This window comes from Phodopus roborovskii, unplaced genomic scaffold (assembly GCF_943737965.1).
Source record: "Phodopus roborovskii unplaced genomic scaffold, PHOROB, whole genome shotgun sequence".
In the NCBI taxonomy this organism is placed as follows: domain Eukaryota; kingdom Metazoa; phylum Chordata; class Mammalia; order Rodentia; family Cricetidae; genus Phodopus; species Phodopus roborovskii.
Window position 1 is genome coordinate 2,909,025 of NW_026126459.1, and position 122,558 is coordinate 3,031,582.

A 122,558-nucleotide genomic window follows, 5' to 3' on the forward strand; every position below is an offset into this window, starting at 1 on the left:
AGCCCTTTCTGCAGCCACTTTTAGTAGTCATTGCCCGTCTACCTGTACATCTGACTTAGTGCTTTTTTTTTTTTTTTTTTTTTTTTTTTTTAGGCAAGGTCTCATGTAGCCTTGCCTGGCCTGGAACTCACTATGTAGCTGAGGCTGACACTGAGATCCTGATCCTCCTGCCTCTACTTCCTGAGTCCCAAAGTTACAGGCAAGTCTGGCAGAGGTTTTTATACAACTCAGAATGTAGATAAGCTAGACATACCTCTAGCTTCCATCAACAGTAAAGCTGAGGCTATGGTCTAACCCCCCAGACCCCTGTGCTACCCTGCTGCAGTTGTCTGATGTCCTGACCTCTGCCTTTTATAAACATATTGATTTATGACTTTCCTGTGACTATCAGAGCCCATGTGACCTTTTCCACTCAGAACATGTCATTCAGGGTAACTTGGATCTATGTTCCCCAGCCACAGTCACTCATCATTGACTGAGAATAAGTTATTAGCTTTTTTCCTTAGGGCAGAGCCAGTGATTCTCCATGCATAGCATGGGGCTTGCTCTGGGAAGGGCAGGGCAGGGCAGGACAGGGCAGGAAGCCCAGTTGAGACTAGAGCCTCGCTCCGCTAGAACATAACTCTTCCCATTCATGGAAAGGCTGAGGGATGGAAGCCTAAGGAGCAGTAGGATTTGGGGGCCAGTGTGGATGGGAGGCCGGGGACAGGACGATCCTGAGGGGCAGCCCTTGACATAAACACAGATGGAGGGCAGCAGTGTGATCTGGGACAGGGCTGGAGGGGGACGGGAGGAGCCAAGGCCATGCCTGGTGAGCAGGGAATTCTTGAAGGGGAGGTACTGTTTAGAGACTGCAGGACAACTGGGACAAGTGAGAGGCCAGGGACAGTGACACAAGAATCTGGCTCAGGGAGAGACTGCAGACACACACAAGGAAAGTGATTGGCAAGAAGGCAGCCAAGGAAGGGTTGTAGAGATCCCTGGGAAGGAGCCCCAGATTTGGGGCAAGGAGGTGGAAGGAAGGGGCTTAGGCAGGCCAAAGCCGTGCCCCCAGCAGAGAGCTTGGTTTGGGACAGGGGCTTTAGGGATAGCAGGTCCCTGGTGAAAGTAGCTTACCCTTGGGCAAGGGGCTGGGAGGCCAGTAATGAAAAGTCTAGCCCTTATGATTGGAAGATCAATTGTAAAATGGAAATACAGTTCCAGGAGCCTGGGGGATGGAGAGGCACAGTGATCGAGCAGTTACAGTATGGGCCTGTTAAGAGACAGCTTTTCTCTGATGACCCATGGTAGAACCCATCAAGAGGTAGAAATGGGCTCAGTTCCTACAGGAGGTACTTTTGGGGCCAGAAGCACAGCACCCCATTTGTCTGGCCATCCACTTGTCTCCCCTCTGTCCCCCTTCTCTCTTTCTCTTCTTTTTTCCACACACACTTGTGGACCCTGTTTGGACACTAAAGATTTAAAGATCAGTGTGACACATGACCATGACATGCCCTAAACATGCTGTTCCCAGGTGGGATGGAGGTAATGAAATGGTGTCAGGGCACAGCTTTGATCACATCCAGCAAGAGGTGTCCCTGGGGCAGCACTCTGCCTCCTCCCACTGAGGACGAATCTTCCTAGATCTCCTCAGAGTTCCTCACCCAGAAGCCTGGCTCTTCCCTCTTGACTCTGGAGTTCTGTGAATACAGAGCAAAGGCTGTACCTGCTAAAGGACTGTCAGGAATTTACTGTTCATGGCTCTTTTCATGCCGAAGACAGAATACAGCAATCATGACAGAACAGCACCCCACAAAGTCTGGAGTGTTTACTATCTAGCTTTTCCTGAAAGTAGCTGCCACCCCTGTGCTATCATTGAATAGAGCACTGTGACAATTCTCTCTTCCTCACTGACAATCCGAATGGAGCAGGTTCATAAACTGGAGTTCACGGTCTCTGGGCCGTTTTTCCAGTAGGTGGGAGAAGAGATATGGAGGGGTACTATGCTCTTTAACAAATATGTACTCCTGCTTCCCTTTCCAGGGCACTGGCCAGCATATGGTACCCTGTTCCCATGTAGCTTTGAAGCAGGTTAGTGACATGCTTTGGATGTGGTTTGTCACTTAGGATTCCTGTATTGGAACATGACAGGTGGGGGCAGAACCTTTTCTAAGTGACCTAGTATAGGGCCTCTGAAATTACTTGCTCACAACCTCTTCATACCAAATCAGTTTATACAAGTCCTAGGTACATAGATGCATAAACAGATACACAAATCAAATATTTGCTGACAATAAAATTTATTTTAAAACAATTCCTTGGTATACATATAAGTTTACAATTTATTAAAGCTGAAAACAAATTAGCATATTAATGAGAGGGGCATATTTGCTATTTTTTAAATAAATTATTAAATCTTGGGTAAAGATATGATCTTGCAGGGTGTCAAATGTCTTCAACGTTTTGCAGAGTTGGTAGATAGTTTGATTTTACGATCATTTAACAATGAGACCACAGTACAACGTGACAGTGCCTTAGAGCCATTTCAGAGCTAAAATCCATCAAATGGTACTTAAAAAAAAAAAAAAAACTCAAGCCAGCAACTCAAAAAGCAATTTTTAACAATCAAATATTTTAACACAATGCAATCCAAAGATACCCCAATGTGATGTTTATAAATTGAAGAGATGCTTCTGTTCTTCTGCTATGTTTCTATGAGAGAAGGAAGCCACATAAAGTGAGAACACTGTGGTCGCAGTGTACCATCATCTAGAATCTGAGCCTATGTGTTTCAGGCAATGTGGATGGATGAATGGATGATGGATGGATGAGGGGCATTATGGCACAGTTAGTAACACCATGAGTTTGGGATTCAGACCAGTGGAGCTCCACACATCACTCTGCCACTTACCAAATCATTTTAGTCTCCTAATCTAATAGCGCCCCAGTGTTCTCATCTCCAGAACAGGTATGAGAACATTACCCATCCTATGCACACCAGGTTGCAGATGGAGTAACAGTAATCAAAACCACTCCATTCCAAGATCGACCATGGTTCTGTCCTAAGGGCTGCGGCACAGCTCCTCTCCACCGTTCACAGACTGTGTGCCAACACAAACACTTCTGGGTGCATTCTGTCTGCTTTCATACTCATGGTTGGTGCAGAGGGACTTCAGTATTCTCAGTCCAGGTGCTCAGACATTAACTTATGAGTCTATTAGCTCCAGTGGAAAATGCTTATGTACTCCTCTAGGTGGTGCTGCAGAGGAAGCCTTTCAACTGAGTCATAGCGCCACCTGGTGTTCATTTCCATCAAAATTTAATAAGTGAGATAGTGAGAGTGAATGATGGATATGGAGGGAGCAAGACAAATGGGCGATAGACATGCCAGACAGCGAGCGAGCGAGCGAGCGAGCGAGAGAGAGAGAGAGAGAGAGAGAGAGAGAGAGAGAGAGAGAGAGAGACAGAGAGAGAGAGAGAGAGAGAGAGAGGTCGAGTCATGCTAAGAAAATCATCACAAATAGTGTTAGCATCTATAATTCCCTCACTACCTATTATCCTATTATGCATTTTATGTTGGACTAAGCGTTCATTTCCTAGGTTAACACAAGTGTCATCAGGTGCATTTAGAGTAATACACAGTAGGTGCTTGCACTTCTTTTAATTTTTTTTTTTGTTGCATTTGTATTTATTGTGTGGGTGGGCATGCACCAACCCCATGCATGTGGAGGTCAGAGAACAACATTCAAGAGTCAGTTCTCTCCTTCCATCATGTGGGTTCTGAGGATCAACTTGGATGGGCAGGCTTGATAGCAAACATTTTACCCATCTTACCGGCCCAGGTGGCTAACACACTTCTATGAGACAGATATTATCTCAATGTAGAAAACTGGATAACAAATTTGTGGCAGAGCTGGGGCATGAGATGCTTGTGAGCTCACACTGGCTCTGCTTCCGGAGAGAGTAGGGCCCTTCTTCAGGGCATTTGCCTTCTTAGTGGCCTCCCCTAAGCCGCTGGGTGCTCAGCTATGCCTGGGATCTGCCCAGAATGGCTATTTATGACTCAGGGAGGCCTCCAGTGAAGCTCCTCTCATAAATTATGGAGAGACACATGTGGGTCAGGATGGGGGAACTCAGTGCATGGGGGAACCCTAGGAATCTTGCTCTCTCTAATCAGGGAGTTTCCTTCTGTTCCCAAGAGAGCAGCTGATGCAGACAGAAGAACTATCAGCCTCACAAGAGCTTCCAGGGTCCTTTCAGGTCCTGCTGTTGGGGCTTCTAGCCCTGACTGCTGGCAGCTGTCTGCCTCACCCCCTGTTTCGTGTGCCCTGTGCCCACACAAGCAGGGCTTGAACAGTGCTGGGATTTTTGTGACCTGTACATTCTCTCTCTATTCAGACTCTGGGGACCCCCAACTATTTTCTGAGCATGTTTGGCCTCCTGGAGATATCAGAAAATGTGGGTCATGTAGAGATGCTCCTTTCTGAATGGCCCTTGGTGCCTGCTTTTGAGTTTGTGGTGTATTTTTAACACTTCAGACTCTTGGTCATTGTTAGTATTTCATTTAAATCCTGTACACCCCTAACTCCTCTGGCAGTTCTGTCCTCTTCCTGACTTGCTCATCTCAAGTATCTAAACTGGTCTCTAAATTATTAGTTTGGGAGTGTCTGGAAGGAAGTAAGGAGTTGGGAACTTTCTTCCATAAATGAAACATGCCAGTCTTCATGTGGCCTTTGGGCTCCAAATTAAATGGATTTTTGTTTGTTTGGGACAAAGGTTTTTTATGTAGCCCAGGCTGGCCTCCACTCCAAGATCCCTGTCTCTTTTGCTTGCTTGTTTACTGTCGGGCTACTGAGGGTGGAGGCCCTCAGCAGTTGGGCTGGGGTCAGATTGCACCAGGGGTTCTTTGATAGTGTGCAGAGCAGTGGAGGCTACTTCTTAAGGGTGCCTGGATGAATCTTCTCTCCCTGGGACAGGTGGCAGCATGACAGCTCAGGACTGGAGCCCACTGCTGACAGAATGTCTGGCCTCCAATTACACTGCCTCAGAGCTGTGCATGAAATTAGCAGCAGCATTCTCCCCTAAAAGGAGCCACAGAAATAGCTGCATTCAGCAGAAGCCCAAGCAGGGGCAGAAGAAAGAGGGAGAAAGGTCAGGGCTGGGCTGCCCCATCACAGCACAGCACAGGTCCTAGGCCCCTTCTAGAACACCCCTGGTCCCTGCTGTCCAGTGGCTTCCAAGTTGAGTCAGAAACACAGGAGGATCCCTTGTGGGGAGGGAGGACTGAGTATGGGAAGGTGAAAACTCAGAAACCCGAGCAGGTGGACTAGAGTGCTCACCGCACGCACGCACGCGCGCGCACACACACACACACACACACACACACACACACACACACACACACACAGCCAAAAAGAAAATAAATGAGAAATGGTTTAGAGAGTGTGTGTTGGCTTGTGGGAGTTCACACTGCCATATGTGTATGTGTATGTGGGGGGGGGGTGTCTGTCTGTCTGTCTGTCTGTGTGTCTGTATGTTGATATGGGCCACCACCAAGACTCTATTAGAGAAGAGTTCTCTCTCCTGCTTGTGATTGCCACCACTCTCTGAGTTAGAGGGTCTTTTAGAGACCCTGAAGAGACCCTCACACTTGCCCACACACAGTTGCACACAAGTCTGCACAAACTGGACTTGGACTTGGTATGTAGATAAGGAGGTCATGAACTTCTGACCCTCCCGCCTCTACCTCCAGCTGCTGGGATTGAGCTCAGAACATCACACATGCTGGGTAGCCCCAAACAAACACATTTTTAAAGCCGGGACACTTATGCTGTGACACAATCTTTCACTAGTGCTATGTGACATTCTCTTGTGGAATTGATGTCATCATTTCCTGTTTCTTGACTGCCTGTTGACCAATATTCTCCTCCCATTGGGCAAACCTGTACCTCAGGGCTCACAGACACACTCCACTACTGCACCCCTCCCAGTATCCCGGATTCCCCTAAAACCAGGACGCCTGAGTCCTGAGGCTTGAGCCTCTGCGTGACTTCTTCTGAAGCCCAAGCCGCCTGGTTTGCAGTTTTGTGTTGTCCTAACTCCAAACTGCTTCTCCAGCACAATTTGGGGCCAGCTTTTCTCTGGATTTCACAGCAGGGGGTACTTCAGGCTTTGGGCTCTGAACCAGTGTTTTAACTTGCTCTGCCCACCCATGCCCGGAAGAGGTCCTCAGCTCCCACAGTCACCCAGGCCAACAGCTAAGAAATCCAACCAAGCCTTATTTAAGGTGAGAAATGTGGGTGGCCCTGTTCCCACAGCCCCACTTCCAGGTTGGGGAGATACAATACTGGTTCTGGCACAAGAGGTGCAGGATTCAGACTCCCTTATTTAGTGATGGCCAGGGACACTACACAGGCTGTTGTTTCCCTCTGCACCAGTGAGTGAAGTTATCAGGGCATGTGAGTAAGGAGGGATGGATGTTTTGTGGGCTGCTGGGTCCAAACTCATTGTAAACTTCTTTCTGTCAAGCTCCCTGCAGAATCAAAGGTCCCTGTGTGGTAGGAGGAACTGACCAAGGGCTTCCTTCTTCTGCTCACGTAGTCTGGGTGTCTGCAGGGTGGTGCTGGCCTGGAAGAGGCAGTGTGACACACAAACACACATGGAACAAACACACAGGAATAGGGAACTCTAACTGGGAGGGGCTGGCTGTAGGACAAGCCCTGGGAGTGAAAGGAAGGTGTGGTCAGGATGGGCCTGTCGCTCAAAGGATAACTTCCTAGATGAGACCCTACAGAAGGCAGGAAGGGAGCATTGGAAATGAGGCTGGGGAGAGGGGCAGCCTGCAGGGCCTTGGGGATTCTAAGGCCAGCAGGAGGAGTGGTGCTCTTCTGAGAGCGGAATAGAGAGGTGGAGGCTGTAAGGAGAGCTTCAGTGTTCTTGGCAGCTCTGGGAGAGCTGAACATGGGCTCTCAAAATCCAGAGCACCAGGGTGAGGGCAAGGTGGGGCATAAGTCAACCTTCACACCCTGGTACAGTAGAGGACTTTAGGGATGGCTTGGGCAAGGGGCTCGGGAAATGAGAGTGACAATCAGTTCCCAAGGCCACAGGGCTCCTTAAAGGACTAGACCAAGCTGAGAGTATTTCTTTGGTGGGTGGGGCTTAGCACAGAGACAGGCAGTGAGGAAGTCCCTAAAGCTAGTGGCCTCATGCAAGCCCAGGACCCAAGGGTAGTACTTCCTCAACTGCTATGCATCCAGGAAGTGGGTGAGGAGGATTGTGGGACCAGGCAGCCTGGAGTCTGAAAGAGGTACCTCAGGGAGGGTCCAGAGAGGCTGGGGAGGGAGGGGCCTCCTCAAAGCTTACTCCTGGAGACCTCCAAACCTCAGTGGCTCCCAGATCCAGACAGGAGGAAGTGAGAGGGCAAGGCCCTCGTCCACCTGCTCTACCGCTACCCACAGCCATGGCCTTGGCCCAGCAGCTGCGTTCGGAGAGGTGAGAGTGTATCCACATTCCCTCCCAGGCTTTCTCACTGCTCGCAGCAGGCCTGTGAGGGGCTATGGGTATGAAGAGGTTGTCCCTTTTGTTGCCTGGTATCAGTGTATCAACACCAGATGCAGACTCCTGCTACTGTTTCTGGAACCTTGACTTTGTGGGTCAGCAGTGAGAATTCTAAGGCTCAGAGTGGGGAGTGGCTTGGGTGTGACCAATGGCCACAAGATGAGTAGATGGCAGAACCTGAGAGCATAGGTGTCCTGGGGACGAGGCTTGGGTTCCTGGTACTTTGCAGTCAGAGGTGGCTTTCTATCAGCTGTTCAGGCAGAATCATCCTCTGTGTTTCCTGTCTTTGCTCAGGGTTAGGATCGCTCTGCTAACGGATTCTATTTCCTTTTCCTGAATGGCCCTTAGATGTCTAACACAATGTGTGTGTGTGTGTGTGGGGGGGGTCTCAATGACTATTTTTCCTTTGCCCTGCCTGCCCGAGGGTGTTTTAGTCTTTTGGATCACAGCTGTGTCTCTGGGAGGCAGAACAGTGCTGGTACACACTAGATGATGAATAAATCTGCTAGAGCTCAAGAATGACCTAGATCTATCACGGACAAAATGGCCAATGTATAGATAGGAAGAGCAAGGCCTGGTGGCCCTGGTCCTGGCTTCCTCATTGAGTTAGCCCTTGCTCAGTGTCTCTTCTGAAGCCAGGTCCGTGCTGCCATCTGTATTCAAGGACCCAAATGACAGAGCTTGGAATCTGTTCCCTGGATCAAACAGAAAGCAATATTAGGGAGCAACCCTCCCTCTGAACCATTTGAGAGACACCAGAGCTGGGTCTGGCTGTTGAGGCCCAGGTGGGAGCACAGGGCCATGGAATCTGGCAAAAATGATGAGGCTTCTGCAGATCAAAGGTCAGAGGGGGCTTGTCTGTGTGACAATAGGAGTTAGCGCTGGGGCAGGGGTCAAAATGGCCCTCCATAGTGCAGGGTTCAGAACATACCTGTGATGCCCTGCAGGGCTGAGTGTTTCCTTCACCCACTCTGCCCTCTTCACGGTTGTTCTCTGCCCTCAGAGGAGCAGCCCCCCTCCTCTGCCCCTCATGAGGTCATGGGTCCATGTCCAAAGGCCATCCTATCCAGCATTTCCAGTGCTGTCTTTAGAATCACCCCAGCAGAGGTACAGACAAGGAGACAGTATATACAAACAACATCCCTTTCTAAAAACTTGTGGACAAACATCCAAAGCTAAACAGGGCCGCTTCAAGGGCAGCTGGGGAGTTTAGTTCCTATAGCCACATGTCCAGCTCCTCCTGTGGTTGAGGTACTTTGAACCTGCAGCTTTTAGGATTCCTCCAGACCAGGTCCCCAAGTTGACCACCACTGGCAGTTCCCCTGTGCATGGAGCCTGGTGTCAACCCAGCAGAACCTGAGTGGGTCCTGAGGGGACAGCTATCCTGGAGGTTTAGTGGGTTCTCAGGCCTCTGCCCTATCCCCACACCACAGCCTCCTTGCCACCCTAACAAAGCCACCAGGCTACTCACACTGCATCTGCCAGTGTGCTGGCTAGACACAGGTAATTGCTGAGAGCCTCTTAAGGACTTGGGGTCATTCTGGGCACTTAGGGATGCAGTGTGAGAACATCGCTGCCCTTCTGAGATTATAGGGACCCTGATTGTCACAGAGGGCATCTCCTGACCATATGACATTGTCTCCATTGTTAGAGGGGTAGGAGGAACCAGAGGATGGGGAGAGGCTCCCAAAGTCTCTTCTGGTCCAACCTGCTATGTCTTTTGATACCAGTGCTGCCCAGCACACTTCTAGGTTCTTCTACCCCAGAAAAAAGTTGAGGTCCTTCCACAAGCCATGAAGATCCCTTGTGTGGGACCTGCCTTGCCTGGCCTCCTCTGACCTTGTTCTGTCTCACATCCTCTGTTCTTTCAACGTGCCTCTCCAAGATTCCTTGAAATTGTCCCTCTTACATGGAAGCCAAGCCTTTGTACTCTCTGCTGCCTCCCCTGTCTGAAAGGTCCTCCCTACTGGCTGCCATTGTCAACTCTGTGCTTTCCTGCCTTTGGCGGCAGGGAACTTCGCTTCCCTCTGGTGGTTCTAACTTCTGTGGTGCTGCTGATTCTTTGAAGGGTTGGTAAGGGTCACCTCTCCCTCAGAGAGGTCTTGACCGTGGTGAAGCAGGAGTATTACTCGTTGAGTATTCAATTTCCCCACTCCTCAAAGCCATGAGGTACAAATGACTGGGTCCTGTTCTATGGTCCAGGTGGCAGAATGTGGGAACAGGCCAAGGACTGGGGTTCATCCAAGATCCCTCAGCTGCTTTGTCTCAAATCCCAGCTTCCTGGCCTGGGCAAGCTCCTTAACCTCTCTGAGCCTCAGGTGCCTAGATCCTGGTGTGCTCTCAGCACTACCAGCTATATCATTGATCCCTAGCCTTCCAGAATGACCCATGGCAATTCCTCCCTTTCCCACTCCTTCCTGGTCCACCTCAGCCTTAGTCCCCAGGAACTTACTACCGAACGAAATATTGCACTAAGCCTCTGGCGGAAGTAGATGGGACCAATCTTCCCAAGGGCTCATGTGGTCACCAGTGCCCATAGAGGAACTCTAGACTGGTCTGCTGACTCCTTGAGTCACTGCTTGGTGACACCAGTGTCCTAATGTGCCATCCAGGGATGGACCAGGCCCCAGGGGGCAAGGTGAACAGCGTGGACTGGGATGCAGTGTGCAGGCTCCTGGGCCCCCTGCTGTGACACATTGTAAGGAACACATTGTCCCATTTGTCTGTCAGGCACTGTCAGGGGGACCCAGTTACTCTCCCTCCTTGTCACCCTCCCTCTTCCCCCCCTTCCCTTCCCATCTCATCCTCCTTGCGCTTCTCCCCCCCCTCGTCCTCATCTCTTCCTCATTCTTCCCACCCTCCCCACACTCTTCCTCATCCATATCATCTTTCTTGTCATCCTATCCTCCTCTCCTATGCCTCTGCCTTCCCCTCTTCCTCAAGGGTCTCGCTCTGCAGCCCAGGCTGATCCCTTTCTTCCACCTCTGAATTTCTAAGATTACAGATATGTGCCAACAATACCTGGTTACCCGTTTCCTGCTTCCTGGTCTGGGTGCAAGTGGCTGGCTGGATGACTTTGGTTGTGCTTGATGGCCTGTTTTCTCTTTCTCTGATTGCCCTCCTCAGCCCTCTTCCATTCAGTGGCAACTCTTCCCCCAAAGGGTCTTAATTCTTAACCACAGCCATAAGCCATAGACAGACGGCTCTCAACCTAGCCATGCCAGATCAGCCCCACCAAGCCATTCCCCAGACCTGCACACCAGCTTTCTGTTGGATGTCTGCCCAGAGACCTCTCATTAGCCTGGCCTGAACTGAGTCCTGAAGCCCTGCCTCTCCCTGTGCTGGTTAGAAGCAGGGGGCACTTGGCTGGGCAGGCTGGCAGTTGTGGCACATGACTTTAGTCACAGTACACAGGAGGCAGAGGCAGGGGCTTCTCTGTGAGTTCTAGGCCAGCCTGGTCTACAGAGTGAGATCCAGGACAGCCAGGGATACACAGAGAAACCCTAGAGAGAGGGGTGAGAGAGGAAGAGAGGGTGATATCTGTATCTATGTGTGTGTGTGTGTGTGTGTGTGTGTGTGTGTATACATATATATATATATATATACATATATATATATATATATATATATAGAGAGAGAGAGAGAGAGTTAGAAGCATCATTCTTGCCACACCCATTTATTCACTGAGCTATGCTGCTGCCTTACCTTGGTCCTGTGTCTCTTTGGAAATGCATTAGGCTGAAGGGAAAAGAGGGACTGGTCTTGGCTTAAACAGTAAAAGTCCAGAGGAAAGCTGCACTAGCTCTGTAGCTCAGGGGGTGCCACAGACTCCCTCGGTCTGCATCATGCCTTTGTCTCATGGGTGCCCTGTGGTTGCTACAGATCCAGATGTCACCCACGCATTGACTAGAGCTAGTCACATGGTTGCTTTGGGCCTCAAGGGCACATGGGAACAGGAATAGGGCTGCTGTTTTGTATGCCAATTATGACATACTGCCTATCTAAGCTAGGCACATTCCATGCTGAACATGGCTGGCACTCGACTGGCCAGGAAAAAACAGGGACACACAGAATGCTAATAGCATCATCTTAGGTCCTATCTTTTGTGTGTCCTGTCCTATATGGCCTATCTCTCTTAAGGCCACCTATGGATCTGTCTTATTCAGGCTCTGCCCCTCCTTTTCTATCCACATTGATGGCTGCCTATGGTGACCCCCTCAAATCAGGCTTTTCCAAAGTCCACCTGGTTCCCTGCCCCCCAAGACCCTCAGACTAACTGAAGGGCCATCAGGTTCTTCCCCAGGGCTCAGAACCTTAGTGTAAGCTGTTCCTGATGCCTGGAAGGACCTCCCCAGTTTCCAGTGAATTCCAGTTGATCTACCTACATAGTCAGCAGTTCTCTTCACGGGGGTGAGGGCCTCTGTCAGTCAGCCTCATGTTACCATAACATAATACTGCAGTCAATATATGAAGTAAAAAGGTTTATGTGGGTTCATGGTTCTATAGATCCCAGTCAAAAGTGGGACACCCCTTTTGTCTTGGGCCTTGGCATTAGAGCAAATTGAAGCAGGAGTACAAGGCAAAGTGAATCACTTGCATTTGGAACCAGATGTAAGTGTAGAGGCTGGAGACAAACATGTTCTCAGTCCCCCTCAGGGCAAGCCTTGGGTACCCAAGCACCTTCCATGAGGCCCAGCAATTCCCTGGGGATACTCTGGGGACTAAGCCTTTAACTGTGACATGTAGGGGACACTCATACAAACCCCTGCAGGCTCCCCAGCACACTATTCATGCAGAGCCTAGCACAGGGCTGCCACGGAGGGGTGCAGGCTCCCAGGTGGGCAGAGTGGCTGCTGAGTGGTTGCTTGGACGAGAAGCCGGCTGGTGATGCTCAGCTCCAGTTCAGTATCCCTCATGCTCGGGACTTGACCTGATATTGCTGGCTTCCCAGCATCAGTGAGGGGCGGGACATGAACAGGGAGCAGGAGGAGGAGGAGTGCAGGGCCCCACCAGCTTTGCCCAGAACAGGCAGAAGCGGTACCTGATCCCTTCCTCCGGCCCTCCTTCAGTGACTTTGAGCAGCTTCCTGATGATGTGGCCATCTCAGCCAACATCGCTGACATCGAGGAGAAGAGGGGCTTCACCAGTCACTTTGTAAGTCAGCAGCCTCTGTTCCTTTGTCCTCTAACCTCTGACCCCCTTGCCCATCTTTTGTCCCTTGTCTCAATAAGGCAGCTTTTCTCTGGAACACCTGGTAATTCTCTGAGATGTCTTGACTGGTTTCTCTGGACAGGCTGATTGCCAACATGTGCTGGATAGAACATGGGGTGCTTCTGAATGTATCCAGGCACACAGGACACCCCATTGAAGTCCCACCCCACCCAGTACAGTGTTGGGCTTGAGAAAGCCTAGTCCCTCTCTGTGACCTCTGACCTCATCCTGTGCCCGCTAGCTTCTGCCCTGACTTCCTGTTTCTATGCCTGCCTCTGGGTCCTCCCTACTTCAGTGTCCTGTGTCAATCTCTGGGATCCCTTTATCCCGGTCCCTCTACCTTCTGGTCCCCTGACCTCCTTAGCAATTCCACCTCCAGTCCTTCTCTACCCCCCCCAACCTCTCTATTTTCTAGACCCCTCCATTTCCCAACTTTCATCTCACAACCATTCCCAAACTCCCCCTGCAACTTCCCAACCCTCTGCAGCTGCCCCCACATCCCAGCCCCCTCCTCCCACCTGGCCTCTCTCCTCCTCAGGTTTTTGTCATTGAGGTGAAGACGAAAGGAGGATCCAAGTACCTCATCTACCGACGCTACCGTCAGTTCTATGCCCTGCAGAGCAAACTGGAGGAACGGTTTGGACCAGAGAGCAAGAGCAGCCCATTTACCTGCAGCCTGCCCACACTGCCAGGTAGGCTGTACTCTGCCCTGATGTTCAGAGCTGGCCCTGGTCCCTGCCTCACCTTCCAGCTCTGTAGAATGTTATTTCAACCTCTTTTACAAACTATCCACTTGGTCAGAGGTCCTCCTGTAGCCAGAGGCTGGCAGTGTCCCCCAACAGCCCCCTCTCTGCCACCTCTGTATGTGTGTTCCCCCATACTGCCAGCCCTTTGTTTTCTGCCTCCTAATATGACCATCCACCCACTGGGAGCTCAGATTGGGATCACACAGTACCTGGATTCTAGTTTTTCCCTGTCTCCCTCAGCCACCCATGAGGATCCTTCTTTGTCCCTTGAGGAAGCAGGGTAGCACATAGTTCTGAGTATAAATAGCCTCCAACCCCATCCCTATCCTCCCAGGCCTCCTTTTCACATGCCCCACCTTGTTCTACATCTCCAGTGCCACACCCTCCTGAGCTAGCCCAAATGACTCCTTGGAGATGCAGCTGTCATGTCTTGTCATGTGCATCTTCCCCAAGCCTCAGAGGCCTATCCTTCTTACCTTCTTCCAGCCCACCTCCCATGTGTGTACACCCCCTACTCTGGAAAGAGCCATATTCTTTTTATCCATTCCCAACAAGGATGCTAGGCTGAGTGGCAAGGGCCCTCCCATCCAGTTCCTCCCTCCCCCACTTGGGAGTGGTCAGGAGGGTGCTCTGCCATTCCAAGCTAACACCTCTCTCCTTGGATTCCATCCTCATTCTCCTACTCCATTTAACTTCCATGAGCTCTGGCCTGTTTCCTGGACACACTGTCCATCTGCAGGGTAACTGCATAGGCTCCTCCCTGCCCCACCAGCTGATGAGCTATTGTGAAGTGTCCCACCCTTGCAGCATCTCCCTCTGCTCTGGTTTCAGCTCCTTCCACCCCACCAACACTGACCTCAGGACAGAGTCCTGTAGTTCTGGTCTGATGTCTGGAAGCTGAGGATCCTATTTACATTTCTTCTACTAGGCCTCCTCTATCTCCAATTCCCCTTCTGCCACCTGATTCCTGTTCACCCTTGTACACACTCTGCCCTCCTGACCACCCTAGGAACAGGACAATATATCCCTGCCATCCTTGTCCTTTCTTGTCTTCTCATACCAGACATCCACTCTGGCAAGCCAACAGGTGGCTGCGACTATCACTTTTCTGTTCATGGATTCTGTCTAGTTGCAACCTTTATAAACTTTATAAACCTCCTGGTGTTATAGGCACCCACCCTGCCTGTCCTGTGGCACAGGGCTGGCTGGATAGGATTGCTTTCTGGTGCAGCCCTCTGGGTGGCAGCTCCTCCAAGTGCCTGCCTCCTACCTCCTGCCTCCTGGTGCTCCTGGAGGATATTTGTCATATCACCTGCTTCCTCTTTCCCAGAACACTGCTCCTTGCATTTGGGGCACAGCTCTTTCATCTGCCCCACAGGTACTTGGTCCTCTGCATTTGTCAGTATGTGTGAGTGGGGCTTGGGACCCATGGTTTTCTAACTATGGCAGCCTATCAAGCCCCCACCTCCAAGATGCAATATAGTTATTCTGGGGATCCCTACCTAGTGAGATGCTTTCAAGATCTTGTGATAGGACTGTTATTTAAGCCTGAGGATGGAAACCATTGTGATCAGGGCAGGCAGAGATCCCATGCTCAGAGCTAAGGCTTGTGAGTGTGTGTGCATGAATACATGCACATTTGCTAAAGAATGTTGTGTGTGTGTGTTTACATGCATTTGTGTGTAAAAGCATGTTACATCTGTATGCATATGTTTAGTGTACACTGGATGGGTGTGCACATAGACTTTATGTGTGCATTTGCATATATGTGTATACATGTGAATGTGGGTACACTGTACATATGTATGTGCTTACATGTATGCATGCATCTGTTCCTGAATGCAGTATATCTTTGTATATGTGTGCACATATGTGAGTGTCTATATAAGTTTATATGTGTACATTTGAGTGAATGTGTGCTCTTGCGCATGCATATGTGTATGTGCATGTATGTGAGTGTGAATGCACATGTCTGTGTGGGTGAGACTGTGTGTGCATGGGCTTGTTATGTTTGTGCTTTGCATGGGTGTATAGAGTATATACAGTGTGTTGAGTGTGTATGTGTATGAATACATAAATGTGAGAGAGTGTATGTGTATACAAACCTTTATATAGGCATGACATAGAGAATTCCCTCTATCTTCTAGAGATGGTATGATTAGAAGATGCAGTTGGAAATTGTCTTGGTGACACCCTGATTCCATGACAGAAGGCAGGAAGAGCTTTGAGCTGGGGAGAGGGGCACTGGGCAGTTATCTGCCGGTGGGGCAGTTGAAGGGCAGGCACCATGTGGTTCAGGCTCTGGGCAGCTTTTTTTTCTCCACAGCCAAAGTCTACGTGGGTGTGAAGCAGGAAATTGCTGAAACCCGGATCCCCGCCCTCAATGCCTACATGAAGGTACCTGCTGCCATGACCCCTTGGTGCTTGAGTGGTCAGAGAACACTGAGGGCTGGGTATTCCTTGGGGCATGAATTTGAGAACTGGGCTTTCTTTGAGGCCCCCATGGCCCCATCTTCAATCCTAAGAAGTCTGGCTGGAAAGGGAAGCAGGGTATGTTCTCAGGGATCCAGGAGCTAGCTGGATCACAAGGAGTCATGCTTGAGTGTGCCTGCTCCCCCAGGGCACCTGCTGCCCAGTGTGGATAGTGGCAGATAAACCACAAAACCACACAGAGGTGTCTCATGCCTGCACAATGGGGGCATAACAGCAGATCACATCCCCTCCCACAGGCTAGAGAAGGGCCTTTTGAGCTCATACCTCTTCTCACCCAGGCACAGTTGGACGTGGGCTACATTCACTGTCCTTGGCTCGCTGTTCTATGTGTTCCCACTATGCACACTGTCAGCTTTCTATGTCACGGGGACACAGAGGAAACAGTGTTAGAGGCAGAGGCCAGGGTAGACAGGAAAGGACACCCTCCCATTGCAACCATGCAGGGAAGGGCCAGTATGCCTTGTAAGGTAATGAGCACCCTGTCACTAGAAGCATCCAAGCCATGGCTTGGTGGAAAGCCTTCCTTGGTGTCCAGAGGTGCCTTTCACAGCTGGAGAGCTCTGGGTTTGGAGACTTGTTGGGATGGGTGCCTTGGAGTGAGCAAGACATCCTCCCTCAAGAAGCCACGGCATTCTCCTCTGTGTGGCTTTGGGCAGATCATTTCCCTCTCTGATCCTAGCTTCCAGGTTATAGGGTAAGTTCCTGGCATAACCAGTTGCTGTCTCTGGGAACATTTAGATGATTCCAAATGAACTATTAAACCAGCACCGCTCCCCTTCTCAAGCTTGGGAATTGTCTCCTTCCACTTCTGAGGGCTAATAACCCATATTACCCTCTGAGAAAGCTTTAGCAGAGATGAGTAGAGGGTGCTGGTGTGGCGACAGGACTGTCTAGATCTTTGTGCCGACTGCCCACCCTGTCCTGCCTCTCTCCACACAGAACCTCCTGAGCCTGCCCGTCTGTGTGCTGATGGACCCCGATGTCAGGATCTTCTTTTATCAGTCTGCATATGATGCAGAGCAGGTGCCGCAGGCGCTTCGCCGGCTGCGACCGCGCACGCGCAAAATGTAGGTGACCATCACTGCTCTCCCTCAGAGCCAGCAATTGAGTTCCATCTCTATCCCCCAGGGGTCGCTGCTGCTCATTCCAAAGGGTTCTGGGCTCCCTTCCAACCCTGACCCTCAGAAAAATTAACCAGGCAAGCCTAGAGGCACCATAATGGTGGAATGGTGCAGGTTTCTGAGCAGTCACTTCTTGAAAAGGCCAAGGAAAAATAGGCAAGGCTCCTGAACCCGAACCTCCCCCCCCCAAATTCCCTTTCTTCCCAGCCACTTCTCTGTGTACCTAGGAAGGCATAGTCTGAATTCCAGCCACGCAGGCACCTTCCACAGCCTCTGTTTCCTGGGCTGAAATGGAATAATAACACAGTGAAAGAGCCAAACTGAAGACAAGTGGAGAGTTAAAGGCTCTGAGCCATGACTTCCTCTCCAACCTTTCTGTCCCCAGGTCTTCTGTGGGAAAACAACCTTCCTTGGGGCAGTGGTGGGAATACAGTATGAGGGGCTGGCTGCAGAAGCATCTGGGTTGTTGGCAGTGTATAATCTTTCTTTCCTGGCCTCTCCGACCCAGAAACTGAACCCTAGGGGATCCACAAGGCTGACAGCCTTTTTTCTTTCCCTAGCAAGGGTGTGTCTCCACAAGGTGCCATCATGGACCGCATGGAAGCTCCAAGAGCAGAGGTATCCACAGACTAGACCTCATCCATGGCAGCTATGGAGTCCACCTGCTGTGCGCTATGGTGCATTTACATGGTGCTCGGTACCAGACAGGAGTAGGGTCCACAGCCTCAGCCTTGAATGCTGAGCACCCCTGCCTAGCTAAGGGCAGGGAAGTGCCCAGCACACAGAAGCTTGCTGGGATTCTCAGGCCAGCCTTGCCTTGTGGGCCGACAAGACCCTGTCCTCTAGATATGCACAGCTCCAGAAACACACAAATGACATTTCAAAACCAGTGTGGGTAGTGCCCTGGTAGAGAGCCGCAGGGTACAGGAGGGCTGTAGTCTACAGCGAGGCCGACCCGGCTCAGAGTTTGTATGTGCACCCTACCAGCTCTAAAAGGACCATCTGCTCTGCAGCTGGGGAGACCAGGGCTCCAACCTGAGGTCCTCCACAAACAGGGGCTTTATTAGCACCCTCAGGTTCCACACCTGTAAAAAGGGCTGGCAAAGTAGTTGTAGGCCTTGGAGGGCTCAACAAACATTTTCTCCCTCTCAGCATGGTGTCCTTCTCCTCAGGCCCTGTTTGACTTCACTGGGAACAGCAAACTGGAGCTTAGTTTCAAAGCTGGAGATGTGATCTTCCTTCTCAGCAGGATCAACAAGGACTGGCTGGAGGTGAGATGGAGGTGATATCAGAGAGTGGACAGAAGAGGCAGTGGGAGCAAGGATGAGAGTGAAGTTAGGAGTGAGGGTGGGGGCGTGGGTGGGGGCGTGGGTGGGGCATGGGCGGGGCGAGGGTGGGGCATGGGCGGGGCGAGGGTGGGGGCGTGGGTGGGGCGAGGGTGGGGGCGGGGTGGGGCGTGGGCGGGGCGAGGGTGGGGGCAGGGGGCGGGGACGAGGGTGGGGGCGTGGGCGTGGGTGGGGGCGGGGTGGGGCGTGGGTGGGGCGAGGGTGGGGGTGGGGTGGGGCGTGGGCGGGGCGAGGACGAGGGTGGGGGTGGGGGCGTGGGTGGGGGCATGGGCGGGGCGTGGGCGGGGGTGCGGGCCGGTGGGGGCGGGGTGGGGGCAGGGGTGGAGTGAGGATGGGGGTGAGGGATGAGGCAAAGGGAGAGGGGAGGGTGGAAGAAGGGTGGGGTGAGGCAGTTTGAGTTTGTTGCACAAGCAGACAGCATGGAAAATATCTTGGGAAGCCTGAGGGTAGCAGTCCTCTGTGACAGTCATTGAGGTCCCAGCAGGTCTGTGTGACCTGTGAGTCATAGACACGGTAGAGCCATGAGCACTGACAAAGCAGAGTGTTCACCCCACAGTGCATGCTGAAGTCAGAGGACAGCTTTCAGGAGTTGCCCCTCTCCACCCCACTCCACTAGGCTGGTCCCAGAGGTGGAATTCAGGTTGTCATGCTTAGCAGTAAGCCTCTTCACCCCAGAGCCATTTCATAGCCTCTCTGTTTTAGTTTCTTGATCATTAACAGGGCTTCTAGGAAGATATTCTTAGCTTTGAGGAACTGATAATTCCTGGGGAGGGTGGACTATTCTGTATAGTTCAGGGTGCTTGCAGCATCCTGTTCTCCCCGCTAGATGCTGGCAGGGTACCCACCCAGTCACAACAATCACAAAGGTCTCCCCATGATTGCTTTGGGGTTCAGACTTCCCCCATTAAGAGAGGTGGGGCTCATATGTGATAATGTTATATCCCTGGCCAGCAGCAAGAATGGCTGTAATTTAGAGCAGGTGTCCATGCCTGAGGACATTTAGTGGAGGAGCACTTGCCTAGTGTGCAAGGTCCCGGGTCCCACTGTACTACAAAACAACAACAGGACAGAATATTCGACTAGCGTATCTGGACTGTTTGCTGTTTTTAGCTGGCCTCTTGGACCTCAGGAGGTTGCTCAACACCATGGTTTCCTTTCCTGTAAATGACAAAAACATTGTTTCTTCATCAGTTCCTGGCAGGGATAAGGGAGAGGCGGATGTTGTCCAGGCCTTGTCGCCAGAGAGTCTGAGTGCCTTGTTCTCGGTGCATGTGAGGGTACTGGAGATGAGACCCTGAAGCTGGGACCCCTGGGTGTTACTTTGCTCCACACTGACAAGGAGTGGCTATGTGCCAGGTCCCTGACCTGGGCCTGGCCTTCTCGATCAGATAATATTGTCACCATTGGACACTGTCTGCTCCTCTGTGTCTAAAGAAGGCTCTGGGTTAGGCTGAGGCAGGGTCCCTGGTGTCCCAGGACTGGAGAGGAGTGAGGGTGGCAGGTGTAGGGACTTGGCTGTTTAAGCGTCTGCCTCTTGGTGCAATGGGTCTTAGAAGCTAGGCAGCAGCCTTGTCTACCTGAGAGGCTGCAGTGATGACTCTGTCCAGTTTTCTGGAAACTCTTACTGGCTGGCTTGCGGCCACCATCAGATCTTAGGCTATAGGAACTGGAACCTCAGTTTATGGGTCTGTGTGAAGGCAGCTAAGATGACCTGAACTCATTCTTTAGGACCCAGATACAGTGCTATGCTTATCTAGTTCTGGGGAAGCAGAGACAGGTGTGCTTGCTGGGGCTTGCTGGCTGGACAGACCAGCCACAAAATGGCGATGTTCTAGTTTGCTTTCTATTGCTGTGATAAACACCATGACCAAAGACAACTTGGGGAAGACATGTCAGGTCATACTTCATCTCTTAGGGAAATCAGGAGAGGAACCTGGATACAGGAGCAGATGCAGAGGCCCTGGAGCGATGCTGCTTACTGGATTGATTCCCATGGCTTGTTCAGCCTGCTTTCTTATACAACACAGTACCAACAGCCCAGGATGGCCCCACACACAGTGTGCTGGACCCACCCACATCAATCATTAACCAAGAAAATGCTCCATAAACTTGCCCACAGGCCAATTTGATGAGGCATTTTCCCAGCTGAGGTTCCATGTTCCCAGATGATCCTATCTGTGTAAAGTTGATAGAAACTAACCAGTATAGATGAGTTGTAGGCTTCTAAGAGACCCTGTTTCAAAAAGGAAAAATGTAGATAGAGCCTGAAGAATGACATCTGAAGTTGTCTTCTAGCCTATGTATGTACTCATGTACATGTACACACACATAAATATGCACACAATACATGTACACATATATTTACAAGCATATGCATGTATGCACACATGCACACACTCGTATAAATACACATACACATGCATATGCACTATGCATACATGCACACACTCATAAATACATATACATGCACATGCACACACATATAAATACATATACACATAACATGTATATGTACACATGCACGCATTCATAAATATACATACATATGCATACACATAAATATACACCATGCATATGCACATGCATACACTCATAAGTACACATACATATACATGCATATGTGCTCAAAAATCTTTGCTGAAGCAAAAAATGAGGAGGGGGAGGAGGGAGATGAAGGAGCAGGAAGAGGAAGGGGTGGGGAAGACAGAAAGGCATACAGCTTTCCAGGTGAATTTAGAGCTTTTCTGTAACTGAAGCACTGGTCTTCTGGGTTGGGCAGCTTGAGGAACCTCCTCACCTCTTCTCCCCATGTTAGTTAGCTTTAGTCACTATAACAAAACACCCAAGGCAGCTTGCTTATGAAGAGAAAAGGTTGTCTATGGCTCACTATTTGGGATCTCCAGTTCCTTACCAAGTGACTCTGTGCTGGGGCCATTAATCATGACAGAAACCTGTGAGAGTGCAAAACTATTGCATTGTGATCAGGAAGAAAAATAAGTAAGTAAATAAAAAGTTAAATAAAAAACAGAAGAAAGAACTAGGTCCCCACTGCCCCATTAAGGGAACCCTCTCCCTAGTGACAGAAGGCACTTCCACTAGGACTTGTTTTTCCAAGCTCTATGCCTGTGACACATGGACTTTGGGGAACAATCTAGGGGACCTTGCTATTATAAAATAGAGTGTGGGTCTCTGAGATGCTTCCCCAGGCCTCTCTTCCAGATGAGGAAGCTTCTTTTCCCCTGCAGGGCACATCCCAGGGAGTCACTGGCATCTTCCCAGGCTCCTTCGTGAAGATCCTCAAGGACTTCCCGGGGGAAGAAGACACCACCAACTGGCTGCGCTGCTACTACTATGAAGACACAATCAAAACCATCAAGTTGGTGGCCTGCTGGGAGAACAGGGCAACTCACCTTCCTTGCCAATCTATACTCTGGTGTTGTGTCCCCCATCCCCTCCTTGTCCTGCTGTTGTGGCTCCCATTGCCTTCCAGATACACCACAGGGCTGTAAGCTATTGCTGAATTTGATCCTGGTCCCCAAGCATGTCCCTGATGCTTCCTCTTTTCTACTGTCCTCCTTAGGGACATTGCAGTGGAGGAAGACCTCAACAGCACCCCTCTGTTCAAAGACCTGCTAGCACTCATGAGGTGAGGGGGTTGAGTGGCAGAGAAGGAAGGGAGCCTGGAGAGGACATTGGGGTGGAGGGGGAGGCTACCAACTGTGACAGCTTCAGTCCCTACAGCCCCTGCCTCCAGCCCCTGCAGCCCATGCCTGCATTCCTACAACACCTGCAGCCCACGATGCCTTTAGAAAAGAGCTAAGCAGGCTGCACAAGGTCAAGGCTCAGCTGAAGTCAAAGTGTGACTATGGATCTGCTGTTAGAACATATCTCTGGGTACAACCCCCAGCTGGGGAAATCACCACCACTATCCTGTGGTCCAGGCCATTGCTGAACTGTTATTTCATAGAACCATAAAGTGCTGTCCCATACCTCTTGTTATCTGCTGTGTGCTCAGATCCCTTCAGTGCATGTACCCACATGTATAAACACACACACACACACACACACACACAAAACAATACACACCCACAACATATATAAAAAGCACAAACACAGTATGCCCAGACATGCACAAACATACAATATACAGAACACAAAACAGTCAGTCATAAACACAAGGAAACACAAATATACATAGGCATGGAAGATACACACGTACAAACACACAAAACAAGCATACACAGGAAACATGAACAAATGAACACGTGCACACTCACAATGTCCCGCTGGCCATGCCTACTTCTCTCTTTGTTGCCACTGTCAACGACATTATCCTTTACTCACATACTGTCTCATTCTTTTCTGGGGATAATTTTCAAGAAGTATAATCATGGGATAGTAGTTCTGCAAGATGATTAGATGAGTCCTGTTGGGTCAAATGGTACATGGGAAGTCAGTTCAGATCTTGTTCCCACCAGTCCCGTGGAAGCATAGCCATCCTCCTGCAGCTGTCTGCTGGTTCCCACAGACTTTCCTGGACTGCCTCACCTTCTTCTCTTAGGAAACTCAAGCCTTCCACCCACTCATGTGCAGGATACTTCAGGCTGCACCACTAATGGATTACAAATCTCCCTCTTCCTTTCATGCCTCAGTTCCCCCATCCAAAGAATTGGAGTACAGTTGCTTGGATGATGAGGGCCAGTACCACACTCTGTGGACCCAAGACCCTGGGTTCTCCCTGGTAGCCTCAGATTAACCCTGATGTGTTCCCACAGGCGTGAGTTCCAGAGAGAGGACATTGCCCTCAATTACCAGGATGCTGAGGGGGACCTTGTTCGTCTACTGTCAGATGAGGATGTGGAACTCATGGTGAGGCAGGCCCAAGGTCTCCCCTCCCAGAACCGCCTCTTCACATGGAAGCTACATGTCACCCAGAAGGACAACTATAATGTCTACAACACAGTTCCCTGAGTTATTGGGGTCCCTGTGGCAAGGAGGGGGTACACAGCAAAAGACCTACACCCTCTAATAACATGAGCATCTCAGGGAGGCTGGGATGAGGTGCAAACCTCCTAGGCCAGTGGCTGGTGTGCCCGCTGGACCAGGATTCTACTAGAATTTGGCACCTCTGAGTTAAATAAACCATTTTGTCTCAAAGGATCAGACTTGGGAAATAGAGTTTTGTGGAGAGGATCAGGGAGTAAAATACCATTGACTAGGGCCCGTTGCCCTTCTGGGTGATGTTACAGGGAGCACGGTAAACCCTGATCTTCCCCCCACCCACCCAGCACAGAGAACAGACTGCCTGAATCCCCTGCCCTTCCCAGCCCTGGGAAGGCATGTGAAGGCATAATGGCAGGCAGTTGCGAGGATTAGCCTGAGTCCCAGGGCTACCATGACAAAGTAGCACATGAGCTCCCTCTTGTATGTCTTCTCTCTGTGTGGATCTGTCCCTGTGTCCAGTTACCCCTTTTTATCTGGATACCTATCAGACTGAATTATTAGGGACTGTAGTCATGGCCCCATTTTAACTTGATCACCTCTATAAAGACCCCATTTCCCAAAACTGTCATGTTCTGCACTTTAAGTGGGGATTTCTAAATGACTTTTTCAACTTGAACATATCAATTCAACCTATAACCCTCATGTCATCCATGCTGTTCCCACTAAAAGGGCAGGGGGTCTGCTGCAGGTGCAGAAGGCCAAGGCTGCAGTAATACAGCTTCATTGATGAGCAAGGTTTCCATGACAGTAGGGAAAACCTGAGAAGATAAAGAGACAGTGTGCCTCTGGGCTCACCTGTAGAAGAGACTTGAAAGGGACTCCAGAACAGGCAGACTGACTTCACTGACATCACCCGGCTCTGGCTCATAGATTCTGGCTGTGGAGAAAGCCAGGATTTAAGGATGACTGATTTTTCTTGAAAAGAAAGCTGAGGAAGTCACCAAAAGTGAGGGAAGAGCACTTGTCAAATATAGTGTGTTCAAATCTCCATAGAACTCCTCTGTAATCTTGGCAAGCCTAACTAAAGAAAGATGGGAGGTGGAGGGAAGAGATACCTGGAAACTCATGGGCCAGCTAGCCTGGCATGATAATAAAAGGTAATAGATAATAAAAGAACCTGTCTCAAACAATGTGGAAGGAGAAGACACCCAAGATTGTCCTGTGACCTCCATACATAGATCCTGGCATGCACACACATAAAGGATTTTAAATAATAGAAGCTGCAGTGAGCAGCAATGCAGAATAGATAGTCAGCTCCAAGAAATGTAAGGCCAGAAGCACAGTGGTGATTCCAGCAATGGACTCCTAACCAAATACAGGCAGTCTCTCACTCCCATGCCTGGCCCACACTGAAGGGTGAAGGTCTAGCTGTCCCAAGGCCTAAACACAACTGTTCACCAATAAACAGTTCATGCAAACAGAAGCCTAGGAAAGAGATTAAAAAGACCAAGGAGGAAAAGTCTTGGCAGGCACATTGAAATGCACATAGTAGGTACAATGGACTTGGAAGAATTAGTTCACCCCAAATACTAAATATGAAATCATGACCAAACAAACAATAACAACATTAAGCTTCAAGAAGAAAGAGAGAAGGTCAGTATATACAGTTGCTATAGTTTATTATGTAAAATGTTTAGTTCTTGGCAAAAAAAAAAAAAAAAAGTCATAGTCAGTTCCCAGAGGAGTATGAGGGTAAGTCATAGAACTGCCTTTGAGGGTGGGCCAGATGTTGAACTTAGGAAGCAAGGACCTCAAAACTTTGGTGTAAGTAGGCTCAATTCATACTCAGCAAATTAAAAGGCAGTATAGAAGCAATGAGCACTCCGACAGAGATTTGCACACCTGAATAAGCTTGAGAACAAGAATTACATTGTGCTGCTAGAGTTAAAAAGTAAAGTAGCTGGCTCTCGCTCCTCGAGTCACTGTCCTGCAGTAACTCTTGTGACATGCCTTTTTCTTTTACTACCTCCATGGAGTGAGACACTAAAGTGGTGACAGGGTCTTCTTCTCTACGTCCATCTGGGACTGTGGTGGGGATGTCACCCGTTGACTTGTGGCTGCCAGAGAGGTGTGACGTGTTCCACTGCGCCCATTGCCACGTGTTGCATCTCGCCTGGGACCTATCAAAGTCTCTTGGGACCGTGGCCTTCTCCAGAGTCACAAACAATATTGTTTTGTTAGAGCCCTGTCTTGTTGGCATTGAAGATCCTCTCAAATGCAGCAATACAACCTTCTCTTCTATAATTCCTGTGGGGTTTCTATTGGTTTCCATCTGTATTCCACCCATGCTGTGCTGGCTGGCTTGAGATGTCACTTCTGCCTTTCCTGTGATAAAATGGCATGCTGTCTCTTAAAAACAAAGGCCATAGTAAGTGCATCTGAGATGGATATTCATGATGTGCCTCTAACAGAAAAGATTTGGAGCTGAAAGAGAAGATAATGCTAATGCAGGCTCCTTTAAATACACTGATAAAGATTCTGAAGGAAGTACTCTTGATCATTTTAACCAAGAAAACTGAATAAACAAGCACTATGAATGAGAGGACTGCCACATGTGGTGACATGTGACTATAATCCCTGCACTTGAGATACAAGCACAAAGATCAGAAATTCAAGATCACCCTTGGCTACATTTTGAATTGAGGTCAACCTAAGCTTCCTGGGAACTTGTCCCAAAATCCCTACTGAACTCAAATAATTGTTTTTAGAGTATGCCTTTGAGCCTTTGCCTTGTCCCAGCTTACCAACACACTTACTTTGGGGAGTATTTTTTCTTTCTTAATAAATTGTGACTCTATTGCTTTTTTTTTTTTAAAAGTAAAATAGCTGAAGTGAGAAATCCATGGTGTCAGTGATAGATTTGAATGGACTAAGAGTAAGCATGCCGAGAGACAGAGCCAGAGACAGGGCTGTTGTGGTCACACCTTCACAGCAGCTGTGGCAGCCTGCACAAGATCAAGCCAGTCAAGATCCCAGCATAGATGAGGATGTCTTGGCAGACCTATCCCTTATAGGGGAACTTATAGCAGTGGGTGGTTGCTGTGAGGGGAAAGTCATTCTCTTTTGAGGATGTGGCTACTGGTAGGTTTCCCTTATTCTAGTGGAAGACCACCACACCCATGCCCAAATGGGCAGCACTAACTGAACTTGGTGAGTTACCAAACTTCTTTCTGAGAAACAAATCTTACTTGGTACAGTCTTTGTCTCTAAACAAAACAGTTGTGTTTAGTGGCCACAGTGGCCTCTGTTATATCCTGCTTTGATGGTTCTCTATGCCTATCTAAAGTAAAATGTCCAAATTGGATGTGAGTGTTGGCTGATGATGAAGATACAGATAAGGGCACCAATAAACTTACCAAGCTATCTGGTGACAATAGTGTCAGTCATCGGTAGGAGAAAACCGCTCTGCAGAATAAGCAGTTGAGGACCCCAACCAATCACCCCTTGTTTTTGATGACTACACCTGATGTCCAAGTACTACTGTCACAACCACCAGACATTCAGGAGCAACTGTGAAAAGCTACCGTCTACCATCTTTGAACAGAGTATCCAACTTGCCATCTGTTATTATTGGATTGAAACTCTGTGTGTGTGTGTGTGTGTGTGTGTGTGTGTGTGTGCACGTGTGCGCGCGTGCATGCGCATGTACACGCGCACACATGCACACACGTAAAAGTTGGACAACCTTGAGTGTCATTCTTCAGGCACCTTACCCTTTTGGCTTGAGGTAGGATCTCTCATTGGCCATGAACTTCATCAAGGCTAGCTGCCAGCCAGCTTCCAGGGGTCCATCTGTCTTCCTTCCCTTCTTGCCATGGCTGAGACTACAAGCATGATCCACCATACTTGGCTTCTGTGGGAGTTTGGGGCATTACACTCAGGTGGTTACAATTCAACAGCAAGTTTTTACTGACCCATCTCTCCAGCTCTGGGTATAATCTCAGTAAGGGTATGACTCAGTAAGGGTATAATCTCATTGTGAACTGGGAAGAACAAAGAGTGTGACTATGTCTGGGAACTGCCTGCCTGCCAGCCCCCTTCCTAGATGTCCTGTAACAAGTATGGTTCGGTTTTTATTTCTCCCTAGGATGTGTGTGCTGTGAGGCCTCTGTACAGGGAATTTTGGAGGAAGCATAAACACTTTTTTTTTTTCAAACTATAAACATGCTACAGTCATAAAGCCTAAGATTCCACAATTCCCTCAGGGTCATTCACACAATGGCAGGGATTCCTGGGATCAGGGGTGGTGGTGCTGATGAATCAAAATTGACTACTTGACCCATATTCTATGAGTAAAGATGCTTGTAGACAAATGTGCCCACTGGGGTATCGAGAATATCTTGGGGCTAATGAAAGGAAACTTCAAACTTCATCCCTGCAGAATGATAAGCCCTTGCAGAATGATACAGTGATAAGCCCAAGAATGTGTGTATGAGAGAGAGAGCAGAGTTAATGTGGTCAGCCAGGTTGACTGTGACTCATCTATTGGTTTCTCAATTCATGATTGGGAAATGGCTGGTGGGGACAGATAAAAGTGGAAGGAGAGATGATAGACACACAGAAATTACAATGCCATGATATGTGTATTTGTTAGTTACTGGCCTTGAACAATTTGTAATGAGTGATGACCAGTGGATCAATGGAAATGCTCTCATTGAAAATGGGCCTCTAATGGTTGTGGTGGCACATACTGGTAGGATTTACTAAGGAGGTGGAGGCAGAAGGATCACAAGTTTGAGGCCAGTCTGGGCTACAAGGCAAGTTTCAGGACAGCCAAGGCTACACAAAGAAACCCTCCAAAAGAGAAATGGACCTCTTTTAATTTGTTATCCTATGGTGTTTAGTAAAGGGCATTGTTGCCCCATTATAAGGTAACACCATTTAAACTCTTTATATATGTATATGTATACATTTTAGGAAGCTTCTATAGTAGTAGGTTTCCATTCTTTTTTCAAAGTGCCTTTAGCATTATTTATTCCTCTCCACATTCCCTCCTCTACCCTGCCCTCCCATAATCCTCACCATTAAACCCTCCCTGTACTACTCTTCCCTTTAACCTTTTATACTACTCCATTCTATCTTATTCTTGAAATCCCCCATTGTTAATTTCCTGGCCTCTGTGGGTATTCCAAATGGAACACATATATCTGAAGATTCAAGGCAAGTATCTTCAAATGAGAGATATTACACATCATTTGTCTTTCTGGGTTCCCTCACTCAGAATGATTGTTTACAGCTCTGTACATTTTCCTTGAATTTCATATTTCTTAACATCTGGTTAAAAACCCATTGTGTAAACATACCACATTTTTATTACCTATTCACCAATTGACAGACATATAGCCAGGAATGGGCTAATTCCTTTGGAGTTGTTGCAGATGAGGTTTCATAGACCATCCCCCAACATTACAGGCTATTGTCAGTGCTCTTAGAACTTGAGAGTGAGACCCTATTGGAGAAGCCACCACATGCTTCAGTATTAGAACATGGAGAAACCAGCTCTTACTCGCCTGAAGTTTCTGCTTTATTGCCTACCATTCGTAGTGTTAGAGAGTACTGTACACAGTACTGATGGAAGAAAGAAATCACCAATCTTATCCATTTATGAGCCCTGTGAGCTAAAACAATGGCTTGCCTGGAAAGACATACCCACTATTGTAACAGTGGCATGAATGTTATGGGAGTATACAACCATTTCCTGATTGGCTTTAAGGCCACTCCATAAGTTGGAACCCATATCTGGCACCATTACTTGTGCCAAGGTCCTGTGGCTAGGCAGGTCATAGGCCCTAGAGGAGAACCAACTACTATTACTCTTCTAACTGGACTCCTTGAACTCATCCCTTATACCCATAGATTAGTGCAGGGTCAACCCTCACCAGAAAAACGTCTTTTTGCAGTAGATAGTGACTAATATGGAGAACCACAACTGATAAAGATGCAGACAATTGGAGGCAACTGAATTCTCAGCCCTAAATTGAATCTGTGTACCCAAGGCTCACTGCAGAAGAGGGGATGGTGGTTGGTGTCTATAAGAAATCGGTTTTCTTGGCACATCAGGGGAATATATGAATCTATAGCAGTTGAGACAGCATGCACAAGACCTCTGCAGGGCCAGGTCCAACAAAATCCCAGCATGGAGAGTGGGGGTGGGCATGAAGTCCTACCCTTAGTTAAGGAGCTATTGGCAGTTGGTATCTTCTAGAAGGACAGTCAGTTTTCTTTATGGATGTGGCCCCTGGTGGGTAGACTACCCTTTTGTGACAACTGCACATCCAAGAGTATATTGGCAACAAAAATTGTACTTGATTTTTTAAAGAGGGCACAAAGTTGGGTTGGTAGAAAATGGTGGGGGGTAGATCTTGGAGCAGAGACAAAGAGGGTGAATGTGATCAAATACATTGTTAGATAGTCTGAAAGCACTGGTAAAAATGAAGAAAAATAAAAGAGAAAGAAACAGACCTCTTAGATACGAACTTAATTGTTTCTTTCTTTTTCCTTTTCTCCTCTTTCTTTTGTGTGAGTGTGTGTGTGCATGCACACATGCATACATACATACATATATGCATGCATGCTTTTGGATGCCAAGGAGGACACTGAGTGCCCTGCTTTATCACTTTTACTTAATGTCTTTTGAGTTTCTCTCTCTCTCTGGATCTGGAGCTGTGCTGGTGATCAAGCATAAGTAAGTCTTAGCAATCCTCCTGTTTCCATCATGCAAGGCTCCATGGTTACAATTGTGGGAAGCCATTAGGTATTGGGGACTTGAACTCAAGTCCTTGTGATTATACAGCAAGTACTCTTACCCTCTGAGCCATCTCCTCAGCCCCTTAGGTAGGGCCTTAGTTAATGGCATGTGAACCTGAAGAGTCATGAGAAAGCCATTATTTAATTTTATTTGTATGTATTATGTATGTGTGTATGTGTGTGTGTAGTTGCATGAGTTTATATGTACTATGTGTGTTTGAATGCCCATGGAGGAAAGAAGAGGGTGTCAGATTCCCTGGAACTGGAGTTACATGTGGTTATAAGCTGCCTGATATGGGTGCTGAGAACAAAATCCAGGTCCTCTGAAAGAACAGTAAGTGCTTTTAACTGTTGAGTCATCCCTGCATCCCAGAAATCATCACCCATAATGGTAAAATGTTATAATGACACCAATTCCTTCACAAGGCAGGGAAAGGCAAAAATACCCATGTCACTTGAACATTCAACATTAGAGGCCCCAGCTAGTCTGGCAGGATTTAGGAAGAACTGAACCATAAGGATTGACTGATGAAAATGTGACTGACATTACTCATGATTGACACAACTGTCTATATCAAAACTCAACAGAATGTATAAGCAAATTATTACATGACATCATGGAGTTTTACTGGATAACTGCTCATATAAATCCTAACCAATGATTGTCTTTCTACATGACAGCAGTAAATAATCTGAAAAATAAGAGATATGTAATTTGCAATAATGACAATAACAATGTTTAAGAGACAGTGATAATTTACTAATATTCAAGATACACATACATGCTCACACACATACACATTCTCTCTCCTCTCACACATGTTCTCTCTTTCACACACACATACACACACATTCTCTCTCACACAAATTCTCTCACACACAAATATTCTCTCTCACACACACATTCTCTCTCTCTCTCTCTCTCTCTCTCTCTCACACACACACACACACACACACACACACACCCCAGAAGAAGATAAAGATGCCATATGCTTGAAACCAAAAGAGACGGGAGGATCATAGATTCAAGGTCATCCTCAGTTACACAATGAGTTTGAGGCCTGTTTTGACTACATGATAACTCTGCCTCAAGAAGAAAAACAACAAACAAATAAGAATCAGAGAAATTGAAACTAGTGGAAAGAAAACCCAGTCCATGAACAGGAAGTCAGTGTCTATGACAGCACTGGTGACATCACCCCCACAATCCACAGATTGTGGTAGCAGCATTCTTCCATGTCTTTGCTTTAGTTCCTGCCTTCAGGTTCCTGTTGAAGCTCTGGCCCTGACTTACAGCAGTGATGGAGTGTGACTTGAAAGTTGTAAGATAAAATTAACTTTTTCCCCACTACGTTGTTGTTCAGTATTTTATCACAGCAACAGAGAAGCAAATTAAGGCAGAAACTGGTATCAGGAGTGGGGTCATGCATGCTGTGACCATGTAGCTTTTATGCCTTGGAATGTTTTGCACAGGGAAAATGGAAAATTATGGATCTTTGGGCTGGAAAAGCCATTGAGTACTCAAAACTTAAGGAGCTGTTGTAAGTGCATGGAAGATAATGCTGAGTGCAATGCAGATGATGGGTGCTGGGTTTGTGAAGTTGGGGGGGGTGGTAAGCAAAGGCTTTATCAGGGCCATTTAGAGAACAGTTTTAATTAAGAGTCTGTGGAACTTGAACCTTTTCTTTCCTCTGGGACTGAAGAATCAGCTGTGAGAGGCTAGCATCATGAGGTAGAACCTTCTGGGAAGTATTTCTTCAGAGTCACACACAAAAGCTGTGATGGGGGGGGGGGTCAATGCTGTGCCTCAAGTTAGAAACCAAGCTTGGTAATGTGTAAGAGTCCCTTTCATGGGACTCCAAAAGAGTCTGCTTTTGGAAACATAAAAGCTGAAAGACTAAAGGTGTCACTTGTGTGAGAGCAGATGAGGCTTGGCATCGTGAGAGGCCAGGAGAGATTACTGATGAAGGTATAGCCTCAGATTAAGGGGGTTCATGGAGAGAAGCTGGGTTCAGCACCATGTGTCAGGATCAGAGCTGCTGAAGAGAGGCCAAGAGGCCATTGAAGGTATAGCATCAGACTCAGTGGAGACCCCAGCGTACTGGAGATGCCAAGAGGAGCCAGCCTGAGACTATCAGATGAGCTGTGTGGGCTGTAGATGACAGAGCCAGAAAGGCTGTAGTGGGGCTTCTTACGTCATTTGAAGCTCAGAAGATCATAAGTGAGTCCCAGATGTCAGGCACAAGATTTGAAGCTATGCTAATAGACTTTACTTTTGCTTAAGTGTGATTGTTTTTAATGCCTTGATTATTCTCCTTTAGAGTAATTTTTCCCCAAAGAACCCACAATTAAGAGACTTTGACTTTTTTTTAAAGAGACTAGAACTTTTCAAGTGTTTAATTGTTTAAGACTGTGGGATGTTTAAAGTTATACTGTGTTTTATAATGTGATATTAGCCTGAGATCTTGGGGATAAACAATAAAAGGGAGTTATGGTTTAATAGTGATATGTGTGTGTATGTCAAGTTGGCAAGGTGTCAATTACACTGATTATTTTTTGGCAACTTGACAGAAACAGGGAAGAGGGAACCTCAAAATGGCTCCATTAGATTGGTCTGTGAGCAAGTCTTTGGAAGAAATGATTAATAATTGATGTGGAGGACCCAGTCTATTGTGGATGGTACTATTCCTGGGCAAATGGTCCTGAGTTGTATAAGAAAGCAAAGTGAGAATCTATGAGGGAGTGAGCCAGTAATTAGTGCCCCTTTGTGATCTCTACTTCAGTTCCCCCCTCTAGGTTCCTGTTATGAGCCCCTGCCCTGATTTCTCCCAGTGATTGGTGGTGATATGGCAATGGAAGCCAAGTAAATTCTTATTCCTGCAGGGTGATTTGGTCAATAGAAAGCAAAGGAGACATAGCAATAGAAAGCAGACTAAGACACATTCCCATAGGTATTTTGTGTGTGTTTATAAGCTTATGTGTATGTAAAAAAATGCATAAAGAACACCAAAGAGCTGGAGATGTCAATGTTCTAGTGAAAACAGTACCACTTAGAGAATTCAACTCAACTCACAAATTAAGGAAGATGGAGACAGCCAGGTACACAGAGATTAAGTTACTAATGGGCCAGAGCTGAGTCCAGAGACACCTTGAGAAGGTTCGCTCACAGTGTTTGCACATTGGTGTGGGGAGGAAGAGTGGAGCCCAGGAATGGTGTTTTGGAATTGCTCAATTCCAAGCTATTGGAATTGGATTGGAGCGACCATACCCTTTGAAACGATGTATAAAATACTATCTCCCTAATCTTGAGCTATGGAAAAGTTTGTTTATATAAAACAAAAACAAGTAACTATAAATAGACTTTGTTAACTTTAAGACTTCTTACAGTAATCATTATTCTATATTTGAGTCAACATTTTTAAAAAATATTTTTTTGTTTGTTTGTTTGATACAGAGTTTATTTGTGTCACCCTGTCCTGGAACTAGCTCTGTAGATCAGGCTGGCCTTGAACGCATAGAGATCTGCCTGCCTCTGCCTTCCAAGTGCTAGGATTAAAGGTGCATATCACCACTGCTCAGAAAAAGATTTGTGTGTGTGTGTGTGTGTGTGTGTGTGTGTGTGTGTGTGTGTGTGTGTGTAGGTAGGTAGGTAGGTAGATAGGTAGGTAGGTAGGTAGATACACTTGAGTCCAGGTGCCAGAAGAGGTCGGAAGAGGGTCCCAGATCTTCTGGACATGAAATTGCAAGCATTTGTGAGCTGCCCAATGTAGTGCTGGGAGCAAAACTTTGTTCCTCTGTAAGAGCAGTGCGCTTTCTCTACCCCAGGTTGATGTTTTCCCCAATTTTTCACATAAAAGAGAGAGCAGGTGATATTTGCCCCATATGTGTAGTTTATTGCACTTGGTTTATGGCACTTTGCAGTCTGGGGTCTTGTGGAACACTGCTCAGCCCTCTCTATTGTATAGGGAGTGGTAGAAGTAAGTGAAGGCATTTGCCCCTCTCCAGTGTTCAGAAGGCGCCCATAACCCTGAGAGGGTGTGGTCAAGGCTGCAGCAGACAGTTTGTGACTATGGCCTCTGTGTGTGCTTTCACTATTTGCTAAGTTTTCCAATAATGCAGGGTTGGGTGAGCGAGCCTGGCCTTGGAGTAGAATGCTCCATGCAGAAGCCCAAGCCTGGTGCTGTTGGCCTGAGGCAGTTGAATCTTATTTCCCAGACTGAAAACTTAGGGACTTTCCACTTACACAATTCCGGTTAATAACCCTGCAAACAAGAAGCACCTTCAGGGCTATTTGTCTGGAGGATTGTCTTAAAGAACAATTGCAATGAGACAAAAAGAGCCAATTGGCTGGATATGGAGGGGGCATTCACAGAGTTTGTGATAAGAAAGGAAGGCAGAGAGCTGTCTATTCAGTGATTACTATGAAGAGAAGGGAAAGAAGGGATGCCAAGAGGGAGATCTAGATCTATCGCCACTTCTGCCTAATTGGATCATTCACAGGAGAGATTCAGCTTCCTCATCTGTAAAATGGGCTAGAAGTAATAGCACCTTCCTTGTTTTCCTTGGAACATTTTCTAGTACATGAAACCCACTTAGAAAATCCACCTGTAAGGAGTATGGTTTTTCCCCTGCTGGCCTGGACCCACTGCCGTAGCAGCCCCAATTAGCACACCGAGACTCTGCATTTGATATAATGCTGTTGGCCAGGTACTAGTTTTTTATCGGCTAGCTCTGTCTTAATCATTAACCCATTTCTATTAATCTAAGTATTTTCATGTGGTCTCATCTTACTGGAGAGTAGTAGGGCTGGTGTCTGCTCTCTCCCATATCTCCATGTTGACTCCTCCCTACTACTTCCTCAAATCCTCCTTGTCTCCTAGTCCCACCTCTCTTGCTTTCCTATTGGCCAACAATGCTTTATTCATTAACCAGTATGAGAAACATATTTACAGAATGACATCTCCCACCATCTCCTCTTTTCTGTCCAAAATAAAAAGAAGGGTTTTAACCTTAGCATAGCAAAATATATCATACAACAGTTATCAAATAAGAATCACAGTTAATATTTAGTCCATTAACATTTAGTAAGATTTAAGAAAATATTTCATCATCTATCTTTGTGAGTCTAAAGTCCTATATGTAACTTGTCTTTAATCCTAACTAAGGACAACTATAACCATAACTATCTGTCTTCAACTCCTTCAAAGACCACAGAAAGATAGTATATAAACTCTAGAAATGACAGAGACAACTCACTGCCTGGTCAGTCACCTGAAGTTCTGTAATGTTCCATCTTCAGCCCATAGGCAGTAGTGTGTCTGTCAGACACCTCAGCAAAGCAGGAAACTTTAAACTGTCTTCTTGTATTGGCAGTTTGCCAGTCACTTTTCTCTGTGTCCTGCAGATTGTCTGGCAGACTCTTCCATGAAGCAGGAACTCTGTAGCAATGTTCATTTTGAATCAGCAGTCACTTTTCTGTGGGTCCTGCATGTCCAGTTTATATGGCATAAAGTCAAACAGTCCAGATAAAAGCAGTATCTTGTCCAAATGGCTAGTCTTGCCATATTAAAAGTAAACTCCATACGTGTTTCTTTGATGTCCATCTTCCTTTCTGATGCAGGTGGTGTTGACAAGAGCAGTTATGTCTCACTGTCAAGAAAAACCCTAAACCATTTTAAATGCCATATTCTGTAGGTCTTTGAAAGGTTTGAAGAATGCCTATTTATCTCAAATACATCTCTATATATCTAAAAATCTTAACTAACTTAACTATAAGATTTGACTATCATAGGTACTATCTATAATTTGTATTGAATTATACATTACATTTCTACACAATACCTAAACAAGAAGAGAAATATACATATCACAAAATTGACCTTAAATTGTATCAATAAATGAAAATCCATTCCAAAACCAAAGTATTCGTATCTATACCACAATCCCCTTTTTACCTTTAAAAAGAGATTGGTTGTGGTCATTAACTATTTATAACCAAGCCTATTTAAATGAAAACAAACATTTATAAACAATATTTGGAAATTTGGGAGTCATTCTTTCCAAACTGCTTCCTGCTGGTAGGGGGCACTGTCATGGGGGATCCTAAGAAGATGCAGAAATCCTGGCTGTAGTCTGCAAGGCTGCCTTGTTCAAGCTGTTTTGAATGTTGGATCACTAGGAACTCTGTTTCAGGGGGTCTGGCTTGATCAAACTATGTTAGTCTGGAAGGAATCCACAGCTTTTCATTTTCTGTGGAAACAAAAATAGAAATCTTTTTTCCCAGTAACGTGTCTTTGGACTTAAATTTTGAAGTCAAAGCATTTTTAAAATATGTAAATTGAATTAATCCAGCAGCATTTATTTTATCAGTTGTTGTTATTTCCTCAGCAGTCAAACAATTTAAAGACAATAGAAATAGCACATAGTATCCACAGTTTTTCTGTGCTTTCAATCTTTAAGTGGCTTTTATATTACTCTGTTTCTTTTACTTTTTATTTTTTCATTTTTTGAGACAGGGTTTCTTTGTGTAACTTTTATCTGTCCTGGAATTCACTTTGCATACCAGGTTTACTTTGCAATCACAGAGATCTGCTTGCTTCTGTCTTCCCAGTGCTGGGATTAAAGGCTAGTGCGACCACACCCAACTCCTCTCTTGTCTTTTTAAAACCATTTTATTTAAGCCTACGTATATTTTAAAAACACACAGTAAACCTTTAGCAGTTTTTCTTAATCTGAATCTGTCTTTACTGTAAATCTTTATCTTTTTCTTTCCACGAGTCTTTATCTGGTAAGCAACAACATTGCTAAAATGAAAGTCATAGTTGTATTAGCTGTGATCTATCCAAGATGGCGGCAGGTATTTTTACCGCCAGCTGAGAGCTGTGCTCACTGCCTTGGTCTACGCTGCCATCCAGCAGCATGCTGTCGTCTTGGAGATGTGGTCACTGCCATTGCCAGCTCTGATACACACCAATGAATTGTTAGCAGAGTTTCTTAAAAGCCGTGCAATTTTTTTTGCCACTTATGCTGAGTCAGGAAACCTCCCTTAAAGGAGCCACACAAATCTCTGCTTGAATCTAGCAAAACAGAGTCCAACCGAGAAAAATGCTGCTACCAAGAAGCCTTGCTTTTCTCTGTTTCTTGGTTTCTAAAACCCTTTTTTAACCTTCTGTTATGTTTCAAATGGAAGTTCTTATTAGCCACGTTGCAGCGCCATATTGTTGCGAGTTTTCTCCCCGCCTCAGGTCTGGTCCCACCGTCACGCCAGCCCCAATTAACAGATATTCTGTATTAGATATAATGCTGTTGGCCAGGTACTAGTTTCTTATGGGCTAGCTCTGTCTTAATTATTAACCCATTTCTATTGATCTAAGTACTTCCACATGGTCTCATCTTACTGGAGAGAGGAGAGGAGGCCGGCGGTTCTGCCCTTTCCTGTCTCTACATGCTGACTCCTCCCTACTACTTCCTCGAATCCTTCTTGTCTCCTAGTCCCACCTCTCTTGCTTTCCTATTGGCCAACAGTGCTTTATTCATTAACCAGTATGAGAAACATGTTACAGAATGACATCTCCCATCACCCACCCTTTACAGTGGCAGACACTCAGAAATCACCTGAATTTTGACATAAAATTTAAGCAATTTAGAAGATGACATGGCCCAGAGGGGACAAGGACACAATGGACACTGCTATCATCTTCCTCCTGTCCTATGGGTCTTGAGACTATGCAGTCAAGCAGGGGAATTGTCTCAGCAACATGAAGTCACCCAGGAGTGTGGTGACATGGATCTAGCTGCTAGGTGGACTTTGACAAGCTGTCACAAGAACCCCACCCTCAGGTGTCCTACAGGGCAAAATAATGGACTCAGGGACTCGGTAACTACAGTGGGACATTTGGTAGTTTTGTGTGGGCCAGCATACATTCTTACAGTTTTGCATGCTGGGCTGAGGGGAATGAGGTGAGAACTGCCATTGAGCCTCTGAGATACCAGTGTAACCATGTGTGTACATTTGTGTGCACATGTGTTGGGAGAGGAAGTTGGAGCCAAAAATACAAACAAACAAAGCAAGGGGAAGATGAGGGTGCTGTCATCAAAGTATGCTGTGCCCATTGGCACCTGGAAACCAGAGCTGTGATTACCAGAGGGAGACCCCCATGAGATTGGGGCCACTTGTGCGTGCCCAGGATAAGGTCCACAAAGCATGGGGCTTAGTGCATGCTAGGCAAGCACTTTACCAACTGAGTTTCATCTCCAGCTCTGTATACACATGAAGTGCCTGGAGAGACAGTTCAGTGATCAAGAGCACATATACTGATCAAGATGACCTGAGTTCACTTCCCAACTCTGGATTGATTTGCAAATCTTTACATTCATGCTGCAGCTAGCACTACAGTTTCTGATTACAAGGTGTGGCTTTCATTGTATGACCTGTGTGTGTCACTTGTTGACTCTTAACTTGCTTGGAGCCTGTAAGCCCCCTGGGATTTCTCTTGTCTGGTCACAGGAACCCAAGCCCTTCCCAAACCACCCCCTGCTCATTTCCTTATTTCCCTCCTTTGTCCCTATGTTACTGGCCTTGAACTGAGGCTAAACTCCAAACCTCTGCTTCTGCCCAGTGCTTTGCATCTATTGGGTCTGGGATTCCCCAGCCCCATTGACCACTATCAGCTGTCTGCCTGCTACCTCTGCAGGGGGAAGTGGGCAGGAACCTAGAGATATGGCACTTCACCTCAGCCTCATGACACTTCCCTGCAGCAGCTGAAAACATCTCAGAGCTTCTCAAACCCTGGCAGGATTCACTCTATTAATTAATGATTTTCCCTCAGCCCAAAGTCGCAGCACTAGAAAGACAGACTCCTCAGAGCTGGGGTTGAGTTTGTGTAATTGACACCCTTTGCCTTTGCCCTTGGCCTAGCAGGATGTTTAGACTTTTTCCCACTCTGCCTCCTTTCTTAGAAACTTCCTTTGCCCCCCCCCCAGGGATTTAGCTATCAGCTTTATACTTAATTGATGTTTTTAAAGATTTGCTGTGTTTTTCATTGTGGGGAGGAGCATGTACATATGAATGCAGTTGTCCACAGAGGCCACAGTTGGCATCAGGCCCCCTAGAATTGCAGTAACAGGCAGCTGTGGGTCCCCTGACATGGGTTCTGGGAACTAACTCAGGACATCTTGAAGAGCCATCTTTCCAGTCCCTTAATTGACAATTCTTGTTCGTTTGTGTGTGTGTGTGTGTGTGTGTGTGTGTGTGAGTGTGTGTGTGTGTGTGTGTACATATGTGTGCATGCGTATAGGGGTGTTTGATGTGCGTATGTGTGTATGAATGTATGTATATATGTATGTATGTATGTATGAGAACATGATATGCCAGGACATGGTGGTGTATACCTTTAGTCCCATTACTCAAGAGGCAGAGGCAGGCAGAGCTCTGTGAGTTTGTGGCCAGCCTGGTCTCCACATTGAGTTTCAGGACAGTCAGTGTTACAAAGTGAGACCCTATCTCAAAAATAAAATAAAATAAAAATAAAAGAGAGTGTGGTGGATGCACGTTTTCAGTGTGTTTACTCTCTCTCTCTCTTTCTCTCTCTCTCTCTCTCTCTCTCTCTCTCTCTCTCTCTCTCTGTGTGTGTGTGTGTGTGTGTGTCCATGAGTGAGCATGGGGAGGTCAGAGAAGGACATTGGATGTCCAGATATTCCCCCTCATCCTTACTCCCTTGAGACAAGATCCATCGATGAACCTGGAGGAGCTGGGTTGGTGCTGTGTTCTCCATAGTTCTGGGGTTATAGGTCCATGCAGCCATGCCCAGCTTTTACATGGGTGCTGAGTTCTAAGCTCATGCTTATATGTCTCCAATCCATGTCTCGTTTTTCTATAAAGACACCAGCTCTGTGGGCTTTGAGTCCAGCCAATGGCATCAATTACCTCCATCCACTTGTAAAGACCCAGCTTCAAAGCAAGGCCACATCAGAGCACTGGGGACTCCAGGAATCTAAGTTGTAACAGGGACAGAGTGGGCAGGCAGTGAGCAGACTGAGAAGGAGCCACTTCCAAAGAGGGAACAGAGACAGGTAGGAAGGGGTTAGATTACAGTGGGGCTAGATGTGTATGTAGACTGTTACATATAACCCAGGATCTGAGGCATGCCATGACCAGGACTTGAAGTCTCTTGTGGAAAAAGTGACTCATTCCAGCTTCACTAAGGCCACAGGCAGCTGATCTCTCTTGTGCTCTTGGTGGTTTGGTGTCAACTGAAGACTGAAGATATAAAGTTACTTATTTCATTGCTATGACCAAAATATATGACAAGAAGCCACTTGAGAGACAATGATGTTTTCCACTCCACAGTTTGAGAGCACATGCCACTGATCATGTTATGAGCACTTTCCTGCCAGCCCAGTCCCACAGCCCTGTCAGCCCCAAAATAACACACAGAGACTCTATTAGTTATAAAGCTGTTGGCCAATGGCTAGAGCTTCTTATTGGCTAGCTCCGTCTTAAATGTTAACTGATGTCTATCAATCTAAGTGTTTCCACATGGTCTTATCTTACTGGAGAAAGAGTCTGGACCTCTTAATTCTCTCATGTTCTACATCTTGACTCCTCTCAACTACATCTTCCAGAATCCTCCTTGTCTCCCGCCTATCTTGTTTTCCTATTGGCCAACAGGGCTTTATTCATTAACCAATAAAAGAAAAATATACAGAATGACATCTCCCATCATCTCCTCTTTTCTGTCTAAAATAAAAAGAAGGGTTTTAACCTTAGCATAGTAAAATATATAACAAAAAAGTTAGCAAATAAGAACTATAGTTAACAATATTTAGTCCATTAACCTTATCAGGAATTAAAGAAAATATTCTATCATCTATCCTATCTTTGTGAGTCTAAAGTCCTATATGTAACTTATCTTTAATTTTAACTAAGGAAAATTATAACCACAAGTGTTTGTCTTCAACTCCATCAAAGACCACAGAAGGATAATATATAAACTCTAGAACTGACAGAGACAACTCACTGCCTGGTCAGTCACCTGAAGTTCTTCTGTAATGTTCCATCTTCAGCCTATAGGTCATAGTCTGTCTGGCAGACTCCTCGGCAAAGCAGGAAACTTTAAACTGTCCACCAGTATTGGCAGTTTGTCAGTCACTTTTCTCTGTGTCCTGCAGACTGTCTGGCAGATTCTCCCATGAAGCAGGAACCTTGTAACAATATCCATCTTGAATCAGCAGTCACTTTTCTGTGGGTCCTGCATGTCCAGTTTATATGGCATAAAGTCAAACAGTCCAGACAAGAGCAGTTTCCTGCCAAAATGGCTAGTCTTGCCATATTGGGAGTAAACTCCATAACGAGTTTCTTCAATGTCCATCTTCCTTTGTGATGTAGGTGGTATTGCTAGAAGCAGTTATATCTCACTATCAAGAAAAACCCTAAACCATTTTAAATGCCATATTCTGTAGGTCTTTGAAAGGTTTAAAGAATGCCTATCCATTTGGACTATGTCTCTATATATCTATAAAAACCTAACAAATCTGCTATAAGTTTTGACTATTACAGGTAACTATATATAATTTGTACTTGACTATACATTACATTTCTAAATAAGCTATATAAACATAATACTTAAACAAGAGGAGAAATACACATATCACAAAGTTGACCTTAAATTTGTATCAGTGAATTAAAATCCATTCCAAAACAAAATATTCATTTCAATACCATACTCCCCTTTTTGCCTTTAAAAAAAGATTGGTTGTGATCATTAACCATTTATAACAAACCCCACTTAAATGAAAACAAACATTTGTAGACAATATTTGGGGATTTGGGCATCATTCTTTCCAAACTGCTCCCTGCTGGTTGGGGACACTGAAATACCATGGAAATCCTAAGAAGACACAGAAATCCTTGCTGTAGTGTACAAGGCTGCCTTGTCCCAGCTGTTTTGAATGTTGGATCACCTGGGATATTGTTTCAGGAGGTCTGGCTTGATCAAACCATGTTAGTCTGGAAGGAATTCACAGCTTTTCATTTTCTGTGGAAACAAAACTAAAAATTCTTTTCCCCGGTAACATGTCCTTAGACTTAAAATTTGAAGTCAAGGAATTGGATTAATTCAGTAGCATTGATAATCAAATATATCTAAATCAAGTTGACAATGGAGATGGATATCACAGACAAGCTCTGTAAGGGCTCATCTCTTGGGTGGTACTGCTAATAAAAGCAGATGACCTGGGCTGGAGAGATGGCTCAGCCATTAAAGGCTAGGCTCACAACCAAAAGCAGATGACCTTCATTAAAGTCGGAGAAGCAGCTGCCATCACCAGCATGCCTGGCTTCTCTGTACAGGGTCATGGCAAGTCACACAGTCTATCCCAGAACACTGGTTCCTGCTGCAGCCAGCCAGGTCTGTTATCCCCACCAGGCAGTCTTGAATGCTCAGTAGGAAAAACAAAACCAATAATGTAGAAGGTGCTTGAGTCCATGCTACCTTATCTGCGGGACACAAACCCTAGAGACCACATCAGAGGGACCCCTCGAAAAGAGAGGATGACCCAGAGGACCATGGAGCTTCCAGAGGACAGACTACAAAGAAGGCTAAGTCCCTGGAGAGCTCTAGATGGAAGCTACCTCAGTGGGCTTTAAACCTATGGTTGTGAACCCACACAACCTAGATTCATTCCACCCTCCTCATTTTACTCCTCTAAGATGTTAACTGTCCCTATATTCATCCGGTGTTCATTGTTATGTGTCCCCACCCACATACTAATCATCCCAGGATGCATGATTACCACTTCCTATGTTGTGCTTGGGTGGCTATCAATTTGAAGGAATCAAATCATGCAACAAAGGGCTAATAGAGCTCTTGTTCAAGTCACTCCCAGACCCAGGGGAAGCAGGTCTCTGTAGGCAAGAGGTGTATGAAACTAGGGACAGAGTTTGAGCAGTTCCCTGCCAATGGTGGCTGAGCTGGGGATTTCCAGGAGGGTAGGTACTAGGGCTTGGGGACCTCCAGCTCTTCCTTCTGCTAGGCACTCAGTCAACTAGAGACCTGCCTCAAGCTGCTCATGCAGTGGAGACCCAGGCCAGCCTGTATTCTCCAGTCAGCTCTGCATACCCACCCCTTCCAGCTTTCGTTAGCATCTCCAAGACAGCTTCAGGAATTTGTATGTCCAGGACACTCCTGGAGCCCATGCAGTCTTGCTTGGGTAACAGCCTTCCCTCCCACAGAACAGCATTCTCAGTGAGGTCTACCTGCCTCCTGCTCTTGGGCCTGTCCCATCTCAGTTACTTGTCCCCCACAGCCCTCAGATGGCAATGCAGAAGTAACCTTAGCTTTGACTTAAGAGAGAAGGCCTCTCTGTGGCCATGTCTGCTTTCAGGGTCTCCCCTCCTTCAGTCTTCCCTCACATGACTGAGACTGGCTGGGCTTCTTCCAGTGGGGGCCCACCGTTTCTGATAGCTCAATTCCTACCTACATTCCTTCCCAAGCTGAGATCCCTGACACAGAAATTCAAGGTGAGGGGTCGTGCCCTGCTTTGTTGTGCCCTACCTCCGATCACTTCTACATTGTGCTATGAGCTTCCAGTGGGAGCACCTATCCTCTGAATGAGCCTGCTTTCCCTGTGGCCATAACCAGCCCATGCTAGGACACTTCAACTCCTGCCACTGTTGATTCCTGGGAGCCCCTCAGCTCTGACACCTGGCTAGGCAGATAAGAGGTCTGTCTCCTTGTTCCTTGACAGTGCAGGGATTTTCTTCCAGGCAGAGAACAACTGTCCTATCTGTTTCTGCGCAGATGGGCTGCTGACGGGCTCCTGTCTTCTGAGCATCCTTGAGGAACATAGGGCGGGTTTTAGGGACAGAGGCTCAGGCCTCCCCTGCAGTTTCCCACTCTGGTTCCAAATGTTCCAGCAACAGTGAGATGTGTGTTGGGTACTTTGTGGGCTGGTATTGATCCAGGCAGACCAATGAGGTATGCCAGTGAGGGGTAGGAAGCAAAAAGGGATGCTGAAGCTCAGGAAGGTGGGATAGCTCTTGTTGCTAGGGTGACCAGTTCTGTCACAGACCCTAAAGAGAACATCTTCTTCATGCAGTCCTGGCTAATGGCAGTTGTACAGGAAGCCAAGCTTCTCCAGATCTCTGCCTTGAGGAGAGCAGCACTGTCCTCACCTGGCACTGCCCTTGCCAGCTTGTCAATATGACCCGGACAATGTGACCACCAGATTCTGATCCTTAAGTTTATCTAGAACTCATTGTTGCCACCAGAGTCCCATCTGGTCAGCACCATATTCCAGCTGGTGACCTACTCTCCCTCTGTTCTCAGCACAGTGGCTGAAACCATTTTTTCAAAAGCTAATCAAATCCAAGGACTTTCTGCTTGAAACTCACAGCCAGTACCCATGGGACCAAGTCCCCAATCCTGACCACAGCCCCAAAGTCCCCTGACATGTGGACTTTCACTGAATCTCCACCCTCTTAAGTCCCAGTTCTCCTTTGCTCTATCTCTGGCTCTATTCTGGCTCCTCCCAGTCCCTCAGGATGCATTTAGCAAATTGCTATGATTGTTATGCTTTTTGTTTGTTTGTTTTTGACAGGGTCTGTGTAGATCTGAATGGCTTGGAATTTACTATGTAGACCAGACTGGTTTCAAATTCAGAATGAGGACCCAAGTTCAATCCCTAGAACCCATTAAAAGCAAAGTAGTATCTAGTGAGGAATGCTTGTCAATCCAGGCCTGGAGAGCTAGAGATAGGCAGGTCCCTGAGGCTCAGCCTAGCCTAATAGGTGAACCCTAGCAGATCTCAGTGATAGGCCCCTGCCTCACAAAACAAAGCAAATGGCTCCCGAGGAATAACAAAAGTTAGGTGGATTCAGAACTTCTGGAGAACTAAGGCTCACAGAGGGCTCAGACCTGAGTTCTGGTGGCAGGCAAGAGGTGTTGAACAAAGTGGACAACCCATGATATAAGAGGGAGGACGTGCAGCCAGGAGTTAAATTGATAAATTCAGGTTAAGAAATCCTAACCCAAAACTCCAGACTCTGAAGTGTTACAAAGTGCTAGCATGTTGTTACAAAGTGCGAAATTCCATACCTTTCTTTGTAGGTCAGGCCACAGGCTGAATACAGGACTCTAGAAAGAGCCTCTGTGTATAAGATGCACACAATACATAAATGAACTTCCTATATAGACTTGGGCCTGACCTCTAGATAGCTCATTAAATATATATGAATATTGCTAACTCTTCTGGCACCAGGTATTTCCAGCAGGGCACACTCTGCCTGTAGTGGTTAAGCCTACAGGTGTTACATGGGAAAAGTCAATCAAATGAAGCCATGCACCAAATGAATTGGAAGCATGGTGTGTATTCTATGCTCAAGTGTGAGACCTGGGAAGTTCAGTGGGCAGCTGTGAGGAAGGGGTGCAAGGCTGAAATGTGTAGCAGGAAACTTGTGTGGGCATAATGAAGGCCTGGGAATGTGGCAGGAAGGGCAGGTAGAGATGCACGGCATCTATAGCATAGCTAAAGCAGAACAGACGCACATTCAGATCTGATCATAGAGGCAAGACAAAGCAGGCCAAGGGCCTGGCTACTGGTTGTTTTGTGGGAACATCTACAGGGTGAGGGCTGCAGGACTCAGGAGATAAAAAAAAATTGAGGTTTAGTAGTTGCAGTTGCTCAAGAGAGAAAAAGGAAGTCTACTCAGATACCATAAAGTTGAAAAATGCAAAAGGGGGTATCAATTCCCAGATAAGATCTGCCTGGGGAGCCAGTGTTTTCCTCAGAGGAAAGAGCCTGTGACTTCTGAGATGCACCGAGGGAGGCCACCCATGTCCTGTTAGAATCCTATCTAGGTGTGTGCCATTGCCACTTGATCTGTCCCATGGTGCTTCCTGTGCATCCCAGTACATTAGGCAGGCATGTATCTGGTGTCTCCTGCTCCTTAACACTGGGAATTAGAAATAGCAATATATCCCTGCTCTTGATGACTTTTTAGGCTAGCCAGGGAGACAGGGTGTGAGCATCTGCAGGAGAATGGAAGATGGTTAAATGGGCTTTGTAGAGGAGGGAGGGGGCAAAAATCCTATCTCGTGAAATTTCCCATGGACATGAAGCCAAATTGAGCTTCCTTCGTCATGGCCATGATGCTTCCAAAAGTTCCAGGAGCAAAGCTCACAGGGGAAAAGGACAGAAATCCTAGGACTCTGTGTTGCTCTTGGGACCCCTTTTGAAGGCTATGAAAAGAATATGGCCTCAACTCAGCAACTACTTGTTGACTTGGGGTACCACCTGCTGAGCATTTCCACATGACAGGCACCCAGGAGGGCATAGCAGGCTCCAGGAGCCAGAGAGACTGAGAGGACACTTACCAAGTGGACAAAGAGAGCCTGGAGGGGAAGACCATGACTAGAGACAGGAGTAAGCCGAGAGAGCAAGAAGCAAAGATGTCCTTTAGAAGGAGAGGGAAGAGCTGGTGGGAGAGGATTAGGGCAAAGGGCCTCAAACAGAAACTCCACTAGAGGGAGGATCCAACATCCCAGACACCCAGAAGAACATAGAGACACTGTCTGATGTACCTGTGGAACTTAAACAGCAGGCTCCAGTGAGCAAAAGAGAGGGACAAAGACAGAGTAGGGGAGGTGAGAAGAGACAAGTGGTTAGTCGTGGTTAGAGACCAGTAAGCTTCAGGTGTGATTTGTGAACATGCTGGGAGGGAAAGCAAGGAAGGAAGAGAGATAAGTAAATGTCACCGTGACAAGAACTTTCAATCCGGGAGACTGAGAGACCCGCCAGACAGAAATGTCCCAAATCAAAGAGGAAAGGCATTCCTTTCAACTGACGGGTGCCCAGGATGGGGAAAGGAGCTGCCCCACACACTACCGGTGTGACTTTGTAGCAATAGAAAGCTCCAGAAGTTGTTATAAGCAAAGCAAGTGACTCCAAGGTGACACTCCCCCATGTACCAGGAAGAGCAGATGGAGGACAGAAGGGGCTGAAGAGGCAGACTCTAAAATTTGAAGTTGAATATGGCAGGTGGTAGGAGCCATCAGAAACAAATGATCCATACCTTATGAGAATCAAATCAGCCACTTGGTTTGGCTAGGAGAGCCCAAGCACCTTGGAAATGGGTTTATTTGTGCCGCTATGGGTGTTCAGCACTAGATGTATAAACCAATGACATGGCCACACCATGGTAGGTCAAGGGGAAAGTTGTTATTGCAGATAGGAAATAGAGAACAGTGAGCATCTAAGAGTCCAGAGTCAAGAGAGGAAGAACTAGATTGAACATGGCAAGCAGCCCTGGCATGGACATGGCCAGGGCTCCCTCTGAGAGAGGGGGAAATAGCAGGGGATAGATAGGAAAAAAAACACAGTGTGAGGAGCAGGGGCAGAGCAGGGAGTGAGAGCTAGAGCAGGGAAGAGCAAGAGAGCAGTGGGGGGGGAGCATACAAGGACAGCAGGGTTACAAGGAGAGCGAGGGGCTGGGAGTGGGAAGGCTGGGAGCTGTGGGAGTTTAAGGCGGGGAGGAAGTGAGAAGGGCTACTAGCATGGACTTGAAATGTGTAACAGGTACTTGTGATACTGAAAGAGCCTAACAACACAGGTAGCCATATGTCCCTTCTGCCAGATGTAAGGAAAAGGACTCCTTTTGGTAGAAAGGATTTAGCTTCACAAGTTCCTGAGGAATGCTGGCTTTTATCTAACCTCCAGAAACTCCTCTGTAGTTCAGGTTGTGCTCATTTCTGGATATTTGGACTGCTTTTTGGAGTTTGGAGGACTGGAATTTCCTTTGGATCTAACAATCACCATCATCATCGTTGTCCCTATCATCACTATATTAAATCAGACTTAGAAAGTGGGGTGGTTTGACAGAGAATGGTCCACAAAGAGAGTGGTACTATTGAGAGGTGTGGCCTTCTTGGAGGAAGTGTGTCACTGTGGGAGTGGGCTTCATGGTCTCCTATGTTCAAGTTAAGCCTAGTGATACAGCGCATTTCTGTTGCTAGTAGATCAAGACATAGAACTATCAGCTCCTTCTCCAGCACCGTGTCTGCCTGCATGCTGCCATGTCCAGCCATGACAATGACTGACTAAACCTCTGAAACTGTGAGTGAGCCTCCCCAATGAAATGTTTCCCTTTATAAGAGTTGTTGTGGTCATGGTGTCTCTTCACAGCAATAGAATGGGGACATAAAGGAAGAGCATTAATACTTAGGCTACAATTGGATTAATCTTGAGGAAATTATACTAAATGAGATAAGCTAGGCACAAAAGGACAGACACAGTATGGTGCCACTTAGACGAGGTCCTAGTTAGTCTAATTTACAGAGGCACAAAGTACAATGGTGGTTTCTGGGGACCAAGAGAGGAGGGATATCATGCTGTTATGGGGTTTCAGCGGGGGGAGATTGGAAAGTTCTAGAGGTGGGCAGTGGTGATTGATGTTGGGTTACATAAGACACCAACTATGCATGTGGAAGCAACAAGAACATTAAATTTTGTATATTTTATCACAGTCTTTTCAAAAGCAGGTGCAGTTGGTGTTCATCGAGAGAAAACAATAGCCACCATTAGAGACAGTGACTATGCAATGACTCAAGTAGCCACCTTGGACTAGGATGTTCTACTTCCTGACCTGATAGATTTACAAATATTTGCTATACACCTGATACGAGTGTGTAAAATTTAAAGTTCTTTAATGTAAATACAGTAGGGAACTTTTTCAGTTTCCTGGAGAAAAACTTAAGTCCTGGGCATAGAGGAGCCAAATTCTGTGACATTCAAAACAAGGTCTGAAGAACGAGATGGATCTATGTCTTTGCCCAGCCTTTGTCAGACCATGCTGCGAGTGACATCTGTCAGGGCCTCCATGTGGGACCTAATAACCACACCTGAGATGGACCAAAGGCACTTAACCCTCTCAAAGGCCAAGGCAAAGGCACATGGTTGGGACTAAGCAATGTTAAATAGTCTTTGAAATGCTAATTTGCTATGTCTTCTGAGTACACATACTTTTGTCAGGAGTGAGATGGTCAGTGCTTAACTGAAAATTGACAGATGCCTCTCTTTGTGCTTATTAGGTCCAAAGTAGCACCCCCAAATGGCAGTACTGGTGACATTGTACTAAACAAGAGGACTTTGGCTGGGTAATCAGAAGGAAGATTACTGGATAAACAAGCCTAAAGGCATGTTTCTTTTTACTGGAAAAGTAGATATCATAAGGAGGTTTCTGCTTTTGAGAAACTTTCCTTAATTAGCCCCAAGGATCAACTATCTTGGCAAGGACATCTAGTTCCAGGTCATTCAGAACATCCCATGTCAGCTGCTTCCTCACATCCCTCCATGTTGCTCCTTTCTCTGCCTCCTGAGAGACAGCCTTGGCAATTTGATCCCCAATAAACCTCTCTTTCTACCTATGAAGCAGCCTAGTCCAGTGGTTCCACTGGGCCCTCACTTAGTGCCCGGCTGCTTTGATCACAGAGCTGTAAGCCAAGCAGTCCCTTCCTCAACAGCCCCTGCAGTCAGTCCAGCTGTGTGATGATCATTCATCCTGTCAACTTGACTGGATTTAGAACCACCATGGAACCATAACTTCTGGTGTGTCCAGAAGTTTCTAGAGTAGGCTGGCTGAGGTGGGTAAACTCAAGTGCTATGCCATAGGCTAGGATCTCAGACTTCATAAAAAGGAGAAAGTTAGCTAAACACCAGTGTTTGAGGATCTCTGCTTCCTGACTATAGACTACCTCACTCCTGGTGCCATGGCTTCCTACCCTAATATAAGTCAAGAGAAACCTTTCCCCCCTTATTTGATCACAAGATGGAGGGGGAACTAATCCTAACTGTTTTAACACTCAGTGACCACTTAAAGGAAACATTTGCATGGCCTCAGCAAGCAGGGCTGCTGTGGAAGCCATGGCTGCTGCTTCTAGAGGCTTTACTCCAGTCATGATAGCTCCAGGAAACTCACATCAACTTTTGGAGACCCTGTGATGGGCCATCTGCTCTGAGTTCAGGCCATCTGCTCTTCAAGTCTCAAATCAATAAGCAGCTGACTTGAAAACCCACAAGTGTCTGGTAAATTTCTAGTTCTGGGGGCCCACAGCCATTGTCCCTCTAGCTTATGAAGCCTTAAAGCTTGCTGCAATCTGGGCCTAAAGCCACAGCTTTCTGCCTTTAAGAGTCTGGAGCCATAGTCTCCTTGTTCTCAAAACAGAGCTACAAGCCTAACCCATAAGCCACTTGCTTTCAAGAGCTCAGGGCTGAAAGCACAAAGGAGGCTTGCCCACTTGTAAGGGTTATTTGAACAGACAAAAGAAATCCATTTGGGACACATCTAAAGTCCCCATAAGAGTGGAAAGAAGCTGTTCTTGTCCTGCTCTGCTTTGGCTGCCATGGCTGCCTGGTTTTGTATCATCCACAATTCTATTTCTACAGGTTGACTATTGTCAAGTTCCATTTGCTGAGTGTGGCCTGGATGGTCCCACAGGAAGCCCCAAAGTTGAGGGAGATCTTTGTATACCCGGCCCCAGGTGTCAGGAACTCAGCTGAGCTGCCAGGGGTTAGGGTGACTAATGGAGGTATCAAAGAACAAAGATGCAAAGCCTCTGATGGCTTGCCGGAAGGTGGAGACAAGGGGCCAAACCCAGAGAATACAGTCATTCCTCTACTGTTTCCCCTGTGGAAGGTGGATGGAGGGCCAGGTGGGTTAGCACATATGTGACTTGTTTCATTGTTGAGAGAAAGTTAAAAAACAAAAGTTCTGTCAGTCTGGGGAGGTCCTGGAAAAAAAAAAGGACAAAGAGGACAAAGACATGGGGTGAGGGCTAGAATTGGAAAGACGACAAATGTCTTCAAGGCTTTTCTCCTCCCTGGGAGCAACTTCACCCGGAATGCACCTTGAAACATCAGCCCTGGGTGTCAGTGAAGGATCCAGGCATGGAGCAATGGGCTAGGAACGCAAAGATGTGAAAGATCATGACAGTCCAAGGTACCCATTCCAACTTCGATGCCCCTCAGAAAACTCAGAGCATTGTCTGCTCCTGGGTGGAAGTCGGTCTTCCTGCATGAGACCTACCAGGCACTGGAAAGTGCCTAGGCCCGGAAACTGCACAGGTGTTAACCACGACCCAACTCCTCACCAGGGTTCATCTCTTGGTGGGCAATGGGGCTAGGTTTTTCCTGGGACAGTAAATGAAGCTTCCAAGCTCCCTGGTGACAGAAATCCTAGCCAGGCTAGAAAGCTCTCAGCCCTGTAGGCCTCTTCAAGCCCTAAGTCCACAGAGGACTGATGCTGAGCAGGCACTGTCCACCTCACCTGAACCTCCATACTGAGGACTCTCCCCCATCTGGGCACCTGGTAGCCAGAGCTGGCCTGTAGCCCCTTCCTAAATTCTCAGCTCCTGCCAAGCACAAGAGAGGAGCTCAGATTAGGAGGCCCAGAGAGACATTCTTCAAGCCTGTCCTCTCCAACCCCAGGTAGTTAGTTCCCTCCTGACTGTGCCAAAGCAGAAAGAGGCATCACACTGGGCAGAAGTACCCAAAACAACTTAGGATCTAAGGCTTCCCTATGGTCACTCCAGCCTGTGATTTCCCTACCAGGGCGGAGTACTGCCAGCTAAGCCTAAGCCTGGATAGCTTGGTTTCCTGGCAAGGAAAACACACACACACACACACACACACACACACACACACACACACACGAGAGAGAGAGAGAGAGAGAGAGAGAGAGAGAGAGAGAGAGAGAGAGAGAGGAGAGCTTCTTGGCTGCCATGTTGTCTCTCTGCCACATTCGTCTGCTGTGATGTACTGAAAACTCAGAGCATCAGAAGAGAGCCTTCCTTTGGGAGAGCTCTTTTCCCAGGAGTGTTCCTGATGGCAGATCCCTATCTCTCCCAGCTAACTGCTGGGTATGCAGTTATAGAAACTCTACTGTGGTGTGTAAGAAGTGCCTAGTCTGGTAGCTGTGACAGAGGCAGGGCCTCTCATGTACAGGGCTTCCCATGAGTGCCCTCCCAGAGGACTTTAAAGTTAGTGAGTTTGGCAATAAGATGGAGAGCACTGGCCCTCTCAAATCTGTGCTGGCATGAAAGGCAACACATAACACCCCCAGAAGCAAGCAGTCTGTCAGCAGCTGTTCATGGACAAACATGGTGTTCAGAGGCACCCTCAACAGCATTTTTGATGGAGACCTTAATTGTCAGAGGACAAGCTGGTACCATTTTTAAGGGGCTTCTCCTCATCTGCCTCGACCTTCTGGATGCCCATGGGCTAAGTCCACAGAGCCAGTACCGAGTGGCAGCCCAGTCTGCCTCCAGTTGCCACAGAACAGTTTGGGCAGCACCGCCCTCTGCCACCCACCACACCACGACCTCATCCATCTGAAAGTGAGGAGCAGGGCAAAGTTTGGAAACACCCTGGGATAGAGACTTCCTGAATGCTCTTCTCAAGGGCAAGCTGTGTGGGTTGTAGGTTTTGTTCTCATGGTGGCTCAGCTGAGCCATGCGTCTGTCCTTTCCATGTAAGCATGGGCTGGGGATGGTACCTGTGAGACTGTACTTGTTTAGATCTGTGGCAGTTGGAATGAGCTTGGTCCTGGGGGCAAACTCTGTGGTACAACAAGCTTGGTTTTTCACAAGAGAAGGAACATCAATCCAATCCTTTGTCCTCAGAGGTGAGCTTTGTTTCAGTCCTTAAGACTTTAAAGGCTGGTACCCTTGATGTTATGGTAACATCAGTAAATAGCTGCACCATTTGGATGCCTGATTCTGCAAAAACATGAACAGGTGGATAGGTGCATGTGTTATCCTGATTTTATTTCTGCTGTGACAAGTACCATGACCAAAGCAACTTGGAGGAGGAAAGGGCTTCCTTTAGCTCACTGTCCATCAATGGGGGAAGTCAGGGCAGGAACTCAAGCAGAAGTGTGAAACATGAGAAGTGGAAACCACAGTGTGCTGGCTGGCTCACAGGCTCATGCCCATCTAACTTTCTTACACAGTTCAAGACCATCTGTTCAGGGAATGGTACCACCCACAGTGGGCTGGGCCCTCCTACATCAATTAACAATCAAGACAACTATTGCACTTGCTCACACATTTGCAGGCAAAGTCAAGCAGATCTCTGTGAGTTTGAAGCCAGCCAAGCTGCATAGTGAAATCCTGTCACTGTAAGGATGAAAAAATACAAACTAACTCTCCAATGACCCCAGCAAGCTAGAAGTTTAAAAATGCTACATACCTTATATTCCAGACCCTATCCTAAGCCAGTAAATAGGCAAAAGGTCGCACTTCTTGCTGCTTATCTGACTTTGTAAACTGCTTGTGAAACCCCCCCGCCCCAGTGACCTAACCTAACTGCCATTTGTCACCCCACCTAGGACCCCACACAAATGCAGACCTCCAGGGCTATGGAAAACTGATTGGTCTATAAAGCGCAGGCTTGGATGGTTTAAATTGATTGGCCTGCATTGCACGGGCTCTTGATGCTATGAGATGATTGGATTACAATGCTTGGGCTTTGTTGTAAACCCTATAAAAGCTGTCTCAATCCTGTAGTTGAGGTCCTCAGTCCTCTACCCCTCCTGGGGTATGACTGTGGACCCTAGTACACTTGGAATATAAAAGACCTCATGCTGTTGCATCAAGACAGCTTCTCATGAGTTATTTGGGGTGTCGCTTTTCCTGAGTCGGAGCGTGAGGGTCCACGTTGTACAGGTTTTTCATCACCAGCACAGAAACAGTCAGGACAATCCCAGCCAAGACTTGCCCAAGGTTAATCTGACATGGACAGGTCTTCATTTGAGACTCTGTTCTCCAGTGGCCCTAGGGTGGTTAGGACTAACTAGGATAGATGTGAATAGATGGAAACATTTAAAAACACGACTTAAAAATTACAGCAGATTATTAAAAGTATTTTTTTTCTGTGACTAAGGCACTGTTTCCAAGACTCTGAACTGAAAACCATAGGATACATTGCATAAATATACTAGAGACTTTCAATTTAATACAGTGGCATGCATACCTATTGGATGGCTTAGACATTTCACACTGTTGTCATTTTGAGTGAAGACCTTCTAAGAGGACTCTTTCTGCCACTAGCCATCTGCATTCATTTTCACTTTGACTCAAGACTTAAAATTCATTCCATGATAAGAAAGGGATGGGTGTCACAAACAGGTGGCAGGAGATTAAAGACAGTCCCTATAGTACAAGAATACCAAGGACTTTACTGTGCCTTATTGGGATATTATTCCAATTGCCAAGTAAGACATGTTGTCACTGGGGTACAAGCAAATAGTCAAGGAACTGTTTGTCAACTTACATGTCTAGAGTATCCTGGGTAGGGGGGATAATAAAGAAGACCATTTCATTTATGCACTGTACACTGGACTCATCCAAATGATGTGTTAATTTTCTCAAGCACTGACATATTTGGAAAAACACACAATGTGTGAAAAGATACTCATCTCTCTGAATTTCAAGGCAACATAGGATAACAGACACAGTGACCTGATAGAGGCCACCTGCTTTGTGTGGTTAGCCCCTGAGTACAGTGAAAGACTCCCTCTCATGGGTTCCCCATGAGTCCCACACACTGCCACTTGGTAAAGTTACTCCGGCATAGCTATTGCACAGGCAAAAGGATTTATTCAGCACGTAATTAAGCAAACTAAGGGTGCTCCATCACCTGCTGTCCACCCCAAGGACCAAGGGTGTGCCATTATCTGCTGTCCGTGCCATGGACTGCATCAGTCACTTCCAGTCAGCCTATGAGTTTTCTTGACTTTCATTTTCAAGAAAATGTAAAACAAAACAAAACTTGCTGGTGCCAGAAAATCAGGCATCTGCCCTGTCATAGATTAAAAGCATGAGCTTTGAACATACTGATCTCCAGGAAAAGAATGATGAGGTTGGCAGGTGGTATTGAGCCTGCACCTGGCCAACTCTGTTCATCCTGAGCTGACTCCTGTCCCCTGCCAGGGGGTCACTCTCCTGACTGTCTGGCCTCCTCTTTTCTGCACTGGGAGAAGGGGAATGACCAGTGTGTCACTCATGGCTGACACTGCATCCATTGTATTTTTACACTCATTTGTTTTGTGTTTTACCATATTGTGTCAAAATATTACCTGCACTCAAATTATCACCCATTTCTATAATTTTTTGGTACTCCTTTAAATGTTGCCCCAAAGGAGTGGCTCACTAACCTCATCATAACCCACCAGAGTTGTTCATTCTTTTGTTCTTTTGTTTATTTCCTTCACACCCAGGCAAGAGGTGTGAGCCATGGATGGGTGCTGGGAAGGGAATGGAGCAGACTCTCACTTGCCCTGGGATGAAGTAGGGGGAAGGTCACACTGGACTCTAGGGCACAGTCCAGAAAGCAAAGCAGACACCCCCCTCCCCCCAGGGATCTAGAATGCTTCTGCTGCTGAGGGGTGTGAACTTTGGTTTTCCACTACAATAGCTTTCCCTCAAAACCCTTCTGCTTCTCAAGTGCTTCCCAAGGCTTGAAGAGGCTACCGTAGCTGATTTGCATAAGGCCACATGGTGAGCAGTGGTGCCCTTGGGTCCACCCTAGTTCTGCCTGGCTCCAGGCTCACAGTCAGCAGGGAGGTGGCTGCTGCCCACTGTGTCTGCTTCCTCCAGAGGGCTCAGGGGAGGTGGCATGGAGGGGCTCATTCCTGGGCTGAGACTTGAAGTGTACATGAGCTGCCCAGGAGGCAGAGGGTGCAAGGTTCCCTGGCAGAAATAATGTCGTGTGTATTATCAGAGACTCATGTCCGCAATTCTGAGAAACAGGCGAGCTGCTTGTGAAAGGGCACTGGTGCTTCCTCATTCTGCTGTCTGTTTCCTCCCGACGTGGCACAAATAAATAGGAAGCGCCTAGGGCTTGCTGCTACTTGGAGGCTCCCGAAGGAGGCTGCCTGTGCCCAATGCAGAGAGGTAAGGCTGCCTGCTACAGAGCTGAAGATGGGCTCAAGTAGGGGTGGTGCGGGTCTCCAGGAGAGAAAGGGACAGGAGGAGAAGGACCTGGGGTGGCAGTTTACTCCGGGGACCTAAGGAGTTAGACTAGGCATCCTTGCAAAGACTCGGTCCCCAACCCCAGGCAGTTTAAGGAGAGGGGGCACCCAGGAGTAACCAGCTGGGTCCACAGCCAGTGTTCTGGGAGGGTTAGAGTTAGGGTTGCTCTGGGGCTCTGTGAGGACCCAGATTGCTCACTGGAGGTCTGGTGGCAGGGAGGACTCCCTTGAAAGCTCTGCCTGGGGGTAAGCACACTGCTCCATCTTACTTCAAAGCTCATGTGATAAGTCTATTCTAGCCCCAAGCTTCCAGTCACACATCTGTGGGACAGGGTGAGTGGGAGACATAACCCCTGTGTTCTCAATTAGAAATGGAGGGAGACAGGAGAAGGAGAGAGACAGGGACAGAAACAGAGAGAGAGGTGGATGTTCGGGTATGTCTCTGGGTCCTTCCAAAATGAGATTGGAAGTTACACCTAGTACCAAAGGAGTCTATACTTCTCACCGACTGATCCTTGGTCCTGTAGATAAATTCTCTCTCTCTTTCTCTCTCTCTCCCTTTCCCTCTCTCTCTTTCCTCCCCTCTCCCTCTCCCCCTATCACACTGAGCTCTGACCACTACACATCATTTGGGTTTGGGCACAGATGTGTGTGCTCTGTACCTAAGGTGCTGCTGGGAGATGTCTCATCACATAGCAGGGGATTTGTCCCTTCTGAATGAGGATACACTCAGCTCCCCTGCTGACCGGAGTCAGAGGCACCCTGACTACTGTCACATCTCATAGCTCACAACATAACCATATCATAACGTCTTGCTTGCAGTGTCTGGCAGGTCATACATGAACCATTGTTTGAGAGAATCTCGATACCTGTGACTCAAGAATTTGCTTGAGGCTCCCTGCCCCAGCTCAAACCAAGTACACAGTGCCTTTAAGCTAATCTGGCAATGAGAAGGGACCCTCACTTACTACTCCATGGTGCATTGCCACCCCTCTCCCTACCTCTGGCTGGATGGGCTGAAACGTCACTTCAGATGCTATCATGCCATCAGCTAGACTCTAACAAATCTTTTGCTGGGACCTGACATTGGTAATGGACCCTGGGGCGTCAGTGACATTGCCCTGTGAACTCATCCTCCTTTGCTGTTGCTCTCCCTGCATCTAACCTCAGACCTCCATCCTTCTCTGGTGAGGCCCTGGGGTCTCTAGGATCTTCTGTCTGTCTGTGCTGGGAATCTTAGTGCTAAGTCACAGGGTCCACGGGGCTTGAGTCTGTTCCATCACCCAGACCTGCTGATATAGAAACACCTGCGCTCAGCCTCAATTTACTGCGGTTGCCTGGCCACCCTTCAGGAAGGCATCTCCCTTGCATCCTTTTGTATTTCTAAGCCTGTGAGTCCCAGTCCCTTTGGGGTTTAATGGCTCTTTCACTAGGGTCACCTAAGACCATGGAAAAGCACAGATATTTCAGTTATCATTCATAACAGTAACAAAATTACAGTTACGAAGAAACAATGGGAATAATTTTACCATCGGGGTCACCGCAACATGCGGAACTGTATTAAAGGGTCCCAGGACTGGGAAGGTTGAGAACCACTGCTCTAGATCCTCTTGACTGGATTTTGGGATGGCCTCACTCAGTCTCACTCTCTTAAGGACTGGTCTCTCAGCTGCTGTCTGCAAGACCTCTACACACTTTACCCCAGGGAAGATGTTAAGCCTCAAATCCTGATTTCTTGAGCAACACTGACCACAGCACATGTAGCCTCTGATTTTCCTGGATTACATCACACAGTGCAAAGCAAGTGGCCTGAGACCCCTTGGGCATCCTTCCTCCTCCATATCTGACCCTCTGTCAATCTAGGAAACATTCCTAACTATGAAAGGATCCCATCCACCCCTAGAAACACAATTCTCTTTCTTTTTCTGTAAGAATTTGCTCACTGGGTCTCTGTCCACAGCAATTGCTCTTATTGAAACTCTCACAGCAAATATGACATAATTGTTTCATTCCAATGCTCTGTGCTTTCCCCACGACAGAGAGTGAGAGGGTGAGAGCCTGTGTGAAGGCTGGTAATTGTTTGTGTGTGTGTGTGTGTGTGTGTGTGTGTGTGTGTGTGTGTGTGTGTGTGTGTTCCTGTCCACTCAGGGGGATTGGCTTGTTGCCTCACTGACAGGCTTCTGTGCCTGGCTATAGGGTTTTCCCTGCTCAGAGGCTCTGCCAGAACATTTTTGCATATGCAGATTCTAACTTTATTAAATCATATCTCCCTTCTTTGTAGTTTCATAGTGAATAAACTCTCCTCACACTCCATTCATCATTGTGCCGAGAGTTATGTCCCAGTACTCTGAGAGGGCACGGGTTCATTAGTGTTTAATGTCAAAGTCACAGACACCTGATTTATTAAGGGTGAGGATAATCCAGAGTCACAGGTGTAACAACACATCACTGCATTTGTGTGATTATAGGTAGGTATTCGGAAGTGGCTGCTTTTAAATTATCCAGTCTGACCTGCATGAGGAAGCTCTGTGTCCTCTGCTAGATTTGAAAGGTTCTGGCTCAGCAAATCCCACCAAATCTGAACTCATTCTTTAGAATGGGAGGATCTTGGAAACATGGGCTTATCTCCATGGCTTTAGGTTAGTGACTGTCTATAAACAAAGCAAACACTGCTTACATAAGTGTTGTGTGTGCACACCACAAACACACAAAGCAAAACCCCGGAGTGGCCCTTTGACATGCCAGGTAAGTCAGTTCTAGTGAACGCCTAATGGGAAATGTCTCCAGCATTTAGACACAGGAGCAATGTAGAATACCAAACCCTTTTCACATGAAAAACCCAACATTTTCCCAAAGTAACCATACCATACCATTGGTACAAAAACGGAGCAAAACAATCAACATAAAATCCCAACAGTTTTCCTCACATCTCATAGCCCATGTCACATTCTCGCCTCCCATTAGCATACAGTTATTTTTCCACACTCATAATTCTAAACTAAGCTTCCATTAATATCTATAATATATATTATATAATTAAATCTATACAAGCAGGTGTTGAGCTGCAGCTCCCACACCTGGTGACCAGTTCACCTCTTTTCATAAGGAATGACAGGATGAGAGGACTCTTCTGGCCGGCCTCTTGGTCAGCACCACGCTCCCTTCTACAATCTCTCCATTAGTGAGACAGGTCGGCTCTCACTGCTGTGCCAGCCCATTGCTGGGCTAGGGGACCTCTGCAGAGCCTCTTGGCTCATCCCCCATTTTGTCCCCTTTCTTCTGCTGTCACCCTGTTGAGTGAAGCGTCCCTCTCTGGGTGCCATGTTCTCTTTCCAGCAGTGCGATTCAGAGATGACCTATCCCTCCAAACAGGCTGTCTTTCTGAGGTTCCTGAGCATCTGCCGGTCTAGCCTACTCCAGAATATGTTTCCCTTTCTATACACAAACCTCAAACCTTTCCCACCACCCTTTCTCTAGGCTCTTTGCTCTCTGTCTTTGTCCTGGTTTTGTCACTTGATTCCTCCAACCCTGTTTTATCTCCCCAGCAGACAAGAACAACTTACACACTCTGGGTTATGAGTCTTGCAGTGTCTCTGGTTTTACTCATATCCCAGAGGCATGTTTAAAATATTAATAGCTATTGTGAAGTTGTCCCACTGAATATGCATCAGAAGTCTACACCCCCGCCAAAAGTCTCAGTGTGCAAGATGAAGTTTCCCTTTGTACTGCTTCATAATATTCAGCCACATGTTTGAGGGCCAAACCAGTTAGTCCATGTATCTGTACTTACTTACATGTGATGAAAATATAGTTCCGGGGCTATCTTTCTCTTTTTCCTTTGTCAGGGTTAAGATGTCTTCTGTCATAAAAAATGTTTCCATCATCTGTCACTGTGTTGCTTGCTGTGTGTGTGCATTCATGGATGCATGGGTGCATATATGTGTGTGTGTGTGTGCACGTGAAAGCCAGACAACAGCCTTGGGAGTCCTTCCTTAAGGCAATCCACCTCCTTTCAGAGACAGAGACTCTCACTGGCCTGGAACTAAGTGAGAAAGCCCTCTGAGCTCTGCCTTTCTCTGCCTCCCCAATGCTGGGATCAAAAGGAAATACTGCCACACTTAGCTTTTTTTTTTTTCATGTGGCTTCTGGACCTCGAACTCAGGTCCTTGTCCTTGCAACGCAGGCCCTGTACTCACCAAACCACCTCTCCAGCCTTGCCAGCTGGTTTGGTGTCGTTTTGCTTTGTGGTTTCTGGTTTCAATGTTGTATTTTACCCCTATGATTAAAGATGTATTTTTAATGCTCTCAAAGTGTTAGTTTTGAGTTTCAGATGTTTAATCCCCATTATATTTTGAATGGAGGGTAGGATGTAAGGAAGCAACATAACTTAAGCATGGTACCTCATAGGCTAGAAGCCACCAGTCAGAAGTGTGCTGCCCCTCTCCCCCTCCTGGCTAGAGACTAAACTCGAGCTTCCTAAATTCTGATGCACTTGGTTATACTTTTATTTTATTTTATTTTATTTGCTTTATCTACACTTAATTTTATTTTCTTTGGAAATGCAACAGGCCTCTTCTCTCCCGTTTCCTGGAATATACAATGAGCCCACCCAGGGCATTAAACATCCTTCTAGAATCTTCATTTCTGTTGCACTGAACTTCAGGATTATTGTCAGCATGACTGACCCCTGGAGACAGAGGTGGGCCTTTATCCTATGTCTGCCTTGCCTAGGAGGGGCAGCCTACAAGTCCCTGTGGCTATGACGCTGGCCTGGGTTTCAGGCAGACAAACTCAGGTCATCAGAATGACTGGCAGGTTAGCCATTTTCATGGCCCTGTCAAGTAAACTGGTGCTTTTGCCTCTTGCTGGCGATGCACCGAGTAGACCTCTCCTTGGCTCTCCTTCCCTGGTCAAATGCTCTATTGTGGCCTCATGTGTGCTCCTTTAACAAATCTGTGTCCAATGGGCTTGTGAAATTGCTTTTGTCTGGGGTAAATTTCTGTTTGTTCCTTCTGTCCCAAATGTTCAATTTCTTTATAGGGTCAGGAATTAGGGCATTGAAACACTTCTGTTTTCTCCACAATCCTCCTGTATCTTCTCAAACCCTTCACCCTCAGTGACTTTTATCCCTTACTTGTTTTGTTTTGTTGAAGACAGATTCTCACTGTGTTGCCCAGGCTAGCCCCAAACTGCTAGTCTGCAATAATCCCACATCAGCCCCCCTGGTAGCTGGGATAGAAAGAACACCAGGGCCCTGCCCCAATCCTTATATGTCATCAGTGGCCCTCCTAATTTATATTCTATGCCAGCACTTGGGCTCATTGGCATGCTGTGCCCTCATCAAGGCAGTTTTCAGTTCTCCTCCAAGCCTGCCTCACCGCCACTGCCCACCTTAGTCATGTGAGCTTCTGCCTTGCCCTTGCACAGCTGTGTGCAAACTCGCTTTTGCCCCACACATGGCCTGTTCTTCCCTACTTAACTGGTTCCTCTGTTCCCATTGGCAGGCCCTCTTGCTTGCAAACTGTCTTTCCTTTAAAACAATGCTGGAATAACTCTTTTTCAGGAAATATCTGGAACTTCTTCATGCCTTTCCTGTAAGCAAACACTTTGGTTGACCAGGGAACAGAAAGGAGAATTTGGTCTTTTTAATTAGTATTATTTAGGGATTTATTATTGTTTCTGTGGGGCAGGGCACACATGTACCATAGCACATGTGAGGTAAGAGGGCAATTTTCTGGGTTCAGTTCTCTGTTATGAAATTCAGGACTTGAACTCACATCATTGGGTTTCTGCAAATGCTTTCACCTGCTACGTCTCCCTGTGTCCTCAGTGTGTGGTTAGGAACCAGGGTCCCTCCTGAGAACCTGGTTGTCCATATGACCTTTTGCCTTTTGGAATAGTCTGCTGTTCATTTTCTTCTGGAAGCTTCTCTAGGGTTATCCATTGTTCTTGATTGATGGAGTGTTCACATTAGCGTATAAGTGAATGCCATGTTTTCAGGGGGACTTGGAGATTTGTACTCGGTCTCTGCCCAGTACACAGCAGCCCCCTACTGAATCAAATCCCCCCCCCCGTTTCTTGGTTAGGAGACAGCCATCTCCTTTAAATCCAGAGGGTTTTTCCAGGTGCATTTTAGTTGCATATAGGAACTCTCACACATAGCGAATAACACCACAGGTGTTTAGTTTCCCCTCACATAAAGAGGCAGAGTGGTTCTTGGGCTCTGCTAGTTACTCCAGAGTGACAAGAGGAAGCCTGATTCTCTTCCTGCTGCACCTTCCTTGCATGTGGCTTCCATCCCTACCTAAGCATCCAAAATGGCTGCTGGATTTCCAACCATCACTTCTGAGATATATGTTAGAGAAAGAAAGAAAAGAAGAAAGGAAAAATATCAGACGTGTACCCACACAAGTCCATGCCTTTTAAGTGGCATTTGGGAAAGATTCATATGGGGATTCCACTCACATGTCCTTCGACAGCATTTAGTTATGTGACCATGTCTTGTGGCTGGAGAGAGTGAGAAGTCCCTTTTATTCTGTACAAAATAAGCCAAGAAGGTATGGGACAGTTAGGCAGCTGGCACTTGGGGACACACGTGTCCCTAATTCTCTGGGCTCTTCTTGGTTTCTTTTTCAGAACCTACATGGTGCCCTGGACAGTGATCCTGCCTTGATTGTGCCCTAATCTTTGCACACCCACCTTGGTCAGGTGCGTCTCTGTAGTGTCCATTCTGTGTTTTGATTCATCATTGCATTGCTTTTTCCAGAATCCCAGGTGTCTAACTTCAGACATCATTTTGACAACAGCAGTCTGTGTCTGAAGGGCTCTTGGCTCTGCAACAACCAAGAGTGCAGGCACAGAGATTCAACTTTTCCTGTCCTTGTGCTCTGTGTAGTCAATGATAGCATTTCAGAGCAGTGTGCATTGGAGCAGACACAGGACATGTCCACCACCGACAACCAGGAAACACCACCTCTCAGGGAGGCATGGTTAGAGGGAGGAAGGGTCCAGAGCCAACCTGGACTCAGCCCTAGCCTCTCACAGCTATAGTATTGTGGACCTGTCACTCATCCCTATAGGGTTTCCTGTCTGTAAGGAGTCTAACACCCACCTTCACCAGGACATTATCAATTTTCATAAAGCTCTCTGCACATTTCCTGGCTGATGGCAGGCATTACACCTTAGTCAGTGCTGACATGATTCTGTGTTTGTTTAAATGCTCTGTTTGTGTGCTTTTTGACACAGCTCTGTTGTCATTTACAGTCGATGATGGTAACTTAAACTCCACGATTTAAAGTGTTAGGGACCGAATACCCATTTTTCCCAGAACTCTTATGTTGAGACTACACCCCCATGGGAGGTTAAATGAGATGGGGTCTTTGGGAGCTGATGGGGTCTCCGGAGGCGAGTCTTTATGAGGGGATCTGGGTCTATATATTAGATATCCCAGAAAGCTTCCTTGATGCTTCCCCTAAGCTGGTAGCAGTAAGAAGCCCATGAGTAAGAGGCCTCAATTTTGTGTTGCCTTGACCTTGGCTTTGCCATTTTCCAGAACTTCCAGAAATGTCTGTGATTTTTATGAACTAACCTCTCAGTGGTGTTCCATGAAAATAGTCCTCCCAGATTAAGACATTGGTATATATATATATATATTTCATGTTGTCCTTTGCTCGGCGACTCTGGTGGCCTTAAGGCAGAGGGTTGGGCTGCAAAACACTTTCATCACTCTTTGTTCAGAATCTTTGATTATTCCTAAGCTTAAACAGCTCAAGGGTGTAGTTGCAATGGTCTGGTGCGATTGCAGTCTTAGCATGTAACTTCTTGGTTCACCTCTGGTGGGGAGTGGTGTGAGACAGATGTTTGACGTTTGTTTTTCATTTTCATGTGTCAGTCATATTCTCACTTTCAAATGGAATATTCCATCATTTTACATTGTTTCCTGTTTCCTCTTCCATTTATACAGAGCATTCTGGGGTGAAATAACACTTGTTCCAGTCAAGATGTCCACTGACTATCTAGGTAAGAGATAGGCAAACATGATTGATAGATAGATAGATAGATAGATAGATAGATAGATAGATAGATAGATATAGATAGATAGATATAGATAGGTAGGTAGGTAGGTAGGTAGATAGGTAGATAGATAGAATTGTCTATAGAAAGAAATATAGATGGATCTATAGATAGAAAGGTAGATAGATCTACAGATAGAAATATAGATAGATTGAGGTAGATAATACATGAATGGGTTGAAAGACATAGGTATGTGATACACACAGTGGATGGACAGAAAAATGGACATGTGTACATACATAGATGGAAGGATGGGTAGCTAGATGGAGAGTTTATAGATACATAGGGTGACAGATGCATAGATGGACAGAGGTGTGAGTGCTCTGTGAATGTTGATTAAAGTTTCAAATAACCTTGTAGGAGAAGGGACCACAGCCACTACTCTGCTCCTCTGGTACTTCCCAGGTGAACTTATGAAAAGGAGGAAATCCCCAGACTTCAGAGAAAGGGGAACTGGGAAGCAGAGGGGCCTGTGGGAGAACTGATGGTCAACGGAGCAGAGGTGGGGAGAGCACCAGGCTGTGATGTGCCAGTGAACAAGGGTGGATGTGTGTGTGTGTGTGTGTGTGTGTGTGTGTGTAGACAGAGTTAAGACAGTGATCACAGCTGAGTCCATCAAAGGTGTGGGTCTCAGCTCCTCTGTGTGGCCTGGTTCAACTTAAGCATGTTGATCTCAGGTCACTGCTCTGGGGATTTAGGGGGACCTGCTGCCTCTGAGGCCATTAGTCCCATCTCTCCCATGGTCATGCTTTAGGCCAGTGAGGCTTAAGGGAAGGGAACAGTCATGGGATACCACAAATCAGGGTCTCTCATTGGGTTCTGACCACTGGACATCAGGAGTGTTCTGGGCACTCTCAGCCTACAGCTCCTTCTACAGTCGGAGAGGGTGCAGTCTATGAGGAAAGACTCATAAGACCTGTACACCAGTGTGATCCAATCCCCAGCCAGACAGCAACACAGAACCCCAGGACAATGAGGACAGCACCCTGCTCATAGCTGCAGCCCACCTGGGCAGCCACCTGAAGCCCCAGAATGGACCGGCAGATGGCACTGACCTGGGGGATGCTCTCCATGGCCCTGCTGGCTCTCTGCTGGGGACCTGATGTGACACAGGCACAAGGTAAGTCTGAAGTCCCCTTCTTTTTCATCCCTCTTTTTAACTGAGTCAGGCAAGAGCCATGCCCACTATATCCCCCCGAAACTCCCAGACCCCCAGCATCTCCAGTCGCTGTATCCATCTCTGCCTTCCTTTCTCTACTGTAACCTTCTTTTTCTCCCTCAGGGCTCCCCTGGGTCCCTATCTGCCCTGTTATCCATCTTCCTGCTCATCCTTGCCTGGTCCTGGATCATCTAGCCCAACTCTGTCCCTTTGTACTCATATTGCTCAATGTAGCACCCATAGCCCCAAACTCCAATGAGCCAGGGTCTTCTCTGCCTCGCCCCCAGGCACTCTCCTCCCCTGAGAGCTTCAGGATCTCCTCCATCCTTGCTTCTGGGGGTCTGGCTTAAGGCCCTCTCCCCCAGAATGGCTCTAGCCCTCTCCCCTTCTCAGAGGTCCTGTTGGACAACCTAGAAGCCTCTGAGACTAGAAGACAGTCCTCAGTGCCCTTTAGACTTCCTCCATGACATGTGGGAGCCACATGCCCTTTACTAATTCCAGGTTCAGGGGCCAAGGCTCAGCAGATCAGGACCCTGGATGGGAATATGGCAGCACTGAGGGTCTATCCTGCCAAGTGACACCTCAGAAAGCAGGGCAAGCCTGAGCAATTCTCTTAGATAGTGAGGGCCTGTGCATCACAGCTGAGAATCCACTGGGATCTCAGGTTCCTGACAGAAGAGAAGAGGCCCCAGCACAGCCCTACCAGGTTCAGGCCCTCCATCTATTTGGTCACCAGAGTGCTGGACCTCAGCAGGAAGCTGGAGGTGTGGCTGATTAAAAGAGATGTGCGAACGGGGGCTTCATGGTGCAGGCCTTTAACGCCAGACTCAGAAGGCACAGGCAGGAGGGTCTCTGGGAGATGAAGGCCAGCCTGCTCTATATAGAAAGTTTCAGGCCAGCAGGGTCACAAGGTAATACCCTGTCTGAAAATTACAAAGCAAAACCAAACAAACAAATCCCAGAGTTGAAGGACAGGGGACAGCTGAGGGGAGATAGTGACTCCTGCCTCTCTTCTTCAGAAACGGTCCCTGTGCAGACTCTGCAGTGCTACAATGACTACACCCAACGAATCATCTGCAGCTGGGCGGACGTGGAAGATGCCCAGGGCCTCATTAACATGACCCTCTACCACAAGCTAGAAAAGTGCGTACCACCGAGTCCATTGGTGTAGCAGCACAAGCACCTTGCTGGCTGGCACCAGCAGCCCTCCGCTCCCTGTATCACCAATGATGCCCAGCCACTATCCCCAACACCTGCAGTGGTGCATCACCAGGCCTCTCCTGCCTGAGCACCCTGTCACCCTCTCCTTGGTTCCTTACCACAGCCCATCTTTAAGGAGTCCACACTCCCTAAATGTCCTTCCGATATTTCTTGGCTGAAAACTCTCCCCCAGGATTTGGCTGCCTCCAAGGGAACCAAACTGCACCTGCCACTCAGAAGTACCCTAAGCCAAATGGCCAAGCCTGGGCATTCATGGCCCAACCCACCCAGGGTAACCTCCTGGTAGTTCTCCTTCATTTGAGTCTCAGCTTCCACACTCACTGAGGTCCCATCGTGTCTCTAACAACTGCTGTTCTCTTTGCCCCCCCTTCTCTTCTGTCTACTGTAGAGAGTGCGACCTCTAAACGTGACCCTAGCCTCCTATCTGTATACAGTCTTTGGAGAACCCACTGTAGGCCATGGGCAGAGACTCTTGGGTGAATGACCATTTCTTGTCCAATGCCATAAGCCAAATTCTGCTCTTGCCTCCATCTCCACCCTTTGCTTCATTACCTGGGAGGAAATGGTAGCTTGATTAATGACCGGGATGGCTGCTCTAAAATGCCTTTTACCTCCGTTCCTCAGTGAACACTACTAAGTTTGTCTCCCAGTGAGATGTAGGTCTGCAACTCAGCCACCACCACCATCCAATCTATTTACAATCACCAGCATGGTGCCATGTCCCTAGTCCACCACCCTAAGTCTTTCCCTTACTCAGTGAAATTCTTTGAATCCTGCACAGAAACTAGTCCCCTTTCTTCCCTCAGTCAAAGTTCCTGACATGCTTTCTATTAACAAGCACACAACGGAGCCTACATTTCCTGCAGCAGAACTCAAGGCTGTTTGGCTTGCCGCATAAATTCCAATACTCAGGGACAAGATGTTAGGGTCAGAGAAAGGACTGACTGACAAGTACACAGTCTAAACAAGTTTCCAAGGAAGGAGTTGCCAGAGACCACCCTGCACTATTGTCATAAGTGTATGACTTCTGTAGGGACTTGGGGAGAAGGTCCTTTTGGTCTCGGGTAGGCTTTGAGGCAGTTATCACGCAGTCATATGTTTCAGTGTAATCTGGGTTTCATACACACATGCTACAATGATATGGTCATGGGGTCATTGGTGTCCTGTGTATTGTACATCTAGAGAGATAGTATTAATCTGTAAGATTGTTGTTGTTGTTGGTGGTGGTGGTGGTGGTGGTGTGTGTGTGTGAGAGAGAAAGTGTGTGTGTGTGTGTGTGTGTGTGTGTGTGTGTGTGTGTAAACAGGCTATGAGGCGGCAGAATGAACTATCTCTGAAGTTCTGAACCCATACCACCAATGCAGAAACATCTTTATTGACAGAAACACAAGTTATTCCTTGGGTAAAATAATCTCCCTGAACCGATCTAAGTCTGGTAAAGGAAGACATCACACCCATGACGTTTTGCTCCTCATTGTGTCTTTTTAGCAGTACTCAACAATGGCAGCAGGGCTGCCAGGACTGTCTTGTGATAAAGTCACGCAAAGGCTGTAAAGCTCCTTCTGAAAAACAGAAAACAGAGCTAACAGAAAACCGTCACTGTTCTTTATGGTCTAAGTACTTCTAGAAAACAACTACTTCTTTTGAATGTTTACCCTAGATCCAGTGACTCTGCTAGATTTCTTGTACTAACCTGCTAGTCTTCTGCTAGAGTCTCAAGAGCCTGTCTCTTTAGTTTATTTTCTCAGGGATAGTTGACTTTGCAGTTGGAGGTACAGAGAGGAGAGAGCAGAAGAACTTCAGCTAGAGATTGATATTGACAATGTTGTATGGTCTTGATCAGAGGTGCTGTGTACAGCAAAGCTCACGGTATACCAAGATTTACATACTGCTCTGCCCTATGACTGGCATATCAGCCATTTTCACAGTCACCTAAAAGCCTTTGAAGCCAGGGGCTTTTTAGGCTTCCCCTAGTTTGCACTCAGATTTCTTGTGAGCACTGCATGAGCCAGTTCATTAACTGGGACCTAGGCTGCACACACACTCCATCTGCATTCTAGTTATAGGACTGTTGGCAGCCCCAGGGACTTTGCATTTGCTGCAATCAGCCAGCTGCAGAAACTGCCTGCTTTTGCCCAAGACCTTGGAGATTCTGCCCATATTACACATGCAGTGAGTCCAACTGTTCTCACAGCCAAACCCCAACTTCTCATCCTTGTCTTTAGATCCTATTCAACATGTACTCATAACACTTATGTTAATGTGTAGTTTAATGTGTGCCTGTTTCCAAAAGGGTTCTCACTGCTTGCAAAGATATGTGTGCATGTATATGTTGTGTGCACGTCTGTGTGTCTGCGCTGTGTATGTGTGTTTGTGTCCTTGTGAATCTCTATTGTGTATATATGCATGTGTCTCTGTGTGGATGTCTTTGTGTGTATATCATTGTGTGTGTGTGTGTCTGTATTATTCATGTTCTGTGTCAAGGTATACATGTGTTCTGTATATATGTGTATTTTAATAATTTTTATTTGTGTGTATGTGTCTCTGTGTGTGTTTCTGTGTCTCTATTTCTGTGTATATGTGTGTATTTGTGTGTGTGTGTGTGTGTGTGTGTGTTGTTCACTGTCTGACACTGACATTGGATAAAAGTAGGCATGTAGAAGGAGCTATAATGAAATAAATGTTCTTTGGCAGGGACTATCCAGTGTCCTGTGAACTCAGTGAAGGCCTATTGTGGTCAGATTGCCCGTCCCCACACCGCTGTGTGCCCAGAAGATGTGTCATCCCCTACACAAGTTTCAGCATTGCAGATGAAGACTTCTACTCATTCCAGCCAGATCGGGATGTGGGCATCCAGCTCCTGGTTCCATTGGCCCAGCATGGTGAGGAGCAGGGGTCCTGCCTCTGAAGAGGGTGCAGGAGTGGGCAGGCTACTGGAGGGGGCCTACCTAGAGTGAGTATCTCTGGGGTTTAGGAACCCTTTCCTGGGGTTTAGAATAGACGTGATGTGAGGCCTCTGCCTGATTTTCCTACTGTCCAAGCAGCTTCTGCCATCTACCATGGCCCCAAGCCTCCTCTAGGAGGGGCCGTGCCTGTGACTCTTGTAGGACTTTCCAAGTGACACAACTCTGGTCTCTGTTGTCTTGTCTCAAGGCTGCAAGACCTTGCCCTGTGGCTGAGGCACCAAAACAAACAGTAGTCCTAAGGCACCACTGTGGAGCAGGGAGGACCATGACAGGTCACATTGCCATGCATTTCCATGCTCCTCATTCAGATCCAGCCTTGTCTCCACCCTCCTCGGACCCCAGGGATGTGCAGCATGTCCACTGGGCTCATTGCAACAGCATGGCCTTAGGTGGAAGCAATGATCGTCTGTGAGGTTTTCTTGGGGACTATAGCAGAAATGTGCCCAGCATTACAGAGGAAGGAGAAACTAAAGGTTGTAATGTCACCCTAAGCCCAAGCATGTGCCAGGCTCTTAGACACCATGGGAACCATTTGTCGCCCAGCAATGCTAGGTAGAGAGCTGTTGTCTAGTGAATGCCTCTGGTGTCTGAGAGAGTCCCTACTCCTAGGGGCCTCAGAGCTTCAGGATGAAGGATTGGGAGACACAGGGAGCCAGCTGCCACATGCAGGGGACAGAAGTCAAAGGGCTCTGGCAATCAGGGAAAGTTTCCCAGGATGCATGGAGGAGTTTTGCCACTGAGTTCTTGCTTTGGAGGAGCTAAGAGTCAGAAGCAATTCTTGGCCAGGAAACCACAAGTGCAAGGGATGAGGGCAGAGGCAGGTCTGCAGAGAATGGGACACGCTGGGAAACCCTGACATGTTCATTGTCTACAAGAAGCTTCAAGTGCAAAAGCCTGGACAATGGCAGGGAAAACACGAGCTGCAGGCAGCTGCATGGCAAGCCTTCAAATGGGGAAGAGGGACAGAACAACTTACACTCACCCTGACGTGACAAGGCGGGGATGGGAGTTACAATGAGCTGTGGAGAAGCAAGAAGAGGAACATGAGGTTCCGCCTGAGGAGCTGAGTCCAAGAGCGTCACCAGGAGAGATAGCACTTCTTCTGGGCAATGACACCCCTAGGTACTGAGTTGTGGAGAGAATAGGTAGCAGAAGAGGGAGCAGGTATGGCTCTCTCGCCCTCTGCTGGAAGGAAGGCCACAGTGCACATCAGAGCAGGAGGAGGCCCCCTTGAATGGATTGTTCAGGCCCTATAAGGAAGAACTGCTGTCAAATGTGGTGCCCGGGTTTCCAGGTTCCAGCGGGAAGGTCCTGAGGTTCTTTTCCTTGGTCATAAGCTGATGGGGTCAGCATTGAACCTGGGCCCAGGTGGTGCCCAGAAAGCCAGGCAGCCCTCAGGTGCCCCAGCATGCAACTCTCACAACCCTTCTGCTCCCTCCTCCGTAGTGCGGCCCCCACCTCCCAAGGACATCAACATCAGCCCCTCTGGGGACCACTTCATGCTGAAGTGGAGCGTGCCCCTTAAGGATGCCCAGATCCCCTGGCTGTCACAAGAGGACTTACAGTTTGAGGTGTCTTACAAACGTCTTCAGGACTCCTGGGAGGTAGGACCCTGAACCATCCACGCCAGCCTTGTGGGATGACCTAGCAAGGTCCTCCTTCAGCCCCCCTGTCTCCACAGGATGCCCCCAGCCTTCACACCAGCAACTTGTGGGCCGCTCTGGAGCCAAAGCTGTTCCTACCCAGCAACATCTACGTGGCCCGTGTGCGCACTCGGCTGTCCCCAGGCTCAAGCTTTTCTGGAAGGCCCAGCACATGGAGCCCTGAGGTGCAGTGGGACTCCCAGCCAGGTAAAGGGGCTCCTAGGAAGTGCTCCGCTTCCAAGCCCAGACAGTGAAGACTTAGTCTACACCTGAGGCTGCATCATCTGCCCTACCCTGTCATCAGCACCTCCCAGCACGCCTGTGTCCCCACTACTCTATCTGGGCCACTCTATCTCACACACTCTTAGCTCTATGGCCCTAAGTATGTTCTGAGAATGACAGCGACAGTCATGACAGCAACAGCAGAAGCAAGTGCTGGTCAATGTGTAGGGTCACCTGTGTCCCTGTGTTCAACCCAACACTCAACATTTAGCCCTGGCTCCCTCTCCCAAGATGAGCCAGAGGTACCTGGGTCTTCCCAAGCTGGGGACACACAGCAGGTAGGATCAGAGCAGAGGTGGATGATATCCACAGCCTGGTTCTGCTGCTATAAACCCCTCTTCTTTGAGTCACCTAATGTCCCAACCCAGGAGAAGGTTCAGGGCAGACTGAGTGAGTGTCCTGTGTCCCCACAGGGGACCAGGCCAAGCCTCAGAACCTACAGTGCTTCTTCGATGGCACGCGGTTCCTCAACTGCTCCTGGGAGGTGAGGACCCAGATGGCTGGCTCTGTTTCCTTTGGGCTGTTCTACCGCTCCAGCCCAGCGGCACCGTGAGTGTCCCCTCTGTTGGCCCTGCTTCTTCTTATCCCCAGGGCTGATCCTCTCTGAGGTTCGGCCTGCTTTGACCCTGCTCTCAGCTCAGCTATGCTTCCCCAGGGAGAAGGAGTGCTCCCCAGTGGTGGAGGAGCTGCAGGATAGCCTCTGTACCCGCTACCACTGCAGTCTCCCCGTGTCCAACCCCAGTGCACACAGCCAGTACACAGTCTCTGTTCAGCCTCGGAAACAAGGGAAGTTCATCAAGAGCTCTAGACACAGTGAGTTTGCCCCGCCTCTCCCTGGGTTCCAAAGACTGTAGAGGCTCATTGTGTCACCCCAACAAACACAGGGATCTCTTTGGCATCTTTGTCATTTGCAAAGACTTTCAGAACAGTGACTCAAAGTGATAAAATAAGTATTCTGGGATTAGGAATGTGTCTCAATAGGTAAGAGTGATTGATGAAGTAGCATGAGGACCTGAGTTCGAATCCCAGCACCCACACAAAAGTGTGAGTATGCTCATATGTACCTGGTGAGACACAGGAGGGTTGATGGGACTTTCTGGCTACCAATCTGGGATCCAGGTTCAGTGAGACATCCTGTCTTAAGGGACTAGGACACAGAGAATGGTCAGGAGACATGTTTCTGTTGTTTCTGCATGCCTATGTATAGGCACCCGCATCTCCGCATCTACATGCAGGCGTATGCAATGGAGAGAGGGAATGGCAGAGACAGAAAGAGGCAGAGAGATGGGGAAAGGGGAACCAGGGAAGGCACCTCCCCCTCTCCCCCCCACCCCCGTCATTCACTCTGCTGCCGATCACACGTGCCACTCCTCAAGAGTGCCACTTGAAGCCTGTTTTCCTCCTTCCCTTCTGCTTCCTCTCAGTTGCACACTTGTCCCTCCTTTGACCACTAGCCTGTAACTGTCTTTTCCCTCTGAGGTTTCCAGCTTTATCCTCCAATAAATGTTCTCACTTCTCAAACTCTGCTCTATGCTTAACTTTTGCGCCAACAGATGGTTTCCTTACAGATCCATGTCACACCTCCTGGTACATGGCCAGGACCCTGAGAAGAGGAGGCTTTCCATCCATCCAGTAATGTGTGCCACGTTTGGCAGCCAATCTCTTTGTCACCTGAGTTCACATGCAGCATTTTTCTTGGTGTCCTCCCTGTGGCAAAGGGTTTCCTATGATTCGGGAGAGTCCCTCTGTATATTACAGTCATCCACATTATGTCTGTAAAAAGCCCTCTAAAGTCCTCAAGTTATGAATCTTTTGTCTTGCCGCGGAGACAGAATCTCAGCGTGACTGGGCGACTTAATTTAAGTGTCCCGCCTCTCTCACAATAGACATCAGGTCTACATAAGAAATGCTGCACACGTGGCCACGTCCCAGCTGGTGGTCTGCTGCTCAAGTGGGCAGGACTGCCACCAAAGGTCTCCCATTTTCAGTTTGGCCACAGTGTGGTGGGCAGGTGTTCATCCAAGTCTATAGGAAGGCCTAACTCTGGAGGTGTGGGTGTTTGTGAGGAAGCTTTTAGAATAGCAAGGACGTACTAGCCCATCCTGGCTTCAGGCAACTCCCAGGGTCACTGAAGCAGCAGAGGGGAGCAACTGACACAGGACATTGGAGACACAAGCTCTCTACTGCTCACACCTTTTCTGTAGTTGGTCTGGGGTTCAGTTTTCCTGTGTGTAAAAACGGGGAAGTCAGAGTACCTCACAAGGGAACGGGGAGAGCAGAGCAAAGGTATTCCCACAAAGTGAGTGTGTTGCCCAGGGCCTGGAACAGTCTATGCACCTAGATAGGGAATCTTTTTATTGCTCCTGACATTCAACACTAGCAGAAGCACCAAGCTTTGGGCCACCTCACCATGGAGGCTTACCTCAACCACTCCTCCAGGGACCATCTAGGGAAACTGTGTTTTGGTAATTTGGGGGTTTGTCTTACTTTTCTATAGTGTGACCAGACAACTTCACCAGGGCAATTTGCAAAAGAGAGAGTTTACTTTGGGATTATAGTTTCATAGGGTCAAAGTTCATGTTGGCTGAGCAGGGGAAGCAATCAAAAGGGGCCTGAAGTTGGAGCAGCAGCTGGAATACCTCTGTTTTTGTTCTAATTCCTGGGAGGAAATACAGTCAGATCTCAGTGATACCGATGTCTTCATTCCAGGGTACCTCTGTACCCCACTCTGTCTCTGACCTCTCAGCTCAAGGACAGTGATTAACATGCGACTGTGTCATGTCACCTCCCTGAGCCTGAAGCCTTCATCAAGGAAGGGGACTGTCACCTGTTGACTCTGGGGGTCCATGGGAACAGGGGTTTTGCTATTTAGTCTTGGCTGTCCTAGAATTAGCTTTGTAGAGCATGCTGGCATCAAACTCACTGAAATATGCCTCTCTCTGCCTCCCAGGGGCTAGAACTAAGGGGATGATGCACCATCAGGCCCACAACTTGAACCCCAAGCCAGAGGCAGAGTACAACTTAAAGCCCGCCCCCCAGTCATGTACCTCTTCCAAAAAGGGCCACACCTTCTAAATCTTCAGAAATAGTTCCACCAACTGAGAACAAGCATTCAAACATATGAGCCTATTGGGGCCATTCTCATTCAAACCCCCACAGAGTACTCAAGAGTCAGAGTGACTGGTGGGGGCTGGGGGGAAGGTCCAGTGGGAGAGCACCTGGGTACAGCTTGGATAATGGGATACACTCTGCTGGAGGAAGGACCCCATGACATTTCCTCAAATCATCCCCCCTCCAGTCCAGATGGACCCTCCAGCTCTCAATGTGACCAAGGATGGAGACAGCTACAACCTACGTTGGGAAACTAAGAAAATGGCCTATCCTCACATTGAGCACAAATTCCAGGTCCAGTTCAAGAGGAAACCGGAGAGCTGGGAGGTGAGTTCCAGGAGCCAGGGTTAGTAGGGCACATGGAGAAAAAGAAAGAGAGAATAGCCACGGCAGTCTCATTCCCCAGAGCCTGACCCCTGTCCCCATGGACCCCCAGAGTCAACAGGTGACAGTCCCCTTCCTTGATGAAGGCTTCGGGCTCAGGGAGGTGACATGACACAGTCGCATGTTAATCACTGTCCTTGAGCTGAGAGGTCAGAGACAGAGTGGGGTACAGAGGTACCTGGAATGAAGACATCGGTATCACTGAGATCTGACTGTATTTCCTCCCAGGAATTAGATCTGGGCCAAGGGTGTCATTGCTAAGGTGTAAGCCACTGCTCAGGGCTGGTCCTGTCCAACACACATCTGGTTGCAGTGGCGTGGCACCGAGATGCAGGGCGGGGGTTCTACAATTCCAAAGAAAGGCTGTTCAGAGAGGGAAAGAGGAAACTGAAGCCCAGGAGTGGGTCAAAGAGTCAGAGGAATTCAGTCATGACACCACCAGCCACACCCCAGCCACCCCCATCACCACCACCTCCACCACCTCCCACGACCACCAGCAACAGCTCCACCACCACATCTAAGGGCCTAGGACCAAGCAAAACAGTACGAGACAAATTTAGGCAGTGCTAGATCAGGCACAGTTTAGGGCACAGCAGCATACCGTATAAATCGGGAGATAAAAAGAGTCTGGGCTTGAGCCTAGGTGTGACAGTCAGTACTGGAATATGTGGCATCTGAAGCCACTACAGTGGTTGATCATAGTAGACTCCATACTGGGATCCTGGACAGGACTAGAACCTCAACACATCTGTTACTACAGGACATCAAGACAGAAAACCTAGATCGAGCCCACAGCATGGTCTTGCCACTGCTGTTGCCGTCCACCACATACGTGGCCAGGGTGAGGGTCAAGACCCTCCCTGACTACTATGGAATCTGGAGTGAGTGGAGCAAAGAGTGCACCTGGACCACCGATTGGGGTATGTCTCTTGGCCACCACTACACTCCTGGGACAGTCCCATTGGACAGAGCAAGGGAAGCTCTACATCCAATCTACCCTGTTCCCCCTCTCCTGTGTCTGTCCCTGGCAGATGGTATATATGACACCCACTGTAGTGGGTACTTGGGAGAAGAGAGGATCTCTCTCAATGTTGTTCCTACTATCAGCTGGGGCTTAGGCCTCTAATTATAGGGCACTTGATTTCACTGGACTTTGTGGCAGCCATTATTGATCACTCTGAGATTCCCGTTACCATCGCTGTAAAGCTATACTGGCTGTACACACACATGAGTGCCTGTGGTCGGGAGGTTGGTGGCATCCATTGGTCCTGCCCATTCCCCTTCCCTGCACCTTTGCATTCAGCTCTCATTTTCCCCGTGGCGACTACCTGAACACACTCTGCAAGGTACTGTCCGGGGAAGGTAAAAGAGAACATGGGAGGCAGGGAGTGATGAGAAGCAATCCACGTTGTAGACTTTGGGGAAGAGGGAGTCTCAGGGTGACAGCCGGCCAGGCAGAAGAAAGTCTGGAAACAAGGAGACGGGAAGGGGACCTACAGGACCAAGGCAAAGAAGGCTAGCATGCTGCCAGAAGAGACCCTCTGCTGGCCACTTTGGATCTCCTCTGACCCGGCCATGCTCCATGCCGCCTCCTCCAGGAAGTCTCCCCAGATACAAGGGCCAGTCAGTCCCCTCTGGGTAATTGCTGCTCCTGCCTAGGGCAGAACTTGCACACCCTGAGCGCTGGGTTCAGCCCCAAAGCTCCTTCCCAGGGTATCTATCCAGCTTTCCTCACAGAGAGCCCAGGGGACCCTAGCCTCCTCCCTTAGCCTTTATCCTGACCCTCCCACCTAACGCACCTCTCCCTCTTGTTGAGCAAGTGATGCCCACATGGGGCATGGTCATCATCCTGGTCCTCCTCATCCTCATCTTGCTTCTGGCCTTCCGCTTTGGCTGTGTCTATGGGTACAGGTGAGTGCAGTCTGGGGACAGAGGCAAGTGGACACCGGGGCCCAGGGTCACAGGGATGACACAGCCCAGCACACTACCATTCCCGTTCCCGCTCTGCCACTCATCCTCTGGCTTCAGTTTTCCCTCTATACATGGACACATGATTGGCCGTGTGGGAGGTCCTTGGAACCTCTCATTCACAGGTCTTCCTGCTGTCTTCCAGGCTGTGCAGGAAGTGGAAAGAGAAAATCCCCAACCCCAGCAAGAGCCTCCTGTTCCAGGTAGGAAGCCAGGCCCTACTGCTGGCCCCCTGTCCCATCACTATCACAGTGGTGAAGGGCGGGAGATCCAAGAGGCAGGGCTAGCAGGGGTTGGGTCTCTGGAACTCCTTGGGTAGCCTAAGAAGCAGGAGTCCGACAGATTGATTGCCCTGAGTGCAGCCCGGGACCACACAGAGAACTTATCATTCCCTTGCAGAGGAAGGCTAAGGAGGGGCTGCTCCTGGAGGGTGCAGAGCAGGCTAAGGGCCTTGGGGAGAGGACTTGATTCTAGCAAAACATGTCTCTGAGCTGGTGGGAGAGCCGGCTGCTTCAAGGGTGCCCTCAGAGGTTCAGGTCCCGAGACAGGGGTGTCAAGATTAAAGAACGTGGCTGTCAGTGCCTCCTGAGACAATGGCCATGGGAAGACTCCAATGCCCTGGGGGAAGAAGCTCTAGGGAACAGAGTGCCCTGATCCTTCAGGAGCCGGAGAAGCTGATGAAAGTCAGCCCCTCGGGAGGCCTCCTGCTCTCTGGAGTCAGGGTCCTGAGCAAGCCCCACCGAAGGGACATTCTTCCCATGTCTGGAGCTCACGGAAGACACCATAGACACATGCCATCCTCCACTGTCCCCTCCCTCCTGGGCGACATGTGTGCCACATTCACAGGCACTGATGTGCTTCCCCTTCCAGGACGGAGGTAAAGGACTCTGGTCTCACAGCAGCATGGCGACCTTTCCCACTAAGGACCGTACTCTCCAGGGGCCACAGAGCAACCTGTGAGTGAGTGGTTGGGTTCTGACCCTTGGGGAGCCTAGGGGAGGGCATGACTCCATTGTGCATGTCAGGGTAGCCTGTGGGCCTCTGAAGAGATCGTAGGAGATGACACCCACTGAAGCAAGTGGCACTCCAGGTAGACTTGAGGAAGAACTTCCTGATTCCCCAGGTTAGGGTGAGATAGACAAGGGACCAGAGTTAACATCCTGAAGTGGGAAACCTCTGCCTGCCAGGCTGCCTAGGTAAGCCACGCACTGCAGTGGCCTCATGGTGGCAGAGAGCGCATACCTGCAGGAGTTCAGCCTGTGTAGGCAGAGTTGAGCCCCATCTGTCAGGGAGAGGCTGTGGCCCCATGGGTAGAAGGATGTAAGGCACGGATGGTACCCAGGCAAATGTGAGCCCAGCCTTGGGGCTGCAAGGAGCAGAAAGAAGGTAAGGACAAAGCCTAGGATAGTGATGTGAACTGAGCTCTGGGTACATCATGTTGTGGGACACGGAACATACGCCTGTGTCATTGGAAGAGCCCCATCCCCACCGTGCCTCTGTGCTCACTGTGAGGTCTGGAGGGGTCAGGCCTTCCAGAGAGCCACACCTGCTCTGGGGGATGCATTAAGTTCCACATCTCGCATCTCTACCTCTATTGTCTCCACAGGGCGTCATGTGCACATTCGGGGGACAGTGAAGTGTCACCTCTCACCATAGAGGACCCTAAAATTGTCCGAGATCCACCTGACACAACTCCAGCCGCCTCATCCGCACCCATGGAGCAGACTTCCAACGCCCAGCGAGACCCACCAACCCCTTCAGGCAGACCTGAGACCCAGACACCCAGCTTTGACTTCAATGGTCCCTACCTGGGGCCTCTCCAGACCCACTCCCTGCCTGACCTTCCAGGCCAGCTGGTGCACCCCCAGATGGGTGGGAGCCCAAAGCCAGCACTGCCAGGCTCCCTGGAGTACCTGTGCCTGCCTCCTGGGGGACAAGTGCAGTTGGTTCCACTGTCCCAGGCCATGGGTCAGGGACAGAATGTGGATGTGGAGTGTGAGTCTAGCCTGGGGACCACAGAGAGCCCTTCCATGGAACCGAGGGACAGCCCTTCACTTGAGCTGAGTGTGGAGGAACAAGGGCCAAAGGACAATCCAGTGACTCTGCCCATAAGCTCTGGGGGCCCTGAGGACCCTGTGGTGGCCTCTGGTTATGTCACCCCTGCAGATCTGGTGCTCACCCTGCCCGCAGCGTCCCTGCCTGTCTCTCTGGGCTCCACTCTAGGGTTCCCCTCAGCTCAGGGCCCCGGTCTCTGTCTCAAGCTGCCTGGGGTCCCTCCTGGAAGCCCAGCTCTTCCAGCACCAGAAGCTGATGACTATGTGGAGCTCCCTCCAAGCATGAGCCAGCCCCGCAGGTCCCCTCTGGGCCATCCTGTCCCTCCTGTGCCAAGCAGCCTCACAGTGAGGCTAGGAGAGCAGAGGGAGGAGGTAGCCCCAGCATCCCCACACCCCGAAGGTCTCCTTGTTCTTCAGCAGGTGGGGGACTACTGCTTCCTCCCTGGCCTGGGGCCTGGCTCCCTCTCTCCACATAGCAAACCACCTTCTCCAGGCCTGTGTCCTGAGACTGTGGACCTAGACCAGGATCTGTCTGTCAAGAAGCCTCCTTGCCAGCCCATGCCCCAGGTGCCAGCCATTCAGTTTTTCAAGTCCCTGAAGCACCAGGACTATCTGTCACTGCCCCCTTGGGACACCAGCCAGCCTAGGAAGGTGTGCTGAGGTCACTCCCTGCCAGTCTCACCAGCAGCCCTGCATCTCAGCCTGTAGATCTCAGCCTGACATCGCCACTGGAGCCCAGAGGCTCCCTGGGTGAGATGCAGTCTTCTCTGCTCTCAGCCCTGACCTTCAGCAATACCTACCCCAACTCCAGTTTCCTGGCTGTGGTAGGATCTCACCTCCCTCCCTCTGACTTGTTGCGGTAGGGATGGGACCAGAGAGGCCTCCCGGGGTGAGACCTGCATGGTCTGTTTAGGGTTTAAGGGCTGCCATGGGCTGTTTGTCCCCCTCAGGCACCAATATATGGCACAGTTCTGGCTCAGTGCGGAGGTAGGAGGCTCTAGTGGATACCTTGGGGGCCAGACTTGGAGAACAGGTCAGCTCACGTCACCCCAAGAATGTGTGTGGTCCTCTATGACTGTCTGAAGCTCCTGGGTAGACCCGAGGGTCCTTTCAAGGAGACTGGGGCCCTCATTATGTAGAGAAGTCACAGATATGGGCAATGCTGGCTAGTGGCCATAGTTGTGGCCAGGCTGGAGGGGTGGAAAGCAATAGGGGAGGCTGGACTTCAAGACCTCATGGTGTCAACTGCAGAAAAGCCAGGGTATAAATCCCTCGAAGGACATGGGCATGGTGACCACACAGGACAGCCCATCCAAAGACTCAGTCTGTACATCAGGGCTGCTCTCCCCTCAGAATGCCTGTGCACCTGTGGCTCCCTCTGGCCTCTGGTGTGGGCCTGCTGTGGGATTGTGGTACTAGGGAATTACTACCCTGTTGACACTGCAGGCACAATGGCATTACATCATTCCATCTCACTTACATTATTTCCTCGAGGTCAGGTTTGCACATAACTTCTGTACACATCCCGAGTATGGGCTTTTTTGTGTTGTTGCTGGGGAGGAGGGCTCGGGGGCTGAGCCCATGAACGATTTTGTCCCTCATAGTGTCATCGTTTTCAGATAAGCCTGCACAGCTGTCTCCACGTGGCCTTTTGTGGGGCACACACGTCTCCGTTCAATGTGCCCTCTCCTAGTTGTGTGCAGGAGGCACAATGGCACCTCAGCACTTACATGTCTGCATCGAGAGAGACCAGTTGCCGAGCTGAACCCCTCTTTGGGGCCACATGTGCCTTCGTTTACATTCTTTCTGGTTCTTTCCCCCTCTTGAGCTCTCACGGGAGGTTTTAACGTCTCTAGCACACATGCTTACACTGTAGAGCTCTGTCTTTCTGTCTCCTGAGGACCTGGAGCCAGTGTCCACTGTGTCAGTTCTTCGCCCATGCTCTCCATCTGAATCTGAAAGGCCCTTTTGTGACCCACCAAGTCCTCAGATGGGCCTGGTCTGTCCCCGCATCCTACCTCATGGCCCCACTGCCTAGATGGCAGCACGTCTGTGTTCACCCTTGCTTTTGACCTGTGGCAGGCAGAGCGAGTGCTCCTTAGTCCCAGTTACTGCAGCAAAGAAAACCACTGACATCTTGAATATGTGTCAGTGGCAGAGTTTATAATAGCCTCTCAATACATTCTACCGTAGACTCTTCAGGGAATTAAGCAAGAACGACCTCCATGTGTTAAGACATTGACTCCAAAGTGCATTGAAATAAAGGAACACTGTAATAAAATATGTGTAACATATCACACAATGGTCTCTTTCTCTCTCTCTCTCTCTCTCTCTCTCTCTGTGTGTGTGTGTGTGTGTTTGTGTGTGTGTGTGTGTGTGTGTGTGTGTCTGTGTGTGTGTGTGTGTGTGTATGTGTGTGTGTGTGTGTGTTGGAAGGTTAGGGCAGAAGATATTTGGACTCCTGAGTGCATTGTCATGAAGACAGATTCCATAGACTAGGGAGTTTTTGTCTTTGTGACACCGCAGTTAGTGTTTCATCACCACTGATGCTGATGATTCTAGTGTGGATAACACTTTCAAAAATCCCTATTATTTCTCTTTTGAGGATGCCAGATTGTGGGGACAGTAATAGGTGGAGCAGATTAAGGTGGAATGAACTAGCAGACAGCAGATCCTGCTTGCAGTGAGCTAGCTGTGTGACATTGTAGTGGTGAGCATCGACCTTATTGCATTTGTCCAATTCTACATAATGTGAAATGCCAAATGTGCACCTAAAAGTCAACCTCTGTCACCAGGAGGCAGTGGTGTGTCCATAAACACTCATCAAATGTGCCACTGTTGCCATGCCTGAGAATTTATGACCTCCTAGTGCACTCTGTTGCTAAAGTTTTGGTGGCTCAGAAGAGATCTTGGACAGATGTGATGAGGTCATTTAGTCTCAACCCTGTCAGCCAGTACTGGCACTCTCACAAAGGAGGTTCTCACCAAAGAGACCCTCTAACCCTTTCTACCACAAGAGGAAACAGTAGGAAGGGCCTGCCTTTGGTTTTGGAGGTAGGGTCTTGATATATATATAGTCCAGCCTTGCATGAAACTCATTACATAGCTCTAATTGGTCTTGAATTCACTATGTCCCCTCAAAGTTGTGGCAATTCTCTTGCCCCAGCCTTCTGAGCACTGAGATTGCATGCACTTGCTACCACATCTGCCTCCAATGGACTCTCATTGTGTGTTTCCCAGTCTCCAGAATCACAAGAATCCTGGTCATAGTAGCTCAAAGGGACCGAGATAACCACCATGCAAGCTCCTTGTGTTAGGGTGGTTGTGTTTTGGGGACCATCACCATACTCACTACCTTAGGCCTCTGAGATAGAAAATTACTGCCTCTTAAGAAGTAAGCAGACTGTTCAGCAGAACATTCCTAGATACAGGCTTGCGGTTTTACAACCAGTTAAAGAATAACTCAGGATATTCTTCCTGTTGTAGCTTTACAGACAGTTAAAGATTAGTTAAGGGCATTCCTTCTACTGACCCTTTCATCCTGCCCACTTGCAAACCCTGCTCACATCCTGCCCATGGTCCTATATAAGCCTCCCCTGAGAAAATAAAGTTTGAGAGCTTGATCAGAATATGGAGTTGCTGTCATTCTTCTTGTCCCTTACCCCTCGATTCCCCTAAGTGTCTCCCAGTTCGTCATTGACTGCCCTGTAGGTTGGGGCAGTTTTGGGGAACATGGGTACTCTATGGATCTAAATTTGCCATGAACATAAAACCACAAAAAATAAACTCCATTTAAAAGGTATTATAAAAAATATTATATCTCATGCCTTTCCCAGTTCTGAATGTTAAGATTTTCTCCACTAATATTAACCAATCTGGAAAATAAAAATATATCGAATTTTAATCCCATATTGCTAGTTACTAGTGAGGATAAACTTTTGATCAGTATTTTTATTTTTCTGTGTGACCTTACTGATTTATAGTGACTCTTTGCTTATTATGGTCATTAAATCTTTATCTACCATCTTCAGCCCATGTCTGTTATGGCCCCCAGCCCTCAACCCTCTGACCAGTACCCAGTGAAGTCACCATCATCTCACCCCAGCTGTTTTCCACTCCAATTCCCCACATCATGTTCCTATATCCCAGATAGGGACTCTCAGAACCTCTGCCTTCTTGCCCTTGCCTGAGATTGCAGTCTTTGTCTGGTCTCATACCTGTACAAACCACCTGAGACAGCACCCGCCCTAACTTCCCCAAGCCAATACAAAAACAGGCTTGACAGAGGGAGTCACTCCAGGAGTCACTTGAGTGGATCTATTAAGAATCAATTCCATATTGTTCTCAACTGTTTAATGAATAATACAGGCAGAATCTTAGCTGTGCATTCTTGTAAGCATAAAGCAAATGTGAGACGTTCCATTCAACCAAGTTTGAGGTGACAAATGACTTTCAAGTGCCAGCATATCAGAGCTCCCTTTCACTCACATTTTGCTCCTCCCTCTTATTCTCTCCTGGATTTTCTCATAAGCTCAACTGCTTATCAACCTGGGGCCCACAGCCAGGATCTCTCTCAGCATCCTGTCCCCATGGCACAGTGGAACCTGTCTTCATGACAATGCACTCAGGAGTCCAAATATCCTCTGCCCTAACCTTCCAACACACACACACACACACACACACACACACACACAGAGAGAGAGAGAGAGAGAGAGAGAGAGAGAGAGAGAGAGAGAGAAAGAGACCATTGTGTGATATGTTACACATATTTTATTACAGTGTTCCTTTATTTCAATGCACTTTGGAGTCAATGTCTTAACACATGGAGGTCGTTCTTGCTTAATTCCCTGAAGAGTCTACGGTAGAATGTATTGAGAGGCTATTATAAACTCTGCCACTGACACATATTCAAGATGTCAGTGGTTTTCTTTGCTGCAGTAACTGGGACTAAGGAGCACTCGCTCTGCCTGCCACAGGTCAAAAGCAAGGGTGAACACAGACGTGCTGCCATCTAGGCAGTGGGGCCATGAGGTAGGATGCGGGGACAGACCAGGCCCATCTGAGGACTTGGTGGGTCACAAAAGGGCCTTTCAGATTCAGATGGAGAGCATGGGCGAAGAACTGACACAGTGGACACTGGCTCCAGGTCCTCAGGAGACAGAAAGACAGAGCTCTACAGTGTAAGCATGTGTGCTAGAGACGTTAAAACCTCCCGTGAGAGCTCAAGAGGGGGGAAAGAACCAGAAAGAATGTAAACGAAGGCACATGTGGCCCCAAAGAGGGGTTCAGCTCGGCAACTGGTCTCTCTCGATGCAGACATGTAAGTGCTGAGGTGCCATTGTGCCTCCTGCACACAACTAGGAGAGGGCACATTGAACGGAGACGTGTGTGCCCCACAAAAGGCCACGTGGAGACAGCTGTGCAGGCTTATCTGAAAACGATGACACTATGAGGGACAAAATCGTTCATGGGCTCAGCCCCCGAGCCCTCCTCCCCCAGCAACAACACAAAAAAGCCCATACTCGGGATGTGTACAGAAGTTATGTGCAAACCTGACCTCGAGGAAATAATGTAAGTGAGATGGAATGATGTAATGCCATTGTGCCTGCAGTGTCAACAGGGTAGTAATTCCCTAGTACCACAATCCCACAGCAGGCCCACACCAGAGGCCAGAGGGAGCCACAGGTGCACAGGCATTCTGAGGGGAGAGCAGCCCTGATGTACAGACTGAGTCTTTGGATGGGCTGTCCTGTGTGGTCACCATGCCCATGTCCTTCGAGGGATTTATACCCTGGCTTTTCTGCAGTTGACACCATGAGGTCTTGAAGTCCAGCCTCCCCTATTGCTTTCCACCCCTCCAGCCTGGCCACAACTATGGCCACTAGCCAGCATTGCCCATATCTGTGACTTCTCTACATAATGAGGGCCCCAGTCTCCTTGAAAGGACCCTCGGGTCTACCCAGGAGCTTCAGACAGTCATAGAGGACCACACACATTCTTGGGGTGACGTGAGCTGACCTGTTCTCCAAGTCTGGCCCCCAAGGTATCCACTAGAGCCTCCTACCTCCGCACTGAGCCAGAACTGTGCCATATATTGGTGCCTGAGGGGGACAAACAGCCCATGGCAGCCCTTAAACCCTAAACAGACCATGCAGGTCTCACCCCGGGAGGCCTCTCTGGTCCCATCCCTACCGCAACAAGTCAGAGGGAGGGAGGTGAGATCCTACCACAGCCAGGAAACTGGAGTTGGGGTAGGTATTGCTGAAGGTCAGGGCTGAGAGCAGAGAAGACTGCATCTCACCCAGGGAGCCTCTGGGCTCCAGTGGCGATGTCAGGCTGAGATCTACAGGCTGAGATGCAGGGCTGCTGGTGAGACTGGCAGGGAGTGACCTCAGCACACCTTCCTAGGCTGGCTGGTGTCCCAAGGGGGCAGTGACAGATAGTCCTGGTGCTTCAGGGACTTGAAAAACTGAATGGCTGGCACCTGGGGCATGGGCTGGCAAGGAGGCTTCTTGACAGACAGATCCTGGTCTAGGTCCACAGTCTCAGGACACAGGCCTGGAGAAGGTGGTTTGCTATGTGGAGAGAGGGAGCCAGGCCCCAGGCCAGGGAGGAAGCAGTAGTCCCCCACCTGCTGAAGAACAAGGAGACCTTCGGGGTGTGGGGATGCTGGGGCTACCTCCTCCCTCTGCTCTCCTAGCCTCACTGTGAGGCTGCTTGGCACAGGAGGGACAGGATGGCCCAGAGGGGACCTGCGGGGCTGGCTCATGCTTGGAGGGAGCTCCACATAGTCATCAGCTTCTGGTGCTGGAAGAGCTGGGCTTCCAGGAGGGACCCCAGGCAGCTTGAGACAGAGACCGGGGCCCTGAGCTGAGGGGAACCCTAGAGTGGAGCCCAGAGAGACAGGCAGGGACGCTGCGGGCAGGGTGAGCACCAGATCTGCAGGGGTGACATAACCAGAGGCCACCACAGGGTCCTCAGGGCCCCCAGAGCTTATGGGCAGAGTCACTGGATTGTCCTTTGGCCCTTGTTCCTCCACACTCAGCTCAAGTGAAGGGCTGTCCCTCGGTTCCATGGAAGGGCTCTCTGTGGTCCCCAGGCTAGACTCACACTCCACATCCACATTCTGTCCCTGACCCATGGCCTGGGACAGTGGAACTAACTGCACTTGTCCCCCAGGAGGCAGGCACAGGTACTCCAGGGAGCCTGGCAGTGCTGGCTTTGGGCTCCCACCCATCTGGGGGTGCACCAGCTGGCCTGGAAGGTCAGGCAGGGAGTGGGTCTGGAGAGGCCCCAGGTAGGGACCATTGAAGTCAAAGCTGGGTGTCTGGGTCTCAGGTCTGCCTGAAGGGGTTGGTGGGTCTCGCTGGGCGTTGGAAGTCTGCTCCATGGGTGCGGATGAGGCGGCTGGAGTTGTGTCAGGTGGATCTCGGACAATTTTAGGGTCCTCTATGGTGAGAGGTGACACTTCACTGTCCCCCGAATGTGCACATGACGCCCTGTGGAGACAATAGAGGTAGAGATGCGAGATGTGGAACTTAATGCATCCCCCAGAGCAGGTGTGGCTCTCTGGAAGGCCTGACCCCTCCAGACCTCACAGTGAGCACAGAGGCACGGTGGGGATGGGGCTCTTCCAATGACACAGGCGTATGTTCCGTGTCCCACAACATGATGTACCCAGAGCTCAGTTCACATCACTATCCTAGGCTTTGTCCTTACCTTCTTTCTGCTCCTTGCAGCCCCAAGGCTGGGCTCACATTTGCCTGGGTACCATCCGTGCCTTACATCCTTCTACCCATGGGGCCACAGCCTCTCCCTGACAGATGGGGCTCAACTCTGCCTACACAGGCTGAACTCCTGCAGGTATGCGCTCTCTGCCACCATGAGGCCACTGCAGTGCGTGGCTTACCTAGGCAGCCTGGCAGGCAGAGGTTTCCCACTTCAGGATGTTAACTCTGGTCCCTTGTCTATCTCACCCTAACCTGGGGAATCAGGAAGTTCTTCCTCAAGTCTACCTGGAGTGCCACTTGCTTCAGTGGGTGTCATCTCCTACGATCTCTTCAGAGGCCCACAGGCTACCCTGACATGCACAATGGAGTCATGCCCTCCCCTAGGCTCCCCAAGGGTCAGAACCCAACCACTCACTCACAGGTTGCTCTGTGGCCCCTGGAGAGTACGGTCCTTAGTGGGAAAGGTCGCCATGCTGCTGTGAGACCAGAGTCCTTTACCTCCGTCCTGGAAGGGGAAGCACATCAGTGCCTGTGAATGTGGCACACATGTCGCCCAGGAGGGAGGGGACAGTGGAGGATGGCATGTGTCTATGGTGTCTTCCGTGAGCTCCAGACATGGGAAGAATGTCCCTTCGGTGGGGCTTGCTCAGGACCCTGACTCCAGAGAGCAGGAGGCCTCCGAGGGGCTGACTTTCATCAGCTTCTCCGGCTCCTGAAGGATCAGGGCACTCTGTTCCCTAGAGCTTCTTCCCCCAGGGCATTGGAGTCTTCCCATGGCCATTGTCTCAGGAGGCACTGACAGCCACGTTCTTTAATCTTGACACCCCTGTCTCGGGACCTGAACCTCTGAGGGCACCCTTGAAGCAGCCGGCTCTCCCACCAGCTCAGAGACATGTTTTGCTAGAATCAAGTCCTCTCCCCAAGGCCCTTAGCCTGCTCTGCACCCTCCAGGAGCAGCCCCTCCTTAGCCTTCCTCTGCAAGGGAATGATAAGTTCTCTGTGTGGTCCCGGGCTGCACTCAGGGCAATCAATCTGTCGGACTCCTGCTTCTTAGGCTACCCAAGGAGTTCCAGAGACCCAACCCCTGCTAGCCCTGCCTCTTGGATCTCCCGCCCTTCACCACTGTGATAGTGATGGGACAGGGGGCCAGCAGTAGGGCCTGGCTTCCTACCTGGAACAGGAGGCTCTTGCTGGGGTTGGGGATTTTCTCTTTCCACTTCCTGCACAGCCTGGAAGACAGCAGGAAGACCTGTGAATGAGAGGTTCCAAGGACCTCCCACACGGCCAATCATGTGTCCATGTATAGAGGGAAAACTGAAGCCAGAGGATGAGTGGCAGAGCGGGAACGGGAATGGTAGTGTGCTGGGCTGTGTCATCCCTGTGACCCTGGGCCCCGGTGTCCACTTGCCTCTGTCCCCAGACTGCACTCACCTGTACCCATAGACACAGCCAAAGCGGAAGGCCAGAAGCAAGATGAGGATGAGGAGGACCAGGATGATGACCATGCCCCATGTGGGCATCACTTGCTCAACAAGAGGGAGAGGTGCGTTAGGTGGGAGGGTCAGGATAAAGGCTAAGGGAGGAGGCTAGGGTCCCCTGGGCTCTCTGTGAGGAAAGCTGGATAGATACCCTGGGAAGGAGCTTTGGGGGCTGAACCCAGCGCTCAGGGTGTGCAAGTTCTGCCCTAGGCAGGAGCAGCAATTACCCAGAGGGGACTGACTGGCCCTTGTATCTGGGGAGACTTCCTGGAGGAGGCGGCATGGAGCATGGCCGGGTCAGAGGAGATCCAAAGTGGCCAGCAGAGGGTCTCTTCTGGCAGCATGCTAGCCTTCTTTGCCTTGGTCCTGTAGGTCCCCTTCCCGTCTCCTTGTTTCCAGACTTTCTTCTGCCTGGCCGGCTGTCACCCTGAGACTCCCTCTTCCCCAAAGTCTACAACGTGGATTGCTTCTCATCACTCCCTGCCTCCCATGTTCTCTTTTACCTTCCCCGGACAGTACCTTGCAGAGTGTGTTCAGGTAGTCGCCACGGGGAAAATGAGAGCTGAATGCAAAGGTGCAGGGAAGGGGAATGGGCAGGACCAATGGATGCCACCAACCTCCCGACCACAGGCACTCATGTGTGTGTACAGCCAGTATAGCTTTACAGCGATGGTAACGGGAATCTCAGAGTGATCAATAATGGCTGCCACAAAGTCCAGTGAAATCAAGTGCCCTATAATTAGAGGCCTAAGCCCCAGCTGATAGTAGGAACAACATTGAGAGAGATCCTCTCTTCTCCCAAGTACCCACTACAGTGGGTGTCATATATACCATCTGCCAGGGACAGACACAGGAGAGGGGGAACAGGGTAGATTGGATGTAGAGCTTCCCTTGCTCTGTCCAATGGGACTGTCCCAGGAGTGTAGTGGTGGCCAAGAGACATACCCCAATCGGTGGTCCAGGTGCACTCTTTGCTCCACTCACTCCAGATTCCATAGTAGTCAGGGAGGGTCTTGACCCTCACCCTGGCCACGTATGTGGTGGACGGCAACAGCAGTGGCAAGACCATGCTGTGGGCTCGATCTAGGTTTTCTGTCTTGATGTCCTGTAGTAACAGATGTGTTGAGGTTCTAGTCCTGTCCAGGATCCCAGTATGGAGTCTACTATGATCAACCACTGTAGTGGCTTCAGATGCCACATATTCCAGTACTGACTGTCACACCTAGGCTCAAGCCCAGACTCTTTTTATCTCCCGATTTATACGGTATGCTGCTGTGCCCTAAACTGTGCCTGATCTAGCACTGCCTAAATTTGTCTCGTACTGTTTTGCTTGGTCCTAGGCCCTTAGATGTGGTGGTGGAGCTGTTGCTGGTGGTCGTGGGAGGTGGTGGAGGTGGTGGTGATGGGGGTGGCTGGGGTGTGGCTGGTGGTGTCATGACTGAATTCCTCTGACTCTTTGACCCACTCCTGGGCTTCAGTTTCCTCTTTCCCTCTCTGAACAGCCTTTCTTTGGAATTGTAGAACCCCGCCCTGCATCTCGGTGCCACGCCACTGCAACCAGATGTGTGTTGGACAGGACCAGCCCTGAGCAGTGGCTTACACCTTAGCAATGACACCCTTGGCCCAGATCTAATTCCTGGGAGGAAATACAGTCAGATCTCAGTGATACCGATGTCTTCATTCCAGGTACCTCTGTACCCCACTCTGTCTCTGACCTCTCAGCTCAAGGACAGTGATTAACATGCGACTGTGTCATGTCACCTCCCTGAGCCCGAAGCCTTCATCAAGGAAGGGGACTGTCACCTGTTGACTCTGGGGGTCCATGGGGACAGGGGTCAGGCTCTGGGGAATGAGACTGCCGTGGCTATTCTCTCTTTCTTTTTCTCCATGTGCCCTACTAACCCTGGCTCCTGGAACTCACCTCCCAGCTCTCCGGTTTCCTCTTGAACTGGACCTGGAATTTGTGCTCAATGTGAGGATAGGCCATTTTCTTAGTTTCCCAACGTAGGTTGTAGCTGTCTCCATCCTTGGTCACATTGAGAGCTGGAGGGTCCATCTGGACTGGAGGGGGGATGATTTGAGGAAATGTCATGGGGTCCTTCCTCCAGCAGAGTGTATCCCATTATCCAAGCTGTACCCAGGTGCTCTCCCACTGGACCTTCCCCCCAGCCCCCCACCAGTCACTCTGACTCTTGAGTACTCTGTGGGGGTTTGAATGAGAATGGCCCCAATAGGCTCATATGTTTGAATGCTTGTTCTCAGTTGGTGGAACTATTTCTGAAGATTTAGAAGGTGTGGCCCTTTTTGGAAGAGGTACATGACTGGGGGCGGGCTTTAAGTTGTACTCTGCCTCTGGCTTGGGGTTCAAGTTGTGGGCCTGATGGTGCATCATCCCCTTAGTTCTAGCCCCTGGGAGGCAGAGAGAGGCATATTTCAGTGAGTTTGATGCCAGCATGCTCTACAAAGCTAATTCTAGGACAGCCAAGACTAAATAGCAAAACCCCTGTTCCCATGGACCCCCAGAGTCAACAGGTGACAGTCCCCTTCCTTGATGAAGGCTTCAGGCTCAGGGAGGTGACATGACACAGTCGCATGTTAATCACTGTCCTTGAGCTGAGAGGTCAGAGACAGAGTGGGGTACAGAGGTACCCTGGAATGAAGACATCGGTATCACTGAGATCTGACTGTATTTCTTCCCAGGAATTAGAACAAAAACAGAGGTATTCCAGCTGCTGCTCCAACTTCAGGCCCCTTTTGATTGCTTCCCCTGCTCAGCCAACATGAACTTTGACCCTATGAAACTATAATCCCAAAGTAAACTCTCTCTTTTGCAAATTGCCCTGGTGAAGTTGTCTGGTCACACTATAGAAAAGTAAGACAAACCCCCAAATTACCAAAACACAGTTTCCCTAGATGGTCCCTGGAGGAGTGGTTGAGGTAAGCCTCCATGGTGAGGTGGCCCAAAGCTTGGTGCTTCTGCTAGTGTTGAATGTCAGGAGCAATAAAAAGATTCCCTATCTAGGTGCATAGACTGTTCCAGGCCCTGGGCAACACACTCACTTTGCGGGAATACCTTTGCTCTGCTCTCCCCGTTCCCTTGTGAGGTACTCTGACTTCCCCGTTTTTACACACAGAAAACTGAACCCCAGACCAACTACAGAAAAGGTGTGAGCAGTAGAGAGCTTGTGTCTCCAATGTCCTGTGTCAGTTGCTCCCCTCTGCTGCTTCAGTGACCCTGGGAGTTGCCTGAAGCCAGGATGGGCTAGTACGTCCTTGCTATTCTAAAAGCTTCCTCACAAACACCCACACCTCCAGAGTTAGGCCTTCCTATAGACTTGGATGAACACCTGCCCACCACACTGTGGCCAAACTGAAAATGGGAGACCTTTGGTGGCAGTCCTGCCCACTTGAGCAGCAGACCACCAGCTGGGACGTGGCCACGTGTGCAGCATTTCTTATGTAGACCTGATGTCTATTGTGAGAGAGGCGGGACACTTAAATTAAGTCGCCCAGTCACGCTGAGATTCTGTCTCCGCGGCAAGACAAAAGATTCATAACTTGAGGACTTTAGAGGGCTTTTTACAGACATAATGTGGATGACTGTAATATACAGAGGGACTCTCCCGAATCATAGGAAACCCTTTGCCACAGGGAGGACACCAAGAAAAATGCTGCATGTGAACTCAGGTGACAAAGAGATTGGCTGCCAAACGTGGCACACATTACTGGATGGATGGAAAGCCTCCCTTCTTTCAGGGTCCTGGCCATGTACCAGGAGGTGTGACATGGATCTGTAAGGAAACCATCTGTTGGCGCAAAAGTTAAGCATAGAGCAGAGTTTGAGAAGTGAGAACATTTATTGGAGGATAAAGCTGGAAACCTCAGAGGGAAAAGACAGTTACAGGCTAGTGGTCAAAGGAGGGACAAGTGTGCAACTGAGAGGAAGCAGAAGGGAAGGAGGAAAACAGGCTTCAAGTGGCACTCTTGAGGAGTGGCACGTGTGATCGGCAGCAGAGTGAATGACGGGGGTGGGGGGGAGAGGGGAGGTGCCTTCCCTGGTTCCCCTTTCCCCATCTCTCTGCCTCTTTCTGTCTCTGCCATTCCCTCTCTCCATTGCATACGCCTGCATGTAGATGCGGAGATGCGGGTGCCTATACATAGGCATGCAGAAACAACAGAAACATGTCTCCTGACCATTCTCTGTGTCCTAGCCCCTTAAGACAGGATGTCTCACTGAACCTGGATCCCAGATTGGTAGCCAGAAAGTCCCATCAACCCTCCTGTGTCTCACCAGGTACATATGAGCATACTCACACTTTTGTGTGGGTGCTGGGATTCGAACTCAGGTCCTCATGCTACTTCATCAATCACTCTTACCTATTGAGACACATTCCTAATCCCAGAATACTTATTTTATCACTTTGAGTCACTGTTCTGAAAGTCTTTGCAAATGACAAAGATGCCAAAGAGATCCCTGTGTTTGTTGGGGTGACACAATGAGCCTCTACAGTCTTTGGAACCCAGGGAGAGGCGGGGCAAACTCACTGTGTCTAGAGCTCTTGATGAACTTCCCTTGTTTCCGAGGCTGAACAGAGACTGTGTACTGGCTGTGTGCACTGGGGTTGGACACGGGGAGACTGCAGTGGTAGCGGGTACAGAGGCTATCCTGCAGCTCCTCCACCACTGGGGAGCACTCCTTCTCCCTGGGGAAGCATAGCTGAGCTGAGAGCAGGGTCAGAGCAGGCCGAACCTCAGAGAGGATCAGCCCTGGGGATAAGAAGAAGCAGGGCCAACAGAGGGGACACTCACGGTGCCGCTGGGCTGGAGCGGTAGAACAGCCCAAAGGAAACAGAGCCAGCCATCTGGGTCCTCACCTCCCAGGAGCAGTTGAGGAACCGCGTGCCATCGAAGAAGCACTGTAGGTTCTGAGGCTTGGCCTGGTCCCCTGTGGGGACACAGGACACTCACTCAGTCTGCCCTGAACCTTCTCCTGGGTTGGGACATTAGGTGACTCAAAGAAGAGGGGTTTATAGCAGCAGAACCAGGCTGTGGATATCATCCACCTCTGCTCTGATCCTACCTGCTGTGTGTCCCCAGCTTGGGAAGACCCAGGTACCTCTGGCTCATCTTGGGAGAGGGAGCCAGGGCTAAATGTTGAGTGTTGGGTTGAACACAGGGACACAGGTGACCCTACACATTGACCAGCACTTGCTTCTGCTGTTGCTGTCATGACTGTCGCTGTCATTCTCAGAACATACTTAGGGCCATAGAGCTAAGAGTGTGTGAGATAGAGTGGCCCAGATAGAGTAGTGGGGACACAGGCGTGCTGGGAGGTGCTGATGACAGGGTAGGGCAGATGATGCAGCCTCAGGTGTAGACTAAGTCTTCACTGTCTGGGCTTGGAAGCGGAGCACTTCCTAGGAGCCCCTTTACCTGGCTGGGAGTCCCACTGCACCTCAGGGCTCCATGTGCTGGGCCTTCCAGAAAAGCTTGAGCCTGGGGACAGCCGAGTGCGCACACGGGCCACGTAGATGTTGCTGGGTAGGAACAGCTTTGGCTCCAGAGCGGCCCACAAGTTGCTGGTGTGAAGGCTGGGGGCATCCTGTGGAGACAGGGGGGCTGAAGGAGGACCTTGCTAGGTCATCCCACAAGGCTGGCGTGGATGGTTCAGGGTCCTACCTCCCAGGAGTCCTGAAGACGTTTGTAAGACACCTCAAACTGTAAGTCCTCTTGTGACAGCCAGGGGATCTGGGCATCCTTAAGGGGCACGCTCCACTTCAGCATGAAGTGGTCCCCAGAGGGGCTGATGTTGATGTCCTTGGGAGGTGGGGGCCGCACTACGGAGGAGGGAGCAGAAGGGTTGTGAGAGTTGCATGCTGGGGCACCTGAGGGCTGCCTGGCTTTCTGGGCACCACCTGGGCCCAGGTTCAATGCTGACCCCATCAGCTTATGACCAAGGAAAAGAACCTCAGGACCTTCCCGCTGGAACCTGGAAACCCGGGCACCACATTTGACAGCAGTTCTTCCTTATAGGGCCTGAACAATCCATTCAAGGGGGCCTCCTCCTGCTCTGATGTGCACTGTGGCCTTCCTTCCAGCAGAGGGCGAGAGAGCCATACCTGCTCCCTCTTCTGCTACCTATTCTCTCCACAACTCAGTACCTAGGGGTGTCATTGCCCAGAAGAAGTGCTATCTCTCCTGGTGACGCTCTTGGACTCAGCTCCTCAGGCGGAACCTCATGTTCCTCTTCTTGCTTCTCCACAGCTCATTGTAACTCCCATCCCCGCCTTGTCACGTCAGGGTGAGTGTAAGTTGTTCTGTCCCTCTTCCCCATTTGAAGGCTTGCCATGCAGCTGCCTGCAGCTCGTGTTTTCCCTGCCATTGTCCAGGCTTTTGCACTTGAAGCTTCTTGTAGACAATGAACATGTCAGGGTTTCCCAGCGTGTCCCATTCTCTGCAGACCTGCCTCTGCCCTCATCCCTTGCACTTGTGGTTTCCTGGCCAAGAATTGCTTCTGACTCTTAGCTCCTCCAAAGCAAGAACTCAGTGGCAAAACTCCTCCATGCATCCTGGGAAACTTTCCCTGATTGCCAGAGCCCTTTGACTTCTGTCCCCTGCATGTGGCAGCTGGCTCCCTGTGTCTCCCAATCCTTCATCCTGAAGCTCTGAGGCCCCTAGGAGTAGGGACTCTCTCAGACACCAGAGGCATTCACTAGACAACAGCTCTCTACCTAGCATTGCTGGGCGACAAATGGTTCCCATGGTGTCTAAGAGCCTGGCACATGCTTGGGCTTAGGGTGACATTACAACCTTTAGTTTCTCCTTCCTCTGTAATGCTGGGCACATTTCTGCTATAGTCCCCAAGAAAACCTCACAGACGATCATTGCTTCCACCTAAGGCCATGCTGTTGCAATGAGCCCAGTGGACATGCTGCACATCCCTGGGGTCCGAGGAGGGTGGAGACAAGGCTGGATCTGAATGAGGAGCATGGAAATGCATGGCAATGTGACCTGTCATGGTCCTCCCTGCTCCACAGTGGTGCCTTAGGACTACTGTTTGTTTTGGTGCCTCAGCCACAGGGCAAGGTCTTGCAGCCTTGAGACAAGACAACAGAGACCAGAGTTGTGTCACTTGGAAAGTCCTACAAGAGTCACAGGCACGGCCCCTCCTAGAGGAGGCTTGGGGCCATGGTAGATGGCAGAAGCTGCTTGGACAGTAGGAAAATCAGGCAGAGGCCTCACATCACGTCTATTCTAAACCCCAGGAAAGGGTTCCTAAACCCCAGAGATACTCACTCTAGGTAGGCCCCCTCCAGTAGCCTGCCCACTCCTGCACCCTCTTCAGAGGCAGGACCCCTGCTCCTCACCATGCTGGGCCAATGGAACCAGGAGCTGGATGCCCACATCCCGATCTGGCTGGAATGAGTAGAAGTCTTCATCTGCAATGCTGAAACTTGTGTAGGGGATGACACATCTTCTGGGCACACAGCGGTGTGGGGACGGGCAATCTGACCACAATAGGCCTTCACTGAGTTCACAGGACACTGGATAGTCCCTGCCAAAGAACATTTATTTCATTATAGCTCCTTCTACATGCCTACTTTTATCCAATGTCAGTGTCAGACAGTGAACAACACACACACACACACACAAATACACACATATACACAGAAATAGAGACACAGAAACACACACAGAGACACATACACACAAATAAAAATTATTAAAATACACATATATACAGAACACATGTATACCTTGACACAGAACATGAACAATACAGACACACACACACACACAATGATATACACACAAAGACATCCACACAGAGACACATGCATATATACACAATAGAGATTCACAAGGACACAAACACACATACACAGCGCAGACACACAGACGTGCACACAACATATACATGCACACATATCTTTGCAAGCAGTGAGAACCCTTTTGGAAACAGGCACACATTAAACTACACATTAACATAAGTGTTATGAGTACATGTTGAATAGGATCTAAAGACAAGGATGAGAAGTTGGGGTTTGGCTGTGAGAACAGTTGGACTCACTGCATGTGTAATATGGGCAGAATCTCCAAGGTCTTGGGCAAAAGCAGGCAGTTTCTGCAGCTGGCTGATTGCAGCAAATGCAAAGTCCCTGGGGCTGCCAACAGTCCTATAACTAGAATGCAGATGGAGTGTGTGTGCAGCCTAGGTCCCAGTTAATGAACTGGCTCATGCAGTGCTCACAAGAAATCTGAGTGCAAACTAGGGGAAGCCTAAAAAGCCCCTGGCTTCAAAGGCTTTTAGGTGACTGTGAAAATGGCTGATATGCCAGTCATAGGGCAGAGCAGTATGTAAATCTTGGTATACCGTGAGCTTTGCTGTACACAGCACCTCTGATCAAGACCATACAACATTGTCAATATCAATCTCTAGCTGAAGTTCTTCTGCTCTCTCCTCTCTGTACCTCCAACTGCAAAGTCAACTATCCCTGAGAAAATAAACTAAAGAGACAGGCTCTTGAGACTCTAGCAGAAGACTAGCAGGTTAGTACAAGAAATCTAGCAGAGTCACTGGATCTAGGGTAAACATTCAAAAGAAGTAGTTGTTTTCTAGAAGTACTTAGACCATAAAGAACAGTGACGGTTTTCTGTTAGCTCTGTTTTCTGTTTTTCAGAAGGAGCTTTACAGCCTTTGCGTGACTTTATCACAAGACAGTCCTGGCAGCCCTGCTGCCATTGTTGAGTACTGCTAAAAAGACACAATGAGGAGCAAAACATCATGGGTGTGATGTCTTCCTTTACCAGACTTAGATCGGATCAGGGAGATTATTTTACCCAAGGAATAACTTGTGTTTCTGTCAATAAAGATGTTTCTGCATTGGTGGTATGGGTTCAGAACTTCAGAGATAGTTCATTCTGCCGCCTCATAGCCTGTTTACACACACACACACACACACACACGCACACACACACACACACTTTCTCTCTCTCACACACACACCACCACCACCAACAACAACAACAACAATCTTACAGATTAATACTATCTCTCTAGATGTACAATACACAGGACACCAATGACCCCATGACCATATCATTGTAGCATGTGTGTATGAAACCCAGATTACACTGAAACATATGACTGCGTGATAACTGCCTCAAAGCCTACCCGAGACCAAAAGGACCTTCTCCCCAAGTCCCTACAGAAGTCATACACTTATGACAATAGTGCAGGGTGGTCTCTGGCAACTCCTTCCTTGGAAACTTGTTTAGACTGTGTACTTGTCAGTCAGTCCTTTCTCTGACCCTAACATCTTGTCCCTGAGTATTGGAATTTATGCGGCAAGCCAAACAGCCTTGAGTTCTGCTGCAGGAAATGTAGGCTCCGTTGTGTGCTTGTTAATAGAAAGCATGTCAGGAACTTTGACTGAGGGAAGAAAGGGGACTAGTTTCTGTGCAGGATTCAAAGAATTTCACTGAGTAAGGGAAAGACTTAGGGTGGTGGACTAGGGACATGGCACCATGCTGGTGATTGTAAATAGATTGGATGGTGGTGGTGGCTGAGTTGCAGACCTACATCTCACTGGGAGACAAACTTAGTAGTGTTCACTGAGGAACGGAGGTAAAAGGCATTTTAGAGCAGCCATCCCGGTCATTAATCAAGCTACCATTTCCTCCCAGGTAATGAAGCAAAGGGTGGAGATGGAGGCAAGAGCAGAATTTGGCTTATGGCATTGGACAAGAAATGGTCATTCACCCAAGAGTCTCTGCCCATGGCCTACAGTGGGTTCTCCAAAGACTGCATACAGATAGGAGGCTAGAGTCACGTTTAGAGGTCGCACTCTCTACAGTAGACAGAAGAGAAGGGGGGGCAAAGAGAACAGCAGTTGTTAGAGACACGATGGGACCTCAGTGAGTGTGGAAGCTGGGACTCAAATGAAGGAGAACTACCAGGAGGTTACCCTGGGTGGGTTGGGCCATGAATGCCCAGGCTTGGCCATTTGGCTTAGGGTACTTCTGAGTGGCAGGTGCAGTTTGGTTCCCTTGGAGGCAGCCAAATCCTGGGGGAGAGTTTTCAGCCAAGAAATATCGGAAGGACATTTAGGGAGTGTGGACTCCTTAAAGATGGGCTGTGGTAAGGAATCAAGGAGAGGGTGACAGGGTGCTCAGGCAGGAGAGGCCTGGTGATGCACCACTGCAGGTGTTGGGGACAGTGGCTGGGCATCATTGGTGATACAGGGAGCGGAGGGCTGCTGGTGCCAGCCAGCAAGGTGCTTGTGCTGCTACACCAATGGACTCGGTGGTACGCACTTTTCTAGCTTGCGGTAGAGGGTCATGTTAATGAGGCCCTGGGCATCTTCCACGTCCGCCCAGCTGCAGATGATTCGTTGGGTGTAGTCATTGTAGCACTGCAGAGTCTGCACAGGGACCGTTTCTGAAGAAGAGAGGCAGGAGTCACTATCTCCCCTCAGCTGTCCCCTGTCCTTCAACTCTGGGATTTGTTTGTTTGGTTTTGCTTTGTAATTTTCAGACAGGGTATTACCTTGTGACCCTGCTGGCCTGAAACTTTCTATATAAAGCAGGCTGGCCTTCATCTCCCAGAGACCCTCCTGCCTGTGCCTTCTGAGTCTGGCGTTAAAGGCCTGCACCATGAAGCCCCCGTTCGCACATCTCTTTTAATCAGCCACACCTCCAGCTTCCTGCTGAGGTCCAGCACTCTGGTGACCAAATAGATGGAGGGCCTGAACCTGGTAGGGCTGTGCTGGGGCCTCTTCTCTTCTGTCAGGAACCTGAGATCCCAGTGGATTCTCAGCTGTGATGCACAGGCCCTCACTATCTAAGAGAATTGCTCAGGCTTGCCCTGCTTTCTGAGGTGTCACTTGGCAGGATAGACCCTCAGTGCTGCCATATTCCCATCCAGGGTCCTGATCTGCTGAGCCTTGGCCCCTGAACCTGGAATTAGTAAAGGGCATGTGGCTCCCACATGTCATGGAGGAAGTCTAAAGGGCACTGAGGACTGTCTTCTAGTCTCAGAGGCTTCTAGGTTGTCCAACAGGACCTCTGAGAAGGGGAGAGGGCTAGAGCCATTCTGGGGGAGAGGGCCTTAAGCCAGACCCCCAGAAGCAAGGATGGAGGAGATCCTGAAGCTCTCAGGGGAGGAGAGTGCCTGGGGGCGAGGCAGAGAAGACCCTGGCTCATTGGAGTTTGGGGCTATGGGTGCTACATTGAGCAATATGAGTACAAAGGGACAGAGTTGGGCTAGATGATCCAGGACCAGGCAAGGATGAGCAGGAAGATGGATAACAGGGCAGATAGGGACCCAGGGGAGCCCTGAGGGAGAAAAAGAAGGTTACAGTAGAGAAAGGAAGGCAGAGATGGATACAGCGACTGGAGATGCTGGGGGTCTGGGAGTTTCGGGGGATATAGTGGGCATGGCTCTTGCCTGACTCAGTTAAAAAGAGGGATGAAAAAGAAGGGGACTTCAGACTTACCTTGTGCCTGTGTCACATCAGGTCCCCAGCAGAGAGCCAGCAGGGCCATGGAGAGCAGCCCCCAGGTCAGTGCCATCTGCCGGTCCATTCTGGTGCTTCAGGTGGCTGCCCAGGTGGGCTGCAGCTATGAGCAGGGTGCTGTCCTCATTGTCCTGGGGTTCTGTGTTGCTGTCTGGCTGGGGATTGGATCACACTGGTGTACAGGTCTTATGAGTCTTTCCTCATAGACTGCACCCTCTCCGACTGTAGAAGGAGCTGTAGGCTGAGAGTGCCCAGAACACTCCTGATGTCCAGTGGTCAGAACCCAATGAGAGACCCTGATTTGTGGTATCCCATGACTGTTCCCTTCCCTTAAGCCTCACTGGCCTAAAGCATGACCATGGGAGAGATGGGACTAATGGCCTCAGAGGCAGCAAGTCCCCCTAAATCCCCAGAGCAGTGACCTGAGATCAACATGCTTAAGTTGAACCAGGCCACACAGAGGAGCTGAGACCCACACCTTTGATGGACTCAGCTGTGATCACTGTCTTAACTCTGTCTACACACACACACACACACACACACACACACACACACACACACACACACCCTTGTTCACTAGCACATCACAGCCTGGTGCTCTCCCCACCTCTGCTCCGTTGACCATCAGTTCTCCCACAGGCCCCTCTGCTTCCCAGTTCCCCTTTCTCTGAAGTCTGGGGATTTCCTCCTTTTCATAAGTTCACCTGGGAAGTACCAGAGGAGCAGAGTAGTGGCTGTGGTCCCTTCTCCTACAAGGTTATTTGAAACTTTAATCAACATTCACAGAGCACTCACACCTCTGTCCATCTATGCATCTGTCACCCTATGTATCTATAAACTCTCCATCTAGCTACCCATCCTTCCATCTATGTATGTACACATGTCCATTTTTCTGTCCATCCACTGTGTGTATCACATACCTATGTCTTTCAACCCATTCATGTATTATCTACCTCAATCTATCTATATTTCTATCTGTAGATCTATCTACCTTTCTATCTATAGATCCATCTATATTTCTTTCTATAGACAATTCTATCTATCTACCTATCTACCTACCTACCTACCTACCTATCTATATCTATCTATCTATATCTATCTATCTATCTATCTATCTATCTATCTATCTATCTATCTATCTATCAATCATGTTTGCCTATCTCTTACCTAGATAGTCAGTGGACATCTTGACTGGAACAAGTGTTATTTCACCCCAGAATGCTCTGTATAAATGGAAGAGGAAACAGGAAACAATGTAAAATGATGGAATATTCCATTTGAAAGTGAGAATATGACTGACACATGAAAATGAAAAACAAACGTCAAACATCTGTCTCACACCACTCCCCACCAGAGGTGAACCAAGAAGTTACATGCTAAGACTGCAATCGCACCAGACCATTGCAACTACACCCTTGAGCTGTTTAAGCTTAGGAATAATCAAAGATTCTGAACAAAGAGTGATGAAAGTGTTTTGCAGCCCAACCCTCTGCCTTAAGGCCACCAGAGTCGCCGAGCAAAGGACAACATGAAATATATATATATATATACCAATGTCTTAATCTGGGAGGACTATTTTCATGGAACACCACTGAGAGGTTAGTTCATAAAAATCACAGACATTTCTGGAAGTTCTGGAAAATGGCAAAGCCAAGGTCAAGGCAACACAAAATTGAGGCCTCTTACTCATGGGCTTCTTACTGCTACCAGCTTAGGGGAAGCATCAAGGAAGCTTTCTGGGATATCTAATATATAGACCCAGATCCCCTCATAAAGACTCGCCTCCGGAGACCCCATCAGCTCCCAAAGACCCCATCTCATTTAACCTCCCATGGGGGTGTAGTCTCAACATAAGAGTTCTGGGAAAAATGGGTATTCGGTCCCTAACACTTTAAATCGTGGAGTTTAAGTTACCATCATCGACTGTAAATGACAACAGAGCTGTGTCAAAAAGCACACAAACAGAGCATTTAAACAAACACAGAATCATGTCAGCACTGACTAAGGTGTAATGCCTGCCATCAGCCAGGAAATGTGCAGAGAGCTTTATGAAAATTGATAATGTCCTGGTGAAGGTGGGTGTTAGACTCCTTACAGACAGGAAACCCTATAGGGATGAGTGACAGGTCCACAATACTATAGCTGTGAGAGGCTAGGGCTGAGTCCAGGTTGGCTCTGGACCCTTCCTCCCTCTAACCATGCCTCCCTGAGAGGTGGTGTTTCCTGGTTGTCGGTGGTGGACATGTCCTGTGTCTGCTCCAATGCACACTGCTCTGAAATGCTATCATTGACTACACAGAGCACAAGGACAGGAAAAGTTGAATCTCTGTGCCTGCACTCTTGGTTGTTGCAGAGCCAAGAGCCCTTCAGACACAGACTGCTGTTGTCAAAATGATGTCTGAAGTTAGACACCTGGGATTCTGGAAAAAGCAATGCAATGATGAATCAAAACACAGAATGGACACTACAGAGACGCACCTGACCAAGGTGGGTGTGCAAAGATTAGGGCACAATCAAGGCAGGATCACTGTCCAGGGCACCATGTAGGTTCTGAAAAAGAAACCAAGAAGAGCCCAGAGAATTAGGGACACGTGTGTCCCCAAGTGCCAGCTGCCTAACTGTCCCATACCTTCTTGGCTTATTTTGTACAGAATAAAAGGGACTTCTCACTCTCTCCAGCCACAAGACATGGTCACATAACTAAATGCTGTCGAAGGACATGTGAGTGGAATCCCCATATGAATCTTTCCCAAATGCCACTTAAAAGGCATGGACTTGTGTGGGTACACGTCTGATATTTTTCCTTTCTTCTTTTCTTTCTTTCTCTAACATATATCTCAGAAGTGATGGTTGGAAATCCAGCAGCCATTTTGGATGCTTAGGTAGGGATGGAAGCCACATGCAAGGAAGGTGCAGCAGGAAGAGAATCAGGCTTCCTCTTGTCACTCTGGAGTAACTAGCAGAGCCCAAGAACCACTCTGCCTCTTTATGTGAGGGGAAACTAAACACCTGTGGTGTTATTCGCTATGTGTGAGAGTTCCTATATGCAACTAAAATGCACCTGGAAAAACCCTCTGGATTTAAAGGAGATGGCTGTCTCCTAACCAAGAAACGGGGGGGGGGGATTTGATTCAGTAGGGGGCTGCTGTGTACTGGGCAGAGACCGAGTACAAATCTCCAAGTCCCCCTGAAAACATGGCATTCACTTATACGCTAATGTGAACACTCCATCAATCAAGAACAATGGATAACCCTAGAGAAGCTTCCAGAAGAAAATGAACAGCAGACTATTCCAAAAGGCAAAAGGTCATATGGACAACCAGGTTCTCAGGAGGGACCCTGGTTCCTAACCACACACTGAGGACACAGGGAGACGTAGCAGGTGAAAGCATTTGCAGAAACCCAATGATGTGAGTTCAAGTCCTGAATTTCATAACAGAGAACTGAACCCAGAAAATTGCCCTCTTACCTCACATGTGCTATGGTACATGTGTGCCCTGCCCCACAGAAACAATAATAAATCCCTAAATAATACTAATTAAAAAGACCAAATTCTCCTTTCTGTTCCCTGGTCAACCAAAGTGTTTGCTTACAGGAAAGGCATGAAGAAGTTCCAGATATTTCCTGAAAAAGAGTTATTCCAGCATTGTTTTAAAGGAAAGACAGTTTGCAAGCAAGAGGGCCTGCCAATGGGAACAGAGGAACCAGTTAAGTAGGGAAGAACAGGCCATGTGTGGGGCAAAAGCGAGTTTGCACACAGCTGTGCAAGGGCAAGGCAGAAGCTCACATGACTAAGGTGGGCAGTGGCGGTGAGGCAGGCTTGGAGGAGAACTGAAAACTGCCTTGATGAGGGCACAGCATGCCAATGAGCCCAAGTGCTGGCATAGAATATAAATTAGGAGGGCCACTGATGACATATAAGGATTGGGGCAGGGCCCTGGTGTTCTTTCTATCCCAGCTACCAGGGGGGCTGATGTGGGATTATTGCAGACTAGCAGTTTGGGGCTAGCCTGGGCAACACAGTGAGAATCTGTCTTCAACAAAACAAAACAAGTAAGGGATAAAAGTCACTGAGGGTGAAGGGTTTGAGAAGATACAGGAGGATTGTGGAGAAAACAGAAGTGTTTCAATGCCCTAATTCCTGACCCTATAAAGAAATTGAACATTTGGGACAGAAGGAACAAACAGAAATTTACCCCAGACAAAAGCAATTTCACAAGCCCATTGGACACAGATTTGTTAAAGGAGCACACATGAGGCCACAATAGAGCATTTGACCAGGGAAGGAGAGCCAAGGAGAGGTCTACTCGGTGCATCGCCAGCAAGAGGCAAAAGCACCAGTTTACTTGACAGGGCCATGAAAATGGCTAACCTGCCAGTCATTCTGATGACCTGAGTTTGTCTGCCTGAAACCCAGGCCAGCGTCATAGCCACAGGGACTTGTAGGCTGCCCCTCCTAGGCAAGGCAGACATAGGATAAAGGCCCACCTCTGTCTCCAGGGGTCAGTCATGCTGACAATAATCCTGAAGTTCAGTGCAACAGAAATGAAGATTCTAGAAGGATGTTTAATGCCCTGGGTGGGCTCATTGTATATTCCAGGAAACGGGAGAGAAGAGGCCTGTTGCATTTCCAAAGAAAATAAAATTAAGTGTAGATAAAGCAAATAAAATAAAATAAAATAAAAGTATAACCAAGTGCATCAGAATTTAGGAAGCTCGAGTTTAGTCTCTAGCCAGGAGGGGGAGAGGGGCAGCACACTTCTGACTGGTGGCTTCTAGCCTATGAGGTACCATGCTTAAGTTATGTTGCTTCCTTACATCCTACCCTCCATTCAAAATATAATGGGGATTAAACATCTGAAACTCAAAACTAACACTTTGAGAGCATTAAAAATACATCTTTAATCATAGGGGTAAAATACAACATTGAAACCAGAAACCACAAAGCAAAACGACACCAAACCAGCTGGCAAGGCTGGAGAGGTGGTTTGGTGAGTACAGGGCCTGCGTTGCAAGGACAAGGACCTGAGTTCGAGGTCCAGAAGCCACATGAAAAAAAAAAAGCTAAGTGTGGCAGTATTTCCTTTTGATCCCAGCATTGGGGAGGCAGAGAAAGGCAGAGCTCAGAGGGCTTTCTCACTTAGTTCCAGGCCAGTGAGAGTCTCTGTCTCTGAAAGGAGGTGGATTGCCTTAAGGAAGGACTCCCAAGGCTGTTGTCTGGCTTTCACGTGCACACACACACACACATATATGCACCCATGCATCCATGAATGCACACACACAGCAAGCAACACAGTGACAGATGATGGAAACATTTTTTATGACAGAAGACATCTTAACCCTGACAAAGGAAAAAGAGAAAGATAGCCCCGGAACTATATTTTCATCACATGTAAGTAAGTACAGATACATGGACTAACTGGTTTGGCCCTCAAACATGTGGCTGAATATTATGAAGCAGTACAAAGGGAAACTTCATCTTGCACACTGAGACTTTTGGCGGGGGTGTAGACTTCTGATGCATATTCAGTGGGACAACTTCACAATAGCTATTAATATTTTAAACATGCCTCTGGGATATGAGTAAAACCAGAGACACTGCAAGACTCATAACCCAGAGTGTGTAAGTTGTTCTTGTCTGCTGGGGAGATAAAACAGGGTTGGAGGAATCAAGTGACAAAACCAGGACAAAGACAGAGAGCAAAGAGCCTAGAGAAAGGGTGGTGGGAAAGGTTTGAGGTTTGTGTATAGAAAGGGAAACAGATTCTGGAGTAGGCTAGACTGGCAGATGCTCAGGAACCTCAGAAAGACAGCCTGTTTGGAGGGATAGGTCATCTCTGAATCGCACTGCTGGAAAGAGAACATGGCACCCAGAGAGGGACGCTTCACTCAACAGGGTGACAACAGAAGAAAGGGGACAAAATGGGGGATGAGCCAAGAGGCTCTGCAGAGGTCCCCTAGCCCAGCAATGGGCTGGCACAGCAGTGAGAGCTGACCTGTCTCACTAATGGAGAGATTGTAGAAGGGAGCGTGGTGCTGACCAAGAGGCCGGCCAGAAGAGTCCTCTCATCCTGTCATTCCTTATGAAAAGAGGTGAACTGGTCACCAGGTGTGGGAGCTGCAGCTCAACACCTGCTTGTATAGATTTAATTATATAATATATATTATAGATATTAATGGAAGCTTAGTTTAGAATTATGAGTGTGGAAAAATAACTGTATGCTAATGGGAGGCGAGAATGTGACATGGGCTGTGAGATGTGAGGAAAACTGTTGGGATTTTATGTTGATTGTTTTGCTCCGTTTTTGTACCAATGGTATGGTATGGTTACTTTGGGAAAATGTTGGGTTTTTCATGTGAAAAGGGTTTGGTATTCTACATTGCTCCTGTGTCTAAATGCTGGAGACATTTCCCATTAGGCGTTCACTAGAACTGACTTACCTGGCATGTCAAAGGGCCACTCCGGGGTTTTGCTTTGTGTGTTTGTGGTGTGCACACACAACACTTATGTAAGCAGTGTTTGCTTTGTTTATAGACAGTCACTAACCTAAAGCCATGGAGATAAGCCCATGTTTCCAAGATCCTCCCATTCTAAAGAATGAGTTCAGATTTGGTGGGATTTGCTGAGCCAGAACCTTTCAAATCTAGCAGAGGACACAGAGCTTCCTCATGCAGGTCAGACTGGATAATTTAAAAGCAGCCACTTCCGAATACCTACCTATAGTCACACAAATGCAGTGATGTGTTGTTACACCTGTGACTCTGGATTATCCTCACCCTTAATAAATCAGGTGTCTGTGACTTTGACATTAAACACTAATGAACCCGTGCCCTCTCAGAGTACTGGGACATAACTCTCGGCACAATGATGAATGGAGTGTGAGGAGAGTTTATTCACTATGAAACTACAAAGAAGGGAGATATGATTTAATAAAGTTAGAATCTGCATATGCAAAAATGTTCTGGCAGAGCCTCTGAGGAGGGAAAACCCTATAGCCAGGCACAGAAACCTGTCAGTGAGGCAACAAGCCAATCCCCCTGAGTGGACAGGAACACACACACACATACACACACACACACACACACACACACACACACACACACACACACATACACAAACAATTACCAGCCTTCACACAGGCTCTCACCCTCTCACTCTCTGTCGTGGGGAAAGCACAGAGCATTGGAATGAAACAATTATGTCATATTTGCTGTGAGAGTTTCAATAAGAGCAATTGCTGTGGACAGAGACCCAGTGAGCAAATTCTTACAGAAAAAGAAAGAGAATTGTGTTTCTAGGGGTTGATGGGATCCTTTCATAGTTAGGAATGTTTCCTAGATTGACAGAGGGTCAGATATGGAGGAGGAAGGATGCCCAAGGGGTCTCAGGCCACTTGCTTTGCACTGTGTGATGTAATCCAGGAAAATCAGAGGCTACATGTGCTGTGGTCAGTGTTGCTCAAGAAATCAGGATTTGAGGCTTAACATCTTCCCTGGGGTAAAGTGTGTAGAGGTCTTGCAGACAGCAGCTGAGAGACCAGTCCTTAAGAGAGTGAGACTGAGTGAGGCCATCCCAAAATCCAGTCAAGAGGATCTAGAGCAGTGGTTCTCAACCTTCCCAGTCCTGGGACCCTTTAATACAGTTCCGCATGTTGCGGTGACCCCGATGGTAAAATTATTCCTATTGTTTCTTCGTAACTGTAATTTTGTTACTGTTATGAATGATAACTGAAATATCTGTGCTTTTCCATGGTCTTAGGTGACCCTAGTGAAAGAGCCATTAAACCCCAAAGGGACTGGGACTCACAGGCTTAGAAATACAAAAGGATGCAAGGGAGATGCCTTCCTGAAGGGTGGCCAGGCAACCAGCAGTAAATTGAGGCTGAGCGCAGGTGTGTCTATATCAGCAGGTCTGGGTGATGGAACAGACTCAAGCCCCGTGGACCCTGTGACTTAGCACTAAGATTCCCAGCACAGACAGACAGAAGATCCTAGAGACCCCAGGGCCTCACCAGAGAAGGATGGAGGTCTGAGGTTAGATGCAGGGAGAGCAACAGCAAAGGAGGATGAGTTCACAGGGCAATGTCACTGACGCCCCAGGGTCCATTACCAATGTCAGGTCCCAGCAAAAGATTTGTTAGAGTCTAGCCGATGGCATGATAGCATCTGAAGTGACGTTTCAGCCCATCCAGCCAGAGGTAGGGAGAGGGGTGGCAATGCACCATGGAGTAGTAAGTGAGGGTCCCTTCTCATTGCCAGATTAGCTTAAAGGCACTGTGTACTTGGTTTGAGCTGGGGCAGGGAGCCTCAAGCAAATTCTTGAGTCACAGGTATCGAGATTCTCTCAAACAATGGTTCATGTATGACCTGCCAGACACTGCAAGCAAGACGTTATGATATGGTTATGTTGTGAGCTATGAGATGTGACAGTAGTCAGGGTGCCTCTGACTCCGATCAGCAGGGGAGCTGAGTGTATCCTCATTCAGAAGGGACAAATCCCCTGCTATGTGATGAGACATCTCCCAGCAGCACCTTAGGTACAGAGCACACACATCTGTGCCCAAACCCAAATCACGTGTAGTGGTCAGAGCTCAGTGTGATAGGGGGAGAGGGAGAGGGGAGGAAAGAGAGGGAGAGGGAGAGAGAGAGAAAGAGAGAGAGAGAGAGAGAATTTATCTACAGGACCAAGGATCAGTCGGTGAGAAGTATAGACTCCTTTGGTACTAGGTGTAACTTCCAATCTCATTTTGGAAGGACCCAGAGACATACCCGAACATCCACCTCTCTCTCTGTTTCTGTCCCTGTCTCTCTCCTTCTCCTGTCTCCCTCCATTTCTAATTGAGAACACAGGGGTTATGTCTCCCACTCACCCTGTCCCACAGATGTGTGACTGGAAGCTTGGGGCTAGAATAGACTTATCACATGAGCTTTGAAGTAAGATGGAGCAGTGTGCTTACCCCCAGGCAGAGCTTTCAAGGGAGTCCTCCCTGCCACCAGACCTCCAGTGAGCAATCTGGGTCCTCACAGAGCCCCAGAGCAACCCTAACTCTAACCCTCCAAGAACACTGGCTGTGGACCCAGCTGGTTACTCCTGGGTGCCCCCTCTCCTTAAACTGCCTGGGGTTGGGGACCGAGTCTTTGCAAGGATGCCTAGTCTAACTCCTTAGGTCCCCGGAGTAAACTGCCACCCCAGGTCCTTCTCCTCCTGTCCCTTTCTCTCCTGGAGACCCGCACCACCCCTACTTGAGCCCATCTTCAGCTCTGTAGCAGGCAGCCTTACCTCTCTGCATTGGGCACAGGCAGCCTCCTTCGGGAGCCTCCAAGTAGCAGCAAGCCCTAGGCGCTTCCTATTTATTTGTGCCACGTCGGGAGGAAACAGACAGCAGAATGAGGAAGCACCAGTGCCCTTTCACAAGCAGCTCGCCTGTTTCTCAGAATTGCGGACATGAGTCTCTGATAATACACACGACATTATTTCTGCCAGGGAACCTTGCACCCTCTGCCTCCTGGGCAGCTCATGTACACTTCAAGTCTCAGCCCAGGAATGAGCCCCTCCATGCCACCTCCCCTGAGCCCTCTGGAGGAAGCAGACACAGTGGGCAGCAGCCACCTCCCTGCTGACTGTGAGCCTGGAGCCAGGCAGAACTAGGGTGGACCCAAGGGCACCACTGCTCACCATGTGGCCTTATGCAAATCAGCTACAGGTGGCCTCTTCAAGCCTTGGGAAGCACTTGAGAAGCAGAAGGGTTTTGAGGGAAAGCTATTGTAGTGGAAAACCAAAGTTCACACCCCTCAGCAGCAGAAGCATTCTAGATCCCTGGGGGGAGGGGGGTGTCTGCTTTGCTTTCTGGACTGTGCCCTAGAGTCCAGTGTGACCTTGCCCCCATTTCATCTCAGGGCAAGTGAGAGTCTGCTCCATTCCCTTCCCAGCACCCATCCATGGCTCACACCTCTTGCCTGGGTGTGAAGGAAATAAACAAAAGAACAAAAAAATGAACAACTCTGGTGGGTTATGATGAAGTTAGTGAGCCACTCCTTTGGGGCAACATTTAAAGGAGTAGCAAAAAATTATAGAAATGGGTGATAATTTGAGTGCCGGTAATATTTTGACACAATATGGTAAAACACAAAACAAATGAGTGTAAAAATACAATGGATGCAGTGTCAGCCATGAGTGACACACTGGTCATTCCCCTTCTCCCAGTGCAGAAAAGAGGAGGCCAGACAGTCAGGAGAGTGACCCCCTGGCAGGGGACAGGAGTCAGCTCAGGATGAACAGAGTTGGCCAGGTGCAGGCTCAATACCACCTGCCAACCTCATCATTCTTTTCCTGGAGATCAGTATGTTCAAAGCTCATGCTTTTAATCTATTACAGGGCAGATGCCTGATTTTCTGGCACCAGCAAGTTTTGTTTTGTTTTACATTTTCTTGAAAATGAAAGTCAAGAAAACTCATAGGCTGACTGGAAGTGACTGATGCAGTCCATGGCACGGACAGCAGATAATGGCACACCCTTGGTCCTTGGGGTGGACAGTGGGTGATGGAACACCCTTGGTTTGCTTAATTACGTGCTGAATAAATCCTTTTGCCTGTGCAATAGCTATGCCGGAGTAACTTTACCAAGTGGCAGTGTGTGGGACTCATGGGGAACCCATGAGAGGGAGTCTTTCACTGTACTCAGGGGCTAACCACACAAAGCAGGTGGCCTCTATCAGGTCACTGTGTCTGTTATCCTATGTTGCCTTGAAATTCAGAGAAATGAGTATCTTTTCACACATTGTGTAACTGTTTCTTTGAACATTTCATTGTTTGAGAAAATTAACACATCATTGATATGTCCCATTGACTCAGTACACAGCACATAAGTGAAATGGTTGCTTCCATTATCCCCACCTATCCAGGATACTCCAGACATGTAAAGTTGACAAAAATATCCTTTGGTTTTTTGCTCATACCCCAGTGACAACATGTCTTTCTTGGCAACCTACTAGTTTTGGGTCAGACTAGTTCCCAGTAGAGTACTTGCTGTGAGTGTACCACAGAGGCTGTCATCAATCTCATGCCACTTTCTTAACAGGGAATGAATTTCAATCTTGACTTTGCAGTATGGGGTGGGCTGAATCAGGGCTGGGGCTCAGCTGACCTCAGCTGACAGTCAAGGGCTCACAGGAGCCCCCAGTACAGTGGCCGAGCAATGACCAATGGGAGCGGGTCATGGACAAGTGCACAGCAGCCTCTACATTTCCCACAGGCTATTGCTCTTGACCTCAAAGATGGGGGTGGGGTGCTTTCAGGAGAGCAGAGAGGCTGAGGGAAGAGGCGATGGACAACTATGGGGTCTGAAATTGCACCCCAGGGTGGCTATGAATAGAGCCTTGTCTTCAGCAGATACACTGTCTACTCCTGACTGACCTATGCTTCACCAGCCGGCTGAGCATGGAAGTGGTACATCACTGAGGCTGCCCGGGGAAGTGGGGGGTCAGCAATACCTTGTGTTCTACCCAGTGCCCTCCCTATGCTCCTGGACCGCTAGCATCCCACAGCTCTAAGGTAGGGTGGGATAACAGGGACAACTTCTGAAATGATGGCTTTTCATTCCTTCACCACTCTGCTACACTCAGACCTCTCCCCTCTAAGTTCACAAACTTGTCCCCTTGAAGTCTCTAAGTATGACAAGTGTCTTTACTCTGTGGGTTGCTGAGGGTCCACTGCCCCTCTCCACATACCACACATACAATGGTGGCCATTATCAGAGCACTTGGAACCTCCCTGAGCATATGTGCTCTGAGCCAGCATTCACAGCCTATTCTGTCCATATCAGAAAGAGGAATCAAACAGCATGGAAACAAACAGCCCTCTTTTCACATTCACATTAGCTTCTGGGGACAGAGCCAGCTGAGCCCAGCATCAGAGGAGTCTCCAAGGTGGGTCACTTCCAAGCTGACTCTGGGACCAGGGTTCCTATGAAGGCTGTACTCAGGAGCTGAATGTGCAGGAACTGAAGAAACAGCATGGGAAAAAGGAAGATGGGAAAAACAATGAGGCATCGCCAAAATGCAGATGGATATGGTATCTTCCGTTGGGCCAAAGCAGAGCAGAGTCAGCAGAAACAGACCATGAAACCCGCTGGTTGTAGGAACTGCTCAAACAAGAGACAGTGCAGTGAGCTAAGGACCGGAAATGGTGTTCAAGAGCAACATGAGAGAAGAGTGAGCCTAAACTGTCTATTCTAAGCACCTGAAAATGGAATTTCCATTTAGAGTAAGAAGGACAAAGCACAGACATGCATGCAGGCAAAGCACCCACACGCATCAAATCAAATCAATTTCAAGATTTCAAAGATAGAAGATAAACAAGTACCTTTTCAATGTTTTTAATCCAATGCTCAATTTGATCCTATGCCAAAGAGGTGGAGGCAGTCCCTCATTCCAGAGCATTACTGGCCTTGGATACACAGCCCTGAGAGGTGAATGGCATCTGCGACATAGGATATTTCCAGAAACCAGTATGTCTGCATGTGTTTGTTTATTTATTCCTTTATTTGTTTATGTGATGCTTGAGAACAAATCCAGGGCCTTACACATGCTGAGCAAGTGTGACTCAGTGAGTCCCCCTTCTAATAGTAAAATAGTCAAAATATTATAATCTGGGGACTAACCAGAAGAGCTCATTAAAAGAAACCCACGTACAATGCCTCAGGCTTCCATGGTTTACCAGAGCTAAGCTCAGTTCAAGTTCAAATGCTTGGCAGCCAAGGTGGTTTTTAGAACAAATAATTTCTGTATCATTTAATAATACCCAAGGGAGGGTCAAAGAGGCAAGGAACACTTGCTCAAGTGTGCGACGCACACTCTGGTCCCTAAACTGGGGACAGTACATAAAAGCTCTCCTTGAGGAAGAAGACTTGTGCATGGCAGGTGCTAACAGTCCATTCTTGGCTAGAAGCAGGCTCGCTGGGGCTCCAAAGCAGGCTTGCAGTTTGGAGCTCAGCCAGAACCAAAGTCTCAAAGCCAGCTACCTGATCACCTGGGGAAAAGATGAGCATCTTCTTTCGCTCTTCATTTCACATATTAGGACTCAGGGTAATCCAGCTGTTTCAAATTCTTGTGAAATATCACTCAGATTTTATTGCATAATTCATACCAACTGATGGTGACTCAGAATTTACATGAAACAAACATAAATGACTCAACCATGCTTCATGAAGCATGGGCACTCAGATGCTCTGAAACATTAGTGACTACAGAGTCAGATACCATTCTAAACCTGGGACTCTAGACAATGAATTAAACATGCGCAGGAAGGTTCATCCCACACACTTTCCTTCACGTGTGGAAGTTAAATATGTTATCTCAAAAAGAGACCAGAATTGATGTTAGGAGAGGGAGGGACAGGGCCCCCATAGAGTGGGACTGTCAAGTAAAAAAAAAAAAAAATACTGTTAAATAGGAGGAAAAGTCCTAGCAGTCCACGGCACAGGTGACTGCAATTCGACTGCAATTTACGATCATGTATCAGATGTGTCAGCAGAGCTAAAAGAAATGATCTTTCACGTGTTGACACAAGGAGATGTTACATGTGTGTATACTTATTAAAGGCTTGATCACTTTACACTCTTACATCTACTGAAATATCCCCCAGCCAATGTGTTGCATGCCAAAGCAGCAGTCTGGGCTACATCATTAGACCTGAGCTGGACTGATAGCACTGAAATTACGAGCACATACTGTTCTGGATGAGGAACCAAGTTCAGTTCCCTGCGCCCACCCACGATGGATTTGACAGTACGGGCTGTAAACTCCTTTGAGTCCCATCTCTACTAGCAGCAAAACTACTCTGGTCTTTAGATATAAGGAAGAAATCCAGACGCCAAGATGCCAGTATCACTTCAAGAGCCATGAGATCTTTGCAGGAAAAATTAAAGCCAGGGGCAACCACCACTGGTATGGGAGAGTTGCCATCTTCCTTAGCTTGGGCTCTCTAGGGCAGTGGTCCTCAGCTTTCCTAATTCTGCCACACTTTAAGACACTCCTCAGGTTGTGGTGACCCCCAGCCGTAAAATTATTTTCATTGCTACTCCATAACTGTGATTTCCCAGTGGTCTTAAGTGACTGCTGTGAAGGGGATATCCAAAGACCAAAGGGCTAGCAACCCACAGGTTGAGAACCACTGCTCTAGAGAGACAAGCTAATAGAAAAAGAGGAGGAGGAAAGGGCATTGGAGGATTAGCTTTAGTGATTATAGACCCTGGAAACCCCAAGGAGCTCTCTTCAAGCTGGAAACACTGTGGCTCAACACAAGTTCAAAAGCATCATGTACTATGCAGTGTAGAATTACATGTGGGATTGGGGTCTATTCATATAAACCCTGCAGTCAGGGCCAAAGGGTCTTTTGGAAAGTTCTGGTGTCACAGGGCAGCAGGAGGAATGTCCCTGCTCCAGTACAGGGAAAGATATCTGCCTTCTTCTATCTGGGACTCCAGCCAATTGGATTGTGACTACCCACAATGGTGTATCACCCCCTACTCTATCCACTGACAAGATAATCTCCTCAGGAACACCCAAAATGAAGTTTCCTAGGTAGTCCCCAGTCCAGCCATGTTGACACCATTATCCTACTAAAGGGCAAGGATGGTTTCAATATCCCCAGAGAGTGATGGGGGATCCTACCTGTGCCCACACACTGACTGCAGGTGCTTTCTGACACAATGGCTACTACTTCTCTTCTGCCTGCTAAGTCTGACTCAAGAGCAACCTCGTTGAGGAATGAGCCAGGCCTCTAAGGAAAGGGGTGTGGGAAAACCTCTGCCACTTGGAGGAGGCCTCAGAAGGGAATGGTGGTGATTCCTAGGGGACAGACATGCCTGTACAGAGATGAGGTCTGTCTTACAGCTGTTTCCCTGTGGAGATATCCAAAGACCACATCCTCCCAGTGCTTGGGGAGTGGGGACGGTAACGAATGACTTCAAGAACTTGGACCCTTCTCCTGGTTTCTAACTTGGACTCTGAAATAGGAGAGATGGTCACCCAAAGCTAAAGATGTGATGGGAAGAAAGACAGGACAGAAAAGTTTAAAGGCATTTTAAAAGCCACATGTGGGCCTGGAGAGATGGGTTGGGGGTTAAGAGTGCTTCCTGCTCTTGAAGGGAACCTATGTTTAGTTCCCAGCAGCCATACCACATGCCTGTAACTCCAGCGCCAAGGGCTCTGACCTTCTTTTGACCTCTAGAGGCACCAGCACTCACATGCACAAACCCACATTCATATCCACACATGTACACATCCATAAAAATAAGTATTTTAAATATCAGCTTAAGATGGTTTTTACATTTGTGTGCCTATGTGTTCTGTTTTCTACAAATAAAATGTGTTGTTTGTAATCAGATTTTGTTTGTTTGCCTGATTGATTTTTTTTTTCAAAACAGAGTCTCACTATACTGCCATAGCTTTCTGTCACTCACTCTGTAGACCTGGCTAGCCTTGAACTCACAGACTGGCCTATTTGCCTCCCAAGTGCTAGGGTCAAAGATGTGAATGAGCTTGTGTGGCTTGTAATCAGGTTTCTTTTTAAAGAAAGCTATTAAAAATGCATTGGTAGCAGGATGGTTTGGATAATCCTCTCAGAGATGGTTCCTTTGGGAAATCCCAAACTTTCACCTTATCTCCAGAACTCAAAGGCCATCTTACTCACCAAGGCAGCCCACTGAGGTTTGATCGGAGTTGTGCTGCCACCTAGAGGTCAGTACCATGCATTACTTCAACTCTGCAGAGTTGACAGTTCTCTGAAGCCTTTGAGTTTGAGGGCTGGGGTGGGTAATCAAGGCAGAATGAATCCAGTTGACTGTGGACACATCTGTGCAGAGCTAGGCACCAAATGGAAATTCAGACCTCTTGTTCAAACATTGCTAAGAATTGCAAAACGGGTGTGCCATGGTGTGATACATATACACACAATAATTAAATTAAGCTAAGCCTGGTGTGGGCCCTTCTGCGCATGAGGCCCCTCCTGACCACGTAAGTGACATAGCCACAGAGCTGTCCCTCCTTGCACACTCATACTTGGGTGCAGGTTAGCAATGCTTGTGTGTGACTGTCCATTTAACCGCTTAGGTGACAGTGTGTACATCCACATGTGGTGCATAGTGTATGTGATGAAGAGAGCAGGCTTCAGGGTTCTGGAAGGCAGGTCCTACATCTCTAATTATGAAAGCTGGTGGCAAGTCACAGATCTGCCTTTGTCTGCATTCAGGCAAATGAGACTTCGGCATGGCCTCTAGCAGCATAGGGGTGTGTCCCCAGGCAAGCTCAACTCCCATTAGCCAGCCCGAGACAGATCCATGTCACTGCTGGGGGATCACCAGGCCAGGTGATCTGGAAGGGTGATGGGGTTCCCTTCTGTCTACCCCCCCCCAAAAAAAAACAAAATCACAGGTACCTGAAGTCATCTAAGGGAACCAGGGCTTTTCATGCTCTTCTATCTCCCTGTCTACACTTGCAAGGGAGGTCCCTTTCTCTAGCCCCTTTCTGTCTGGGAAGCAACCCTCTATTGGCTCACTGGAACCATTCTACTTTGTGAAACTCAATGCTACCTGGTTCTAGAATTAAAAGTAGTAATAAAGCCAATTACCATATTTAAATCCTGTTGCCCTCTGACAGTAGTCACTGTGTAAAATCTGCTCTTTCCTAAGAACTCACACATAGTTGTTTCTCTTTGGTACCCTCTCGCCTTCCATATTCCAGAGTCCCACTGCCGGCACACTGTCCCGATGAGGACTCTGAGCAGAGCTCCCAGCATCAGAGTGGTTACGCCTGAGAGCAGCTCCCATCCGGCCCTCCTAGTGGGTGGCTGGGAGGTGTGCAGGTTCTGACTGCTTCCCAGAGACCATCTGGGAAACTGGGGAAGCTGAAGGGAAACACTTTGCTAGACAGTACATCTGATTAGCTTTCCTCCTTCTGCCTTTCCCCTCCCCACCAGCAACTCCTGAAAAATGGCTCCTGAGTACAGCCTTCATAGGAACCCTGGTCCCAGAGTCAGCTTGGAAGTGACCCACCTTGGAGACTCCTCTGATGCTGGGCTCAGCTGGCTCTGTCCCCAGAAGCTAATGTGAATGTGAAAAGAGGGCTGTTTGTTTCCATGCTGTTTGATTCCTCTTTCTGATATGGACAGAATAGGCTGTGAATGCTGGCTCAGAGCACATATGCTCAGGGAGGTTCCAAGTGCTCTGATAATGGCCACCATTGTATGTGTGGTATGTGGAGAGGGGCAGTGGACCCTCAGCAACCCACAGAGTAAAGACACTTGTCATACTTAGAGACTTCAAGGGGACAAGTTTGTGAACTTAGAGGGGAGAGGTCTGAGTGTAGCAGAGTGGTGAAGGAATGAAAAGCCATCATTTCAGAAGTTGTCCTTGTTATCCCACCCTACCTTAGAGCTGTGGGATGCTAGCGGTCCAGGAGCATAGGGAGGGCACTGGGTAGAACACAAGGTATTGCTGACCCCCCACTTCCCCGGGCAGCCTCAGTGATGTACCACTTCCATGCTCAGCCGGCTGGTGAAGCATAGGTCAGTCAGGAGTAGACAGTGTATCTGCTGAAGACAAGGCTCTATTCATAGCCACCCTGGGGTGCAATTTCAGACCCCATAGTTGTCCATCGCCTCTTCCCTCAGCCTCTCTGCTCTCCTGAAAGCACCCCACCCCCATCTTTGAGGTCAAGAGCAATAGCCTGTGGGAAATGTAGAGGCTGCTGTGCACTTGTCCATGACCCGCTCCCATTGGTCATTGCTCAGCCACTGTACTGGGGGCTCCTGTGAGCCCTTGACTGTCAGCTGAGGTCAGCTGAGCCCCAGCCCTGATTCAGCCCACTCCATACTCTCCAATAGCTAGAAAAAGCTTAGAGGCCACCAAGAAGTCATAAGAGGACATCCAGAGACCTGGGTTCCACCCCAGTCTCTGTCCCCCTCTGTCCTACCTCTGTGTCTCTGGACTTCAGCAATCCATTTCTCTCCATAAGTGTTCCTCGGTTTCCCTATTTGTTTATGAAGTATTGCTTAAGACTTCCACACTTTACCCTTTTGTCCCTGAATGACTTTCCCACCATAGTCTGTGCTGCCCTGTAGTCCTAGCCACCTAGCAATTGTCACTCTGGGTAATTTCTCTTCTGGCCTGGCTTGGCTCTGACCCAAGTCTCACCAAGTACATCTGCAGTGTCTCCTCTGTCACCAGCTTGGAAGGATCTCTGGCACTTCCTTATTGGTAAGAATTCAAACAAGAAAATCTCCATGTGAACTTCCTCCTGTGCACTCTGTACGAACATTCTAGATGCCTCCTCCATGCCTAACCTGAATTCCTGAGAAAACCACAATTTGTACTTCAGTGGAATGAGGTAGCTTGAGGAGCAAGGCATGGACTTCAAGTTAGGCTACCTGGCTGGAATCCCAGCTCCAGTGTGTATTGTGTGTTAAAGGATAAAATTACACTCATTCAATTTTAAAACCTTAAAGAGCTTCATATTTACTTTCTTCTCTTTTTTTTTTTTTTTTTTTTTTTTTTGTAATGACAGGGCCATCTGAGCCCAGGCCACCCTTGAACTTTTGACCCTTGTGCCCCCAAGTGCTGGGATTATAAACACCTCCACACCCAGCTTTAAGCTGTTTAGCACCAGTTAATCACACTTCATTCCATCCAGTAGAACAAGTGCTCTGATGAGTAGACAGAACCAGTTGGGTTCATAGACCCAAACAGCTTTTTGAGGAGGCAGAAACAAAATCAAAAGTAAAGTGGTCCTCCCGAGGTCTTTCTCGCAAGGGAGAATGGGAAAGCAGGATAGCAAGGAAATGCCTGGTTAGTATCAGGATATTCCAGGTTGCCTTTGCGGTGGTTTGAGGCACAGGGGACTTAGTGACTGTGACTACTGGGAAACTTGACTTTCGTCTCTCACATCTCCCACAGAAAGACAAATGGCTGTCAGTTTGGTAGCTGAAACTTTAGCTTGGGTGACTGCTGGGACCAGTGCAGGAGTTTAGTCCCCAACAGTGGCTTCCTGTGATGTCTATCTAACAGGGGTCACAACACAACATATATGGAAGGAGGAACTGTACCATTACCAGAAAGGTGAAGGGCCAGGGGAATGTACCAGCATGGGCTGAAGTGTCCTGAGATAGATCCAGGATTCAAGCCAGCTGTGTCTTCTATCAGGACATTCTCCAGGGCTTCTTTTGGTGGCACATGGACACGACACAAATTATAACGACTTTTAATAACTTTTCACAGTGCTAATCAGTGCCACTTGCCACCCGGTCCCTGTACATGACACATGACACTTACCAATCACTGGGAATGCCACACACAGGGATCTCACACAGAGAGTCAGGAGTGATAGAGCAAAACCAGTGAGGTCAGGGCCTCCTTTAGGTTTAAAAACAAAAGGCCATACATTTTTAGTTTTGCTCTCTCCAGAAGAGGTTTAATTAAACCTAGCTCTTCCACATGTCTTGAAATAGCATCTTTCACTGAGGTACTGTTAGAGTGTGTGTCACATCGGTTCACTTAGGCCACAGTGGAAATCACCCACTAGCTTTATATCAACTCATGGACACTGCCTTCAGGCACCTTCCTCTCTGCCAGCCGCTTCTCTCACCAGGTTGGCTCTGAAAGTGCTGAGCTAAATGCAGCATGAAGGTGGATGCTCTCAATTCTCCCTTTGTACCCTTACGAGCGTGTAGTCTTGTGGAACACATTCTGTTGTCATTTGATGGCATTGCACACAGTGACCTGGCTCCATGATTGTGTGGCCTGAATTAGCTCATTTGTTCTGACTGAAGGACATTTGGATTGTGGTCCTATGAATCAGCATACAGTATGTACTTGGGGTGGTTCCCTCTGTGTGTGGGGTTCTCTAGACCATAGAGAAATAGAATTTTGAGGCTAGGAGATAAACATGGTGTTTTGTTTAATTCATTGCATTTAGTGGGCTGATTGCTTTAATCTGCATCTCTGATGACTCAGAGTAAATAGCATGCACATGCCTTCAGTTTTCTTTCCTGTGTTGTTTCTTCAATCATTGAACCCTGATTGTTTCTGCCAGATCATGAGCTCCTGGAGAGAGGGGCTGGGCTGGACTGGACTGGCCTTGACTGCTATGGCACTCTAGGACCTAGCCCCTTCAGGTGTAGGCTGTCTGCTGTCCCTACCTCTCTTTCATGGAGCTCTTCTCCAAGCTTCAGAAGCCATATCCATCTTCCAAAATATTTCTTGCTAGGGTTTCATACACAGCATTACATCCTGAATGCTATGCGACTTCTGGTCCACCTCAGTGCATCCAAACTTGTTCCAAGGTTCAACCTCTGCTATGCAGCCCCCCATATGACCACAGGCTCCACCCCATTCCTTCTGCAGCCATTACCACATTCCCCTCCATAGCCCCACATGGGTCTCACTGTGTGCACTACAGATTCATCTCTTTGCCCACCAGACAGCTGCTGTGGCTTACCTACCTGTGCATTCACAGCTCATTGGTCAGGATGTATGTTCAGTCCAGTTTGGCCAGGTGAACAAATGAACTTCAAAATCAATTCTCTGCAGACAAACTATAATTCCCTGAGAATAAGGTCTACATATATGGAACCTAACAGGAGTATGCCCACAGTGCTTGACACATTTGGTGATGCTGCAGTATGATCATCTGGTGGAGATGAGGGTATATTTTGGTTGGTAGAGTGCTTGCCTTTAATGCACAAGCTGCTTGCCTCCAATGCTAGCACCAGGAGTTAGAGGGAAGATCAGAGGCTCAAGGTACTCCTGGCTACATAGTCAGTCTGAAGCCAGCCTGGGACACAAGAACCTATCTAAGAGAGGAGAAAATGAGAAGGAAAAGAAGAAAGGAAGAGGAGGAGAAAAAGAAATGAAAGAAAAAAGAGGAAGAAAATGAGAGAAGAAAAGGAGGATAGAGGAGGAAGAGGAGGAGGGGGAGGAGGAGAAGAAGAAAGAAGTTGAGACGCTGGTTTGGTCCCAGGTATCAGTATAGTCTTGTGCATTTTCCTTGACCTCTCTACACCTTCCTCTTGACCTGTCTACACTTTCTTGAATAACAGCCGATGACAGGCTTCACAGAAGGGAGGCTGTGTGTGGAAGTCTTGTGTCCTGGGTTCCTAGTAGCTACTCCTTAAAGATGGAGTTCAGCTTTCCCAGCACCAAAGACAGACCTTGCAGAAACCAAGTGCCCCAGGAAGAGGTTGAGCTGAACCTCCTTGCACACACTTAGCTTAGTAAATGTGGGGAGTCACTGGGTGTGCTTCCCTGAACTGTACCCCCTTCCAGGAAACCTCACAACACTTTCCTGGTTTGGAGGAGCTGAGACAGGGAGAGAGGAGGCCCACAGTCTGCCCCCTTCTGCCAGTGATCTTGATGCTTCCTTTTGCTTTGGTTTTTCCAAAGTGGGCAGTCTTCAAGGTCCCCTTGAAGTAGTACAATAATGTGTGTCTATGGAGTCTCTTCTCACAATCTTGACCATGTGCTCTTAAACCAAGACTATGGAAACATTAACCACCCAGTGTCACACTTACCAAATCATTTGTACACTAAGTCTGTCCCCCTTGAATCTTTTATAGACACCAGTCACTCTGCCATGGACAAGTCCAAGTAAATATGGAGTCCCCACAGAGAGATGACAGAACTGCCTGTGGTACCTACCTCAAGTATCTAGAGCAGTGGTTCTCAATCTTCCTAATGCTGTGACCCTTTAATACATATTGTGATGACCCCCAACCATAACATTTTCATTGCTACTTAATTATAATTTTGCTACTGTTATGAATTTTAATATAAATATCTGTATTTTTCCAATTGTCTTAGGCAACCCTGTGAAAGGGTTATTTGACCTCCCCCACAAAGGGGTCACACTCCACAGGTCAAGAACCACTGATCTAGACCATCTGTAATATCCATTTTAGCTTTGGTCATAGTCCCAATTGTAGTATTCATTCCACCATGGTACCCATCCTATCTGTGGTATTCATCACAGCACTGGTATTCACCAAATTGTAATGCTCATCTCAGCTGCAGAACACTATAGTTTCATGCCAGCAGTGGTACCATCCCAGATGCGGTATACATCCCATCCATAGTATCCTCTCCATCTGTGGTACCCTTCCTAATTGTGGTACCATCCCAGATGTGGTGCCCATCCCATCCATAGTATCCTTTTCATCTGTGGTACTCTTCCTAATTGTGATAGCATCCCAGATGTGGTACCCATCCCATCTGTAGTATCCTTTCCATCTTTGGTACACTTCTCATCCATAGTATCTATTCCAGGTGTGACACCCTTCCCAACTGTGGTACCATCTCAGATGTGATACTCATCAAGCTGTGACAATCAACCCAGAAGTAGTACCCGTCCCTGCTGTGGTCCAGAACTGGGTGGCTTCTGCAAGGTCCAGAAAGACTCAGACTGTGCTGAGCTGCCCACAGTTCCTCTGGTTCTCTAATGTCTGCCAAGGTGTTCTGCACAGCTTCCCGACTCTTCATTCAGTATGTAGAGAATAACAGTGCTCTTCTGCGAGCCCAGCTCAGAAAAGTGTTTACCCAGGCAACATCTCACACTTATACTTTGTCATCCACCTCACTGGCCCAAACTGAGCCATGCACCCATTTCTGAACCAATCACTTTGTGCAAATGGGAGACCCATCAGATCTACTACTAGGTTGGAAGAGGTGGATGACCTGGTCAATTCCTCTGAAGTCTG

The 122,558-nt window shown here is 48.3% G+C and overlaps 3 protein-coding genes and 1 pseudogene across 6 annotated transcripts; 3 read left to right on the forward strand and 1 right to left on the reverse strand.

Moving 5' to 3' along the window:
* The first annotated feature begins 7,110 nt into the window (after positions 1–7,110).
* On the forward strand, positions 7,111–23,613 carry Ncf4 (neutrophil cytosolic factor 4). Its single transcript, XM_051189309.1, has 10 exons — positions 7,111–7,470; positions 12,606–12,690; positions 13,286–13,439; positions 15,820–15,890; positions 16,926–17,053; positions 17,668–17,725; positions 18,280–18,378; positions 21,699–21,829; positions 22,034–22,099; positions 23,229–23,613. Exons 1-10 carry the CDS (start codon positions 7,439–7,441, stop codon positions 23,422–23,424), a joined length of 1,020 nt encoding a protein of 339 aa, XP_051045266.1. The 5' UTR covers positions 7,111–7,438; the 3' UTR covers positions 23,425–23,613.
* Positions 23,614–25,131: 1,518 nt separating this feature from the next.
* LOC127225744 (protein Mis18-beta-like) lies at positions 25,132–26,213 on the forward strand (annotated as a pseudogene).
* A 29,664-nt stretch (positions 26,214–55,877) lies between these two features.
* Positions 55,878–81,390, forward strand: LOC127225745 (cytokine receptor common subunit beta). Of its 3 annotated transcripts, XM_051189310.1 has the most exons (16): positions 55,881–56,150; positions 62,864–62,935; positions 64,191–64,246; positions 65,245–65,420; positions 66,479–66,602; positions 69,375–69,562; positions 71,093–71,250; positions 71,328–71,496; positions 71,985–72,120; positions 72,227–72,384; positions 74,870–75,009; positions 75,827–75,986; positions 76,887–76,977; positions 77,180–77,237; positions 77,905–77,990; positions 78,641–81,390. In XM_051189310.1, the coding sequence occupies exons 4-16, from the start codon at positions 65,333–65,335 to the stop codon at positions 79,746–79,748; spliced, it is 2,664 nt and encodes an 887-aa protein (XP_051045267.1). In that variant the 5' UTR covers positions 55,881–56,150; positions 62,864–62,935; positions 64,191–64,246; positions 65,245–65,332; the 3' UTR covers positions 79,749–81,390. The 3 variants fall into 3 exon arrangements, with proteins under 3 accessions (XP_051045269.1, XP_051045267.1, XP_051045268.1); XM_051189312.1 differs by lacking the exons at positions 71,985–72,120; positions 72,227–72,384 and having other exon boundaries at positions 55,878–56,150; XM_051189311.1 differs by lacking the exons at positions 55,881–56,150; positions 62,864–62,935; positions 64,191–64,246 and having other exon boundaries at positions 64,883–65,420.
* Positions 81,391–84,584: 3,194 nt separating this feature from the next.
* On the reverse strand, positions 84,585–109,374 carry LOC127225746 (cytokine receptor common subunit beta-like). 2 transcript variants are annotated; one of them, XM_051189313.1, is made up of 16 exons: positions 109,096–109,371; positions 102,294–102,365; positions 100,983–101,038; positions 99,795–99,970; positions 98,614–98,737; positions 95,664–95,851; positions 93,976–94,133; positions 93,730–93,898; positions 93,106–93,241; positions 92,842–92,999; positions 90,218–90,357; positions 89,242–89,401; positions 88,250–88,340; positions 87,990–88,047; positions 87,238–87,323; positions 84,585–86,587 (listed from the first exon to the last, which is right to left on the reverse strand). In XM_051189313.1, the coding sequence occupies exons 4-16, from the start codon at positions 99,880–99,882 to the stop codon at positions 85,480–85,482; spliced, it is 2,664 nt and encodes an 887-aa protein (XP_051045270.1). In that variant the 5' UTR covers positions 99,883–99,970; positions 100,983–101,038; positions 102,294–102,365; positions 109,096–109,371; the 3' UTR covers positions 84,585–85,479. The 2 variants fall into 2 exon arrangements, with proteins under 2 accessions (XP_051045270.1, XP_051045271.1); XM_051189314.1 differs by lacking the exons at positions 92,842–92,999; positions 93,106–93,241 and having other exon boundaries at positions 109,096–109,374.
* Between the last annotated feature and the right edge of the window lie 13,184 nt (positions 109,375–122,558).

Excerpts from the sequence above, each read along its gene's own strand:
- Ncf4 (XM_051189309.1), top strand. The coding sequence starts at position 7,439 with ATGGCCTTGGCCCAGCAGCTGCGTTCGGAGAG. Across the intron at positions 13,440-15,819 it reads CAGCCTGCCCACACTGCCAG|CCAAAGTCTACGTGGGTGTG; the intron begins GTAGGCTGTACT and ends TTTTCTCCACAG. Across the intron at positions 17,054-17,667 it reads CGACCGCGCACGCGCAAAAT|CAAGGGTGTGTCTCCACAAG; the intron begins GTAGGTGACCAT and ends TTCTTTCCCTAG.
- LOC127225745 (XM_051189310.1), top strand. The coding sequence starts at position 65,333 with ATGGACCGGCAGATGGCACTGACCTGGGGGATGCTCTCCATGGCCCTG. Across the intron at positions 71,251-71,327 it reads GTCTTCAGGACTCCTGGGAG|GATGCCCCCAGCCTTCACAC; the intron begins GTAGGACCCTGA and ends CTGTCTCCACAG. Across the intron at positions 77,238-77,904 it reads GCAAGAGCCTCCTGTTCCAG|GACGGAGGTAAAGGACTCTG; the intron begins GTAGGAAGCCAG and ends TTCCCCTTCCAG.
- LOC127225746 (XM_051189313.1), bottom strand. The coding sequence starts at position 99,882 with ATGGACCGGCAGATGGCACTGACCTGGGGGCTGCTCTCCATGGCCCTG. Across the intron at positions 98,738-99,794 it reads TGATGTGACACAGGCACAAG|AAACGGTCCCTGTGCAGACT; the intron begins GTAAGTCTGAAG and ends TCTCTTCTTCAG. Across the intron at positions 94,134-95,663 it reads GGTTCCATTGGCCCAGCATG|TGCGGCCCCCACCTCCCAAG; the intron begins GTGAGGAGCAGG and ends CCTCCTCCGTAG.